The sequence below is a fragment of the Erinaceus europaeus genome, chromosome 6 (genome assembly GCF_950295315.1).
Source record: "Erinaceus europaeus chromosome 6, mEriEur2.1, whole genome shotgun sequence".
Taxonomy (NCBI): Eukaryota; Metazoa; Chordata; class Mammalia; order Eulipotyphla; family Erinaceidae; genus Erinaceus; species Erinaceus europaeus.
Genome location: NC_080167.1, coordinates 45,203,411 through 45,347,589, shown reverse-complemented (window position 1 = coordinate 45,347,589; position 144,179 = coordinate 45,203,411). Strand labels below are relative to the sequence as shown.

Genomic DNA, 144,179 nt, shown 5'->3' with positions numbered 1-144,179 from the left:
CCCCCACATTTCAACGTACCTGCCACATGGGTATACATGCAGATTTTGATTTGAGTATTGGAATTTTTTTCAGTGAATCAATCAAGCACATATTGAAAGCCTATCACAGATGCTATCATGTTCTCAGCATATAGTATGAAACATTCATGCCCAGATAGTAAGTATTAATTAATGAATTAGTTAAACTGGGCAGAGAGAGAGAGATCTATAGGATCACCCTGGCACATGTGATGCCAGGGATTGAATTCAATTCCTCTTGCTTGAGACTCCAGTGCCTTCTCCAATGTTCTACCTCCCAGGCCACCAGAACAGAAATGAAATGAAATGCTGGCTTGGTAAACAAGATTAGTCTACAAAAAGTAGAAGTGAAAATATTTCATTTCATTTATTTACTTTTTATGAGAGAGAGAGCAAGAGGGAAGTAGAGAAGGAGAGAGACCACAGCACTGCTCAGCTCTGGCTTATGTGGTGCTGAGGATCAAACCTGGGACTTCAGAGTTTCAGGCTTGAAAGCCTTTTTAGATAACTATTATGCTATCTCCCCAGTCCATGAAAAAAAAAATTATAGGGCAATGGTAGATACGGGATATGGTATGTAGAGACCAACATCTGAGTGTCATGAGCTGAAATAATCCTAGAATAAACAACCAAATAAAAAAGCAGAGCTCGGGAGTTGGGTGGTAGCTCAGTGGGTTAAGTGCACTTGGCGCAAAGTGCAAGAACCAGCTTAAGGATCCCAGTTTGAGCCCCAGGTTCCCCACCTGCAAAGGAGTCACTTCACAGGTGGTGGTGAAGCCCTTCTGAGGGTGTCTTACTTTCTCTCCCCCTCTCTGTCTTCCCCTCCTCTCTCCATTTCTCTCTGTCCTATCTAACAATGACAACATCAATAACAACAGTAACTACAACAACAATTAAAAAACAAGGGCAACAAAAGGGAAAATTAAATATATATATATGTACATATACACACATACACATATATACATATATAGCAGAGCCCTGGGGTTGAGGCGGTAGCACAGCAGGTTAAGCACACATGGTGAGAAGTGCAAAGACCGTCGTTAGGATCCTGGTTCGAGCCCCACCTCCCCACCTGTGTGTGTGGGGGGTGGCTTCACAGAGGTGACACAGGTCTGCAGATGTTTCTCTCTCTCCTCCTCTCCTCCTCTCTCGATTTCTCTCTGTCCTATCCAACAACAACGACAGCAATAACAACTATAATAAAAATGATAAACAACAAGGGCAACAAAAGGGAAAAAAATGGTCTCCAGGAGCAGTAGATTCATAGTGCAGGCACTGAGCCCAGCAATAATCCTAGAGGTAAATAAATAAACAACAAATAAATAAACCAGGGGGAATAACCAAAAAAAGGGAGAGGCCTCGTGGGACGCCCAGGACTACTGGCTTTATCACCCTCCATTGGAATTAGCAGTAAAACCTGTGGCCAGAAGCTAGTTGGACTAGGGCCTGGGCCTAAAACACCCATCAGTGTAATTTGAAGAAGAAAAACCTGTGGCCAGAGGCCAAACGGAGTCATCCTCTAAGTGATAGAGAGTTGGCCTAGCTAGCTAGCACTCCAAATATCCAATAACCATACAGGTCAAAAAGTAAAGAATGAAGGATGCCTGCATCCACCTAAAAGCCCTCCAGGCATTTGGGGTGTCTAGGCTGGCCTCCCTTCTGGACAGGTACCTGACCTGGACTGGTAGTCAGGAAGGGCTTCCTGCAGGAGAGGACAGCTGAGCTGAGCGTTAAAGAGCAGCTGGGGTAGTCAGGCGGTGGCGCAGCCATTAAGCACACGTGGTGCAAAGCTCAAGGACTGGCCTAGGGATCCTGGTTTGAGCCCCCAGCTCCCCACCTGCAGGGGAGTCGCTTCACAGGCGGTGAAGCAGGTCTGCAGGTGTCTGTCTTTCTCTCACCCTCTGTCTTCCCCTCCTCTCTCCATTTCTCTCTGTCCTATCCAACAACAATGACATCAGTAACCACAACAATGTTAAACAACAAGGGCAACAAAAGGGAAAATTAAAACAAAAAACAAAAAACAGTGGTCCGGGAGGTGGTGCAGTAATAAAGTTTTGGACTCTCAAGCATGAGGTCTCGAGTTCGATCCCTGGCAGCACATGTGCCAGAGTGATGTCTGGTTCTTTCTCTCTCCTCCTATCTTTCTCATAAATAAATAAAAAACTTAAAAAAAAAAAAGAGGATCTGGGAGGCCCGGGGGTGGGGGGACTCGATGGAAGGTGGAGTGGTGCAGTGATGCATCTCCTTTCTGTCTGTCTCCTCTCCCTTTCTCTCTCTCTGTATTTCACTCTAAACTAAAGAATAGAGCTGGAGAGATAGCATAATGGCTCTACAAAATCTCATGCCTGAGGCTCCAAACGACCCAGGTTGAATCTCCCACACCACCAGAAGCCACAGCCGAGCAGTGCTCTGGTGAAAGGGTGAAAGGAAAGAAGGAAGGAAGAAAGGAAGGAAGGAAGGAAGGAAGGAAGGAAGGAAGGAAGGAAGGAAGGAAGGAAGGAAAGAAGGAAGGAAGGAAAGACCAACTGGGTTGTCTTGCTCTATTTGTCACAAATACCAAGGAACCAGAAACCCCCAGCACATCTGGCTGTAGACCAGTGAGAGAAGATGTTCCTGATTCTTCAGGCAGGGGCAGAGGGGAGGGGGCTCTTTTTTTTTTTTTTTTTTTTAAGGTTTTTTGTTTTTTTGGTATGCCAGGAGGGGGCTCTTTAATGAAGAGAGCTGCAATCTCTCATTGTGGTGCGGGGTGTGGCACAGTGGATAAGCCACTGGGCTCTCCAGCATGTGGTAAATTCAGTCCCTGGCATCACTTGGGCCAGAGTGATGCTCTGGTTCTCTATTTTTCACATCTCTCTTCCCCTGCCATCCCCTTCCTCCTCCTCTTCTCCCTCCTCCTCTCTCTCATATATAAATAAGAATAAATACTAAAAATAATAGTGGCCCAGGAGGTAAATCCTCAAGCATGAGGACCTGAGTTCTATCCCTGACATCACGTGTACCTGAGTAATGCTCTGACCCCTCATATTAATAAATAAATAAAATATTTTTTAAATAATTATAAATTTTTAAAAAAAGTAAAGAAAAACGTAATCCAGTAGCTGTCAATGTGGAGCTGTGGCTAGAACTTTGGACTAGAGAGCATGAGGTCCTGAGTTCAGTCCCCAACAGTGTAAGTACCAGCATGATGCTCTGGTTCTCTCTCACGTGTTAATAAACAAAATATAACTACATACACAAGAAAATGAAAAGAAAAATAAAAGCAGAGCCCTCCAGTGCTGGTAGCAGTGTAAACTAGTGCAGCCTCTTTGAAGACTGTATGGAGAGTCTTTGTTGTAAACTTTTTTGCTCTGAGCCATAGATTTAATTAATTAATTAGCTAGTAAATTAGTTAATTAGTTAATTTACCAGATCACTGTTCAGCTCTGGTTTATGGTGGTGTGGAGAATTGAACCCGGGACATTGATTGAAGCCTAAGGCATGAGAGTCTCTTGCATAACCATTATACTCTCTAACCCTTGTCCTAGAGAATCCTTAAATAAAAATAGAATTAGTGGGGCCGGGCGGTAGCACAGCAGGTCAAATGCACATGGCACAAAGCACAAGGTCTGGTGTAAGGATCCTGGTTCGAGCCCTTGGCTCTCTGCTTGCAGGGTGTCACTTCACAAGCAGTGAAGCAGGTCTGCAGGTGTCTGTCTTTCCCCCTCTCTGTCTTCCCCTCCTCTCTCCATTTTTCTCTGTTCTATCCAACAATGACGATATCAATGACAACAACAATAAAACAACAAGTGCAACAACAAGGGCAATAAACATGGGAAAAAGGCCTCAAGAAGCAGAGGATTTGTGGTGCAAGCACCAAGCCCCAGCAATAACCCTGGAGGCATTAAAAAAAAAAAGTGGAATTACCTTATAATCCAGCACTACCATGCTTAGGCATTTATCCAATGGACACTCAAAACATTAATTTGAAGGGACATATACACCCGATGCTCATAGCTGCATTATTCACAGTAACCAAAGAATGAAACAAGTTTAAATGCCCATCATCAGATGATTGTCTACAGAAGTTATGGGATATATACTCCATGGAATACTACTCTGTAGTCCAAATAGATGATAATGTTTCCATTGGGAGAAAAAGGATGGAACTAGTGGTGATTATACTTAAGGAAATAAGTAAAGAGATGAAAGGCAACTACTGGATGGTTTCACTCATATGTGGAGTCTAGAGAGCTGATAAACATGAACTTATGGGCCAGGTGGTGGCACACCTGGTTGAGCGCACATGTTGCAATGCGCAAGGACCTTGGTTTGAGCCCCTAGTCCCCATCTGCAAGGGGAAAGCTTTGCAAGTGGTGAAGCAGAGTTGCAGGCGTCTTTCTGTCTCTTTCTCTCTCTGTCTCCCCCTTTCTCTCAATTTCTGACTGTCTCTATCCAATAAATAAATAAATAAAATTTATTAAATAATAATTTTTTTAAATTTCTAAAAAAACCACATGAACTTGTAAAAACAAAACAAACAAACAAAAAACAGAAGCAGGCACACTGTTTCTAAGACTGTGGGAACTCTGGTGTTTTTATGTTTGGGAGGTGGGAGGATGGGAACACACACTTTGTAGTGGGTGTGGTGGGTTACAGATACGCTGTAATCTTACGGTCTTGTAACCCACTCTTTTTAAAACTTTTTTCTTTTTAAAAATATTTCATTTATTTATTAGTGAGAGGAATAGGAGGAGAGAAAGAACCAGACATCACTCTGGCCCATGTGCTGCCAGGGATTGAACTCGGGACCTCATGCTTGAAAGTCCAACACTTTATCCACTATGCCACCTCCTGGACCACTAAAAATGCTTTTATTATCTTTATTTATTTATTGGATAGAGACAGCCAGAAATCAAGAGGGAGGGGGTGATAGAGAGGGAGAGAGACACCTGCAGCTCTGCTTCACTGCTCGCAAAGCTTTCCCCCTACACGTGGGGACTGGGGGTTCTAACCTGGGTCCTTGTGCATTGTAACATGTGCACTCAACCAAGTGCGCCACCACCCAGCCCCTTGTAACCCACTTTTAATCATGAATAATAATAACAATATTAATAGCAGAGCCCTTTTGGGGTCTATTTGTACAAGTGATAAGTGCATATGGAAAGCACCTCTGGCCAATATATAGGCAAGAACTATGTCTACAGCAGCCTCCTCAGTGTAAGCTGGCCACCCACCAGGAGACCTGGCTGCTACAGAAGAGGTAGTGAGGAGAGGCTCGTCATCCTGCAGCACAGCGGCTGGGCTTGCGGCCCAGGAGTGCGATCTGGAGGGACGGGGAGACCATATGACCTCCCATCCAGGTGAGTGCCCAAGTTCAGGTTACTATGTAAGTTAAATAAAGGGTTGCGCGGGACCTGGATGGTGGTGCACCTGGTTGAGTACACATGTTATAGTGCACAAAGACCTGAGTTTGAGCCCCTAGTCCCCACCTGTAGGAAGGGAAAGCTTTGTGAGTGGTGAAGCAGGGCTGCAGGTGTCTCTCTGTCTCTCTCCCTCTGGATTTCTGGCTGTCTTTATGCAATTAATAATAATAATAATAATAATAATGAGGGTTGGACAGCAGTGCACCTGATTAAATGCACATGTTACCATGCACAAGGACCTGGGTTCAAGCCCCAGTCCCCACCTGCAGGGGGAATCCTTTGCGAGTGGTGAAGCAGAGCTGCACGTGTCTCTCTGTCTCTCTCCCTCTCTATATCCCTCTCCCTTCTTGATTTCTGGCTATCTCTATCCAATAATTAAAGATAATAAATTTTTTTTTAATTTTACTAATTTCTTTTTTTTATATTTATTTTATTTATTTATTCCCTTTTGTTGCCCTTGTTGTTTTATTGTTGTAGTTATTATTGTTGTTGTCATTGTTGGATAGGACAGAGAGAAATGGAGAGAGGAGGGGAAGACAGAGAGGAGGAGAGAAAGATAGACACCTGCAGACCTGCCTCACCGCCTGTGAAGCGACTCCCCTGCAGGTGGGGAGCTGGGGTTCAAACCCGGATCCTTATGCCGGTCCTTGTGCTTTGCGCCACCTGCACTTAGCCCGCTGCACTACAGCCCGACTCCCGATAATAAAATTTTTTAAAAGAAGAAAGAAAGATGGAGAGCAAAACTAAATAAATGTCCCACTGCCTGGATGGAGTCATTAACTTACAACCAGCCTCCTAATGCACAAAGTCGTTAGAACTTGTCTGAAAGTGCAACTTATTTATTATTCTTAGTACCAGAGCACTGTTCAGCTCTGGTTTATGATAAAATTGGGAATTATACCTCAGAGCTCAGAACCACAGGCTTGAAAGGCCTTTGCATAACCAATAATCTGCCTTCCCCACCCAGAAAGTGCCTTCTTTCATAACCTATACCCATCAAGAATCTGAGTTTGAGTCATTCATCTATTATAGGCTTATAGTGTCTAGTAAAAAACAATATTTTGAAACACATGCCTCATATATGCTGCCTGGAACGCAGAGTCCAGGAGTGATTTTAGGTTATTCGTGGTTCACTGAAATAAATTACTTGGGGCCAGGAAAGACAGGTATTGGGAGATTTGGGGTTCTCTGGCTCTCTCTCTCTCTCTCTCTCTCTCTCTCTCCATGTCCTTGTTTAGTGCGGCCTCATGGAAGATTTATTACACAGGAGTTTCATGATATGCTATGTCCCACAGAGAAAGTCGAGGAACTTTAATAATAACATTCTATTTCAGGGTTAGGGAAAAAAAAAAAAGATCAAGAAGAAATGGGAGGAGCAGAGCAGTGGTGTACCTGATAAGAGTATACATATTACAGTGAACAAGGGCCCGGGTTCAAGTCTGCAGTCCCCATCTTCAGGGAGGAAACTTCAGAAACAGTGAAACAGGGGGTTAGGTGGTAGTGCAGTGGATTAAGTGCACATGGCACAAAACGCAAGGACTGGAGTAAGGATCCCGATTCGAGCCCCTGGCTCCCCACCTACAGGGTGGTCACTTCACAAGTGGTGAAGCAGGTCTGCAGGTGTCTGTCTTTCTCTCCTCCTCTGTCTTCCTCTCCTGTCTCTGTCCTATCCAACAACACTGACAACAATGACAAAAAATAATAATAATAACAACAATGATAAATAACAAGGGCAACAAAAGGGAAAAAAATAGCCTCCAGGAACAGTGGATTCATAGTACAGGCATCGAGCCCCAGCAGTAACCCTGGAGACAAAAGAAAAGAAAAGAAGAGAAAAGAAAAGAAAAAAGAAACAGTGAAACAGTGCTATAGGTTTCTCTCTCTCCTTATCTCCCTTTCCCTTTCTTTTTTTTTAAATTTTTTTTATGTTTATTTACTTATCTTCCCTTTTGTTGCCATTGTTGTTTTAATGTTGTAGTTATTATTACTATTATTGTTATTAATGCCATCATTGTTAGGTAGGACAGAGAGAAATGGAGAGAGGAGGGGAAGACAGAGAGGGGAGAGAAAGATAGACACCTGCAGACCTGCTTCACCGCTTGTGAAGCGACTCCCTTGCAGGTGGGGAGTCAGGGGCTTGAACTGGGATCCTTACGCTGGTCCTTGCGCTTTGCACCCCGTGTGCTTAACCCTCTGTGCTACTGCCCGACTCCTTCAATTTCTTTTTTTTTTCTTATTTATTTGCTATTGGATAGAGACAGAGAGAAATTGAGAAAGGAGGGTGAGATAGAGAGGGAGAGAGACAGAGAGACACCTGCAGCTCTGCTTCATCACTTATGAAGCTTACCCCCTACAGGTGGGGAGCAGAGGTTTGAACCTGGTTCCTTGTGCACTGTAATGTGTGCACTTAACCAGGTGCACCACTGCCTGTCCCCCTCCCTCTCAATTTCTGTCTCTCCAAATTAACACACATACACACGTGTGCTCACAGGCATGGATTTAAGTCCAACATTAAAAGAAACCTGAAGTCTCATAAACCTTCAGCTGGCCAGTATGCTTACGTGGTCACTTTTGTAGATGAGACCACTTATGAATGCTACAGTAATAGTTTAACACACCTCTTAGTCAAATCTATACAAGACTGTCCCATTTGAAATTATTGAGGTCATTATTTGAATAATTGAGAGCTTTGTTGAAAAAACAAAAATTGGGTTAGGGATAGCAGAAAGGCTTACACAATAAATTTTCATGCCTGAGGCTCTGAGGTCTCAGATTCAAATCCCAGCACCACTATAAGCCAGAGCTGAGCAGTGCTCTGGGAAATAACAACAACAACAATAATAATGCAAGTATATAATTTAGACCTAGTGTATGGTTTTGTGCTAATTAAATAACTCTTTGTACTTATCTATTTACTTTATTTTATTTGCTTCCAGGGTCATTGCTGGGGCTTGGTGCTGGGCTTGGTGCTGGCACTAAGAATCCACTGCTCCTGACGGCCATTTTTCCCCCCATATTTTTATTGGATAGGATAGGGAGAAATTGAGAGAGGAGGGGGAGATAGAGAGGGAAAGAGACAGAGAAACACCTGCAGACCTGCTTCACAACTTGTGAAGTGGTCCTCCCCCCAGCCCCAAAGGTGGGGAACGAGGGGCGCGGGCCCTTAAGCTTTGTACAGTGTGAGCTTTGTTTACCTGGTGTGTCACAGCCTGACCTCCTCTTTGTGCTTATCTATAAAAATTATCAAAGACCCCACCTGCAGGGGAGTCGCTTCACAGGCGGTGAAGTAGGTCTGCAGGTGTCTGTCTTTCTCTCCCCCTCTCTGTCTTCCCCTCCTCTCTTGATTTCTGTGTCCTATCCAAAAATGACATCAACAACAACAAGGGCAACAAAAGGGGAGAAGGAGTGGCCTCCAGGAGCAGTGGATTCATGGTGCAGGCACTGAGCACCAGCAATAACCCTAGGGGCAAAAACAATTATCAAAGACAAGTAATTTTCAGAAAGTTTATTTAGAGCTTAAATCAATTAAAATAAATTAAAACTCAAAGTAATTCAAAATTGGATTTCTTGGTTACCCTAGCCCCATTTAAAGTCCTTGACAGTCACTTGGCTTTAAAAGCCAAGTCAGTGAGATGTGACTGCCACCTCTCCAGATCTAAAGGAGGTCTCAAAACTTTACATCAGGCTCAGCCTGACGCTGTTGACTGGCTATGGAAGAAGGGCAAACGCTAGAAGAAGAAGAAGAAGAAGGAGAAGAAGAAGAAGAAGAAGAAGAAGAAGAAGAAGAAGAAGAAGAAGAAGAAGAAGAAGAAGAAGAAGAAGAAGAAGAGACTCTACTAGTTTTTTGGGTTTTTTTTTTTTTTTTTTTTTTGGTGTGTGTGTGTGTGGGGGGGTGATGTCTGCCGTTCCAGTGCATGGCCTTAAGCTTGGCAAGTTTTTGATTTCCTTTCTCTGAATTTGCCATGCTCTTTTAACTTTATCTGCTAGCAATGTGGACCAGGCTCCTAGAAGACCCATAGTCTTTCCAGCTCAGAAGCTCTGGGTAGAAAAGGAAAAAAAAAAAAAGCTCTGGGCTGAAAGAGGAAAAGGATTTGTCACCTAAGAGGCTAAAAAACATGGGTTTGAAATCTCCTATGCATTTGTCATTTGAATTTAAAGGTACATGGTGCCGACTCAACAACAACAACAAAAGCTTCTTAACATTCTGTCACTTTCCTGGCACATGAATACCTTTTTTTTTTTGGGGGGGGTGTCTCTCAATTTCTTATAAACAGTGGTTCTGAAATCAACTTCAGAAACTGCAGCAGCCAGGCAAGCAAGAAGCTGGGGAGAAATCAAAGCAAGGCCAGGATCAAAGGAGCAGACAGCTCCTCCGATGTGGGGTGGGAGTCAAGGCTGCTTTTTCCTGGTTTTCCCCAATAAACACCCAGGGCTCCCCAGCCAAGACTTAGGATGGTGTGGAGGGCCTGACCCAAACAACAAAGAGCTCCGGGGAAGAGAGTACTTAGCACTTAGAGAGGAAAGGCAGGTCTCTGTGATATGGGGAGATGAGAGGGTGGGGGTGGGGGTTTCACCCACAGGATAAGGTGGTGGGAAATGCAGGAACAAGACAGAGGTCACCCCAAGTGACTCTGACTCAGCCCTGCAGAATGCTCTTTAGAAACATTGCTTCTCTACTTCATCTTTATTTGAATTTAGCAGTCTTTCCCCATTACATAAGAGCTATCTCTGAGAATTGCCTTCTAGTTCATTTTTTAACTACCTTTATTTATTGGTTAGAGGCAGCCAGAAATTGAGAGGAAGGGAGAGGGAGAGGGAGAGGGAGAGGGAGAGGGAGAGGGAGAGGGAGAGGGAGAGAGAGAGACTTGGAGAGAGAGAGAGAGAGAGAAGAGAGAGAGAGAGAGAGACTTGCAGTCCTGCTTCACCGCTCATGAAGCTTTCCCCCTGCTGGTGGGGACCAGGGGCTCGAACCCAGGTCCTTGCATATTGTAATATGTGCACTCAACCAGATGCTGTACTACCACCACACCTCCCTTCTAGTTCTTCTTGTCCTTCTTTGTGTCTTTATTTCCCCAGGGGGGAGGTGTTATTCCCACTGGGGAATTCTTAGCTCTGGGTTAATTTTGTAAGATAGATATATAGAGAGAGACAGTTGTGATCTATATCAATTATCTATATCTATTTTTTATATTTATTAGTGATTTACAAAACTGTAAGATAATAGTGGTATAATTTCATACAGTTAAAAAAAAATTCATATAGTCCCCACCATCAGAGTTCTGTGTCCCATCCCCTCTATTGGAAACTGTAGTTGTTCTCTCAAGGTCACTGATATGGACTGACTCTATAACTACCTATCTATGTCTATGTATATGTATTTCTTCCTCATTTTTTTCACAGTTCTGCCTTCACTTCCTTTCTTTTTTAATGTTTTTATTAATTTATTATTGGATAGAGACAGAGAAATTGGAAGAGGAGGGGGAGATAGGGAAAGAGAGAAACAGAGAGACACCTGCATTCCTGCTTCACCACTCATGAAGTTTCCCCCTGCAGTTGGGGACCAGAGGTTTGAACCTGGTTCCTTGTGCACTGTAATTTGTGCACTTAACCAGGTGCGCCACTGCCTGCCCCCACTTCACTTCCTCTCTAAGTCATACCTACACCTATTATTATTTCCAGATGTCTTTCCTTCTTCTATTTATTTTACTTACTTACTGAATTAATTAATTTATTTATTACCAGAGCACTGCTCAGCTCTGGCTTATGGGGGTGTGGGGGATTGAACCTGGGACTTGAGAGCCTCAGGCATGAAAGTCTCTTTTCATAACCATTATGCTATACCCCCCCCCCACTATTTTATTTTATTTTATTTTATTTTTAACCAGATCACTGCTCAGCTCTGGCTTATGGTGGTATGGGGGATTGAACCTGAGACTTTGGAGTCTCAGGAGTGAGAGTCTCTTTGTATAACCATTATGCTATCTACCCCCGCCCTGTCTTCTCTTTTTCCATCTTCTCTCAGATAAGTGAAACTGTGCCTGACTTCGTCTGGTGTTTTCCAGATTTGCTTCTCTTTCATTATCTATATCTACCTATCTACACATTTATATATCTATATCAAACTTAGTGGTAAGAAATGATAAAATCTCCTTTGCCTCATCTTGGCTGGAACTTGAAGGAAGCATGCTAAGTGAGATAAGTGAGGAGACAGTTGAATATTGATGATCTCATTCATTATCCTCCATGAGGATAATTTCTGGAACCATCCGTTCCACCCCGGTTCCATGGCTGCCAGTTCTTAGCAACATCGCCCCGCCAGATATTCGTCGGGATGCCGCATCATCTAAGTTCATTTCCCACGTCTACGCTCGACCAGACCTGCCAATATACGCGGATATCTTCGCCCACCCTGTCCAACGCTTGACGTCTCGTCACCCAATCTGGTCCCCTACGCCTACACTGAACTTCTCTGTTCCAGACTCTTGGAAACAGAGTTGGCAGTCAGCTGAGGTAAAGAACAAACACCTCATCACAGACCCCTGCAAGCGTCAACCCGGCTTTGACCTAGCACGTTATGATTGGGCCCTCCTCAATCGCTATCGAACAGGCCATGGCCAGTGCGCCACTATGTTCCATCGCTGGGGAGCCAGAGACGACCCGAACTGCCCCTGCGGCTACAGACAGACTATGACTCACATAGTCAACGACTGCCACCTCTCCAGATTCAAAGGAGGTCTCGAAACTTTACATCAGGCTCAACCTGACGCTGTTGACTGGCTACGGAAGAAGGGCAAACGCTAGAAGAAGAAGTGGGACTTAAAGACAGACAGAAAGGGAAAACACAGGGGAAAACTTGGACTAGGTGTGGTCTGTGACAGCAAGGCCAAGGGCTCAGTGAGGGAGTGTTGAGTGGGAATCAAGGAGCCTGCATGATGGTGGAGGGGGACCTAGGTTGGTGGGAAGGAATGATATGCTGACACCTATCACACCTATACCCATGTGACAACAACTGTCTTATAAACCAGCATTTACCTATTACAACAAAAATTTTTTAAACAATCTTCCTAAATTTTAAAGAACGTAGAGAAACACAGAGAGGGAAAGAGACCCCAACATTGAGGCTTCTTCCAGTCTGGTGGGAGCTGGACTTGAACCTGGGCTGTCCTTGTGTTTATTTCAACAGATGTAACTGATGAGCCAAAGATAAAGGGATGGTTAAAAGCTCCCCACAAATTCAGTGGTGTGAAAATAGAGCCCAGGAAGTGGTGAGGAAAAAGCCCACCCCTGATGTTGGTGGTCCCTGTCTTCACCTCACCCGGAACTTCAGTTTGCTCTTCTGAAACTGTTCTACTGACTTGCTTCAGGAGAACATGGAGCCAATATGGAGCCTATTAAAAATGTACTTAAATTTCACAGATGGAGGGGCCGGGTAGTGGCGCACCTCGTTGAACGCACATGTTGCAGTGCACAAGGACCCGGGTTCGAGCCCCCGGTCCCCACCTACAGATGGAAAGCTTTGCAAGTGGTGAAGCAGGGCTGCAGGTGTCTCTCTGTCTCTCTCCCTATCTGCCCTACCCTCTCTATTTCTGACTGTCTCTATCCAATAAATAAAGATAATAAAAAAAAATTAAAAAATTTCACAGATGGGTGGGGGTAGATAGCATAATGGTTATGTAAACAGACTTCATGCCTGAGGCTCTGAAGTCTCAGGTCCAATCCCCTGAACCACCATAAGCCAGAACTCATCAGTGCTCTGGTTAAAAAAACAAACAAATACAATTAAAAAAAAAATCATAGATTATGTATTTTGGGAAAATGACCTGTAGTACTTTTTTAAAAAAATATTTTCATTATTATTTATTTTTGTGATACCAGGGGTCAGATTTAGGTTGTCACATATAGTTATGTAAGCTATCACTGAGCTATATCCGCAGCCTTCAGAATTGTTTTTTAAGACATTGTCAAGCACCAGGCTCTTTTTCTTTTAAAAAAAATTTTTATTCCCTCCTACCCTATGGTTTTGTTAATTTATCCTTTCTTAAATAAAAATAAATAAATAAATTTTTATTATAGACTTTATAATAATTTACAAAATTACATGTCAACAGGGGTATAATTCTACACTGCTCCCACCACCAGAGCTCTGAATCCTGAATCCCCCCAAGGTTGCTGATATCAATTAACTGTCATCTCTGCAACTATCTGTCTATGTCTGTACATATTTGCCCCCTTTTTCTTCCAGGTCCAATCCTCTCTTCTTCAAGCCACACATGATCCTTTTACTACATTCAAATGTTTCTCTCTTTTTAGTTCCCTCTCTCTGGGACCTGATAGAGCTGGAGTTCAGAGCCCTCTTATCCTCTCCCCCATCCCTTCTCCCCCACTGGGAGTATGGATCAAAGTTGTTTTTGGGGATGCAGAAGGTAGGGATTTTGGCTTCTGTAATTGCTTCTCCACTGAAATTGGGCATTGGCAGGTCGATTCATACCTCCAGCCTGTTTCTATCTTTTCCTAGTGGGGTAGGGCTCCAGAGAGATGAGGTTTCAGGACACACTGGAGATGTCTGAGGTTGTCTGCCCAGAGAAGTCAGGGTGAAATCATGGTTGTGTCTGCAACTTGGTGTCTGGAAGGTGGCAGGACATAAAGTAAGACAAAATGGTTCATGAACAGAAACAAAAAGGGCAGAGGAGATTGGGGCTCTTAGGGTGGAAGAAAGTGTAGAAATCCATTTTAGGAAGTCAGGCGGTAGCGCAACAGATTAAGAGTACTTGGCGCGAAGTGCAAGGACTGGCGTAAGGATCCCGGTTTGAGCCCTGGGCTCCCCACCTGCAGGGGAGTCGCTTCACAGGTAGTGAAGCAGGTCTGCAGGTGTCTAGCTTTCTCTTCTCCTCTCTGTCTTCCCCATCTCTCTCCATTTCTCTCTGTCCTATCCAACAACGACGACATCAGTTACAATAATAACTACAACAACAATAAAAAGCAACAAGGGCAACAAAAGGGAAAATAAATAAATAAATAAATAATATTAGAAAAAACTCCATTTTAGGCATGCTTCTAGAGGCCCACGACTATGGTAGTTTTTGCTCGAGTTTGACAGCTAGCATGAAGTTGGATAAAATATTGTCTGAGAAAATGGTGTCAGAGTAGAGAAAAGGACCAGAGAGTTTGATTAGGGCAGACAGTAGCTCCCATTCTTGAAAAAAAAAAAATCTGTGAATAGAATTAACAATTTACCTCTACCCACCTGATGCAGGGCCCACATATAAATTTATATTTAGTACCAGAGCCTATGTAGCCCATAAGCCCTTATTGGTCTGAGCTCCCAGTTCATGGTCACAGCTGTGAACAGTGCAGGCTACAATCATCTCAGGACCAGTCTTCCTCAACTGGCAAGGCAAGATACCCCAGCCTCCTTTCAGAGACTGGGGCAATCCCTACCATAGCTGCTCTATGGTGAGGGCAAGGTCTTGAGAGGGCCCACATATGGTGAGGGCTTATAATGACGTTCCTGATAGAAGTGACCAGTGGTGGTGCAGAGATGAATCCATTAGAGGTCTAGGTCCATCATATGTATGTGGGAATCCAAGGATTCCCTTACTAGGGCCTCAGACACACCAGGCTTTTTTCCATTTTCCAAGTGGGGACATGACAGATGCATATTGTATATGTTCAGTGCTATAATTGAATAAGGAATCTAAAACTTGAATAGAACACCATATTTTTTTTCTTGTTTGTTTGTTTTTCTAAATAGAGACAGCATAATAGAGAGCACAGAACTGAAGATTCCTTCAATGCAGTGAGAGCCAGGGTGATGCACATGGCAAAACAGCACACTATCCAAGTGAACTATTTCATCATCCCCACTTATGTCTGTCAAATATAAGAGAAGTAGAAAATAACACAGTGTGGGGGCCGGGCAGTAGGGTTAAGTGCACATGGTGCAAAGCACAAGGACCGGCGTAGGGATCCTGGTTCGTGCCCCTGGTTCGTGCCCCCGGTTCCCCACCTGCAGGGAGGTCACTTCACAGGTAGTGAAGCAGGTCTGCGGGTGTCTATCTTTCTATCCCCCTCTCTGTCTTCCCCTCCTCTCTCCATTTCTCTCTGTCCTATCCAACAACGACAATAACAACAACAACAACCACAACAACTAGAAACAACAAGGGCAACAAAAGGGGAAAATAAATAAATAAGAAAAAAAAAAGAAACCAGTCAACGCCCATGTTCAGCGAGGAAGCAATTACAGAAGCCAGACCTTCTACCTTCTGCAACCCTCAATGACCCTGGGTCCATGCTCCCAGAGAGATAGAGAATGGGAAAGCTATCAGGGGAGGGGGTGGGTTATGGAGATTGGGTGGCGGGAAATAAAAAAAAAAAAAAGAAAAATGGGCTCCAGGAGCAGTGGATTCATAATACAGGCACTGAGCCCCAGCAATAACCCTGGAGGTGCAAAAAAAAAAAAAAAAAGAAAAAAAGAAAAGGAAAGAACACCGTGTGAATCACAGATTTTATATAGACCTTGTAGGAAAAGAAGTAGATCTTCCTGGGCGGAAACCAGCTTGGGCAGGTGATAGGAATTTCTCTGTAAGATGAGAAATACGTGACAGAAGCAGCCTCTCAAGGAGTTTGTAACACACGGAGAGGAGAGAAATTGGTCTATAGCTGGCAGCCAGTGTTGGGTCTTTCTTTGGTTTCAAAACCGCTATAATCTTCGCACGACGCCAAACTTTGGGCATAGATTCAGATTCCAAGATGTGGGACAGGAATGAAGCGAGCCACTTCTTTGCCGCGGGGCCCAGATCTACCTGCGAACAAGCCCTAGCCCTCTCAACTTACATTGAAAATGGATTCCAGAAGAATTTAAAGACGGGTGCTGTCTTTGTTGATCTCACAGCAGCCTATGACACGGTCTGGCACCGTGGTCTCCTGGTCAAGATCTCAAGATGCCTGCCTCCATGGGTGGCCAACACTATATCGTTTCTTCTCCAAAACAGAAGATTCTGGGTGCATCTGGGTGACAAGTCTAGCAGATGGAGACCTGTCTCAAGTGGCCTCCCCCAGGGCTCTGTTCTGGCTCCTACGCTATTTAATATTTACATCAATGACCGCCCAGAAACTTCTTCAAGGAAGTTCATCTATGCTGATGACATCTGCTGTGCAACTCAGGCATCAAAGTTCGACATCCTCGAGGAAACACTCACTAAAGACATGTCTCTCATATCTGATTACTGTAAAAAATGGCGACTAATTCCTAGCACTGCTAAAACGGTATCATCTGTTTTCCATCTACACCATGCCTCGTCCTCGCGTGAGCTTAATGTGCAGCTTGGCGGTACGAGAATCCGGCATGAAGCCCAGCCAGTCTATCTTGGCGTTACTCTCGATCGCACTCTATCATTTCACGAACATCTCATAAAAACTGCAGCAAAGGTGGGCGCGAGGAATAACATCATTGTAAGACTGGCCAGCTCCTCATGGGGCGCGAGCACTTCCACACTACGATCATCATCTCTGGCATTATGCTATTCCACTGCAGAATACTGTGCCCCAGTATGGTTCCGTAGCCCCCATGTCCACTTGGTCGATTCCAAATTATATTCCTCCATGAGGATAATTTCTGGAACCATCCATTCCACCCCGGTTCCATGGCTGCCAGTTCTTAGCAACATCGCCCCGCCAGATATTCGTCGGGATGCCGCATCATCTAAGTTCATTTCCCACGTCTACGCTCGACCAGACCTGCCAATATACGCGGATATCTTCGCCCACCCTGTCCAACGCTTGACGTCTCGTCACCCAATCTGGTCCCCTACGCCTACACTGAACTTCTCTGTTCCAGACTCTTGGAAACAGAGTTGGCAGTCAGCTGAGGTAAAGAACAAACACCTCATCACAGACCCCTGCAAGCGTCAACCCGGCTTTGACCTAGCACGTTATGATTGGGCCCTCCTCAATCGCTATCGAACAGGCCATGGCCGGTGCGCCGCTATGTTCCATCGCTGGGGAGCCAGAGACGACCCGAACTGCCCCTGCGGCTACAGACAGACTATGACCCACATAGTCAACGATTGCCACCTCTCCAGATTCAAAGGAGGTCTCGAAACTTTACATCAGGCTCAACCTGACGCTGTTGACTGGCTATGGAAGAAGGGCAAACGCTAGAAGAAGAAGGAAAAGAGGTTACATCTTCCTAACCCCAGTCAACAAAAATCCCCATTCACATTGTGAAGTTTATCTCTTTCTAGATATATTATATTCTATCCTCTATTTTAGTCTGAGATTCGCTTTTAATAATAATTTTTAAAAATTAGATATCATTGGCCTTCTTACTGATCTCATTTTCTCTCTTCAGTAGCCAATCCAGAATACCACATTGCATTTAGTCATCATAAATTTAGGTTAAAAGAAAGTACTATGCAGCCCAGGAGGTAGCACAGTGGATAAAGTACTAGACTCTCATGAGGTATTGTGTTCGACCCTTGGCATCACATATGCCAGAGTAATGCTCTGGTTCCTTACCCCCCTTTCTTTCTTTCACTGATTAATAAATCTTTAAAAAATTTTAGTTATTTTTATTTTCTTATTGGATAGAGACAGCCAAAAATTATGAGGACAGGAGAGATACAGAGGGAGAGACAGAGAGCCTGCAGCATAGCTTCACCACCTGTGAAGCTTTCCCCATGAAGGTGTGAGCTGGGGTCTCAAACCCAAGTCCTTGGGCACTGTAACATGTGCGCTCAACCAGGTCTGCCACCACCTGACTCCATAAATCTTTTTTTTTTTTTTTTTGCCTCTAGGGTTATTGCTGGGCTCGGTGCCTTCACCATGAATCCACTGCTCCTGGAGGCCATTTTCCCCCCCTTTTGTTGCCCTTGTTGTGGTTATTATTGTTGTTGATGTCGCTCCTTGTTGGATAGGACAGAGAGAAATGGAGAGAGGAGGGGAAGACAGAGAGGGGGAGAGAAAGATAGATATCCGCAGACCTGCTTCACTGCCTGTGAGGCCACTCCCCTGCAGGTAGGGAGCCAGGAGCTCGAACCCTGATCCTTACGCCAGTCCTTGAGTTTTGTGCCACGTGCACTTAACCCGCAGCGCTACTGCCTGAACCCCTATAAATCTTTTTTAAAAGGTACCCTCCCACCCCAGAGCACTGCTCAGCTCTGGCTGGTGGAGGTAATGACAATTGAATCTGGGATCTTTGGTGTCTCAGGCTTAAAAGTCTTTCTGCATAACCATTATGCCATCTCCTCAATCCTAAAAAGGTACTTATAACAATAATCAGTGTAGCAAATAATTAAAAACAATAAAGTAGCACTGACTATATAAAATAAAGTCTCCTTTTTAAAATTTGTATTCCTACTTCCAACCCTGGAAATCAATAGCATCCTTACTGACGTTATTTTTCAGGTTTGTATAAGCATAAGCAATTAAATCTTCACTTCAGTGCTTAGGAGTTGGTTTAGTGGATAAAGCATTGGACTCTCAACTGTGAAGTCCTGAGTTCAATCCCCAGCATTGCATGTACCAGAGTGATGCTCTAGTCCTCCCCCACCCCTGTAGATAATAAATACATACATATTTTTATTTATTTTTTTTTCTTTTAAATTTCTTTATTGGGGAATTAATGTTTTACATTCCACTGTAAATACAATAGTTTGTACATGCATAACATTTCCCAGTTTTCCATATAACAATACAACCCCCACTAGTCCTTGGAAAAAAATTTTTTTAAATATACTTTTATTTAATTTTTTTTTGATTTTTTTAAAAAATATTTTATTTTATTTTAATGAGAGATACAGAGAAAGATTCAGAGACTAGAGCACCGCTCAGCTCTGGTTTCTAGTGGTGCTGGGACTTGAACCGGGGAACTCAGAAGCTCAGACATGAGTCCTTTGCAGAACCACTATCTACCCAACCTGCCTAGCTGATTTTTTTTAAAAATAATTTATTTATTTATTGGGGAATTAATGCTTTACATTCAACAGTAAATACAATAGTTTGTACATGCATAACATTCCCCAGATTCCCATTTAACAATACAACCCCCCACTATGTCATTCATCATCTTTCATGGACCTGTATTCTCCCCACCCACCCACCCACCCCAGTCTTTTACTTTGGTGTAATACTCCAATTCCATTTCAGGTTCGACTTGTGTTTTCTTTTCTAATCTTGTTTTTCAACTTCGGCCTGAGAGTGAGATCATCCCGTATTCATCCTTCAGTTTCTGACTTATTTCACTCAACATGATTATTTCAAGGTCCATCCAAGATCGGCTGAAAACGGTGAAGTCACCATTTTTTACAGCTGAGTAGTATTCCATTGTGTAATACATACATATTTTTAAAAGATGAATGATTGAAACCTCATTTCAATATAGAAGACTAACCCAAACAAACTCTCAGGGGAAGTCATACTTCCTTGTTTGATGACTTTGGAGGATGATCAATTGAGCCAAGCAATGAATGCTGGGGTGTTTAGAGGTTTAGAAGACAGAAGGCAAGGGGTTCAGGCTGTAGTGCAACTGGTAAAGTGTGTAAGTTACTATGAGGTAGGACCTGGGCTCAAGCCCTCAATCCTCACCTGCAGGAAAGAAACTTCACAGATGATGGAGCTGTGTTGCAGAAGACTCTCTTCTTTCTCTCCTCCCTCCATATATGTTTAAAAAATTATTAATTTTCCCTTTTGTTGCCCTTGTTGTTTTATTGTTGTTGTAGTTATTGTTGTTGTTATTGATGTCGTCGTTGTTGGATAGGACAGGGAGAAATGGAGAGAGGAGGGGAAGACAGAGAGGGGAGAAAAAAGAGAGACACCTGCAGACCTGCTTCACCTCCTATAAAGCGACTCCCCTACAGGTGGGGAGCCAGGGATCAAACTGGGGTCCTTACACTGGTCCTTGCACTTCGCGCCATGTGTGCTTAACCCACTGTGCTACTGCCCGACCCCCCTCCCTCCATATTTCTATCTATCTCTGTCACAATTATAAAAATAAATAGGCAAAAACAACAAGGGCAACAAAAGGGAAAATAAATAATAATAATAATAATAATAATAGGATGGGGGAGGGGCAATAAAAATAAAAATAAATAAATAAATAAATAGGCTGCCTGGGAGGTGGAACAGTAGAGAATTTCACTCTCAAACATTAGGCCCTGAGTTTGAGCCCTGGTATTGCATGTATTCGAGTGTTATTTTGGTTCTCTCTTCTCTGTTAAATATATTTTTATATTCTTTACCTTAAAATTTTATTTATATGATAGAGACAGAGAGAAATTGGGAGGAAAGAGGAAGATAGCGAGTGAGAGACTCACCTGCAGCATTGTTTTACCACTTGTAAAGCTTTCCCCCTACAACTGGGAACCAGGGACTTGAACCCAGCTCCTTTTAACATGTGTGCTCAATTAGGTATACCACCACCCAGCCCCAATACATCTTTTTTTTGTTTTGTTTTCTAGGAGGAAAAAAAGACAAGGTGAATTTGTTGTGGAGGCACTGAGCTCCAGTGATAACCCTAGTTGGGGGCAGGGGGAGGAGAGAAGAAAGAAGGGAAGACAGAAGACTCTCATCTGCTTAGATTGCTTCATCAAGTCATTGCTAGTTCCCACTCCCCATAGTTCCATTTCCCTGGCCAACTGCAAACCAGGCAGACTCCTGGGTCCTTCCTGGAGCCTCTGAGGAGCCTGCCTGGGGCAGAGGACCTGGGCAGGTTCTGGGCTGCTTGGCTGGCCTCCAGGTCTCCAGGTTTCCACACATCTGCCTGTACTGCCTCCAGTGAGACTGAAATACAGCAGCCCCCAGACAAGGGAAGGCATTTCACCCTCTGGTGGGAGTCCAGCTTGGAGGGCCTCTGCCTGCAGCTGCTGTGGAGTCTCTGGAAACTCTGATGTCATGGGAATGCATGCACATCTCTGCCTTACGCAGCGACATCATAAATGGTTTTTGACTTTGTGAAAGAATGAATGAAGGTGCAGTGTGGAACTGTACCACTGTATCACTGATAAAAGAGAGGACTTCTGGCTGGGGAGATGACAGACACAGTGGCTACAGCACCGGACTCCCAAACATGAGGTCTCATGTTTGATACTCCCCTATATGTCAGAGAGATGCTCTGGTTGTCTATTTCTCTCCTGTGTTAATAAAATAAATCTGGGGTGAGGGCTGGGTAGTGGCACACTTAGGTGAGTGCATATGTTACCATGCACAAGGAGCCATATTCAAGTCCACAGCCTCCACCTGCAGGGAGGAATTTTATAAGTGGTGAAATAGTGTTGTGGGTGTCTTTTTTTTTTCTTCTTCTTCTTCTTCCTTTCCTCTCTTAATAATTCTTTTTTTTTTTTTTTTTTTTTTTTACCAGAGCACTGGGACCTGGGACTTTGGAGCCTCAGGCATGAGAGTCTCTTTGCATAACCATTATGCTATCTACACCCCAACAACTCTTCTATATTCAATAAATAAATACATTGTTAGAAAACATATTTTGAAAAATGTTTATTAAAAACACAGGGTCTGGGAGTCGGGCGGTAGCACAGCGGTTAAGCACAAGTGGCGCAAAGTGCAAGGACCAGTGTAAAGATTCCGGTTCGAGGCCCCGGCTCCCCACCTATAGGGGAGTCGCTTCACAGACCATGAAGCAGGTCTGCAGGTGTCTGTCTTTCTCTCCCCGTCTGTCTTCCCCTCCTCTCTTCATTTCTCTCTATCCTATCCAACAACAACAGCAACAATAAAAACAAGGGCAACAAAAGGGAAAATAAATAAATATAATAATAAAAAAAATAAAACACAGGGTCTGACCTTCTCCCCTACACTTATCAGCTAGAAACCTCCAAACCAAGCAACAGGAATAAGAGAGGAAGGGAGAAGAGAGGGAAAAGGAAGGAAGAAGAGGTGGGAGTCCCGGTAGAAGGAGAAGCAGTCAGTGAGTATTGCCAGTGACATTCTGCCCCAAGCAAGAGAGAATCAGGCACAAAAACCATCTTGGTGGCAGCCCCAAGAATCCCTTTTGCTTCCACACTTGGAAAGTCCACTCAGGTTGAAGACGTCCTAGCCTCTCCTGGGCTGTCTGCTAGCATTCTAGAAGGGACAGACAGGCCCCCTCCACACAGCACCACCTCTGAGTCCTGGCCAAGTCCCTCCTGGCATCAAGGGGGAGGGGCACCTCCCACATGTGCCCAGGTCTTTCCATAAAGTGAGTGCCTGGGTGTCCAGGGCCACAACCTTCCAGGAGGTTCCTGCACCGCCTAAGAACTCACAGTTTAGGGCTGAGCGCAGCTGTTAACCACAACCACAGCGGAGAACAGGACGGCACTGAGACCCCAAGGGCAGAGTAAAGTAGTTATGGAATCTTCTCAAAGCTTCATCTTCTGGCCAGACAGGGCATATCAAATCACACATCTACAAAAGTGAGCCTTTTCATCCCTGCAGCGTTTAGGATACCCTAATATTTAGGTGCATGAGGACCCCAGCTCCACCTCCCGGCATCCCTTTGAGGTCCCTTTATCTGCACCCCCCTCCTTTGGCTTCAGGATGTGCTGGGGGCTGGGCTGTTTGAGCAGCCTGGTACACAGTCTAGCACATAGCAGGGGGGGTAAGTAAATAGCTTTGATGGGGACAGGCGAGACCCAGGCTGGAGCTAGGCCTCTCTAGAGGGGGCCCCAACCCCAGGCGCAGCGCGGGACGTCCCTGTCCACACCCCGGCCCGCGCTTGAGCCATCGGGGCTGTGCGTGCTGTGCCCCCCTTCTCTAGGGGGTGTTGATTCCGGTGGCTGGGCCGACGGGGCGGGCGCACTGGGGCGGGGCAGGGGACGGGGGCCCCGGGGCCCAAGTTCACGCCTCCCTTACATGGGCGGCGGAAGCGATTACTCCCCAGAGCGTCTGGCGGGCTGGGGGCGGGTGGGGGACGGGCTGGCACCCGGGACGCGGGCCGCCCCGCGCCCACCCTTTGATGCACCGCACAGAATGCGTATAAGCGCGGTCGGGGCCCGGGACAGCTCACTGGAGTCGGAGCCATGGCCGCTGCGGACTCCCGGCAGCTCCAGCTCGGGGGGTCCGCAGCCTTCCCAGCCTACGGCTCCCCGCACGCCGTCGCCGCCTTCCCTCCGCCCCCGAGCCCCGCAGGCCAGCTCGTCGCGCCGGCCCCCGGCCCCGAGCGCAGCGCTCCCGCGGACCTGGTGGGCTTCCTGGGGGGCGACTCTGGGCGTGTCGCGCCGCCCCCTGCCGGCCCGCACCAGCACCCGGACCAGCACCCGCACCAGCACCCGGACCAGCACCTGCACCAGCACCCGCACCAGCACCCGGACCGGCACCTGCACCAGCGCCCTCACCAGCACCCGCACCCTCACCCTCACCAGCACCCGCACCGACACCCGGACCAGCACCCGCACCAGCACCCGCACCAGCACCCTCACCCGCGCCCGCACCCGCGCCCACGCCCGCAGCCGCCGGCCGCCCCGTCCATGTCGCAGCGCCGCAAGCGCACGTCGTTTAGCCCCGAGCAACTGCGGCTGCTGGAGCTCGTCTTCCACCGGACCATGTACCCCGACATCCACCTGCGAGAGCGCCTGGCCGCGCTCACCCTGCTCCCAGAGTCCAGGATCCAGGTGAGCGCCCTGTGGGTGACCCTGCTTTCGCCTGGGGTAATCGTGTGGCTTCAGCGATACAGTCCAGGCACGCACTAGTTCTCACTGTTGAGTCTTATTTATTTATTTATTTATTTATTTGTTTGTTTACTGAATAGAGACCACAGTGCTGAAGCTCCTTTCAGTACGGTGGGGGCCAGGCTTGAACCCGTATCTCTCACATGGCAAAGCAGCGCATTATCCAAGAGAGCTTATCCCTCCAGCCCTCACCGTTGAGTCTAGTTAGGGGGCCCAGAGGAAGTCAGCTGGGTTTTGTTTTTACCAGAGCACTACTCAGCTCTGGTTTTTGGTGGTGGTGCAGAGGATTGAACTCAGGCCTGAGTCTCTTTGCATAACCATTATGCTTCTTACCCCCTGTGGCTGGTCCCTTGAAATGAACAGAAAGTAAATCCTCTGGCAGGAAGGTGATATAGCAAGTAACTTCACTTTCCCCCCCTTATTCCGGGAAGAATACACAGACAGTGGGCTTCCTTCAGGTTTGAGGAGGAGGGGAGCTGGGAGAGGGGAAGGGCGGCCCCGGGCTTATCTCCCCCATCCCCAGGGGCTCCTGGGGCCACATTCCTGGCAAGTATTGGGGCTGAAGTTTTACTTTGAAAAGAAGCCTATGGAGTTTCTTGCCTCAGTTTCAACAGGTGTAGCGCCAGGCGTCTCCGTGGTGTTTAGATGGGAGTCGTGGAGCGTGGTGTTAATGCGAAGTTCTCTCGCCCTTTGACCTGTGAGGCTGAAGCACTTCTGTCCAAGGCCAAGTGCAATTTCAAGTCATTTTATCCCTGTGGGAGGGTACACTTGTATTTCTGCATCCCTGGTGGGATACACTTGTCAGTGTCAGGCCCCTAAGAAAGACACTTTCCATGTCTGTGGGGAAATAATAAGTAGAAAAAAATTGATTCATGGGGCAGTTGGAGGCGCACCTGGTTGAGTCGAGCGCACATGTTAAAACGCGCAAGGACTCAGGTTGGAGTCTAGGTCCCCACCTGCAGGGAGAAAGCTTTACAAGTGATGAAGTAGTGCTGGAGGTGTCTCTCTGTCTCTCTCCCTTTCTATCTCCCCCTTCTCCCTCGATTTCTGGCTGCGTTTATCCAATAAGTAAATAAAGATAACAAAACATTTTTTAATTCTTAAAAAAAGAAAAAGAAATGGATTCACCAAGGTGAAGTTCACTGCAGAAAAAAAAATGCTCTGAGCTGATTTTTTATTTAAAATTTTTTAATCTTTATTTATTTATTGGATAGAGACAGCCAGAAATTGAGAGGGAAGGGGATGATAGAAAGGGAGATAGACAGAGAGAGACATCCGAAACCCTGCTTCACCATTCTCAAAGCTTTCCCCTTGCAGGTGGGGACTGGGGGCTTGAACCCAGGTCCTTGAGCACTGTAACATGTACACTCAACCAGGTGCGCCACTATCCAGACCCCTGATTTTCTAGATAGTTTTAATGCCTGCCTTCCTCTTTCCCCCAGCACTGCCAGGTTTATTACTGGGACTTAGTACACTGCAAATCTACTGATCCTGGTGACAATCTCCCCATTTTACTCCCTATCTCTTTCTATCTTATATGATTGGACAGAGACACTGAGAAAGGATGGAGAAGTAGAGAGGGAAAGAGAAAGAAAATAACCTGTAGGGAGTCGGACGATAGCGCAGCAGATTAAGCACAGGTGGCATGGACCCATGTAAGGATCCTGGTTCCAGCCCCCAGCTCCCCAGCTGCAGGGGGAAGTCGCTTCACAGGTGGTGAAGCAGGTCTGCAGGTGTCTTTCTCTCCTCCTGTCTTCCCCTCCTCTCTCCATTTCTCTCTGTCCTATCCAACAATGATGACATCAATAACAACAACAATAAAAACTACAACAATAAGACAAGGGCAACAAAAGGGAATAAATAAATATTAAAAAAAAAAAAAGAGCCTGTAGACCTGCTTCACTGCTTGTGAAGCACCTCCCTACAGGTGGGGAGCAGAAGCTTAAACCCAGGTCAAGGGGGCCAGGCGGTAGCTTAAACCCAGGTCTTTACACATGCTGATGTTTGTGCTCAGCTGGGTGCACCGCCTGCCATCTGGTCCCTCAGTGTCGCCATGTATAAGCATTGGAGCATTTTTTCCCTAACATTCTAAGTATTTCTACTTCTATGACCCAATTTCTTTTTAAATTTATTAATCAGAGTGAGGAAAAGAGAGAACTAGAGCATCACTCAGGTACATGCAATGCCAGGGATCAAACTTTGGACTTCATACTTGAGTCCAATTCTTTATCCGCTGTATCAATTCCCTGGCTGCTTCTGAGGCCCAATTTTGCACTAAGAATTTCCCTATTTAATTTCTCAGTAGAATCAGGCATTATTCCAGTTTTGCAGCTGGAGACTGGGGAGGCAGTGAGAGCCAAGTGTTCTGATAACGGTCATTCCAAATGCACGAGTAGGGAGCAGGGAGGGCTAAAATGTCACTCATTATAAACTAAAGACAGTAGCATAGGGACACCAACCAGGAGCCGTTTTTCTCTTGCAGGTGTGGTTTCAGAACAGACGTGCCAAGTCAAGGCGACAGAGCAGCAAGTCCTGCCACCCTTCAGCCAGCCCAGAGGAGCTCTTTCTCCACCACTCTGCACCCCCTGTACCTCCTGCACCACAGGGAACTGAAGTAGAGCCCTTAAAGCCCCAGCTACCCCTGGAGGAAGTGGGGAACTGCCTGCCCCAGCCCAGCAGGATGGAAGCAGGTATCACTGACCCTAATTACCTAGGTCTGAATTTTGAAACGTATTCTCCCCTCCCGGAAGATATTGGTTCCAAGCTGGACTTTTGGGAGGAGCATATCTTTTCTGCTTTTGGCAACTCTTGAGCCTTCCCATGGGCAATTCAGGACAAGTTCTGAGGAGTCGTGACTGACAGCCAGGGACACATCAGAAAACTCTTGTTGTTGACTTCCGTATTAAGGACACACATCCATGCTAGCCTCATGGTGGAATTTCTAGCCATCTCTCACCTGGGAAGCTCTTGTTTCAAGAGTTGTTAACCTCTCCATCCTCAACTTTTAGAGAATTATTGTTCTTTTCAGAACTCTGTAGTAGCCTCCGATTTGATAGTGTACACAAATCTTGCAGTCACTGTCCCAGACCAGATCACTGACATCCGGTAGACTCCAAGGCAGCTCTGCAGGTCTGAGGGTCACCCTTCCACACTTTATGCCTGTCTCAAAGGGACAAAGTGCTTATCTCCCACTTATAAGATATTTCCTTTGTTCTGAAGTCTGAAATGTTCTCTGATTTTTGTACCTGTTATTTCAATCATTTCAGTGACACCTTTAGCACTTGTTACTGTACTTCTGTGCAGCTCTAGTGGATTATTAAATGTTTTCCACAAATGCTTCGTTGTAGTTTTCACTTCAGCAAACTCTCTTTAACACAGCCCCCCATAGGTCTTTTTAATTTACTACTATTAAGTACAAAATGAGTGTGACCAAGAAAAACGTTCTTTTTCTTTTGGTCATTGCAAGGCTTCACAGCTCCAGGCCAATTTTTTTTTTTTTTTTGGTGGTGGTGGGGAGGTGGAGAGATAGGGTAGTGGGAGGGCAGTCACTATAGCACCAGGAGCTTCCCCTGTGCTGTATGGCACCTGCATCACAATACAGTCCTCCCAGGTAAGGTATCCAGTTCCTGGTTTGAGCCCCCAGCTCCCCATATGCAGGAGGGGGTTGCTTTGCAAGTGGAGAAGAGGCCTGCAGGTGTCTTTCTCTCCCCCTCTCTGTCTTCCCCTCCTCTCTTGATTTCTCTCTGTCCTATCTAACAACAATGACAGCAATAACAACAATAATAACAAAAACAACAGGGGCAACAAAAGGGAAAAAATAGTCTCCAGGAGCAGTGGATTCATAATGCAGGTACTGAGTCCCAACGATAACCCTGGAGGCAAAATAATAATAAGTTAAAAAATAATGATTTATTTTAAAATATTTATTCATTTCCCTTTCTTTTTGCCCTTGTTGTTTTATTGTTGTAGTTATTATTGTTGTTGTTATTGATGTCTTCGTTGTTGGATAGGACAGAGAGAAATGGAGAGAGGAGGGGAAGACAGAGGGGGAGAGAAAGACAGACACCTGTAGACCTGCTTCACTGCTTGTAAAGCGACTCCCCTGCAGGTGGGGAGCCAGGGACTTGAACCAGGATCCTCTCACCAGTCCTTGTGCTTTGCGCCACCTGCGCTTAACTGCTATGCTACTGCCCGTCCTCTCTCCATTTCTCTCTGTCCTATCCAACAATGATGACATCAATAACTACAACAACAAAACAAGGGCAACAAAAGGGAATAAATAAATAAATATTAAAAAAAAAAATTTTTAAAAAGTCGTTCTCGAGGAGTCAGGCGGTAGCGCAATGGGTTAAGCGCATGTGGCGTGAAGCGCAAGGACCAGCATAAGGTTCGAGCCACTGGATCCCCGTCTTCCCCTCCTCCCCATTTCTCTCTGTCCTAACAAGGATGATATTAATAACAACAACAATAACTATAACAATAAAAAACAAGGGCAACATAAGGGAAAATATATATTAAAAAAAATTAAAGTTATTCTCATATGCTGTTCCAGCGTATGCAGTACTGGGACTCAAACCTGGGACCTTCTGTATGCAAGCCCTATACTCTACCACTGAACCATGGTGATATGAATGCTTAGCTGGCTGTGCCACCTCCTGGCCCCAGGCATCGAAGTCTTTTGCAGAACCATATGTCTCCTCAGCACACAAAACATTTTTTTATAGATTCTCAAGGAACAAGTCAATCTGATTTTGGGGACTAAATCTATACAACTGGGTTGGGAGACAGAATAATGTGTTTAATAGTTTCATGCCTGAGGCTTTAGTTTCCTAGGTTCAATTACCAGCACCAACATATGCCAGAGCTGACAAATCCTCTAGTCTAGTCTCTCCCTCCCTTCCCTACTCTGTTTCATTGAAGAGGAAAAAAAAAAAAAGTGGCAGCGGCATTAGATAGCATAATGGTTATGCAGAGACTCTCATGCCTGAGGCTCCAAAGTCCCAAGTTTGATGCCCTGCACCACCATAAACCAGAGCTGCTCAGTGCTCTGGTTAAAAAAATGGTGCACCTGGTTGAGTGCAAGGATCAAGGTTCAAGCCCCCAGCCCCTACTGTAGGGGGAAGCTCTGTAAGTGGTAAAAGAGTGCTGCAGGTTTAATCTCTCCTGTGTAATCTCCCCTCCCTTTAATTTCTCTCTGTTTCTATCCAAAATAAGTATTTAAAAATATACTTAAAAAAAAAAACCTCATTTACACAACACATGATGTGCTTGGGTGTTTGCTTATTCTGCTTTAATAGTTTTCTTAAGAGCTTAAAAAATAGGTGACACAGTGGCAGCTTCATTCATATTAATTTACAGTTTATGAGACATTTGAACAACATCGATTCCTATTGATATTTCCCTAAATGGAAATAAGTTTCAAATAGATTCTTGGGTACAGTTCCTGCTGTGAATACACGATGGCACTGAAAAGACCTAGATAGTATTTATTCTTTAACTTAGAGAAAAATTGAGAGAGAAGATAGAGAGGGAGAGAAAGAGGGACATCCCTCATGAAGGTTTTCCACCTGAAGTGGTTCTTGGGGCTTGAACCCAGGTCTTTGCATTGTAATACGTGCACTTAACCAGGTGTGCCACCACCTGGCCCCTGGATAGTTTAAATATGTGCAAAATGAGGTGTAGCTTAAGTGTGGCAGACCTTAATACAGCAGAAACAACAATAAAACAAGGGCAGCAAAAGGGAATAAGTAAATAAATAAAAATTAAAAAAAACAACAATAGTAACTACAACAATAAAACAAGGGCAGCAAAAGGGAATAAGTAAATAAATAAAAATTAAAAAAACAACAATAGTGACTACAACAATAAAACAAGGGCAGCAAAAGGGAATAAATAAAAATTAAAATTAAAAAAAAGAAATATAGCAGAAAATAAGTAAAAAAAAATCCCTATCGTTATCCAAATCGCTTATTTGGTGTTTTCCAGTGACTCAGAGAAGGAAAAAGGCTATCCTTAAATAACACTGGACAGTACTGTGACTCAAAATGACCTAGTTTTAATCAGTACCATTTCCTATACAATCACACAGCAGTCTATTTTTTAAAATTATTTTAAATATTTTTACTTTTAAACATTTTATTTAAAAATTTAAAAAATTATTTGTATTGCCACCAGGGTTATCACTGGCGCTTGCGCAACTAATCCATTGCTCCTGGCAGACATTGTTTCCTTTTCTTTTTCGTCGTTTTTTTTTTTTTTTTAATTGTTGTGGTTATTATTGTTGTCGTCGTTGTTGGATAGGACAGAGAGAAATGGAGAGAGATGGGGGAAAACAGAAAGGGGAACAGAAAGATAGACACCTGCAGACCTGCTTCACTTGTGAAGTGACTCCCCTGCAGGTGGGGACCTTTTCTTTTTCATTAGATAGGACAGAGAGAAATTGAGAGGGGAGGGGGAGGCAGAGAAGGGTAGAGAGATAAACACCTGCAGACCTGCTTCACTGCTCATAAAGCATACCCCTGCAGATGGAGAGCAGGGGCTTAAATGCAGGGCTTCGTGCACGGTAATGTGTGTGCTCAACCAGGTGTGCTATCACCTGGCCCCAGTTCAATTTTTAATCTGCATTTTTTTTTGGGGGGGGGGAGGGAGGATGGAGAGGGAAAGGAGAGACAGCAAAGTACCACTCTGCCATTCATGGAAACCTCTCACCTCTTGATGTTTGGTGCTGTCCACAGTGTTACCATGGTGCTTAGGACTGGACCCAGGGCCTGTGGCATGGCAAGCCATGTGCTCTACCCACTGACCCACCTCCCAGGCTCTGGGAATTCTAATTCCTTAAAACATTTTAGTGAAAGGAATACTTAACGGGATGAATGTTGATTATTCATTTTCATAGATCAATTTATTTAGAATTACAAATATTAAGAATAAAAGATTTATGCATTTCTTAATTAACATAACAGTTTAGCTAAATAGAAACTCTGCACTAAAGTCCTGCGGTGGCACAATACCAACAAAGAATATGGAAGCGCTTTTTAACTATACAAAAATTTCAAATGGAAAATAATTTTGTCTCAATTTTATTATACATTAACATATAAAAAGTCTCATTTTATGAGACATCTGAAGGAATCAAAGCCACTTCTACAGCTATACCTTAAACTCCGTTTCTGAAAACAATTAAAATTTCACTTTATAATAATCTATAATCAAACAAGAAAATTCCAAATACACCCCCCCTTTTTTACAAGATTAACATTTTAGGCAGGGTTTTCATTTAAAAACCTCAAACAAAACAAAGAAAAAGAGCAAAAACAAAAACAAAAAAATCCCCCCAAAACCCATAACCAAATACAAACCTTTTTTTTCTGCATTTCACAGCACTGGTTATAATATTTTCCCTATAAAATCTTTTTACTCTATAAATTGTGTACTGTTGGATTTTAACCAGTAATCTGGTTCAAAAGTTGTGCAAATTAACAAAAAATATGAAAATATTGTGTTTTCAGTCTTTTTTTTTTTTTTTTTAAATAAATCTCCTAAGAACAGCACTTTCGCCCTGAAGTGATGGGAACAAGACATGCTAAATCCACTTACTGCAGTAATGCTTTTTCCTTTTCTTTTCTGTGCCTTCATTCTTTCAACAGACAAACAATAAAGGTTTCTTTTATAAATTATGATAAATTAAAATATTACTATAAAATGATCTATAAAGCCATGACACATTGCAAGTATGTATCACATATACTTGTAAAGTCCATGTTTCCCATCTATATTCCAGCAGCTTCTTTACAACTAGGGCTTCCCATCTTCCATGATGTTATCCTTTGAAGACTGAGAGGACAATCAACTAAAGGAACTAAGTTGTAATTTTCTAGGTGATATTTCCACATTGCTGTACTTGTGCACAGAAAGCAACGTTCCTTTACATTCTCCGCGGCACTAGTGGTCTGTTAGATGGAACTCATGCATATTAAAATATGGCCAACACAGTCTTCCATAAAATTATTTTATGTACAGCCAGTTTCAGTTTAAAAATACTTGCTAGTAAACTTAAGTGATAAAAAGCAATGCTACTGCAGCTGAATAACAAAAGAAAAATAAATACAATGCTGGTTAGCAATGCTGGTTTAAGAAGCAGTACAGTCTATTAAAATGCCTTATACAGAGATTTAAATTCCCTTGTTTTCCAGCAGTTGGGTTATTTGGTGTTGGAAGCCTAAATGAAAGAAAAGAACTTCTCAAAAACACTGTCCTCTGCAATCTTCTATTCAGTCTCTGTTGGTATTATTTGCTGCAAAGGCGTGTAAATTTCCCATCTGGCTCAGGCCACTTTGAATATGTGCAACATGAATTTCTACGTTATTCTGAAAGCAACTAAAGAAAGAAGAAACACAATTAAAAATTAAAAACATTTTTAAAGGAAGAGCTGAACTTTATTTAGGAAATAGCTGAGATAATGATCTCAGTAACAGAGTAAGTTCACTAGCCATAACTCTTTCAAATGTCAATGAAAAATATTTTTCTCTAAAGCAAAGAAGCAGGGCCAGGCGGTGGCGCACCTGGTTGAGTGCACATATTACAATTTACAAGGTCCCAGGTTTGAGGCCCTGGTCCCCACCTGCAGAGGGAAAACCTCACAAGTGGTGGAGCAGGGCTGCAGGTGTCTCTGTCTCTCTCCCTCTCTATCACCACCTTCCCTCTCAATTTCTGGCTGTCTCTATCCAATAAATAAAGATTAAAAAAAAAAAAAAGAAAGAAAGCTTCATGGTAAGAAAAAAAATTCTTAAAAAAAGTAAAGGAGCAGGGCCAGGTGGTGGCACATCTGGCTAAGTGCACAAGGACACTGGACCTCGCCCGCGGGGGAAAATTTCACAAGTGGTGAAGCAGGGCTGCAGGTATTTCTGTCTCCTTTTCTATCTCCCTACCCTCCCAATTTCTCTGTCTCTATCCGATAATAAGTAATAAATAAAAATATAAAAGACTATAGACTTCTTTGTAAATATGCCTAATTCTTAAAAAAAAAAAAAAACACCTTGTATTGGAAGCCACTATGAGTTTAATATAAAAATGGGTAGTGTGTCCCTACTAAGTAACACAATTTACTGGAGCCACAACTCACCACCAGAAATAACACTACTAAATCTTTCTATTTTCTTTATTTTTAAGATTTATTATTTATTCACTATTGGATAGAGACAGAGAGAAACTGAGGGGCGGGGGGAGATGGACAGAGAAAGAGACCTGCAGCCCTGCTCCACCGCTCGTGAAGCTTTCCCACTGCAGGTGGGGACCAGGGACTTGAACCTGCAACCTTGCACACTGCAATGTGTGCGCTTGCTTAACCAGGTGCGCCACCACCTGCCCCCCCTAAATCTTTCTTTAAAAGAAAAAAAAAAGGCTAGGGTCTATTTAATGAAGTACCTGATATTAGAGGCATCTATTGTACTCTTGATATCATTTAATGAATCTGTAAGTGATTTGAATTCAAAAGAATTCAGGTCGCCTCCTTCTGCAAGACACTAAAGGAAAAAACATTTTAAATTTAATTGGATTATAGTTAAATGTAGACATAAATGCATGGTATGATCTATGAATTATAATTTTTCTAGCAGCAAATTGACAATGTTTAGGAATCAAACTGGGAAATTATTTTCATGGGATATTTACCTTAATTTGTAGTAAAATAGCTGTGAGCCTGGAGATTAAGTCTGTGAGATTTTTATTTTCAACACAGGGCTGCCCTGTTGACGAATTTGCATGCCGAACAATTTCTTGTGCCTCTTCCTCACACCTTCGTCTCATATCTGTTGGCTGGTCTGCTGGCTGGAGTCCTTGGTCTGGAGCAAGCTGAGTATGGACAATTGAAATATAAGATGCACATTCAGAAAGTATGATAGTCTTTGTGTGTTTGTGTCCTGTTTTCAGATATGGACTTTACAAAACAGTATTCTGGAGGCTAGGTGGTGGCGCACCTGGCTGAGCGCACACATAAGAGTGTGCAAGGACCCATGTACAAGCCCAAGTCCAGTGATGGTATGATTTGCTCTCTCTCTTCCATTAATAAATATTATCTCTTTAGAGCTATTGTAATTCAAGCAAACACAACAGAATTGATAGTAACTGAGAACTGTGTTTCTCTTTTCCAATGATGCTGTATGAGGTTCTGCTAAGGGACATTATAAAGATAGTGGTTTAGTGGGATTTTGAAAAATGAGAATAGTATTAGCATTCCAGAGAAAGAGTGGAGGGCACGGCTTCTCAAGGGAAATGAATGCAAATCACCTACCTCATAGCAGTACTGTTGAACTTTATGCAAAACCTTGTTTAGGTCCTTATTTAGCTGTTCGAGCTCTAGGACAATCGTTGCATATCTCCGTTGAAACTCAATGCCGATAGGCATGGAATATGATTTCTGAGGGAAAAAAATTGATAAGGGCATTTTTGAGAAGCAGATTTTAATTATCTAGGAGATCTGACTTATTCAAAACCAAGGATTAGTTATCTTTACTTTTAAATTTTTTATTTGAGAGATAGAGAGCTATGGGGGGGGTAGAGGAGAGATAAAGAGAGACACCTGCAGCACCACTTCACTGCTCAGGAAGCTCTCTCCCAGCAGGTGCGGACCCAAGGCTTGCATGCAGGTACTTGTGCATTATAACATGTTTACGGGGCCAGGCAGTGGTGCACCTGATAAGCATTCACAGTATAGTGTGCAAGGACCCAAGTTCAAGCCCCTGGTCCCCACCTGCAGGAGGAAAGCTTCATGAGTAGAAGTTCTCAATTTCTGTTTCTATCCAATAATATATATATGACATGTTTACTCTACCATCTGTGCCACCACACTGCCCCATGGATAATTTAAACTGTGTATACTCAGCATTATGGTTTGTGTATGATAGTGGTACTGTTGTTATTTAGATTATCTTAAAAAGCATCATGATTTCTGCCAGTTTCTTCATTAAAAAAACATCTTGTGGGGGGGGGTCTGGCGGTGGCATACCTGGTTAAATGCACATATTACAGTGTACAAGGACCTGGGTTCAAATCCCTGGTCCCCACCTGCAGGAGGAAAGCTTCATCAGTGGTGAAGCAGGGTTCCTTCCAGGTGCCTTTCTTTCTTTCTTTTAATATAACTTTACTTATTTTTGGCCTTCAGGGTTTTTTTTAAATTTTTTAAATTTTCCCCTTTGTTGCCCTTGTTGTTTAACATTATTGTGGTGCCTTTCATATATATATATATATATATATATATATATATATATATATATATATATTCCCTTTTGTTGCCCTTGTTGTTTTATTGTTGTAGTTATTATTGTTGTCGTCTGTTGTTACATAAGACCGAGAGAAATGGAGAGAGAAGGGAAAGACAGAGGAGGGAGGAGAGAGAGATAGACACCTGCAGACCTGCTTCACCGCTTGTGAAGCAACTCCCCAGCAGGTGGGGAGCCGGGGCTCGAGCCAGGATCCTTAGGCCGGTCCTTGCGCTTTGTGCCACCTGCGCTTAACCTGCTGGGCTACAGCCTGACTCTGTCCAGGTGTCTTTCTTTCTCTTTCCCTCTCTACCTTCCCCTCCCCTTTCCATTTCTCTCTGTCCGTATCCAATAATAAACAAATAAGTAAACCCTGACACATATAAATATACTAGAATATCGCTATGGTTCTCTTTCTTCTCATTAACAAATCAATCTGGGCTTGCAGAGTAGCTCGCTTGGATAATGCACTGCTTTGCTCTATGTGCACCTCAGGTTTGAGCCTGGTCCCCACAGTTTGAAGGAAGCTTTGGTGCTGTGCTATCTTTCACTTTCTCTGACTCTGTCTCTATCAAAAACAAATAAACAAACATAAAAAAAGAGAGATTATAGAGAAAGTAAACAAATAAAGCAAAATGGTTGAATTCATATACATGTCCCTGGGGAGATAGCATAGAGGTTATGTAAAACAACTTTCATGACTGAGGCTCCAATGTCCCAGGTTCAGTCCCCTGCACCACAGTAAGTCATAGCTGAGCAGTGCTCTGGTAAAATAACTAAGTACATGTTCCTGATATTAGTTTTAATAAGTCTTAAATTTTCAAAGTTGGTAAAAATTGTACATACTCAGTCTGAGAGGTGGCATAGTGGGCAAATTCTCAAGCATGAGGTCCTGAATTCTAGCCCTGGAATTTAAAGTCTCAGAGTGACACTCTAGTTCTCTCTCCCTCTACTCCTTTATCTCATTTATTGATTAGTAAATCATTTTTAAAGATTTTATTTATTTGTTAATGAGAAAGATAAGAGGAAAGGAAGAAACAGACATTACTCTGGTACAAGTGCTGCTAGGGATTGAATTCAGGACTTCATGCTTGAGAAACCAGTGTTTTATCTACTGGGCTACCTCCCGGACCACTTGATTAATAAATCTTTTTTTAAAATTGTATGGTTGAAAAAAAAAAGTATGATGGCAGCACATGTACCAGAGTGATGTCTGGTTCTTTCTCTCTCTCTTCTTATCTTCTTCATGAATAAACAAACAAAATATTTTTTAAAAAATGTATGTACTCATAGTGTGAAAGTTAATTAAGCTTAACTGGGATCAATTCAGCATAGCATAATGGTGAAAAATCGGGTGCTAGAATGAGATTCCGTATATCCAAATCCCCAATTCCTATCACTTATTAGTGTGTGTGTGTGTGTGTGTGTGTGTGTGTGTGTCTCTTTTGTTATCATTGGAGTACCTGGGTTTCACTGCTCTGGATGGCTTTTTCAGATAAAGGCACAGAAAAAGACTACAGCACCAAAGTGACCCCCAGTGCAGTTGTATTTCTATGTGGTACACCTGGGGTCTTGTACCTGGGTCACACACTTGACAAAGCAGGCACCCTCCCAAGTGAGCAATCTTCTTGGCCCCAGATGCATGACCTCAAATGAGGTCTTCAATCCCTCTGTGCCTCAGTTTCCATATCTGCAAAATGGAGGTAAGAATACCCATCTAGTGGTCCGGGAGGTGGCGCAGTGGCTATGGAACTAAACTCTCAAGCATGAGGTCCTGAGTTCAATCCCTGGCAGCACATGTATCAGAGTGATGTCTGGCTCTTTCTCTCTACTCTTCTCTTTCTCATTAATAAATAAATAAGTAAATAATAATAATAAAAAAGAATACCCATCTAGTGGGTGCATGGCAAGGATTAAATAGGTACAAACTTGCCAAAATCTATGAGTTTGTCTTGATATAATTTGCGTTAGTGCAGTCCTAAGGTGGCTGCCTCTGACTAGAGAAGTCAGAGTAACAGAGGCTGTAAATGTGACTCAGAATATGCAGCTCGGAAATAACTGGTTGAGCGCAGGACTTACATGCTTGAGGTGCCAGTTTGATCCCTAATCTAATACTGCATGGAATACTCTGGCTCCTCTCTCTCTTGAAACTATCTCATATGAAAATTTAAAAAGTAATTCTCTTTTAATAAATGATTCAGAATAAAAGAGAAAAAAAAGGAAATACATTGCCAGTTATCTGCTTTCCTGAAAATACTCTGGGGAAAAAAAGAAGAAATGTGTTTGATTGGAGAAGTCTCACTGCAGCATTTGTAGCGTGAGTGGGCTAGTGTGATTTATGGATGTATTGCGAAGAGAAGAAAGGAAGTGGAATTAAAGTCCACTTATACTTGTTGGGAGGAAGCAGCTATTCACTGATGGCAACAACTGTAATAGTTGACATTTACAGAATACCTTCTATGTGGGAGGCAGTATCCAAGCAGGTATTATTTTCATCCATTAATTCTAGTCACCTTGACAGTCAAAGGTGTGAATGATAAGGTTGGGAACAATAAGTTACACTATGTTTCTAGTTTACTTAGCAAGTATTGAGTTTAAAAGAGACAGTCAGTGATCATAAATGAACATTTAAAAAAATTTTTTTCCCCTTCTGTTGCCCTTGTTTTTTATTCTTGTAGTTGTTGTTGTTACTGATGTTGTCGTTAGACAGCACAGAGAGAAATGGAGAGAGAAGGGGAAGACAGAGCGGGGGAGAGAAAGATAGACACCTACAGACCTGCTTCACCACCTGTGAAGCGACTCCTCTGCAGGAGGGGAGCCGAGGGCTCAAACCGGGATTCTTACACCAGTCCTTGCACTTAGCGCCATGTGTGCTTGACCCGCTGCGCTACTGCCTGACTCCTAAATGAGGATTTAAAAAAAATATTTATTTATTCCCTTTTGTTGCCCTTGTTATATTGTTGTAGGTATTACTGTTGTTGTTGTTGATGTCGTCGTCATTGGATAGGGCAGAGAGAAATGAAGACAGGAGGAGAAAACAGAGGGGGAAACAAAGACACCCGCAGGCCTACTTCACCTCTTGTGAAGCAACTCCCCTGAAGGTAGGGAGTTGGAGGCTCAAATTGGGATCTTTTTGCTAGTCCTTGCGCTTCGCGCCTAGTGTACTTAACCCGCTACGCTACCGTCCGACTCCCCAAATGAGGATTTTTAACTAACATTTATTCCAAAATTTTCTCCCTATATATATATATATATATATATATATATATATATATATATATATATATATATATATATATATACTTTAAAAATTTTTTTCCCTCTAGTCACTGGGGCTCAGTGCTGGCACTATGAATCCACTGCTTCTAGCAGCCTTTCTTTTCTTTTTTTTTTTTTGATAGGGTAGAAAGAAATCAAGAGGTGAGGGGAGACAGGGATAGAGGAAGATAGATACTTCACCACTCTTGAAGTGTCCCTCCTGGAGGTGGGGAGAGGGGGCTCGAACCTAGGTCCTTGCATGTAGGTTTGGTCATAGTACTATGTGCGCTTAACTGGGTGTGCCAACACCTGGCCCCCCATACATTTTTTAAAATAATATATTTTTAAAATTTATTTATGAGAAAGATAGGAGAGAAAGAACCAGACATCACTCTGGTACATGTGTTGCCGGGGATCGAACTTGGGACCTCGTGGTTGAGAATTCAATACTTTATCCACTTCCCAGACCACTAAATAATTTTTTTAATTATCTTTATTTATTGGATAGAGACAGTCAGAAATCGAGGGGGAAGGAGGGGAGACAGAGAGGAAGAGAGACACTTGTAGCACTGCTTCACCACTTGCAAAGCTTTTCCCCTGCAGGTGGGGATCAGAGGCTTGAACTTGGGTCCTTGTGCATTGTAACATGTGCATTCAACTGGGCACTTGGCCCCAATAATTTTATCCCCCAGAGCACTGCTTAGCTCTAGCTTATGGTAGTGCAGGGGATTGAACCTGGGACTTTGGAGCCTCATGCAGGAGAGTCTCTTTGCATAACCACTATGCTATCTATTCCTGCCCCTTAAAAAATACACACATTTAAAAATTTTTATTTATTTATTTTGAAGTTTTTTTATATTTATTTATTCCCTTTTGTTGCCCTTGTTGTTTTATTGTAGTTATTGTTGTTATTGATGTCGTCCTTGTTTGATAGGACAGAGAGAAATCGAGAGGAGGGAAGACAGAGAAGGGGAGAGAAAGATAGACACCTGCAGACCTGCGTCACCACCTGTGAAGTGACTCCCCTGCAGGTGGGGAGCAGGGGGCTTGAGCCAGGATCCTTATGCCAGTCGTTGTGCTTCGCACCATGTGCACTTAACCCGCTGCACTACCACCCAACTCCTTTTACTTATTTATTAATGAGAAAGATATGAAGAGAAAGAGCCAGATATCCAGGTATCACTATGGCATATGTGCTGCCAGTAATTGAACTTGGGACCTCATGCTTGAGAGTCCAATGCTTTATCCACTGTGCCACCTTCTATACCACCATAAAATATTTTTAAATCCTTCAGTATAGAAGACCCCAGTACTTAAAAATTAAAGAGAAAAAAATCCTTACCAATTTTTCTGCTTCTGTATTCATTTCCCTTAATTTCTTGATATGCTCCTTTTTAATCATCAGAATTTTTGATAATTTAGTCTACAGATAAGAAGAGAGGTTCTGGGATAAGTAGAGGTACTTACATAAACTAGACATCAAATTTCCAATTTTTTTCATTGTAATTTTAGCTGAAGATTTCAATATTTCAGTGTAAATATAGTATAAGAATTTTATTTTATACATCTGATGGGCTGATAGAAAAATATTTAAAAATACATTGTGGTTAGGACTTTCCAAAAAGAATTAATGGAAGACAATTTGTGTTCCAATGAAAAAGAATACCTGGGATGCACCTATGCTGATCACAGTGCATATGCAATAACATACAGCCAAGAGCCCGATGGCAGATAAACGGATAGAGAAGACATGTCCCATATGCACAATGGAATATACTGAGTACAACTCAGTGAACACAACTGTGAAAAGATGAGATCAAGTCTTTTGTTACAACAGGGATTACCCTGGAAAGGATTGTGTTAAGTTAAATAAATCAGGAGAGAAAAACATATGAGATGCTCTTACTCAAGGTGTGATTTAAAAAGCAAAACAGGGAAAAGCAGGGGAAGCAATATTATTTTCAGACCCTTGGTCTATTCAGCAGGTCCGAAAAAACTAAAGGTGATGACAGAAAGGGCTAAACAGGGTTCCCCACAGTGGGGAGACATGCTACTTGGGTATTGGGTGAGGTGAGCTGGCATGTACTTTGGGGAGATGTGAAACTGTACCCCTGAGGTATCAACAGTCTTAGGAAACAACATTTCCTCAATAAAAATAGATTTTAAAAACAAATGCAATGTATTGAAGTACAAACACATTAAAAATCCATGAGTTCATTTTGACACTTAGAAATAATTACTAGGGAATGTCAGTAACCAAAATTATTATTTTGTAAGTTAGAAAACAAAGAATCAAATGTTTATCTTATGCTTCTTTTATAAATGGTGGCACTAGGTGACGAGGCAGTATGAGGAAATTTTTCTCTTCCGAGATCAGACGAGATCTGGTGTGTTCATCAGGGTGGTATGGCCATAGACAGAAATTTTTTTCTCTATGGAATGGTTTCAGCTTAAACAGAAATTACTACCTGGAAGCAACCCAGGTGTCCAACAACAGATGAGTGGCTGAGCAAGTTGTGGTATATATACACAATGGAATACTACTCAGCTAGAAAAAATGGTGACTTCACCATTTTCAGCCAATCTTGGATGGACCTTGAAAAATCCATGTTAAATGAAATAAGTCAGAAATAGAAGGATGAATATGGGATGATCTCACTCTCAGGCAGAAGTTGAAAAACAAGATCAGAAAAGAAAACCCAAGTAGAACCTGAACTGGAATTGGCATATTGCACCAAAGTAAAAGACTCTAGGGTAGGTGGGTTGGGAGAATACAGATCCAAGAAGGATGACAGAGGACCTAGTAGGGGTTGTATTGTTATATGGAAAACTGGGAAATGTTATGCATGTACAAACTATTGTATTTACCGTTGAATGTAAAACATTAATTCCCCAATAAACAAATTAAAAAAAAAGAAATTATTTTTATTTCTTAAATAGTTTAAAATAATGAAAGTAGTAGGGCCAGGTAATGACACACTTGCTAGAGTGCAGACATTACTGTGTGCAAGGACCTGGGTTCAAGTTCCCAATTTCCACCGAAAGGGGAGGAAGCTTCATGAAACATGGAGCATAGGGGTGGGTCTCTCCTCTGTCTCCAGCTCTCATTTTCTGATTTAAAAAAAAAAAAAAAAAAAAAAGCAAGGATGGGGGTACCACCAGCAGTGGTGGAGTGATCATGCAGGTACCAAGCACCATAGGTGATAACAGTGGCAGCAAAGAACAAATCCTACATGAACAGTAATGAAAGCAGTGTCTTTACTAGTCAACACAAATAGATTTTTTTGACAAGGATCCAGGTTGAAGCCCCTGGTCCCTCCCTGTAGGCGGAAAGCTTTGAGTGGTGAAGCAGGGCTGCAGATGTCTCTCTCCCTTCCTCAGTTATCTCCCATTCCCTCAATTTCCGGCTGTCTTTGTCCAATAAAAAATAAAAACAAACAGATTTTTTATAGAAAATGTTGTTTTTATTTATTTATTTATTTTAAAGTATTTTATTTTTGAGAGAGAGATGTAGAGATGTAGAGAGAAACACCAGAGCACTGCTCAGCTCTAGCTTATGGTGGTATGGGGGGACTGAACCTGAGACTCTGGAGCCTGAGGCATGAGAGTCTGTTTGCATAACCATTGTGTTATCTCCCCCATCCACAAATAGATTTTTTAACATAAATATTTATTTATTTATTCCCTTTTGTTGCCCTTGTTTTATTGTTGTAGTTAGTATTACTGTTGTTGTCGTTGTTGGATAGGACAGAGAGAAATGGAGATGGGGAAAGACAGAGAGGGGGAGAGAAAGATAGACACCTGCAGACCTGCTTCATTGCTTGTGAAGTGACTCCCCTGCAGGTGGGGAGCCGGGATCCTTATGCCGGTCCTTGTGCTTTGTGCCACCTGCGCTTAACCCGCTGCACTACAGCCCGACTCCCCACAAATAGATTCTTAAAAAAAAAAAATTAAGGGAGTTGGGCTGTAGTGCAGTGGGTTAAGCGCAGGTGGCGCAAAGCACAAGGACCGGCATAAGGATCCCGGTTCGAGCCCTGGCTCCCCACCTGCATGGGAGTCACTTCACAGGTGGTGAAGCAGGTCTGCAGGTGTCTATCTTTCTCTCCTCCTCTCTGTCTTCCCCTCCACTCTCCATTTCTCTCTGTCCTATCCAACAACGACAACAACAATAATAACTACAACAATAAAAAAAAACAACAAGGGGAACAAAGGGAATAAATAAAAATATTAAAAAAAAAAGAAAATTAAACATCTAAGTATCCATAAAAATAGTAGTACTTTGGAAAAAGTATAGCAGTATTTAACTTCTGGCTCCCTCTGCTGGTAATTTCTCATTTCCATCAAACTCATTTATATAAATGATTTATTAGTTTTATTTTTACTCCCACTGTTGAAAAGGATGAAAACAAAGCCAAATAAAACCTGGGCCAGGGAGGTGACTGTGGGGAAGTAGCACCTGCCTCCCATGTGTGATCCACTAAAATGGGCAGCACTCCTCGGATGGTGAATGGTGATTTGGTGTTTCTCCTACCTCTGCTCATAAAAATGCAAAATAAAAAACTGCCAGGGGCAGGTGGGCGGTTGATGGCGCACCTGGTTGAGTGCAAAAAAATTTTTTTTAACTATTTATTTATTTATCTATCCCCTTTTGTTGCCTTTGTTGCTTTATTACTGTAGTTACTATTGATGTCATTGTTGCTGGATAGGACAGAGAGAAATGGAGAGAAAAGAAGAAGACAGAGATGGGGAGAGAAAGAGAGACACCAGCTTCACCGCCTATGAAGTGACTCTTCTGCAGATGGGGAGCTAGGGGCTCGAACTGGGATCCTTACTCCAGTCCTTGTGCTTTGCGCCATGTGCACTTAACCTGTTGCAACACCACTTGACTCCCTGAGTTCACATTTTAGAATGCACAAGGACCTGGGTTTAAGCTCCTAGTCCCCACCTGTAGGGGGAAAGCTTTACATGTGAAGAAGCAGTGCTGCAGGTGTCTCTCTATTTCCCCTTCCTCTCAATTTCTTGCTGTCTCTGCCAAATAAGTAAAAGATAATAAAAATATATATTAAATAAGGAAAATAAAAAATATTTGGAAAAAAAAAGAAAAAAATTGCCAGGGTGTATTATATATACCAAAGTAAAAGACTGGGGTTGGGGGAGGGTTCAGGTTCTGGAACATGACAGTGAAGGTGGATCTAGAGGGAGTTGAATTGTTATGTGGAAAACTGAGAAATGTTACACATGTACAAACTACTGTATTTTACTGTTGACTGTAAACCATTAATTCCCCCCCCAAAAAAAAAAATTGCTGGGTGGGGTTAGGGTAAGGGCTCAGTAGTGGCATGTGTGCATGAAATCCCGGGCTTGCTTTAGCAGCACTACAAGAGCAAACAAATGTCCTATTTGTGAAAAGGATAAGCCTTAGGTCTCTTCATATTTTTAACATTTCATATAAAAATAGGACATCTACCTCTGGAAGTGAGAAGGCATGAGAAATTCAACAAGGATAATACCTATGACTTGAGAAAAAAAAAAAGGGTGGGAGTAAATAGGATAATGGTTATGCAAAGAGACTCCAAAGTCCCAGGTTTAACTCTCCACACCACCACAAGCCAGAGCTGAGCAGTGCTCTGGTATGTTTAAAAAAAAGACTTTTCCTCCACATCAATTGCAAAAGTCAACTTTGTGAACATTTTAATGGATTATGTCCTAAACATTTTTTTAATTTATAAAGAGCCTATCTATCCTAAGTCAAAGTGAATCTTTTCAAAAAAGGATAAGAAAGGACTGATGGTACGTGCCGCAGTGCATGAGGACCCAGGTTAAAGGTCCCAGTCCTCATTTGCAAGTGGGGAGTTTATTGAATGGCGAAGCAGTGCTGCAGGTTTCTTTCTTTCTCCCCCTCAACCCCAATATGGTGCCTAGGGGCTGGAACCCAGGTCCTCTTACATGGTAAAGTGTACACTCTACCAGATGTTCCATTGTATTCTTAAGAACCAAGTAGATCCGGCGGGGGTAGATAGCATAATGGTTATGCAAAGAGACTCTCATGCCTGAAGTCCCAAGTTCAATCTCCCACACTATCATAAAGCCAGAGCTGTGCAGTGCTCTGGTATTTCTCTCTGTGTCTTTCTCTCTCTGCATCTCTCTCAAAAATAAAATAAAATACTTTAAAAAAAAAAAAAGAATGGGAGTTGGGCGGTAGTGCAGCAGGTTAAGCGCACGTGGTGCAAAGCGCAAGGACCGGAGTAAGGATCCTGGTTCGAGCCCTGGTTCCCCACCTGCAGGTGAGTTGCTTCACAGGTGGTGAAGCAGGTCTGCAGGTGTCTATCTTTTTCTCCCCCATCTATCTTCCCCTCCTCTCTCCATTTCTCTTTGTCCTAACAACGACAACATCAACAATAACAACAATAACTACAACAGTAAAATAACAACAAGGGCAACAAAAGGGAAAATAAATATAAAAAAATTAAAAAAAAAGAATCAAGTAGCTCAAGAAAATTGTCCTCTATAATAGTTCTATAGTTGCTTCAATCTAGGCTTAGATTTCTTAACTATCTAAGCAATAATAAGTACTTAGCAAGAGAACATCTGTTTCTACTTTTAGAAAAGAAATCAGATTCTTGGGAGCCGGGCACTGCACAGTGGATTAAGTGTACGGGGCGCAAAGCGCAAGGACTGGCCTAAGGATCCGGGTTCGAGCCCTCAGCCCCTCACCTGCAGGGAAGTTGCTTCACAGGTGGTGAAGCAAGTCTACAGGTGTCTATTCTTTCTCTCCCCGTTTTCCCCTTCTCTCTCCATTTCTCTCTATCCTATCTAACAATGATGACATCAATAACAACAATAATAACTACAACAACAATGAAAAACAAGGGCAACAAAAGGGAAAATAAATAAATATAAAAGAATTAAACAAAAGACATCAGATTCTTCTGAGACACAAACCTAGTCAATATCTCATAATTGATGGGTTATAGTGGGTTGACTGATGATGGTACAATACAGTCAGATGACTAAGAAAAATCCTTCATATTCATGTAGATTCTTTATAAAAATCATTTATTAGAGAAAGAGAGAAATCGAGAGGGGAGTGGGAAAGAGAGAGAAAGAAGGAGTGAAGGAGAGAGACAACTGCAGACCTATTCAATGTCTTGACAAGCTTTCCCCCCTGCAGGTGGAAACTGGGTCTTGAACCCAGGTACTAGTGCACAACTCAGCCAGGTGCACCACCACCCAGCCCCCCTTATGTACCTTCTTAACAAGCAACCCATTCAGCTCCAGTAAGACTTGCTAGTCTTAGAATCCCTAGCATAGCAAAGATGCATCAAGTTCAAGGAAATACAGTGTTTTTTTTACTGTTAAAACCCACCCATCCTCCCTTCCTCTTTATGTTGTTGTCACCAGGGCTTCACCACTCTAAGTGAATTTTTTTCAGACAAAGACAGAGGGAAAGAAAGCACAGCACTGAAGCTTCCTATAGTGTGGTGAAGGTATGACTTGAACCTGGGTCACATACATGTCAAAGCACTTTCTTTGAGCTATCTTGCCAGTCCCAAACTTTTATTTTCAAGCTTTGTTATAAATGAAAAGTTCTTAGGAACAACACAATAATTTTAAAAAGTTAAGAAAAAAAAAAAAGGCTTTAAAAAGCTTTCAACTTTAATTACAAAAAAGACATTGAGTTCTTTAAATAAACAACCCTAATAGTCAAAGTCAATTCTTACCACTTGGATAAGGAATTCTACTGGAAAACCACCTAATGTTTCAGTTTCAGAACTAGGAATTTTACTTCTCCAAGGTGACTGTCCTAATAAAGGATCGTTATCCTGTGGGAATAAAAAGGTGCCATTTAACCACTGCTTATTCAATAGGAACTATTTTTTCTAACGAAAATATTTCATTACAATTAATATAATAAAATTCTATAAAAAAAGGAAAGTATATCCAAAGTTGAAACAACTATTTACTTACTTTGAACATCAAAGAACTCAAAATAATGAGTTTCTTTTGAAGTTGCTACATTAGGTGTGTATTTTATAAGGACATAGCTCATATGCGTAATCATCTAAATTGCTGATGAGATCTTTAAAAAATTACTTACCTGGGCCAGGCAGTAGTGCAGTGGGTTAAGCGCACATGGTACGAAGTGCAAGATCCTGTGTAAGGATCCCAGTTACAGCCCCGGACTCCCCATCTGCAGGGGAGGGTCGCTTCACAAAAGGTGAAGCAGGTCTGCAGATATCTATCTTTCTCTCCCCTTCTCTTGTCTTCCCCTCCTCTCTCAATTACTCATTGTCCTATCCAACAATAACAACAACAATAATAACAAAGATGGGCAACTAAAGAGAAAAAATAGCCTCAAGGAGCAGTGGATTTGTAGTGAAAGCACCAAGCCCCAGTAATAACTCTGGAGACCAAAACAAAAACAAAAACAACTTACTGTAATTGGTGACTGCAGAGGAGTGGTATAATGTAACCGTGGTGGAGTCATAAAAAATCGAGAAGGCCGCTGTTTTTGTCCAAAGGCAGCAATTGGCATTGTCTCATGAGGCTCATTACTCTGAGGGGAAAGAGAGTAATCCACAGGGCTTGAAGAACTTTTCCAAACATTTTATCTTTAGAAACATTACATTTCACATTGATACAAACTAGCTCATATGCTATAGCTTATCAGAGAATATGTCTTCCTGTACAGATCAAATGGTTAGAACTTTAGTCAGAGTATAAAAAATTACTTGGTTAACAAAGGATGAACTCACAAAACAGAAGAATTAAGAAAAAAAAACTTAGTACAACTAAAGAATTAAAACAGAGGATCAGTGATTAATATCTAAATATTCTAAGGTTACATTCGGTTGTCTGTATAGTATAGACCTATTGTTATTAAAATTTAACTATTGTGTGATGAGGGAGAAATATTTCAGTGATACTGGGGCCAGGTGGTGCACCTGGTAAAGCACACATTACCATGTGTAAGGACCTGGGTTTGAGCCTCCACTCCCCACCTGTATGGGGGCGCTTCACAGGTGGTGAAGCAGGTCTACAGGTGTCTATTTCTCTCTCTCCTATCAAGTATAATAGAAAGAAAGAGGTGAGTTAAGGTTGGTATATTTATACTGTAGTTCCATGGAATGGTACTTTGGTCTCTCTCTAAATATACAGAATAAAAATTGAGGGAGTCGGGCGGTAGCGTAGCACAGGTGGTGCAAAGTGCAAAGACCTGCAGAAGGATCCTGGTTTGAGGCCCCGGCTCCCCACCTGCAGGGGAGTTGCTTCACAGGCAGTGAAGCAGGTCTGCAGATGTCTATCTCTCTCCCCCTCTCTGTCTTTCCCTTCTCTCTCCATTTCTCTCTGTCCTATCCAACAACGATGACATCAATAACAACAATAACTACAACAATAATAAACCAAGGGCAACAAAAGGGAAAATAAATAATTTTTAAAAAATATATGGAGGAGAGAAAGAAGAGAGTCTTCTGCACAACATCAATGACAACAACAATAATAACTACAACAACAATAAAAAAACAAGGGCAACAAAAGGGAAAATAAATAAATATAAAAAAAAAATTTTTAATTTGACTGGAGAGAGCATAATGGTTATACAAAATTGAATTGTTATATGGAAAACTGAGAAATGTTACATATATACAAACTATATTTTACTGTTGACTGTAAACCATTAATCCTCCAATAAAGAAATTTTTTTAAAAAATGGTTACATAAAATGACTTTTATGCCTGAGGTGCCAAAGATCCTAGGTTCAACTCCCCAGATTACCATAAATCAGAGCTGAGCAGTACTCTGGTAAAGAAAATAAAATAAGTAAAAAAAGCTAAAGTGACCTCTTAGTGGCATCATGAATGTAGGATACCCTGAGTTCATTAACTGACAATGATATTTTAAAAATTCAAGAAAACTATACTTAACAACAACAACAAAAAAGGGCTTCTTTTTTCATGAAATATACAGAGAGGGGAGCCCAGAGGCACACTCTGGCATATTCGGTGCAGAGAATGGAATTCGAGACTTCATGTTTGCATGTGCAAACCTCTAACACTGTACCACCTCCCAGGCCACAAGGGAACGATAACAGAACAGCTGACATGAAAATGCTGTGTACCTTAATCCCAGAGATTATTTAGTCAAGAGTGACCAGATTTATCACACTCAAATGCTATAATATATAGTACAGGGATGGTAGTTTCTGGAAAATGGGGGCAGCTCCTTCAGTGTGAATCTCCTCTCAGTTTAGTAGGCAAAGCTTAGAATTCCTAAAGATTTCTCTCTCCATGACCCTGAATTTTGATTGCTTCTCTCTCCTTACTTTTTGTCACCAGAGCTATCACTAGTGCTCTGTCAGCATTATGACTCAGCCACTCCTGATAACCATGCTATTTTTTTTGCCTCCAGGGTTATTGCCAGGGCTCAGTGCTGCACTTCGAATACACTGCTCCTGAAGGCTATTTTTTCCCTTTTTTTTTTTATTGGATAGGACAGAGAGAGATTGAGAGACATAGGGAGAGAGAGAAAAAAAATAGATACCCGTAGACTTGCTTCACCACTTGTGAAGCGACCCCTCTGCAGGTGGGGAGCTAGGAGCTCAAACTGGGATCCTTGTGGGTCCTTGTGCTTCATACAATGTGCACTTAACCCAGTGCGCCACTGCCTGCCCCCGCTATTTTTTTCCCTCACTTTCTATTTGACAGAAGGTTGGGGACAGAGAGAACTTATGGAGAGGAAGAAAGATTGAAGAGACATGTGCAGTACTATCCCACTCCTCGTGAGGCTTCCTTGTGTGCAGGAGGGGGGACCAGAAGCTTGAAGCCAGGTCTTAGCACCTGGTAATGTGTGCTCCATCAGGTAATGTGTCCCAGCACCCAGCCCACATAATCTTGACTCTATTATGAGATACATTCTCTAATGAAACTCTACATAGCATATTTACTAGGCATAAGACACAAACATATTAAGAAATATTACTTACAAGAACTTCATAGTCAGGGATGGTATGTGTTCCAAGCCCTGTCCTGTCAAAAGTTACTCTATAGGTAGCGTTAAGAGTGTCCACAGCATCTATTTGCCCAGTGAACAGACCATCATGAACACCACGTAATCGTGCTATGAAACAGAAAGGCATCATGTTTGAGAGACACAACGAAATGTCAGATACAAAACTGATCCAACCATGTGATTTAAAAATTAGAATGTAAGCGTTATTAGCTATCATAGTATCCAAAGAAGCACGCACTTAACTTTTAATGAAATAATAACAAAAAGCACAACTGTAAGTGGTCATTCCTAAAATAGATATGAATGAAATCATACCCTTCAAACTAAGGAGTATTTTGAAATCATTGTTTTATAGCCCAAATTGAAAAAAAAAAAGATAAACAAAAGAATTCTGGGTATGATACCAATAAAAGAAATACCAGGAGCAGTTCAAACACATACACCTGGATGTTGTGCAGGAAAAAGAAAAGAACACACTAGGCAGAAAGACTTGCCACAAGGCTGGCCCCTGGGGACTTGAGCTGTGAGAGCATCTCACTGTCTTCTTGCCAATAAATATGGGTTGCCTTGACTGTTCACTGGTTTATGCTGTACACTTGCTTTCCTTCTAGGATTCTGTAATTCCAGTATGTGCTAGGTGCCTATGAGACTGGCTCTCAATAATTATCTTGGCCTTTAGAGGTTCTAGGTTCTATCCCTTGCACCACCAAATGCCAGAGCTGAGCAGAGATATGGTAAAAAACAAACGCAGCCCTCTCCCCCAACAACACAAAACAAAAACACAACAAAATACCAACTATTCAGAGAAATGAATATAAGAAGGCTACGGGGTAGCATCAAGAGAAACAACCAACATTCACACCATATGGGTACAAGAAGAAGAGAGAGACACAGACTTCTTATACAAAGAAATTTAAAAAAATATTTATTTATTCCCTTTTATTGCCCTTGTTGTAGTTATTATTGTTGTCGCCATTGTTGGATAGGACATAGAGAAATGGAGGAAGGGAAGACAGAGAGGGGGAGAGAAAGACAGACACTTGAAGACCTGCTTCACCACCTGTGTAGCGACTCCCCTGCAGGTGGGGTGCCGGGGGCTTGAACTGGGATTCTTACAACGATCCTTGCACTTTGTACCACCTGCACTACCACCCGACTCCCATAGAAAGAAATTTTAGCTGAGAAATTCCCCAAATTAGATCTCTCACTCTAAGAGGATCAACAGGTTTAGAAAAGAGAAAGAAAGAGAGATAATTCTGAAGGCTGCTGGAGTAAAGCAAGCAGACACCAATAAAGGAAATCCCACAAGATTATCAGCTGACTTCTCACTCTTTTAAATATATTTTTATGTATTATTGGATAGACAGAGATACTGAGAGGAGAGGGGAAAGATGGAGAGGGAAAGAGACAGAGAGACACCTACAGCCCTGCTTCATCACTCGTGAAGCTTTCCCCATACAGGTAGAGAGCAGAGACTTGAACCTGGGTCCTTGAGCACAGTAATATGTGTGTTTAACCAGGTGTATCACCACTTGGCCCCATTCTGCTGAATTTTCAACAGAAACGCTAAAGATTAGAAAGAACTGGCAAGATATATTCAAAGTTCTGAGTAGAAAGGGCCTCTATCCAAGAATACTTTCTCCTGCTAGGTTATCAGTGAGGCTTGAAGGAGGCATGAAGAGCCTTTTAGATGAAACAAGAGCTGAAGGAATCCATTACCACTAAATCAGGCCTGTAAGAAATACTGAAGGGGAGGGGAGGTTGGGCGGTAGTGCAGCCGGATAAGCACACGTGGTGCAAAGTGCAAGTACCGGCATAAGGGTCCTGGTTCTAGGCCCCGTCTCCCCACTTGCAGGGGAGTCGCTTCACAGTCGTCTGTCTTTCTCTCCCCATCTCTGTCTGACCTTCCTCTCTCCATTTCTCTCTGTCCTATTCAACAACGAACGACATCAACAGCAACAATAATGACCACAACAAGGCTACCACAACAAGGGCAACAACATTCAGGGTGCAGGCACTGATCCCCAGCAATAACCCTAGAGGCAAATATATATATATACTGAAGGGAGCACATGATGAAACTATAGAATTTACTTATAGGGGTAAACAAAATTAGGAAAATAAGCAAGTCTTTCTCCCCCCCAAAAAGAAAAGCAAAACTGGACTTGGACATTAGGATTGAGGTTACTAAAAGCTTTCGGGGGATGTAGCGGGTAGTTCGATGGACTTTGATGGAAGGACACTCATCACTTGGTAAGGGTGGAGTGACATGTTTTGAAGAGGCGAAAACTGTACTTCTAAAAATACTTGCAGGTTTTAAACCTAGGCTATTTCAAAAAACAAAATATATATTTTAAAAAATTATTATTTATTCCCTTTTGTTGCCCTTTTTTATTGTTGTAGTTATTGATGTCGTTGTTGTTGGATAGGACAGAGAGAAATGGAGAGAGGAGGGGAAGATACTGGGGGGGGGAGAGAAAGAGAGACACCTGCAGACCTGTTTCATCACTTGTTAAGTGTACCCTCTGTAGGTGGGGAGCCGGGGACTTGAACCGGGATCCTTATGCCGGTCCTTGTCTTTGCGCCACATGCGCTTGACCTGTTGCGCTATAGCCCGACTCCCACAAATAAAATATTATTAAAAGGGAAAAAAGGGGGAGTCCAGCAGTAGTGCAGCGAGTTAAGCGCACGTGGAGCAAAGCGCAAGGACGGTTCCGGCTCTGGCTCCCCACCTGCAGGGGAGTCGCTCCACAAGCAGTGAAGCAGGTCTGCAGGTGTCTATTGTTCTCTCCCCCTCTCTGTCTTCCCCTCCTCTCTCCATTTCTCTCTGTCCTACCCAACAATGACGACATCAATAACAACAATAACTACAACAACCAGGGCAACAAAAGGGAAAATAAATAAAATTAAAAAAATAACAACTGCTAGAGCTTCAGTCAAGTCAGTGGCCAAGACATAGTCCCGCCTGAGATATGCACTAGGGTAGCCAGAAATTTAACAGGGACACCTTGGTAGACAGACTTATGGTAAAGAGCCATAAATGGGGTGCAACAAGTTCCTCATAAATACCTGGCTAACACGAAAGCTGTGTGAACAGAGGGGGAGACCTAAGAGAGTTTGGTCAAGTAAAGCTATGGGTGACTTGAAAACTGATAGCTGTGTGTCTCACACACAAACCAGAGGGCTTTCTGCATTAAGATGTTTGAGCACAACTTTTGCCAACGTCACTGGCTACACAGACACAGGAGTAATCCCAAGAAAACTAAAATTGTATGTATTTAATAGATGAATAAGAACTAAGGAGAGAGATGAGTGGTTGCAATGACACTCAAGCAAGTATTAACTCGCAAAGAGTTAGAATATAAGTTGCTTCTGCCATAGTAGTTTCCAAAACAAAACACAGTCTTTTGAAACAGACGTGACACATTCTCTTTAAGACAGACCACGTTCTAGTTCATAAAAACTCTTAATAATGTTAAAAGGACAAACACACCCAGTGAATCAATATGAAGACTATTTGGCTATGCAAAATAAAGAAAATAAAAAACTATATGGTTTTAGTTCTTATATTTAGTTTTTAATCCATTCTGGTTTTTTTTTTTTTTTTTTAATATTGTCACTAGGGCTATTGCTGGCACTCAGTATCAACATAATGACTCCACTGTTCCCAGTGGCCATCCCCCCCCCCCTTCTTTCTTTTACTTGATATGACAGAAAGAAATAGAGAGAGGGGAGATGGAGGGAAAAAGAAGACACCTGTAGCACTGCTTCACTGCTCAGGAAGTTTCTCCCCTGCAGGTGGGGACCAAAGGCTTGAACACCAGTCCTTGAGCACAGTGATGTGTGCACTTTACTCACTGTACCACCCGGCCCCACTTTCAGTTAATGAGTGGTGTAAGACTGGAGTCCAATTTTATTCATTTGTATGTGGATGTCTACTTTTCCCAGTACCATTTACTGAAGGGGCTAACTAATCCTCACTGAAGATTCTTAAATTCCCTCATCATATATCAATTGACTATGTCCGCCAGTTTACTCCTGTGCTTTTAATTTTGTTCCACTGATCTATGTGATTTTTTTTTTTTTTTTGGTCCCCAGGGTTATTGCTGGGGCTCAGTGCCTGCACTACGAATCCACTGCTCCTGGAAGTTATTTTTTCCCCTTTTGTTTATCACTGTTGTTGTTATTATTATTGTTATTGTTGTCGTTGAATAGGACAGAGACAAATGGAGAGAGGTGGGGGAGACAGACACCTGCAGACCTGCTTCACCACTTGTGAAGTGACCCCCCCCAGGTGGGGAGCTGGGGGCTCTAACCAGGATCCTTAGACCGGTCCTTGTCCATGGTGTGTTAAACACATGTGTGTTTAACCCGCTACGCTACCACCTGACCCCCTCTATGTGATGTTTTTATATCAGTTCCATCTTATTATGATAACTATAGATTTGCAGTATAGTCTGCAATTAACAAATGTGAGTCCTGGAGCCTGACAGGTGGCTCAATGGATAGAAAGAACACTAGTTACCAGGTGCAAAGACCCAGGTTCGAGCCCTGGGCAACCACATGGGCACATGTGAAGGGGGAAAGATTCACAGGCAAGGCAGCAGTGCTATAATGTCTTTCCTCTCTCCCTCTGTATCTCTCTTGTACTCTTATAAAAAAAAATGGCTTCCAGGAGTGGTGGAGTGGTGGAGGCACAGAGCCCCAGCTGTAATCCTGGTGGCAAAAAAAAGTATGCATCTTGTTTCATTTTTTGTGAGATTGCTTTGGCTACTTGTGCCTTTTGTGTTATCATATGAATTTTAAGACAGCTTTTCTTTTTGTAAGAAATGTCCCTGGACTTTTTACAGGGATTGTACCAAATTTATAGATGGCTTCTGTTAGTATGGACATTTTAATAATATTAAACATTGCAATCCATGAACATGGGTTATCTTTCCACTTACATCTCCTTAATTTCTTTTTTATTTTTGTAAAAGATATTTTACCTTTAATGAGAGAGATACAGAGAGAAAGACCAGAGCACTGCTCAATTCTGGCTTATAGTGGGGTTGGGGATTAAATCGGGGACCTTAGAGCCTCAGGCGTGAAAGTCTTTTGCATAACCATTATGCTATTTCCCCAGCCCTTCTCCTTTATTTCTTTAGTCAATATAGTAAAGTTACAATGTATCTCTTTGATCATACATATATATGTGTATATGTATATATATATATATATTTAAAGATTTTATTTATTTATTTATTCATGAGAAAGATAGGAGGAGAGAGAGAAAGAACCAGACATCACTCAAGTACATGTGCTGCTAGGGATTGAACTCGGGACCTCATGCTTGAGAATCCAATGTTTTATCCACTGTGCTACCTCCCAGACTATTTACTCTTATATTTTTCTTGTTTTTTGTTTTTGATGCTATTGTCTGTTTCAAGTATTTGTTGTTAATTTAATAAAAACACAAATGACTGTGGTCTAGGAGGTGGTACAGTGGATAAAACACTGGACTTTCAAGCAGTTTGATCCTGAGTTTGATCCCCGGCAGCACACGTACCAGATTATATGTGGCTTTCTCTCTCCTTCTTTCTCATTAATAAATAAAATATTTACCAAAAAAAAAAAAAAAAAAACCAACAAACTGATTTTTATATGTTGACTTTGTATTCTGTAACTTCACTGAATTTGTTTACTAGTTCTAGCCACTGTTTGTTGCTGTTTATTTCTGGCAAGAGGACTGTTCAGCTCTGGCTTATGGTGGTACTTATTCCAGTAGATTTAAATTCCACCCCTGTGGCAATTAACCTTAACTTTATAATGTTGCAAACAATTATCTGAATCAGTACATTTTTCCCTCCACTACTTAAAAAAACAGACTTCACAGATGCAGAAACATTCATCCTCTACCTTATATTGCTGTAGTGCTATAGCTTAAACCTTCTCATTTAAAAGCTTCTTCTCTCTTTATGTATTTATTATTATTGGATAAAGACAGAGAAATTGAGAGGTGCAGGGGAGATAGAGAGGGAGAGACTCTAAGACACCTGCAGCCGTTTCACCACTCGTGAAGCTAAAAGCTACTTCTCTAATAGAAGTCATATTGGTGAAAAATTACAATCAAAATAATAAAATGTGTATTTTCATTTACCTGTAACTTTGGTTCCAATAACCAGGGGCAAAGGAATCTCATCTGGGAGGTCTTTGAATTGTGAGAGATCTGCAACTTTCCTTTGCTGTAAGAGTCTTATTTTCTGCCTCTTCTGTTTTAATGCTGATCTCTCTTCTTCAAAAAATGCAGAAGAACATCTAAAATAAATTATAAAATCATATAAAATGATAACTAGCCCATAAAAAACTTCAAATCAGACCATTCACTTCATTGTCCCCCTTCTTTACTCTCATTCTTTTGAGAAAAGGATATAAAGATGGATTCTTGGAAATAACCATCCTTCAAAATAAGCTAACTTCATTTATTGTCAAGCAGTAAGATATATAATCAAGTGTAGGTTATTCTTTCCAATAAAGTTAAAAGCTTTGATCACCTTCTGTGCAAAACTGTGTCTAATCCTAGGTCTCCTCTTAAGAACAAAGTTTGATTTCAAAATTCTACTCAGACATGAATTTTCACTGTGACCCAAAGAACATTACAAATGAGAATTTTCGCATTATAAACTTCTAATACTTCCTACTTCTAACTATGAATACTCAATCTACTAATTTTGTCAGGGACTGTCCTACTTCTAGGAGAAAGGAAAGTATTTAAACATAGTTTTGTGTCATAAAACATATATCCATAAAACCATCATCATGGTCAACATAATGAACAAATGAAGACATTAGCCATCTGCAAAATTTCCTTGTGTCACTTTATTATCCCTTTTCTGCATTCCACCCACTTCTCAAGTAATCATTAAGTTGCTTCTTGCTGTTATAGTATCTAGTAAAGTGTTAAATAAACCAGTCATGTAGTATATACTCTTCTCAAACTCCCTTCACTCAGCATAATTATGTAAATCATGTAAAGGTTCATCTATTTATTACATGTTTATTATTTATTACATGGTTCATTCACACTGGAGAGCAGTATTCTACTGGTGTGTGAGAATGACCTATTTACCTATGATCATCAATTTCAATGGTAATTATAATTTTTATATAATACAATAAAACTGGTACGCATGAACATCTGACATTATGCTTTTGTGTAGATGCTTTCCTGCCTCTTGAACAAAAACTTAGGAGTGGGGGTGGGGTAGAAAGCATAATGGTTATTCAAGGAGACTCTCACTCCTGAGGCTCCGAAGTCTCAGGTTGAATCTCTTGCACCACTATAAACCAGAGCTGAACAATGCTCTGGTTAGAAACAGACAAAAACAAGGGGGGGTCGGGTGGTAGCGCAGTGGGTTAAGCGCACATGGTGCAAAGCGCAAAGACCGGCGTCAGGATTCCAGTTCTAGCCCCTAGCTCCCCACCTGCAGGGGGGTGGAAGCATGTCTGCAGGTGTCTATCTTTCTCTCCCCCTCTCTGTCTTCCCCTCCTCTCTCCATTTCTCTCTGTCCTATTCAACAATGATATCAATAACAACAAAGGCAACAAAAGGGAAAATAAATAAAAAATAAATGTAAAAAATAATAAAATAAAATAAACAAATACAAAAAAAACCCCACTTAGGAGTGGAATGGCTGGGTCATATGATCAGTGTGTAGTTTTAACTTTTCAAGACTAAGTCAAGTATCACTAAGGAAGATAAAATAGATTAAATCAACAGGCTAATGATCACTTGAAAAGATGCTTCATAATGTATATTGTCAGGGAAATGTAAATTAAAACAGTGAGACACCACTACACACCTATCAGAATGGCCAAATTCTGGAACACAGACAACACCAAAGCTGTCGAGGATGTAGAACAGGAACACTCATTCATTGCTGGTGGAAATGCAAAATGGTACAGTCACTTTGGAAGACAGTGTGGCAGTTTCTTTATTTTTATTCCCTTTTGTTGCCCTTGTTGTTTTATTGTTGTAGTTATTGTTGTCGTCGTTGGATAGGACAGAGATAGAAATGGAGAGAGATGGGGAAGACAGAGGGGGAGAGAAAGACACCTGCAGACCTGCTTCACCGCTTGTGAATGACTCCCCTGCAGGTGGGGAGCCAGGGGCCCGAACCATGATCCTTACACCGGTCCTTGCGCTTTGCGCCACCTGCGCTTAACCAGCAGCTACCGCCTGACTCCCTACAGTGTGGCAGTTTCTTACAAAAATCAGACATACCCTTACCATACTGCCCAGTAAAAACCTGCATATGGGTGTTTATAAACATAAATGCCAAAATTTGGAAGCAACCACTGTGTTTCTTCAATAGGCAAAAAGATAGATACACTGGTAGGTCCAGATAACACTACACAGTGTTTAAAAAATAAAGCATTATCACACCATGAAAAGACATGGAGGTACCTGAAATGCCTACTATTAAGTGAAACATAGCAATCTGAAAAGGCTGTACTGTAGGACTCCAATATATGACATTCTGGAAAATGCAAAATCACAGAGACAATAAAAATATCAGTGGCTGCTAGAAGTTGCTAGAAGAAATGAAAAAGGGTGGCGTGAATGAATTTTAGGGCAGTGAAAATATTCTGTATAAAACTACAATGGTGAATATATATAAACGTATGTATGTGTATACATATATGTACATACAACACACACACACACATATATATCGTTAAACATTTATCCAAACCCATAGAATATAGAATACCAAGAGTGAGCCTAATAAACAATGACTTTGGGTAACTGGGATGTGCTAATTCAGATTCAGGACTGTCACAAGTGTATTCTTATGGCGGATACTGATAATGGGAAAGGTCGCGCACATGTCAGGAAACAGTGTTTTTACTTCCTCCAATTTTGTTCTAAGATACTCTTTAAAAAAAAAAAAAAAAACCTGTGTCTTTAAAACCAAGAGTTTTCCAAAGTGGTTGTGCCATTTTATAATCTCATCAGCAGCATTTATGGATTCAAGTTTCCCAATATTCTCACCAACACTCAGTCTTATAAATTTTAGATGTTAGTTTTAATTTACATTTTCTAAAGACCAGTAATATCGGACATCTTTTCAAGTACTTATCTGACATCTGAAGCATCTATTCACATCACTTTCCAGTTTGCTAACTGGGCCGTGTCAGTCTTACTAATTTTTCAGAGTTCTTTACACATTCTGGATATAATACACACTTCCAGCTATCAGACTTCACTTAAATAGTATTTCCAGTGGCCTGGGAAGTAGTAAAGCACAGGACTCCTAAGTGTAAGGTCCCAAGTTTGGTCCTTGGCACTGTATATGTCAGAATGATGCTCTGGTTCTCTTGTTATTATATATTTTTAAAAATAGTATTTTTAATTGTCAGTACATTCAGTAACAATTTAAAAGATTCAAAGGCATTGGAAACTCTAATAATTGTGTTCTTCATTTTCCCAATCTGCCTCCCACAGGATACACGCTTCCTTTATGCCTGTCATTGGCACTTTAAGCATATACAGAGAATGAAAATTTATCCTTCCTATTTTTCTTATGTAACTGCAATTGCTTTGTTATGTATTTTAAAAAAATATTTCTTGGCAATCATTTCTATATCAGCATGGAAGGGAGCTTCTTGTTATTTTATTTTTACATTAGATGGTTTCAGAGTTTTCTTTTTTTAATTTTATTATTTATTTATTGAATAGAGAGAGAAATTGAGAGAGGAGAGGGAAAGAGACAGAGAGATACCTGCAGCCTTGCTTCACCACTCGTGAAGCTTTCCCCCTGCAGGTGGGGACCAGAGGCTTGAACCTGGGTCCTTGTGCACTGCAGTGTGTGCACTCAACCAGGTGTGCCACCGCCTGCCCCTGGTTTCAGAGTTTTCTTTTCTTTTTTTTTAAATTATACTTATTTATTTATTTATTTGGATAGAGATAGCCAGAAATCGAGAGGGAAGGGGGTGATATAGAGGGAGGGAGATAGAAAGACACCTGCAGCCCTGCTTCACTACTTGTGAGGCTTTCCCCCTGCAGGTGGGGGCTGGGGTGAAAGTGTTTTTGTTTGTTTGTTTGTTTTAACTTTTTAAACATTTTTTATTTATTCCCTTTTTTGCCCTTGTTTTATTGTTGTGGTTACTATTGTCATCATTGTTGGATAGGACAGAGAAAAATGGAGAGAGGAGGGGAAGACAGAAAGGGGGAAGAGAAAGATAAGACACCTGCAGACCTGCTTCACCACTTGTGAAGTGACCCCCCTACTGGTGGGGTGCCGGGGGCTCGAACCCGGGATCCTTACACCAGTACTTGCACTTTGTACCACGTGCACTTAACCTGCTGCGCTAGCAACCCAACACCCGGTTGAGTTTTCTAACTAAATTCACTTGTCATACTTTAATCACTTCCTTTCTTTTGGACATCTGCTATTGATTTTTTGCTACTTCATACTATATTGCAGTAAATAATTTGCACATGTCTTTTCCTCTATGGCAAGTATTTTTGTGATACAAATTCATAGAAGCACTAGGTCAAAGGGCCTAGAAATTCGTATATTTGACAGATGTTACCAAGTGCTGCAAGTGTCTCTTTCTCTGTTCCTTTCTATTTCCCTCTCCCCTCTCAATATCTCTTTGTCCTATCAAACAAACAAATAAACAAGTAAATAAATAAAGGAAAAAAGGAAAAAATGGCTGCCAGGAGTGGTATTTATGATGTAGGTACTAATGCCCAGTGATAACCTTGGTGGTAAACAGAATTATAACTAAATTCCATTGCTACTTATCCTATTCCATTACATTTTTAGGCTTTTCTGAATTTCCCACCATTTAAAATGAAGTCTTGGGCTAGGAACTAAGTTCAGTGATAAATTACATATTTTGCTTACAGAGGCTCTGGATTCAAACACTGATATCCAAATAATGACTTAAACCAAGGAAAAGTGTCATGAATGGCAGACTGGTGCTGAAGTATCTTTCTTCCATTTCTCTCTCACACTAAAACAAACAAAAAAGGGGGGAAAAAAAAAAAGGAAGAAGAAGAAAAGGTTCAGCTGGAGGTCACCAAGAGGTATTGTGCATGCGTGAAGTCCTAAGTTCATTCCCCAGCACTACATAAAGACGGTAACTAGGGTTAGAGCTCCAGTTTTTAGGTATGGCTGCAACTTGTCATGCACATGTTCCAGGTTAGAACCCAGGCACCATATGGGAGATGCTGTGGCACTGGAGGGAACTCTGGTGCTGTGGTGTGTCTCCTTCTGTCTCTACCTGAATAAAAAAGGGAGCAGAAGGGGCAGGGGTAGATAGGTTAATGGTTATGCAAAGAGACTCCGTATGATTATGCCTGAAGCTCAGAAGTCCCGGGTTCAAACTCCTACACCACTTTAAACCAGAGCTGAGCAGTCCTCTGGTTTAAAAAAGAAAAAGAGCAGAGCAGTGAAACTGCATGTACGTGAGGCCCCCAACTCTACAAAATAAAAAATTAGAAAATGAAATTCTTGTACATGCTTTTACAGGCATAGTATGAAAGTTACTAATCTATTTAAATTTTTCACTCAAAAATAATACAAGGGAGAGATAGCATAATGGTTATGCAAAGAGACTCATGCCTGAGGCTCCAAGGTCTCAGGTTCAATCCTCCACACCACTAGTCAGAGCTGAGTAGTCATCTGGAATAAAATAATAATAATAATAATAATACAAGGTTTTCCAATGCATTAGGAAGTAGGATCATACTGGAAAAAGCTATTACATTTGAAAAGTCTCACTATGGAGCATATTAGATAGGTTTACTTGATTTTTGGTTCTATATAAAATAAAATATTCATGTTTAAAGATTCCTAAAGTAATGAAGAGTTATACAAAAGATAACAGCAATGTATGTACTACTTCAGTTTCAATAAATACGTTCTAATCCATTTTTAAATATTTTTCTTTTTCTTTTTGCCTCCAGGATTATTGCTGGGGCTCAGTGCCTGCACTACGAATCCACTGCTCCTAGAGGCTATTTTTTCCCTTTTGTTGCCCTTGTTGTTTATGGTTGTTATTGTTGTTTTTATTACTTTCATTGTTGTTGGATAGGACAGAAAGAAATCAAGAGCGATGGGGAAGACAGAGAGGGGGAGAGAAAGATACCTGCAGACCTGCTTCACCACTTGTGAAGCGACCCCCCTGCAGGTTGGGAGTGTGTGGGGGGGTCAAACCAGGATCCTTGAGCCAGTCCTTGCGCTTTACACCACGTGTGCTTAGGCTGTTAAGCACACGCCCAGCCACTCCCCTTAAATATTTTCTAAAACACAGTGGAGAGTAAAGAAGACAGTAAAATTTTGGTCAAATGCTGTGATCTCAACAAAAATTAAAATATAAACTTAATTATATGCTGTACAAGTATAAAAAACACCTACATTAAAATTGGTTAATAGGATATATTTAATATATAATTAATTATTGTAAAAAGTTATGCTTTTTATTTTTTAAAAATATTTATTTCCTTTTGTTGCCCTTGTTTTTTTTTTTTTTTATTGTTGTAGTTATTGTTGTTGTTACTGATATAGTCCTTGTTGGATAGGACAGAAAGAAATGGAGAGAGAAGGGAAGACAGAGAGGGGGAGAGAAAGATAGACACCTCTAGACTTGCTTCATCGCCTGTGAAGTGACTCCCCTGCAGGTGGGGAGCCAGTCCACGCACTTTGTGCCACGTGCGCTTAACTGCCCGACTCCCAAAAGTTATGTTTTAGTACTAGTTATTTTGATGAATAAATAAATAAAGTGGTAGTGACACCACCAACTATGAATTTTCTTTTCTTTTTTTAAAATTTTTTTATTTCTTTTTTTATTATTTTATTTATTCCCTTTTGTTTCCCTTGTTGTTTTATTATTGTAGTTATTGTTGTTGTTACTGATGTCATCGTTGTTGGATAGGACAGAGAGAAATGGAGAGAGGAGGGGAAGACAGAGAAGGGGAGAGAAAGACACCTGCAGACCTGCTTCACCGCCTGTGAAGCGACTCCCCTGCAGGCGGGGAGCCGGGGGCTCGAACTGGGATCCTTATGTCGGCCCTTGTGCTTTGCACCACGTGCGCTTAACCCGCTGCGCTACCACCCGACTCCCTAATTTTATTTTCAATGAGAACGTTATTTTTACCTCCGTGGCTTTCCCATAAGCCGCCTGATTTTTCCCCATTCTACTCTTGTTAACTTTCTTGTTTTCAAATTAGGAAAAGACTCCTTCAGACACACACAGAAGTCATTATCACCTTCAAAAAGTGGCCTGTAAAAAAAGAAAAATTAATTTAGTAGTCAATATATGAGATATAAAATTCAAAACATACATTACAGTTTTCAACATCATTCTAATGAAAAAAATAAGCTAAATTTTCACTTCTGCCTGAAACAGACACAAACAGGCACATATTCACATTTCTCCTAAGCCTATTATACTAAGTCCTTGGAATTTGTGAAACAAATAGTGATAATTACTCAGGACATATTATCTGCACTTGTGATGATGGAAAACACTACTTTCTATTTAATTAATGTGAGTCTGTCCTCTGGGAGGTTCTCCTAGCACTGTCAGATTTGGAGAGAATAAACAATGTTAACCACAAAGTCTCTGTGTCCCAAAGGTGATAGATACCATCACCAAGGAGGGCTCTGGGATGAACTACGCTTTAGAATGCCAAAAGATCCTAGGGCATTAGATTAGTTATTAAGAGTTCTGGAAAGAAAGGGAAAAAAATCAGATTATACTAAAACAGTCTGAGGGCTCTGTTAATCCCAAGAGAAATCTGTAGATGAAAATACAGTACAAAAATCTGTAAACAAAGTACTACCCCTCCAATAGGAAAACTATCCTCTTAAAAAAAAATCTCACGGGGGTCGGGCGGTGGCGCAGCGGGTTAAGCGCACGTGGCGCAAAGCGCAGGGACCGGCGTAAGGATACCGGTTCGAGCCCCCGGCTCCCCACCTGCAGGGGAGTCGCTTCACAGGCGGTGAAGCGGGTCTGTAGGTGTCTATCTTTCTCTCCCCCTCCTCTCTGACTTCCCCTCCTCTCTCCATTTCTCTCTGTCCTATCCAACAACAAAGCAACGTCAACAATGGCAATAATAATCGCAAGGAGGCTGCAACAACTAGGGCAACAAAAAAAGGGGAAAATGGCCTCCAGGAGCGGTGGATTCATGGTGCAGGCACCGAGCCCAGCAATAACCCTGGAGGGAAAAAAAAAAAAAATCTCACAAAATCGATTATCAGTGGTCACTATTTCTCTACTATTATAGCAGTATTTAAAACAGGTGTCATTCACTGCAAATAATGCTTTGTTTTAGGGTAACTTCGTGCCACTGTCTTTGCAAATTATAATATAAAAGTTACTTTTTCATTAAAATTTTCACAAAAATGTTTAACAATTTTTTTCCCCAAGAAGAGGGTGGTGCTTGTGGTGTGTGTGTTTGTGGCGGTGGGGTGTGAGACTTGAGAAATCAAACAGATCAAAACTAAAATGAGGAATAGAAGTAGGTAAAAATAAAAAAGTTTGAATGTGGTCTATGACTTTTGAAAGACTTTAGTATCTAATTCAAGAAATATTTATTATATAAGCAATGATACATACTTATCTATATTTGAGTAGAACCACTCATATATGCACCATTTATGTGCTTTGGGAAGTTTGAGAAGGTTACGTAATCGAAAACCAATCTTCTGGGAGGCTTTCTTATCTGGTGTTGACATTGTTGCTGTAAATTTCTACACAATATAAAAAGGAAGAGATTAATCACAGTTCCATTAAATAAAAATGAACACTTTCAGAGGTCTGGGAAATAGCAGCAGAGTGGAGAACTTGCCAAGTATGAGGTTTCAAAGTCTCCCTCTCACACTCATTAGTAAAATCACTTATCTACTTATTTAATAGAGACAGAAGAACTGAGGGGGGAGGGAGATAGAGATGGAGAAAAAGAGATACCTGTAGCACTGCTTCACTGTTTATGAAGCTTTCCCCCTATAGGTGGAGACCTGGGGCATTCACCTGGGTCCTTGTGCATGGTGAGGTATATACACTCAACCAGGTGAATTACTGTCCAGCTGCAATAATCTTTTTCTTTTTTTCCCCAGTGAACATCTGGAAGGTGGTACAGTGGATAAGCTCTCACACATTTTGGGGCTGGGCAACAGCCTAGCAGGTTAAGCGCACATGAGGAAAATGGCCCCAAGCACAAGATAGGGTGCAAGGATCCCAATTCGAGCCCCAGCACCCCAACTGCAAGTGGGGGGAGGGGGTTGGTTGCCCTACAAGTGGTGAAGCAGGTCTGCAGATGTCTTTCTCTTCCCCTCTGTATATTCCCCTCCTCTCAATTTCTCTCTGTCCTATCCAACAACAATATTAATGATAACAACAAGGGCACAAAAATGGGAAAAATGGTCTCCAGGAGCAGTGGATTCACAGAGCAGGCACCGAGCCCTAGCGATAAGCCTAGAGGCAAAAAAAAAAAAAAAAAAAAGACACCTCATACTCTCAAGCATGAGGTCCTGAGATCAATTTCCACTATTGCATGTGCAAAAATGAAGCTCTGGTTTTCTTTTTTTTTCTTTTCTTTTCTTTCTTTTTCTTTTCTTTTTTAAAAATTTTTTTGTTTTTATCAGAACACTGCTTAGCTCTGTCTTATCCTGGTGCTGAGGATTGAACCTGAGAACTCAGAGCCTCAGGCATGGAAGGCTCTTTGCATAATCATTATGCTAACTCCAGTGTAAGATGAAACCTTGGTAATGCTATCTCCCAACTGCTCAGTGGGGAGGAAGGCAACCTTGGAGAGCTGAATGTGGCAAACAAACAAACATTATGCTATCTCCCAAGTACATGATGCTCTCGTTTTCTCTCTCTCTTTCTCCCTCTCCCTCTCTCATGTATTAATAAAATTTGAAAAAGAACCTAGGGTCCAGGGTTAGCTCATTATGTTAGATTTTTCATGCCTGAAGACACAGAGGCTCTAGGTTCAATTCCCTGTTTTATTATAAAGCCAGAGCTAAGCAGTGTTCTAGTCTCTCTAAAGGAAGATATATAAATATATATAAATATAATATATATATAAATATATATAATATAATATAATATAATATATAATATAATATAATATAATAAATATAATAAAATATAATATAATATAAATATAAATATATAAATATAATATATATATAAATATATAAATATTTATATATAAATATATATATAAATTTATATATATATTTATATATATATATAAATATATATATAAATAGAAAGCTAAAACATATATTTGTAAAAGATAAATCTTGGTTAGGCACACAAAACGATTCAAAACTATATCTTACCTGGAATTATTGGTTATTGTTTAACAAATATTGAATGTTATGCATGTACAAACTATTGTATTTACTGTTGAATGTAAAACATTAATTCCCCAATAAAGAAATAAATTAAAAAAACACAAATATTTTGACTATTTCTTACAAAGTTAAAAGCATTCAATTTCATAATACATTCTGACTTTCTTTTAAAAGGGGGGGGGAGATTAAGCACATGTGGCGCAAAGCTCAAGGACCAGCATAAGGATCCCTGTTCAAGCCCCTGGCTCCCCACCTGCAGGGGAGTCGCTTCACAAGCAGTGAAGCAGATCTGCAGGTGTCTATCTTTCTCTCCCTGTCTGTCTTCCCCTCCTCTCTCCATTTCTCTCTGTCCTATCTAACAATGAGATCAGTAACAACAACAATAATTACAAAAATTAAACAAGGGCAACAAAAGGGAATACATAATTTTTTTTTTTTAAAAAAGGGGGGAATATTTATCTAAATTGTGCTACGTTACAATATCAATTTAGATATGCAAGAAAAAGACACTCCTGAAAAACAGTCTGAGTGATTAGGTCAGAAAAGGCCAGTAAGAACTCTCTTATTAAAAAAGAGACAAAATGAGAACATGCAGTCAAGTACCAAGCCAAAGAAGGTTTCACCAGTGAATTTCTATATCAAACCTAACGGCACTAATATTATATACTGTTTGTAATTATATATACACATATGTCTGTGAATATATAGAGATGACCTTGGCTTAAAAGACTAAAAATTTTTTTAGTTTTTATTTTTGAAACTTAAGGGGCAGGCAATGGCACACACATGGTTGAGCGCACACATTATCATGCACAAAGACCCAGGTTCAAGTCCCTGTTCCCCACCTGTGTGGGGGGGGAATCAAAGTTCTGTGTCCCCACCCTCCCAATGATAAGCACCACAGTGGTTACAAAGTTGTCACAACATCTTTTCTTTTTATAGAAACAGACATTGAGAGGGAAGGAGAAGACAGGGAGTGAGAATCACCTGTTTCATCACTCATGTAGCTTTTGACCTGCAGGTGAGGGCTTGGGGCTTGAACCTGAGTCTATTAACTCTGTAAAGTGTGCACTCAACCAGGTGCACCACAAACTGGCCTCAATTCTCACAAAGTCTTAAGAGTCAGTTTGCTTACTTTTGGATCCCCCCCTCCATCTGTTTTAGTTCTCTAGCTTCCACATATGGGTGAAACCACCTGTTAGTTGTCTTTCACCTCTTATTTTGCTAAGTATAATCACTTCCAGTGCCATCCATTTTGGAGGCAGTAAGGTTCTCATAAGTGAAACTATAAGCAGTTTAGCCTCAAATTACCTATGTCACAGCCCAGAAATTAATGTATAATGTGAGAGTGATACCAATAAAACTCCAACTGCATTTTTTTTTTTCTTAATCAAGTTGATCCTAGAGTTCACAAGGGGAAGGGGGCTGGCTGTGGTGCAGACAGTTGAATGCACATATTACCATGCACAGGACTTGGTTTTAAGCTCCAACTCCCTGAGTGCAGGGGGGATGCTTCAGGAGCAGTGAAGCAGGTCTAGATGTCTCTGGCTCTCTCTTTCTCCCTCTTTTCTCTCTCCTTTCTTCTCAATCTCTCTCTCTCTGTTGTGTCCAAAAAAAAAAAAAAATTCCCCCACACCTATGGACATCTAATCTTTGACAAAGGTGCCCAAACTATTAAATGGGGAAAGCAGAATCTCTTCAATAAATGGTGTTGGAAAAAATGGGTTGAAGAATTAAACTGAACCACTATATTTCACCAAACACAAAGGTAAATCCCAAGTGGATCAAGGACTTGGATGTTAGACCAGAAACTATCAGACAGTTAGAGGAAAATATTGGCAGAACTCTTTTCTGCATAAATTTTAAAGACTTCTTGAATGAAATGAATCCAATTACAAAGAAGACTACGGCAAGTTTAAACCTATGGGACTACATCAAATTAAAAAGCTTCTTCACAGCAAAAGAAACCACTACCCAAACCAAGAGACCCCTCACAGAATGGGAGAAGATCTTCACATGCCATGCACCAGACAAGAGTTTAATAACCAACATATATAAAGAGGTTGCCAAACTCAAAAAGAAAGCAAATGACTCATCCAAAAATGGGGAGAGGACATGGACAGAATATTCATCACAGAAGAGATCCAAAAGGCCGAGAAACACATGAAAAAATGCTCCAAGTCTCTGATTGTCAGAGAAATGCAAATCAAGACAACAATGAGGTATCACTTCACTCCTGTGAGAATGTCATACATCAGAAAAGGTAACAGCAGCAAATGCTGGAGAGGGTGTGGGGTCAAAGGAACCCTCCTACACTGCTGGTGGGAATGTCAATTGGTCCAACCTCTGTGGAGAACAGTCTGGAGAACTCTCAGAAGGCTAGAAATGGACCTAGCCTATGACCCTGCAATTCCTCTCCTGGGGATATATCCTAAGGAACTTAACACATCCATCCAAAAAGATCTGTGTACACATATGTTCTTGGCAGCACAATTTGTAATAGCCAAAACCTGGAAGCAACCCAGATGTCCAACAACAGATGAGTGGCTGAGCAAGTTGTGGTATATATACACAATGGAATACTACTCAGCTATTAAAAATGATGACTTCACTGTTTTCAGCCGATTTTGGATGAAGCATGAAGAAATCATGTTAAGTGAAATAAGTCAGAAACAGAAAGATGAATATGGGATGATTTCGCTCTCATGCAGAAGTTGAAAAACAAGATCAGAAGAAAAAACATAAGTAAAACCTGAAATGGAGTTGGTGTATTGCTCCAAAGTGAGACTCTGGGGTGGGGTGGGGGGGAATACAGGTCCAAAAAGGATGATAGAGGACCTAGTGGGGGTTGTATTGTTATGTAGAAAACTGAGAAATGTTACACATGTACAAACTATTGTATTTACTGTCAAATGTAAAACATTAACCTCCAAACAAAGAAATAAAAAAAAAATTGAGAGCCATGTCAGCCTAAAAAAAAAGACTTAAAAAATAAAGTTCATATGGAAAATAATACTTATGACAATCTAAAAAATGAACAGACATTTTATTTGGTATTAAAACAATATTAAAATATTTATATGGAGATGTACTATACATAAGCAGATAGAAAACTTAGAAATAATCCCAAATAAATAAGGAATTTAGCTCATGATTCATGCAAAATTTTAAACCAACTTATAAAAGATCAGTAAATTTTACCAGGAATACCAAGTAGCCCCTCTGAAGAAAAAGAAAATAGGATGAAACCTTAGCTCATCACTTACTCTAAAATCTAAAATCCAGATGGATTGGAGATTCATTAGACATTTTAAAAAACGAAATAAGAAATAAAAGTGAATTCTAGAACTACTAGCATTATACCAGGGACGGTCTATCTGAGCACAAATTCAGGAAATTAAAAAAAGATAGTTATAGTTAACCCTTGAAATCTTCATTTAATCTTATACAGTGAAAAAAAAAAGAAACAAAGTCAAAAGGCAAACTACGAACTCTGAAAAAAAAAATCAATAGTCAATCGGGGGAGTCGGGCGGTGGCGCAGTGGGTTAAGCGCATGTGGCGCAAAGTCCAAGGATAGGCGTTAAGGATCCCGGTTCCAGTACCCGGCTCCCCACCTGCAGGGGAGTTGCTTCACAGGCGGTGCAGCAGGTCTGCAGGTGTCACTTCCCCTCGTCTCTCCATTTCTCTCTGTCCTATCCAACATCAGTAACAATATTATTATTGTTATAACTACAATAATAATGAAAAACAAGGGCAACAAAAGGGAAAATAAATTAAAAAAAAAATCAATCGGTTAACACTTTTAATTCATAGAAAATTCTTACAAATGAATACAAAAATGGCCAGCAATCGTTATAACTGAGGATTGAAGGCAGACAAATAATTACTGAGAAAAGAATGAAACCATTTGAAAACATATGTGATAAGTATCTTAATATCATTCATATATAAAAGGCCAACTAACACACAAGATGCTCTGATCAGTGTAACAAAAATCTAAATGAGTATTTGTTGGCATGACAAGCATTTGGGAATTGGTAAAGTATAAACCAGTACACTTTTTTCTGGAGAATAAATGATTGGTCACTGCTATATATATATATATTTTTTACATATGTGTATATCCTACGACCTAGCAATTCCAACATCTTAGAAATGTGTTCTAGAAAAACCACTGCAAATTTATACAAACATGCTTAGGCTAGTTGCTACAACATTGTTTGTAATAACAGAAGATTAGAAAACATTCAAATGTCCATAAATATAAGAAATTACAAGCAAATTATGAAGTCTGCCTACCTGCCAACTATCTCAATCAACATGGCGATTTCAAAAAGAAAAAAAATCATAAAATGTAGGATACAGTATCACGAATACCATAAATGTTACTTTCTATGAATGCATAAATAAATATTAGGAGTGTTAAAAGGTCTTAAAACATAACATAAAAAGGTCACATAACATAAAACATAAGACCTTTTGACTCATTGCAATGGGTAGCAGTGGATAAGGTGGATAGGTAAGCATTAAAATTAACTTTTCAGGTAGGGGTATGTGTGTGTGTGTGGGGGGGCTTTTATGTGTACATGACTCTACTACTCTGGTGAAATATTTATTTATTAGAGGAAGAGAGAGAGAATATGACTGGCAGCACTGCTCCACTGCTTGTGAAACAACTTCTTTGCATGTTATTCCCATGTGGTGACCAGGGGCTTGAACCCAGGTCTTGTTCATGGCAAAGCACACATTCTACCATGTGAGCTATCTCCCAGCCCTCCCAGCGTTAATGTTTTTTTTTTTTTGAAAATATTTTATTTATTCATGAGAAAGATAGGAAGAGAGAAAGAACCAGACATCACTCTGGTACATGTGCTGCCAGGGATTGAACTCAGGATCTCATGCTTGAGAGTCAGTGCTTATCCACTGCGCCACCTCCTGGACTACTAGTGTTAATGTTTTAGTATAAACTTTTTACTTTGGAAAAATTATAGGCTTAGAGAAAACTTAAGAGTTCCCATATGTCCTTTTCCCAGCTTTTCCTTTTCTTCCTTCCTTCCTTCTTTCTCTTTCTTTCTTTCTTTCTTTCTTTCTTTCTTTCTTTCTTTCTTCCTTCCTTTCTTTTTCTTTCTCTCTCTCTTTCTTCCTTCCTCTTTTTTTGTCCTTCCATCCTTCCTTCCTTCCTTCCTCTCTCTCTCTTTTTTTTTTTTTACCAGAACTGATCGGCCCTGGCTTATGGTGGTGTGGGGGACTGAACCTAGGACTTTGGGAACTCAGGCATGAGAGTCTGTTTGCATAACCATTATGCTGTCTACCCCCACTCTCCCAGATTTTCCTCTTTTTAACATTTTACATAATTTGATTTCTCAAAATTATAAACATTGGTACAATACTATTAACTAAACTCAAGACTTTACTTGGATTGCTCTAGTTTTTCCACCATCTCTTTTTAAGCCCCAGAATTAAATACAAAATGCAATCACACTATACATGGAAAGTTAATTTTTTTTTTCCTACAGGGTTATTGCTGGGGCTTAGTGCCTGCACCATAAATCCACTGCTCCTGGAGGATTTTTTTTGGTAATGTTTTATTTATTTATTTATTATTGTATAGAGACAGAGAGAAAGAGACACCTGCAGCCCTGCTTCACCTCTCCTGAAGCTTTCCCCCTGCAGGTGGGAGCCAGGGGCTTGAACCTGGATCCTTATGCACAGTAATGTATATGCTTAAGCAAGTGCGCCACCACCTGGCGGCTGTTTTTCTTCCCTTTTGTTGCCCTTGTTTTATCATTGTTGTGGTTATTATTATTGTTGTTAATGATGTCACTGTTGTTGAACCAGGAAAAGAATCCAGCTAAAAGTCCTCCAGAGGGTGAAGCACAAGATAACTAGTTCAACATCCAAACATTAGCTAAGGAAATAATAACAGGAGTAAGTAAAGAATTTGAAAAAATTATAATCAGAAATACAGGAATAACAAATGAGAATATGGAAGAAAATACTAATTATCTCATGGTTATTAGAGAGCTGAAAGCTGAAATCGCTGAGCTAAGAATGCAACTAGCTGAACAAGCTAAAACAGTATCTGCAAACTATCTCACTGGGGTAGCTGAAAATTAAGTCAAAGAATTGCAATGAAGTTCTTAGATCATTTGGCATATATGTACTCAGTAAAGCTAGTTTCTATAACTTTTCGGCTCTGGAAGAGTTCTTTAAAGACACACAGAGAAAATGCAACAGACTTAAATATGCTGGGGCTGACCAGGAGGTTAAGAGAGTAAGCTACATCATAGAAATGAAAACCTCAAGAACCAGGCATGTAGGGACTGGAAAAGATGAAAATGAAGAGATAGATAAACTAGAACTATTGGACATTTTCAGAGTCATTCATCCCAAGAAACTGGAATACACATTTTACTCAAATCCACATGGGTCATTCTCAAGGATAGACCTTATGTTAGGCCACAAAGACAGCATCAGCAAATTCAAGAGAACTGAAACCATCCCAAGCATCTTCTCAGACCACAGTGGAACTAAACTAACACTTAACAATCAACAAAAGATTAGTAACAGTCCCAAAATGTGGAAGTTCAACAGTACACTTCTTAACAACTTCTGGGTCAAAGAGGAAATCAAGGAAGAAATCAAAATGTTTCAAGAGTTCAATGAAAATGAAGACACAAGCTATCAAAATATTTGGGACACAGCTAAAGCAGTCCTAAGAGGGAAGTTCATAGCTATACAAGCACACATTAGGAAACAAGAAAAAGCACAAATAAACAGCCTGATCGCACATCTTAACGATCTAGAAGAAGAACAACAAAGGAACCCTAAAGCAACCAGAAGGACAGAAATCACTAAAGTTAGGGCAGAAATAAATAATATTGAGAATAGGAAAACCATACAAAAGATCAACGAAAGTAAATGTTGGTTCTTCGAAAGAGTGAACAAAATCGACAAACCTTTAGCCAGACTCACAAAACAAAAAAGGGAGAAGACCCAAATAAATTGGATAGTAAATGAAAGAGGAAATATCACAACAGACACTGCAGAAATTCGACATATCATGCGAGGCTTCTATGAACAACTATATGCCACCAAGCTAGAGAACCGGGAAGAAATGGACGATTTCCTAGATACCTACCAACTTCCAAAACTAAGTAAAGAGGAAGTGGATAACATGAACAGGCCCATCACAGCCAATGAAATTGAAACAGTTATCAAAAATCTCCCCAAAAATAAAAGTCCAGGAACAGATGGTTTTACAAATGAATTCTACAAAACCTTCAAAGAAGAACTAATACCTCTACTTTTAACAGTCTTCCAGAAGATTGAAGACACTGGAATACTCCCTGCCAGCTTCTATGAAGCCAACATCACCCTGATACCAAAAGCAGACAGGGACACAACCAAAAAAGAAAACTACAGACCATAAATTATCTCTGATGAACACAGATGCTAAAATATTGAACAAAATTCTAGCCAACCGGATACAGCAGTATATCAAAAAGATTGTTCATCATGACCAAGTGGGGTTTATCCCAGGCATGCAAGGTTGGTTTCATATACGTAAATCAATCAATGTGATCCACCACATCAACAAAAGCAAGACCAAAAACCACATGGCCATATCAATAGACGCAGAGAAAGCCTTTGACAAAATACAACATCTCTTTATGATCAAAACACTACAAAAAATGGGAATAGACGGAAAATTCCTCAAGATAGTGGAGTCTATATATAGCAAACCTACAGCCAACATCATACTCAATGGTGAAAAACTGGAAGCATTTCCACTCAGATCAGGTACTAGACAGGGCTGCCCACTATCACCATTACTATTCAACATAGTGTTGGAAGTTCTTGCCATAGCAATCAGGCAGGAGCAAGGAATTAAAGGCATACAGATTGGAAGAGAAGAAGTCACACTCTCCTTATTTGCAGATGACATGATAGTATACATGGAAAATCCTAAGGACTCCAGCAAGAAGCTTTTGGAAATCATCAGGCAATACAAAATTAACATTCAAAAGTCAGTGGCATTCCTCTATGCAAACACTAAGTTAGAAGAAATTGAAATCCAGAAATCAGTTCCTTTTTCTATAGCAACAAAAACAATAAAATATCTAGGAGTAAATCTAACCAAGGAAGTGAAAGACTTGTATACTAAAATTATGAGTCACTACTCAAAGAAATTGAAAAAGACACAAAGAAGTGGAAAGATATTCCATGTTCATGGGTTGGAAGAATTAATATCATCAAAATGAATATATTACCCAGAGCCATCTACAAATTTAATGCTATCCCCATCAAGATCCCAAGCACATTTTTTAGGAGAATAGAAAAAAAGCTACAAATGTTTATCTGGAACCAGAAAAGACCTAGAATTGCCAAAACAATCTTGAGAAAAAAAGAACAGAACCGGAGGCATCACACTCCCAGATCTCAAACTGTATTATAGGGCCATTGTCATCAAAACTGCTTGGTACTAGAACATGAATAGACACTGACCAGTGGAATAGAACTGAGAGCCCAGAAATGAGGCCCCACACCTATGGTCATCTAATCTTTGACAAGGGGGCTCAGACTATTAAATGGGGAAAGCAGAGTCTCTTCAACAAATGGTGTTGGAATAAATGGGTTGAAACATGCAGAAGAATGAAACTGAATCACTGTATTTCACCAAATACAAAAGTAAATTCCAAGTGGATCAAGGACTTGGATGTTAGACCACAAACTATCAAATACTTAGAAGAAAATATTGGCAGAACTCTTTTCTGCATAAATTTTAAAGACATTTTCAATGAAACGAATCCAATTACAAAGAAGACTAAAGCAAGTATAAACCTATGGGACTACATCAAATTAAAAAGCTTCTGCACAGCAAAAGAAATCACTACCCAAACCAAGAGACCCCTCACAGAATGGGAGAAGATCTTTACATGCCATACATCAGATAAGAGTTTAATAACCAACATATATAAAGAGCTTGCCAGACTCAAGAAGACAACAAATAACCCCATCCAAAAATGGGGGGAGGACTTAGACAGGATATTCACCACAGAAGAGATCCAAAAGGCTGAGAAACACATGAAAAAAATGCTCCAAGTCTCTGTCAGAGAAATGCAAATCAAGACAACAATGAGATATCACTTCACTCCTGAGAGAATGTGATACATCAGAAAAGGTAACAGCAGCAAATGCTGGAGAGGGTGTGGGGTCAAAGGAACCCTCCTGCACTGCTGGTGGGAATGTCAATTGGTCCAACCTCTGTGGAGAACAGTCTGGAGAACTCTCAGAAGGCTAGAAATGGACCTAGCCTATGACCCTGCAATTCCTCTCCTGGGGATATATCCTAAGGAACCCAACACATCCATCCAAAAAGATCTGTGTACACATATGTTCTTGGCAGCACAATTTGTAATAGCCAAAACCTAGAAGCAACCCAGGTGTCCAACAACAGATGAGTGGCTGAGCAAGTTGTGGTATATATACACAATGGAATACTACTCAGCTGAAAAAATGGTGACTTCACCGTTTTCAGCCGATCTTGGATGGACCTTGAAAAAATCATGTTGAGTGAAATAAGTCAGAAACAGAGGGATGAATATGGGATGATCTCACTCTCAGGCAGAAGTTGAAAAACAAGATCAGAAAACACAAGTAGAACCTGAAATGGATTTGGCATATCGCACCAAAGTAAAAGACTCTGGGGTGGGTGGGTGGGGAGAATACAGGTCCCTGAAGGATGATAAATGACATAGTGGGGGTTGTATTGTTAAATGGGAAACTAGGGAATGTTATGCATGTACAAACTATTGTATTTACTGTTGAATGTAAAACATTAATTCCCCAGTAAATAAATAAATAAATAAAAGAAAAAAAATAAAGTTGTAGGAGGAGAAAAAATGGACTTGAGAAAAAAAAAATTCACATATTTTAAAATTTAGTAATGTAGGGGCCAAAGAATCAAATTTTCCTGATAATATAACTCTTCTAAAGTCAATACAAGAAATAGTCACTTAATGACCCTGTAGCTTCTTATTCAGTCACTTTCAACTCGGTCAAATCATCACCACCACCGCCAGCACTTTACCACACCAGGCTGATTTTTTATATATATAAAGATTTATTGATTTGAAAGTGAGAAAGAGAGAGAAAGCAAGAGAGCCAGAGCAGACTCTGACACATGCAATAATACCGTGGGGAGGTCCGGGAGGTGGCCCAGTGGATAAAGCACTGGATTCTCAATCCTCAGCAACACGTGTACCAGAATGATGTCCGGTTCTTTCTCTCTCCTTTCTCATGAGTAAATAAATAAATTCTTTTTAAAAAATAAAAATAATACTGTGGACTGAACCCAGGACCACCTACTTGAGGGCCTTTGTCCACTATGTCACCTCCAAGGTCACTCCAGGGTGACATTTTTCAGATAGAGACAGACAGAGAGGGGGAGAGATACCACAGCACCAAAGCTTCCTTCAATGTGGTGGGTGGGTACGAGTCAAAACTAGGCTAAATTATATATTATAAAGTTTATTTACCTATTTCAAGAGAGAGGACAAAACTGCTCTGCTCCAGAGTATGTGGTGCCAAAGGTCTACTCACTTAATCACCCTCTTGTCCAGCTGCTGGGCTACATTTTTTAATTGAATTTTATAAGCTTATGGACATATGTCTATGAAACTGATCTATTTGGTTGTTATTATTTTATTTCCACCAGAGTCAATCTGGGGGTTAGTGTCAGCACTATGAATCTGCTGCTTCCAGTGGCCATATTTTCCTTTATGGTTGTTGTTATTTTTGACAAGACAGAAACTAAAAAGGGAGGGATGGATAGATAGATAGATAGATAGATAGATAGATAGATAGATAGATAGATAGATAGGTAGACAGACAGACGACAGACAGACAGACAGACCCATAGTACTGCTTCATCACTCATGAAGCATTTGCTCTACAGGTGGCGAACCTAGATCCTTGCACATGGTAATTGGCAAAGCACCATTCTATTACATGAGATGCTGGGAACTGAACTCAGGACCTCACGTGCTACTTCCTGGGCTGCACTGTCCTTAATGTTTGGGGGGGAATAAAAAAGATCAAAATACAATGTTCATTTTACAGAACATGTACAGATTTAGTGACTTACGCCTTTATTTAATTTGGTGCCAAGTCCTTGGTTGAGAAAATCACAACTATGGGTCAGTGTTGGCACATGTTACAGTGCACAAGGACCCAGGTTTGAGACCCCAGTGCCCACCTGCATGGGGAAAGCTTTGCGAGTGATAAGGCAGTGTTGCAGCTGTCTTTCTCTTTCCCTATCACCCTCTTCCTTCTCAATTTCTGGCTGTCTCTAGTCAATAAATAAAGATAATAAAATAAAATTTAAAAAAGAGAGAGAAAATCATATCTATATCTAGTATGACCCACCACACTGGACAATCTCCCCCAAAAAACTATTTTATTTGGGTAAGTAATAGTTTACAGGACAGTTGTTGATACATGAGTACAGTTTCTTCCTTCCCCATTAGAGGTGTCTGCAGACCACGCCCATTCCCACCACCACATACTAGAAAAATCTTATTGATGCTTATAAATTTGACAGATTACATTATTTTTGAAGTACAGATATTCTTGACAAATTTTCACTCATTCCATTGATTCTCACAAATCTACTATGCTTACTGTGGTGGTGGTTTTAAGATGCTAAGTGAGTAGGAGATAGAATTCCACGTTATATATTTTCTTCTTTGGGATAAAAGTTTCCAGCATGCTTTCCTTAGTGATAAAGTTAAAGTCCCCCTTCCTTATTTCTGTGATATTCTTGTAATTTTATTAATAGTACATAAGTAGAAGCTGGCAGACAGCACCAACTGGAAATGGCCTATCTTAGTCACCCTGTGGGGATGTTCATTTTCCATAGCTCACTAATCCCTGTTCAGAAGTAGGTTACAGACAGCATGGAGTGAGGAAGCTCCATGAATGGGAAGGAAGTGCCATAGTTTCGTCTGTCTATCCCTTTCTTCGTCACTTTCTCTGTCTAAAATAAAAGAGTGAGGAAAAGGAGTCGGCCGGTAGTGCAGCAGGTTAAGTGCGCTTGGCACAAAGTGCAAGGACTGGCCTAAGGATGCCAGTTCTAGCCCCCGGCTCCCCACCTGTAGGGGAATCCATTCACAAGTGGTGAAGCAGGTCTGCAGGTGTCTATCTTTCTCTCCCCCTCTGTCTTCCCCTCCTCTATTTCTCTGTCCTATCTAACAACGGTGACATCAATAACAACAACAATAATAACCACAACAATGAAAAACAACAAGGGCAACAAAAAAAGAAAATAAGTAAATAAATATAATAAATAAATAAATAAATAAATAAATGGGGGGGGGGAGTTGGCCAGGGAGACCACTCGGTGGTATTGTGCAAGAGCAAAAACTGGGTTCATCTATTTCACTGGCCTCTTATACAATAAATTAAATAATCAGACATTACATCTTTCATTGAAGATGCCTATAAAATATAGATAGAAAAGAGTTCTGCCAATATTTTCCTCTAAGTATCTGATAATTTCTGATCTAACATCCAGATCCTCGATCCATCTGGAGTTTACTTTTTTAAAATTACATTTATTTATTTATTGGATAGAGACAGCCAGAAATAGAGAGAAGGGGAGATAGCGAGAGAGACAGACACCTGCAGCCCTGCTTCACCACTCGTGAAGCTTCCCGCCTGCAAGTGTGGACCAGGGGCTTGAACCTGGGACCTTGTGAACTGTAATGTACACACTTAACCAGGTGCACCACCATCTGGGCCCTGGAGTTTACTTTTGTGTGTGGTGAAATGTAGTGGTTCAGTTTCATTCTTCTGCATGTCTTAACCCAATTTTTCTTTATCTTTATTTTTTATTTTTGAAGATTTTTTACTGCCACCAGGGTTAACGCTGGGGCTCAGTGCAAGCACTACAAATCCACTGCTCCCAGTGGCCTTTTCTTTTTTTAAATTTTTTTATATTTATTTATTTTCCATTTTCTTGCCCTTGTTTTTTCATTGTTGTTGGTAGTTATTGTTGTTGTTATTGATGACGTTGTTAAATAGTACAGAGAGAAATAGAGACAGGAGGGGAAGACAAGAGAGGGGGAGCAAAAAATAGACACCTGCAGCCCTGCTTTACCGCTTATGAAGCAACCCCCCTGCAGGTGGGGAGCCGGGGGCTTGAACTGGGATCCTTACACCAGTCCTTGTGTTTTGCGCCACCTGCACTTAACCGGCTATACTACTGCCCAACTCCCTTTTTTTTCCTTTGTCTCATACTCGATAGGCCAGAGAGAAATTGAGAGGTGAGAGTAAATAGAGAGAGAAAGATAAGACACCTGCACACCTGCTTCACCACTTGTGACGCTTCCCCCCACAGGTGGAGATTGCAGCTTGAACCTGGGTCCCTGTGCATAACAACGTGTGCTTAACCAGGTGCGCTAATGCCTGGCCCTTCAACCCAATTTTTCCAACACCATTTTTTAAAAATATTTATTTTATTTATTTATTCATTCCCTTTTGTTGCCCTTGTTGTTTTATTGTTGTAGTTATTATTGTTGTTGTCGTTATTGGATAGGACAGAGAGAAATGGAGAGAGGAGGGGAAGACAGAGAGGAGGAGAGAAAGACACCTGCAGACCTGCTTCACCGCCTGTGAAGCGACTCCCCTGCAGGTGGGGAGCCGGGGTTCGAACCGGGATCCTTATGCTGGTCCTTGTGCTTTGCGCCACCTGCGCTTAACCCACTGCGCTACAGCCCGACTCCCCTCCAACACCATTTTTAAAACTCTCTTTTCTCCATCTGATACTGTGGGTCCCCTTGTAAAAAAACAGATGGCCATGGGTGTGGGGCAGACATTGCATCTCTCTTCCATCCGTTATGTATGTGTGCATGTATACTTATTTTACCTTTTGACCAGAGCACAGTTCATCTCTGGTTATTGGTGGTACTGGGGGACTGAAACTGGGACTTCTTGTGCGCAAGTCCTGTGTGTTACTGCTGCGTAGCCTCTCAGACATACATCATCTTTTAAGTAAAATTCAAAAAATGTCACTTCTGTTTAATTGTAAAAAATGAGAAAAAAAAATCACTTGCTTCTTAAGAAAGAGTTTCACATGAGAGAGAAAGAGAAAAAGCCAGAGCAGCACTCCAGTAAATGTGGTGCTGGGCGAGAGCCAAGCAGGAGGCCCTGCAGTCTCACACTCCAGGAATGAGTAGAGGCTCATTCCTGGCTGCAGCAAACACATGTACTTTTGTTTTGTCCAGAGCGCCACTCAGTTCCGCTTATTGGTGATGTAGGGAACTGAACCTGGCACTTCTTGCATTCAAGTCCTGTGTTCTCACACTTCACTAGCTCCCCGACTGCTTCACTTAAAAAAAAATTATTTCTTCTTTATTGGAGGATTATTGTTTTATAGTCAGCATTACATATATAAGCTGCTTCACTTTTAAAACACCTGCAACACTGTGGAGACCAGAGGGCTGGCAATCAAAAAGATAGAGAAACCTCTGTGCACTGTGCTCTGTTGATGGCAGGTTTTGCCTATAGTGCATCAAAAGTACATTCTGAACAATAAAGAAAAAATACTCTCTTGGGAGTCGGGCGGCAGTGCAGCAGGTTAAGTGCACGTGGCGCAAAGCAAAGGACCTGCATAAGGATCCTAGTTTGAGCCCCCGGCTCCCTACTTGCAGGGGAGTCGCTTCATAAGCAGTGAAGCAGGTCGGCAGGTGTCTACCTTTCTTTCCCCCTCTGTCTTCCCGTACTCTCTCCATTTCTCTTTGTCCTATCCAACAACAATAATAACTGTAACAATAAAATAAGGGCAACAAAAGGGAATAAATATTGAAAAAAACCGAAAACTCTCTTGGGGTCTGAAGATAGTTCACCCAGTGGGCGGCCTTGTGCTTTGAGCCCTGGTACCATATGGGAGCACCACAGAAAGCATGGGGTGGAGGGAAAGGTGCTAACTCCATGGCTGGCTGTGGTGGCTCTTCTCTGTCTCCCTTTTCTCCTCTCTTAAAATAAAAGAATGAGGGTCTGGGTGGTGGTGAACCTAGTTGAGTGCCCATAGTACAAAGTGCAAGGATCCCACCCAGTTCAAGCCCACAGCTCCCCACTTGCAGCGGGGTCACTTCACAAGTGGTGAAGCAGGTCTGCAGGTGTCTATTTTTCTCTCTCCCTCTCCTATCTCCCCCTTCTCTCTCAAAATCTTTCTGATTCTATCCAACAAAATGGAGAAAATGGATGCCAGGAGCAGTGGATTCATAGTGCTGGCACTGAGCCCTAGCGATAACCCTGGAGGAATAAATAAGTCCTAGGTTTATTGTCCAGTGCTACTAGAAAACAAACAAAAAACAAAACAAAAATAAACCATCTCCTTCATTTCTTAAAATTTCTTATTCCTCAGTGTCTACATTAATAAATCTAATGGTCGGGAAGTCCGGCAGTTGCGCAGTGGGTGAAGTGCACGTGGTGTGAAGCGTAAGGACCAGTGTAAGCATCCCAGTTCGAGGCCCCGGCTCCCACCTGCAGGGGAGTCGCTTCACAGGCGGTGAAGCAGGTCTCCAAGTGTCTTTCTCTCCCTGTCTTCCCCTCCTCTCTCCATTTCTCTCTGTACTATCCAACAACGACGACATCAATAACAACAATAAAAAAAAAAAAAAGCAAGGGCAACAAAAGGGAAAATAAATAAATATAAAACAATAAATCTAATGGTCACATAAAGTATGTGCATATCACTGAATACAATACTGAAGGACCTAGCAGTGTGTCCCTCCTTTCTATATAAAACTTTGATTCCATAATGCCAAAGTAATTTATTTAATTTCCACAATTTCAATGCTTTTAAAAAAAAAAAGTCTGAGGAGCCAGGTTGTGGCATACTTGATTAAGCACACACACATTACTATGTGCAAGGACTGGGGATCAAGGCTGTGGCTCCCGTCTATATGGGGAAGCTTCACAAACAGCGAAGCGGTGCTGCAGGTGTCACTGTCTCCCTATCTACTCCTCCCTTTTCAGTTTCTCTCTGTCCTATCAAATACAAAAAATTAATTAATTAATTAATTAATTAAAAAAAAAAAATTAAATGGGCCAGATGGTGGCTCACCTGGTTGAGCGCACATGTTACAAAGTGCAAGGACCCAGGATTTAAACCCCCAGTCCCCACCTGTAGGGGGAAAGCTTTGCAATGGTGAAGCAGTGCTGCAGATTTCTCTCTGTCTCTCTCCTCTCTGTCATCCCCTCCCTCTTGATTTCTGGCTGTCTCTATCCAATAAATAAGTAAATACAGTGCTCCGGGAGATGGCACAGTGGATAAAGTATTGGACTCTCAAGCAGGAGGTCCCACGTTCAGTACCCAGCAGCACATGTACCAGATTGATATCTGGTTCCTTCTCTCTCTTCCTCCCTTTTTCATTAATAAATAAATAAAATTTTTAAAGAAGTAAATATAATAAAAATGAAAAGACTGACCCCCCCCACAGGAGCCAGGCAGCAGTGCCGCGGGTTAAGCGCACATGGCACAAAGCACAAGGACTGGTCTAAGGATCTGGGTTAGAGCCCCGGCTCCCCATCTGTAGGAGAGTCACTTCACAAGCGGTGACGCAGGTCTGCAGGTGTCTCTCCTTCTCTCCCCCTCTGTGTCTTCCCCATCTCTTTCCATTTCTCTTTGTCCTATCCAACAACGACAACATCAATAACAGTAACTACTACAATAAAACAACAAGGACAACAAAAAGGGAATAAGTAAATAAATCTTTTAAAAAGGGGGGCAGGGTTAGATAGCATAATGGTTATACAAACAGACTCTCATGCCTTAGGCTCCAAAGTCCCAGGTTCAGTCCCCTGCACCACCATAAACCAGAGCTGAGCAGTACTCTGGTAAAAAAAAAAGGGGGGGGGGGGTCAGGTGGTAGCGCAGCAGGTTAAGGAACGTGTCGAAGTGCAAGGACCAGCTTAAGGATCCCGGTTCAAGCCCCTGGCTCCCCACCTGCAGGGGAGTTGCTTCACAGGCGGTGAAACAGGTCTGTAGGTGTCTCTTTCTCTCCCCGTCTTCCCCTCCTCTCTCCATTTCTCTGTCCTATCCAACAACAACGACATCAATAACAACAACAACTACAACAATAAAAAAGGCAACAAAAAGGAATGAATAAATAAATAATATTTTTAAAAAGAATAAAAAAAAAAAAGACTGACTCCCATAAAATAAAGAATTGAAAAATGTGGGCCTTTACTAGTTAAGTACTAACTTTCTATGATTTAATAAAGTCCATCAATAAAGGGCTGGGGAGACCACATAATGGTTCTGCAGAAGGACTTTCATGCCTGAAGCTCTGAGATCCCTAGGCTCAATCCCTAGTACCCCCCATAAACCAGAGTTAAGCAGTGCTCTGGTTAAAAAAATAATCACAAAAGGAGTCGGGCGGTAGCGCAGCGGGTTAAGCACATGTGGCGCGAAGCACAAGGACTGGGTTAAGGATCCTGGTTCGAGCCCCTGGCTCCCCACCTACAGGGGAGTCGCTTCACAGGTGGTAAAGCAGGTCTGCAGGTGTCTATCTTTCTCTTCCCCTCTTTCTTCCCTTCCTCTATTTCTCTCTGTCCTATCTAACAATGACGACAACATCAATAACAATAATAACTACAACAACAATAAAACAACAAGGGCAACAAAAGGGAAAAATAACAATAATAAAGTCTATAAATAAAATAATGGCCATGGTCTGGGAGTTGGTGCAGTGGATAAAGCATTAATAAACAAAATCTTAAATAAATAAATACGTTAGAAAAATAACAGCCTTTTCTAGGTAACTGAATAGCAGCTAAGCTGGAGTTCTGATTTAAAGGAAAGAACTTATTACTCAAATGTAATAAATTAATAACGGCCAGGCAGTGGTGCACCAGGTTGAGCATACACATTACAGTGTGCAAAGAACCTGGATTGGAGCCGCTGGTCCCCAACTGCTAGGGAATGCTTCACGAGTGGTGAGACAAATCTGCAAGTGTCTCTGTCTCTTTCCCTCTCTATATCCCCCTCCCCTCTCAATAAAAAAAAAAAATTTAATTAATTAATGGCCATTATTATGCTCACTTGGCTGTTTTCTTCCTTTCACATGAAACAGAATGTTTGTAGATACATACCTGTGGAACCATTGCAACTCTCTGGTTTCTTTTAGGTGACCTTGTATTTATTTGTCTGTCATCTTCCTCAGAAAAGAGTCTACTTCGTTTTGAATTTCTGAAAGGCTATGACAGAAATTTTATGTAATGAAAAGGCTGAACATTTCCTGTTTCTGTTCCAAAATACAATTCTATAACTGGAAAATATGACTGACCCTGGATTATCAGCAATATAGAAGGATGAAGTGTAGGCAGTACAAAGTACACAATGTCAAATAAAAAGCACTTAGAGTTAGCAGCCTGTGAGGTGGTACAGTGAAGAAAGTGTAGGATTCTTAAGCATGAGGTCCCAAGTTCAATCCCTGGTACCAGACATACCAGTGTGATGCTCTGGTTCTCTCTCTCTGCTTTACTCATAAGTTAGAAAGATCAAAAAATAAATTAATAAATTAGAAAGATTTTAGATTTAGAAAGTAGTAGCTTCTTCTACTACACTGGCAGCCTTGAATGGTGAAGAAAGGAAATGAAGTTCTAGAAATTCCAGTTCTCTTTATGTTAGTGCTTAGGGTAATACCAGCTAGGTGTGTCACATATATCTATTTTATAGGGCTGGGCTGGTACAAAGTTACTAGATCATTCTCTGGAGAGTAAATCTAAACATATACAATATTTTACTAGATTTGCTGTCAAAAACTGATAATTGAATTTCCATTTAAAAGTAAAAAATAGTTATTGATATATGTATATATATATACATATAGATAGATATGTCTTTAGCTACAGATATCAAGTTGCTTTTTTTTTTTTTGACAATTTATTTATTCATGAAAAAGATAAGAGGAGAGAAGGAGAGAAAGAACCAGATATCACTCTGGTACATGTGCTGCCAGGGATCGAACTCAGGACTTCATGGTTGAGAATCCAGTGCTTTATCCCCTGCGCCAGCTCCCGGACCACAGATATTAAATATTTATGGTAAATATTAAGTAAGCGCCTGTAGTTACTAGATTAAAAAAAAAAAAAAAGATTTACTTATCTCACAGGAAAGAAAGTAGAAGGAAGGCAGGTACAAGGCTAGCAACATGTGGGTTGAATCCAATGTCTGGACACTTGAAATTAAAGCCAGTGAGAATCTAAACACTCCACAGAGTCCTGATAGGAAGTCCCTTCCTTCTCTGTTCTCTTCCCATGACCATGGCAGAGGAAGAGAATAGTGGCGACAGAATTCAGAGTCTAGAAAGTCTTATATATTTATGTGGTCACCTGCTTAAGCTATCGTAATGGGTACTATCTATTTCAGCTCCAGACGTGTTTCATGGTTGAACTCTAAAACCTACTGGCTACCTGAGTGAATAAGAAAAAGTGAGGGCTGCCCACATTGGCAGTCTGCCAATGATGCCCATGTTTACTTCCCACCTGAAATGCACTTACCTTTGGCCAACACAAGATTTTAGTATCTCAGCACATATTCATATGGCTTTTTGCAGGGACCAGTTATATAAAATCCTTGTATTCCAATGAAAGTATGATTTGGGGCTGTTGGAGTTTTTAGCCTATTTATAAGTACTTAACAAATATTTAAAGATATTCAGATTATCATAGGCTATGATATGTAAATATGATCAAATTATGTACATGTGATTCAAAAGCTTGGACTTGGGGAAAAAAATCAGGAAAAATTTCTGCTGAGGTATAAAAACTTGCACATGATAACAATACAGACAATTTAGCGATCACATTCTAATGTGTAAGAAAAAAACTAATTCCTTACCATTTCCACAGCAGGGCCAATATTCCTGCCTTTCCAGACAGGGGTTTTTTGTAAAGAGCTGTACTTTTCATTCCATGTGTTAGATAAGCTTCCCTCTGTAATAAATAATAATTACTAATAAAATTCTAGTGCAAAGAATTTCATACTATGAATAGTCTTTTTAATAACAGCTATGTATTTAAAGACACAGAGAATGTTTATTACACATTTAAAAATTTCTTCTTTTTTTGAAACTTTCTAATTGAAAGTATACAATTTTTAAATTAAAATGTGACAACTCAAATTTGCCACAAACTATCACATAAGTACAATTAAAAAAACAAATGAAAAATGCAGAAAGTTCCCTTATGCCTTGAACTTAGAGAATGCTTTCAACTACTTTCTGCTTCAACATATGAAAGCATTACTGATGTCCAAACTGAAATGTATGGTTGTTGTTTTCCTTAATCCAAAGAGTTGCATGCAATAAGAAAAAAATTAAATCAATCATATTTTCATAATGCGGAGGGTAGATAGCATAATGGCTATGCAAACAGACTCTCATGCCTGAGGCTCCACAGTCCCAGATTCAATCCCCCGCACCACTATAAGCCAGAGCTGAACAGTGCTCTGGTAAAAAAGAAAAAAAAAAATCATAATATGAATAGACATATCATGAAAATAAGGTGAATATAGTTTTTATAAAAGGGACATGTTTATACAGAGACACAGAAAACTGGGATGAAGTCCATTCCATCTGAGCTCTTCATCAGTATTACTTAATTATTTTTATTTTTTTTACCTCAAGTCACTAGAGTTTTATTTCAAAATAAACTATATTAAGAGAGTTGATTTAGTGTACTTTCAGAAAGAAATAGAACAAGGATCATGTCTAGTTATTTTTGTCAGAAAAGTAATAGCATCTTTATTTCAAGAAACATATATTACTACTTAGAAAGTAAGATACTTAGAAAATGAATGGTTATGCAAAAATACAGTGCAGCACAGTTGTTTAATAAATGTTTTAAATCTTGTAACATCTGTCTGGAATGTTCAGTAGAACATTCTTTAGTCCAAAATTCTTGGGGAAATTTTTTTAAGAAATAATTTCTAACAGCCAAGAACAAATTCTTCTATAACAGTGTGTAAATTTAGTTATCATCAATGTAAACCAATACTTAATGTTATAATGAATCACAACTTAGGAAGAAAAGTGAAACAATTTAAGTAATTAAATTTCTAGCTTATGTTATACAGGAAAAAACAACGCTGAGTCTTACCTTTTAAACTGACAAGGGCTTTTGCTGAAGAGCCTACAATGAAAAGAAATCAGTATTATTTCATAGTCAAAGTAAAAGAAAAATAATTTGGCTTAGGGGTACACATGACCCACTTGGTTTTAGTAGTGTTGAGTTTCAAGTGATGGTAAGATGATTACTTAACAACAACTAGTCAAGCTGTAGACAAGAACTCAAGACAAAGAAGAGAGTCTTGTTCAAGTTGTGAGAAATGGAGACCTTTTCAAGAGAAAACAATGTTCAGAGGAAAGTTCAAAAGTAGGGACAGGAATAATTTGGTTCCTCATCCAGAAGTATGCTCAACTGGAGAAGAGAAAGAGGAAGAGGAAAGGAACTGACATTTCTAGAGTACAGAAAACAGAAAATGAAACTCCTGTCAGGCAAAAGATTCCTTGGAAATCAAGTATGTGGAACATTTAAAGATCTGAGCTGGAAATGGGAGTTCAGAAGACCCAAGAATGGTATTCTACATCATGGTTCTTGAAAAGACTTTTTCTTTTTTCTTTTTTTAAAATATTTATTTATTCCCTTTTATTGCCTTTGTTGTTTTATTGTTGTAGTTATTGTTGTTGGATAGGACAGAGAGAAATGGAGAGAGGAGGGAAAGACAAAGAGGGGTAGAGAAAGACACCTGCAGACCTGCTTCACCGCCTGTGAAGCGACTCCCCTGCAGGTAGGAATACGGGGGCTGGAACTGGGATCCTTACACCGGTCCTTAAGCAGGTCCTTGCGCTTTGCACCACCTGCGCTTAACCTGCTGCCCTACAGCCCCACTCCCGAAAAGACTTTTATACTTGAGGCTCTGAGGTCCCAGGTTCAACCCCCAGCATCACCATAAATCAGAGTTGAGCAGTGCTCTGGTACAATCAAAAACAGCCAGCATAAAGCTGAAGTAGTTCAACAATCAATCCAAACTTAATTAGAATAAACTATGTTAGTACCTAAGATGGACTTCCTGCTTCTTCCCACACAGAGACCCCTAATTTCATCTGCTCTACTTATTCCTACCTTTGGATTCCTGTTTATTAAATAATTTGTCCTGCTTTATATCTTACAGCTTTTCAGTCACCAAGTTGCAGATTACATCTTGACTTCCCTGAGCAAGATGACCTCACCAATGTGTCCCAAAGTGTCACCTTTCCAGAGCCCTTACCCTACTAGGGAAAGACAGAAAGAGGCTGGGGGTATACATTAGCCTGCCAACACCCATGTCCAGTAGAGAAGCAATTGCAGAAGCCAGACCTTCTATCTTCTGCACCCCATAAAGAATTTTGGTCCATACTCCTAGAGGGATAGAGAATAATAAATCTTTGGGGGGAATGGGATATGGAACTCTGGTGGTGGAAACTGTGTGGAATTGTACCCTTGTTATCTTACAATTTTTTCAATTATTATTAAATCACTAATAAAATTTTAAAAGAATAAACAACATTAGAATAACCAAGAAGCTCACATGTAGGGGGCCTGGGGACCTTTATTATTAATAAAGGTTCGTAGGGAATGCTGTTGCACATTAACCCCCAGGTCCACTCTGAGAAGCCTCACTGGGTGACAGATTCTGGAGAATGAAGGATAGGATCTGTGAGTAGGGTGGGTAGTTTTAGAGCAGGAAAGAAGTTTTTATGAGGGAGGGAGGGAGAGTACTAAAATAGAAAAAAAAAAATTAAGAATTATAGATGTACATTGCAAAGAAGTATAAATCATTTGAAAAAAATATAATAAAGGATTACCTTTTTTTCATTTAAATCTGGAATTTAAAAAAAAAAAGCCAAGCCATTGGTTGCCAGAGGTGTAAAATGGGTGAAATAGGTGAAAGTGACGGAAATGTACACACCTCCAGTTATAAGATAAATATTTCATGGGGAGTGCAATGAACCCTGTGGTATTTATAATTCTATATTGTAAATTTCAAAGTTGCAAAAAAAAAAAGATCTTAAAGGTTCTCATCACAAGAATGAAAAATTGTAACTATGTGGTGCTACTGATAATTTATTATATAATCACTTGGCAAGATATACATACATGAAATCATTATGCTGACCAGTTATATACAATGTTATATACCAATTAGATCTCAAGTTTTAAAAAGACACTTAAGGGGGCCAGGTGGTGGTACACCAGGTTGAGCACACTTATCACAATGCACAACAACCCAGGTTCTAGCCCCCGGCCACCACCTGCAGGGGCAAAGCTTTACAAGTGGTGAAGCAATGTTGCAGGCATTTGTCTCTCTCCCTTCCTATCCCCCCCTTCCCTCTCGATTTCTGGCTGTCTCTGCCCAATAAATAAAGATAAATTTAAAAATTTCTTTAAGTAAGTTAAAAAGACCCAAGAAATCCTCTTGGAAGGGGCCAGATGGTGGCACACCTGGCTAAGCATACAAATTACAATGCAAAAGGACCTGGGTTCAAGCCCCAAATCCCCAACTGCAAGGGGAACGCTTTACCAGTGGTGAAGCAGTGCTGCAGGTCTCTCTCTCCCTCTCTGTATCACCCTTCCTTTCAATTTCTGGCTATCTTTATCCATTAAGTAAATTAAAGGTAATTTAATTAATTTTTTTTTTTTTTAAGAAATCCTCTTGGGACCAGTTGGTGGTGTGCCTGGTTAAGTGCACAGGTTTCAACGGGCAAGAATCCGGGTTTGAGTCCCCGGTCCCCATCTGCAGAGGGGCATCTTCGTGAATGGTGTTGTAGGTGTCTATCTTTGGCCTTCTCTATCTCCCACTTCCCTCTTGATTTCTGGTTATGTATCCAATAAATAAAGATAATAAAAAAATTAAAAGAGGGAGTCGAGTGGTAGCGCAGCGGGTTAAGCGCACATGGCGCGAAGCACAAGGACCAGTGTAAGGATCCCAGTTGGAGCCCCTGGCTCCCCATCTGCAGGGAAGTCCGCTTCACAAGCAGTGAAGCAGGTCTGCAGGAGTCTATCTTTATCTCACCCTCTGTCTCCCCTCCTCTCTCGATTTCTCTCTGTCCTATCCAACAACAATAACCACAACAATGATAAAAACAACAAGGGCGGATTCGACATCTGGAGGTGGAGCTAAAGCAGCAGATTGCTTTCTCTCCTCTCCTCTCCCTCCCTCTCCTCTCCCGGATCAACTAAGAATACCAAAGGAGACCACACGGACCGAAAAAGACAGAACCACAATGACCACAGGAACCTAGTAAATCACTGGTGAGTACAAACACGTGTGGCTGGTGACAGAGAGGAGAGAGGGGCCTAAGGAGAGATTAAGTGACTGCTAACAGTTCAGCAGTTTATCAGTTGAGACACCACCTCCAGTCTGCTCCACCAACAAGGGGACAGCTGAAGGGAGGAGAGGACTCCCCAGAGACTCACCAAGTGCAACTCTAAGTCTCCATTACTACTACCCTCAGAATCTGGAGCAGTGACAGGAAGGGACACCAGGGGACAGAGATCTAACTGGGAAACTCAGGAGAAGACCCATACCTCGGTGGCATAGCTGAGGGGCTGTGAAAGTCTCTTTGCATAACCACTGGATTATCTCTGCCACACCCTACTTTATCTCTTGGTCAAGAGTCAGTGATTAAGCTAAGAAGCCTATTGATAGTTTAAAAGCCCTCAGGCTCCCATAGCCTACAGGGAAGGGAAAGAAAAAAAAAAAGAAAGAGGCTTTTAAACCACTGAGCTCTAACTCAGGGATTGAAATAACTGTTAACTTCCACCAATGTGAACCCTTTAATTAACTTACTTAGACACAAGTCAATCCAGGCAATAGTGATCAATAATTTGAAAAGTACTGATAAAGGGAACTTATAACATAATATATAAAATTATTAAAACAACAAGAAAAAATATTGGAGAATCGAACCAGGACAAGAGTCCAGCTAAAAGTCCTCCAGAGGGTGAAGCACAAAATAACGAGTTCAACATCCAAACATTAGCTAAGGAAACAATAAAAGGAGTGAGTAAGGAATTTGAAAAAATTGTAATCAGAAATGCAGGAACAACACATGAGAATATGGAAGAAAATACTAATTATCTCATGGTTATTAGAGAGCTGAAAGCTGAAATCACTGAGCTAAGAATGCAACTAGCTGAACAAGCTAAAACAGTATCAGAGCAGGGCAACAAAATAGATGAACTCCAGAAAATAGTAGAGGGCAGAGAGAATAGAATCTATGAGGCTGAAGACAGAATTAGCAAGATTGAGGATGAATTAGAGACAACTAAAAAAGAAGTAAGAGATCTCAAAAAGAGATTAAGAGATGCTGAAAACAACAACAGAGTCCTATGGGATGACTTCAAAAGAAACAATATACGCATTATTGGCATACCAGAGGAAGAAAGAGAAGGAGAGGAAGAAAGCATTTTCCAGGCCATAGTAGCTGAAAACGTCTCTAGTCTAGACAACATCAAAGACAAAAAATTCAAGAAGCCCAGAGGGTCCCAAACAGAATTAACCCAGACCTAAAGACACCAAGACATATCATACTTAGAATGGAAAGGAATAAGGATAAAGAAAGGATTCTGAAGGCTGCAGGAGAAAAACAAAGAGTCACCTACAAAGGAAAACCCATAAGATTAGCAGCAGACTTCTCCATACAAACACTACAGGCCAGAAGAGAATGGCAAGATATCTATCAAGTGCTCAATGAGAAAGGCTTTCAGCCAAGAATACTATATCCTGCTAGACTGTCATTCAGACTAGATGGAGGCATCAAAACCTTCTCAGACAAGCAACAGTTGAAGGACTCAACCATCACCAAGCCTGCCCTGAAAGAAGTTCTGAAAGGTCTCCTATAAACAATCAGACCACCACAAATAGGACATATATCAAAACACTCTAGAACTCTACAAGAATGGCGTTAAAATATCTTCAATCTTTGATATCAATAAATGTCAATGGCCTGAATTCACCTATTAAAAGACACAGAGTCAGAAGATGGATCAGAAAACACAACCCAACAATATGCTGTCTACAGGAAACCCACCTAACTCAACAAGACAAACACAGACTTAAAGTGAAAGGATGGAAAACTATCATACAAGCCAATGGCCCACAAAAAAGGGCAGGAGCCGCTATTCTCATATCTGACATGGTAGACTTTAAAATAGATAAGATTAAAAAAGATAGGAATGGACACTACTTAATGCTCAGAGGATCAGTCAATCAAGAGGACTTAACAATTATTAACATCTATGCACCAAAACAGAAGCCATCTAAATACATCAAACTTCTACTGAAAGAGCTACAGCAATATATTAACAGTAACACAATCGTAGTGGGGGACTTCAACACCCCACTATCTCAACTTGACAGATCATCCAGGCAGAAAATCAATAAAGACATAAGGGAGCTAAATGAAGATAGATAAACTAGAACTATTGGACATTTTCAGAGTCATTCATCCCAAGAAACTGGATACACATTTTACTCAAATCCACATGGGTCATTCCTAACATATGGATAGACCATATGTTAGGCCACAAAGACAGCATCAGCCAATTCAAGAGCATTGAAATCATCCCAAGCATCTTCTCAGACCACAGTGGAATTAAACTAATACTTAACAATCAACAAAAGATTAGTAACAGTGCCAAAATGTGGAAGCTCAACAGTACACTTCTTTTTTTAAAAAAATATTTATTTTATTTATTTATTCCCTTTTGTTGCCCTTGTTGTTTTATTGTTGTAGTTATTATTGTTGTTGTCATTATTGGATAGGACAGAGAGAAATGGAGAGAGGAGGGGAAGACAGAGAGGAGGAGAGAAAGATAGGCACCTGCAGACCTGCTTCACCACCTGTGAAGCAACTCCCCTGCAGGTGGGGAGCCGGGCTTCGAACCGGGATCCTTATGCCGGTCCTTGTGCTTTGCGCCACCTGCGCTTAACCCAGTGCGCTACAGCCCGACTCCCAACAGTACACTTCTTAACAACTTCTGGGTCAAAGAGGAAATCAAGGAAGAAATCAAAATGTTTCGAGAGTTCAATGAAAATGAAGACACAAGCTATCAAAATATTTGGGACACAGCTAAAGCAGTCCTAAGAGAGAAGTTCATAGCTATACAAGCACACATTAGGAAACAAGAAAAAGCACAAATAAACAGCCTGATCGCACATCTTAAAGACCTAGAAGAAGAACAACAAAGGAACCCTAAAGCAACCAGAAGGACAGAAATCACTAAAGTTAGGGCAGAAATAAATAATATTGAGAATAGGAAAACCATACAAAAGATCAACGAAAGTAAATGTTGGTTCTTCAAAAGAGTGAAAAAAATCGACAAACCTTTAGCCAGACTCACAAAACAAAAAAGGGAGAAGACCCAAATAAATTGGATAGTAAATGAAAGAGGAAATATCACAACAGACACTGCAGAAATTCAACATATCATGCGAGGCTTCTATGAACAACTATATGCCACCAAGCTAGAGAACCGGGAAGAAATGGACGATTTCCTAGATACCTACCAACTTCCAAAACTAAGTAAAGAGGAAGTGGATAACATGAACAGGCCCATCACAGCTAATGAAATTGAAACAGTTATGAAAAATCTCCCCAAAAATAAAAATCCTGGACCAGATGGTTTTACAAATGAATTCTACAAAACCTTCAAAGAAGAACTAATACCTCTACTTTTAAAAGTCTTCCAGAAGATTGAAGACACTGGAATACTCCCTGCCAGCTTCTATGAAGCCAACATCACCCTGATACCAAAAGCAGACAGGGACACAACCAAAAAAGAAAACTACAGACCAATATCTCTGATGAACATAGATGCAAAAATATTGAACAAAATTCTAGCCAACCGGATACAGGATTGTTGATCATGTATTGTTGATACAGATTGTTGATCATGACCATGTGGGGTTTATCCCAGGCATGCAAGGTTGGTTTAATATACGTAAATCAATCAATGTGATCCACCACATCAACAAAAGAAAGACCAAAAACCACATGGTCATATCAATAGATGCAGAGAAAGCCTTTGACAAAATACAACATCCCTTTATGATCAAAACACTACTAAAAATGGGAATAGACGGAAAATTCCTCAAGATAGTGGAGTCTATATATAGCAAACCTACAGCCAACATCATACTCAATGGTGAAAAACTGGAAGCATTTCCACTCAGATCAGGTACTAGACAGGGCTGCCCACTATCACCATTACTATTCAACATAGTGTTGGAAGTTCTTGCCATAGCAATCAGGCAGGAGCAAGGAATTAAAGGCATACAGATTGGAAGAGAAGAAGTCACACTCTCCTTATTTGCAGATGACATGATAGTATACATGGAAAAATCCTAAGGACTCCAGCAAGAAGCTTTTGGAAATCATCAGGCAATACAGTAACGTGTCAGGCTACAAAATTAACATTCAAATGTCAGTGGCATTCCTCTATGCAAACACTAAGTTAGAAGAAATTGAAATCCAGAAATCAATTCCTTTTACTATAGCAACAAAAACAATAAAATATCTAGGAGTAAACCTAACCAAAGAAGTGAAAGACTTGTATACTGAAAATTATGAGTTACTACTCAAAGAAATTGAAAAAGACACAAAGAAGTGGAAAGATATTCCATGTTCATGGGTTGGAAGAATTAACATCATCAAAATGAATATATTACCCAGAGCCATCTACAAATTTAATGCTATCCCCATCAAGATCCCAAGCACATTTTTTAGGAGAATAGAAAAAATGCTACAAATATTTATCTGGAACCAGAAAAGACCTAGAATTGCCAAAACAATCTTGAGAAAAAAGAACAGAACTGGAGGCATCACACTCCCAGATCTCAAACTGCATTATAGGGCCATTGTCATCATAACTGCTTGGTACTGGAACATGAATAGACACTGACCAGTGGAATAGAACTGAGAGCCCAGAAATGAGGCCCCACACCTATGGACATCTAATCTTTGACAAAGTTGCCCAGACTACTACATGGGGAAAGCAGAGTCTCTTCAACAAATGGTGTTGGAAACAATGGGTTGAAACATGCAGAAGAATGAAACTGAACCACTGTATTTCACCAAATACAAAAGTAAATTCCAAGTGGATCAAGGACTTGGATGTTAGACCACAAACTATCAGATACTTAGAGGAAAATATTGGCAGAACTTTTTTCCGCATAAATTGTAAAGACATCTTCAATGAAACGAATCCAATTACAAGGAAGACTAAGGCAAGTATAAACCTATGGGACTACATCAAATTAAAAAGCTTCTTCACAGCAAAAGAAACCACTACCCAAACCAAGAGACCCCTCACAGAATGGGAGAAGATCTTTACATGCCATACATCAGATAAGAGTTTAATAACCAACATATATAAAGAGCTTGCCAGACTCAACAAGACAACAAATAACCCCATCCCAAAATGGGGGAAGGACTTAGACAGAATATTCACTACAGAAGAGATCCAAAAGGCTGAGAAACACATGAAAAAATGCTCCAAGTGTCTGATTGTCAGAGAAATGCAAATCAAGACAACAATGAGGTATCACTTCACTCCTGTGAGAATGTCATACATCAGAAAAGGTAACAGCAGCAAATGCTGGAGAGGGTGTGGGGTCAAAGGAACCCTCCTGCACTGCTGGTGGGAATGTCAATGGGTCCAACCTCTGTGGAGAGCAGTCTGGAGAACTCTCAGAAGGTTAGAAATGGACCTAGCCTATGACCCTGCAATCCCTCTCCTGGGGATATATCCTAAGGAACCCAACACATCCATACAAAAAGATCTGTGTATACATATGTTCTTGGCAGCACAATTTGTAACAGCCAAGACCTGGAAGCAACCCAGGTGTCCAACAACAGATGAGTGGCTGAGCAAGTTGTGGTATATATATACACAATGGAATACTACTCAGCTGTAAAAAAATGGTGACTTCACTGTTTTCAGCCGATCTTGGATGGACCTTGAAAAAATCATGTTGAGTGAAATAAGTCAGAAACTGAAGGATGAATATGGGATGATCTCACTCTCAGGCAGAAGTTGAAAAACAAGATCAGAAAAGAAAACACAAGTAGAACCTGAAATGCAATTGGCATATTGCTCCTAAGTAAAAGACTCTGGGGTGGGTTGGTGGGGAGAATACAGTCCATGAAGGACAATAAATGACATAGTGGGGGTTGTATTGTTAAATGGGAAACTGGGGAATGTTATGCATGTACAAACTATTGTATTTACTGTTGAATGTAAAACATTAATTCCCCAATAAAGAAATAAATTTAAAAAAAAAAACCAACAACAAGGGCAACAAAAGGGGAAAAAAATGGTCTCCAGGAGCAGTGCATTCGTGGTGCAGGTAAGGAGCCCCAGCAATAACCCTGGAGGCAAAAAAAAAAAAAAAATTAAAAGAGAGAAAGAAAAATCCTCTCTAGGGCCAAGTGGTGGCACACTTGGTTGAACACACACGTTACAGTATGTAAGGACAGCAGTTCAAGCCCCCAGTCCCCACTGGAAGGGAGGGAAGCTTCACATGTGGTGAAGCAGTGCTGCAGGTGTCTCTCGTCCTCCTCTCTAATCTTCCCCTTCATCTCAGCTCCTCTCTCTCTACCCAACAATTTAATAAGCAAATACAGTATTTAAAAAGAAGGATTAGAAAAAGATCTTTCCAGGTTGGGTTAGATAGCATAATGGTTATGCAAAGAGCCTCATGCCTGAGGCGACAGAGTCCCAAGCTCAATCCCCTGCACCACCATAAAACTAGAACTGAACAGTGCTTGTGTTAAAAAAAGTGACTTAAAAAAAGAGTCATTTTTATTCTCCAAAATAGGAATTTTTTTAGACTTATAATGTCCCTCTTAACTATGAAAAACTGCCTAGAACATACTTGTTATATTCAAATTATAAGTTACTATTCTTCACTATCAATTTGTTTTACTTTTAGAACCAGCTACTTTTCATCTCCATTCCTGCAACATCCAGTTATGTGTGAAAGAATATATAATCTGTGGATGGGCAGTAATGCTACTATATTTGAAAGACTGGTAACTTCCACCAAGGAAATAAAAAAAAAATTTCATTTTAATGTCATGTTCAAATAACACATAAATGTCTTCAAGGAGCCAATCTATTATGACACTGCATAAAATACAAAAATAAATAGATTCTTAATGAATAACATAAGAAAGAAGAACACAAACTAGGAGAAAAAAAAAATCAGAGAAGTCAGACGAAGTGGCCAGGTGGTGACACACCTAGTTAAGCACACACACTACAGTGCCCAAGGACCTGGTTTCAAGCCCCTGGTCCCTACCTGTAGGGGGAAAACTTTGCAAGTGGTGAAGCAAGGCTGCAGGTGTCTCTTCTGCCTCTCTCTCCCTCTCTCTCTCTCCCTCCCTCTCTCCCTCTCTCTCTCTCTCTCTCTATATATATATATATATATATATATATATATATCTCCCCTCCCCCTCTCAATTTCTCTGTCTCTATCCAATAATAAATAAAATAAATAAAAAGAAGACAGATGAGCTCTCTTTGTTTAACAAAAACAGCAATCATCTACTACTCATAAAAACCAACAACAGGGGCGGGGGTAGATAGCATAATGGTTATGCAAAGAAACTTTCATGCCTGAGGCTCCCAGAAGTCCCAGGTTCAAACCCCACCACCACCACAAACCAGAGTTGAACAGTGCTCTGGTTAAAAAAAAAAAAAAAAGATTTTAAATGAGAAACAACAGATAAGGGGCCAGGCGCACCTGGTTAAGCACATACACTACAGTGCGCAAGGACCTAAGTTCAAGCCCCTGACCCCCACAGTAGTGAGGTAGAGCTGCAGGTGTCTCTCTTTCTCTCTCCCCCTTTATCTTCCCACCCCTTTCAATTTCTCTGTCTCTATCCAATAATAAATAAATAAATAAAGAGGAACAACAGATACAATTTCTAGCTGTGGAACATTTTTATACATATCATATCCCTAAACCTACACAGCCTTATCTGAAGGCAGCACAGCTTACAGGTCTAACAGCTTCTATAAGCAAACTCAAGTTTAATGACCGGCCAAGTGGTGGAGGCAGATGTGGGAAGAATATGCCAGAAAGTTTTGCTTAAAAAATAATAATGATGGGGGTCAAGGGGTAGTGCAGCGGGTTAAGTGCATGTGGTGCGAAGTGCAAGGACCTGCGTAAGGATCCTAGTTGGAGTCCCAGCTCCCCACCTGCAGGGGAGTCGCTTCGCTTCACAGGCAGTGAAGCAGGTCTGCAGGTATCTCTTTCTCTTCCCCTCCTTTCTTCATTTCTCTCTGACCTATCCAACAACGACAACATCAATAACAACAATAACTACAACATTAAAACAAGGGCAACAAAAAGGGAAAATAAATAAATAATAATAATAATATGAGGTGGAAATAGCAGAATGGTTCTGTAAAAAATATTTTCAGGCCTGAGGCTCTTAAGTCCTAGGTTCAATCTCCCTCCCATCATAAACCAGAGCTGAGCAGTGCTCTGGCCTCTCTCTGTGCATCTTTTGCTCATTAAAAATAAATAAAAAGGGGGAGTCGGGCAGTTGTGCAGTGGGTTAAGCGCAGGTGGCGCAAAACACAAGGACTGACAGAAGGATCCCAGCTGGAGCCCCCGGCTCCCCACCTTCAAGGGAGTGGCTTCACAGGTGGTGAAGCAAGTCTGCAGGTGTCTTTCTCTTCCCCTCTTTCTTCCCCTCCTCTCTCCATTTCTCTCTGTCCTATCTAACAACAACAACATCAATTACAACAACAATAAAAAAAAAACTAGGGCAACAAAAGGGAATAAATAACTATATAAATAAATAAATAAATGGGAGTCAGGTGGTAGCACAGCGGGTTAAGCTCAGGTGGCGCAAAGCGCAAGGACCAGCATAAGGACCCCAGTTTGAGCCCTCGGCTCCCCACTTACAGGCGGGGTTGTTTCACAGGTGGCGAAGCAAGTCTGCAGGTGTCTGTCTTTCTCTCCCCGTTTTCCCCTCCTCTCTCCATTTCTCTGTCTTATCCAAATTACAAAAAAACTGTGGTCCAGGAGGTGGCGCAATGGATAAAGCACTGGATTCTCAGGCATGAGGTCCAGAGTTCAACCCTGGCAGCACATGTACCAGAATGATGTCTGGTTCTTTCTCTCTCTCCTATCTTTCTCATAAATAAATAAAATATTTTTTAAAATAATAATAATAATAATTACAAAAAACCAAGGGCAACAAAAGGGAATAAATTAATTAATTAAAATAAATACACATGGGCAACAAAAAGGAATAAATAGGTAAATATTTTTTAAAAAGAGAAGTTATTAGGCAGGCTAGGCAGTGGCACATCTGGTTGTACACACGCTATCATGCACAAGGAACCAGGTTCAAGCCCCTAGTCCCCACCTGCAGGAGGGAAGCTTCATGAGTAGTGACATAGTCCTGTGGGTGTCTCTCCCACTCTATCTCCCTCTTCCCTCTCGATTTCTCTGTCTCTATCGAATAAATAAAATAAAAAATATATACATAAAAAGAAGTTCAGGTCCATAAACGCAATGAAGTACTACTCAGGAATTAGAAAAGATGACATTGTGTCCTTTAAGAGCAAAATGGATGGAACTGGAGGTGATTATGCTTGGCAAAATAAGTGAAGGATAATCACTGGATAGTTCCACTCATAAGTGGAATAAACAGAATTGAAATAGGGCCAGCTGGTGTTGCACCTGGTTAAGTGCACACATTACAGTGTGCAAGTACCCAGGGTCAAATCCCTGGTCCCCACCTGCAAGGAAAAACTTCATGAGTGTTGGAAGCAGGGTTGCAGATGCTTCTCTAGCTCTTTTCCTCTCTATCTCCCCTCCCCTCTCAATTTCTCTGTCTCTGCCCAATAACAAATGAAAAGATTTTAAAATAACATTTTTAAAACAAATAGTAAAAAACAGAGAATTGAAATACATGAATTTGAAAAAAAATGTAGCTAACCCTTCTCTTAAGACCTGTGGAGAACTATGGTGATTGTCACTGGGGGGGAGGGGTGTGGATGGGCAGAGAGAGCACAGAACTTTGGTGGTAGGGGGTAGTAGGATACCCCTACTATCTCATAATTCTGCAAATCGCTATTAAGTCAATAAAAAAGAAAAGGAAAGAAAATGAGCAGAAGAACCCATTACATTTGTGAACATGGAATTTGCTCTGGGTATATTCATTCAGTCACTGAACTACACAGTATTACTTCCAGAGACTGGGCTATTTGAGAGAGAGAAAAGACAAACTATATATATATATATATATATATATATATATATATATATATATATATATATATATGTGTGTGTGTCTATTTGTTATTTTATTTATTTTTATTTATTTACTTTTGCCTCCAAGTTATTGCTGGGGCTCGGTGCATGCACTATGAATCCACTGCTCCTGGAGGCCATTATTTCTAATTTGTTGTTGCCCTTGTTGTTATTGCTGTTGTTGGATAGGACAGAGAGAAATCAAGAGAGATGGGGGAGACAGGAGCAGGGGAACAAAGACAGACACCTGCAGACCTGCCTCACCACTTGTGAATCGACCCCCTGCAGGTGGGGAGCTGGCAGCTCAAACCTGGGTCCTTACACTTGATGCCATGTGCACTTAACCCACTGCAGTACTGACCGGCCACCTAAGATATTTATTTCAAAAGGTAAAGTAGCTGCCATGAGAGAGTACAATGTCAAAGCAATATTTGGACAGAATAGGTAAAAAAAAAAAAAAAAAAAAAAACTGTTCCGGGGAGAGGGGTGAAGCAGTGGCACACTGGGTGAAGTGCACATAATACAAAGTGAAAAGATTTGCGACCCCAGATCTCCACCTGCAGGGGGGGGTTGCTTCACAAGCAGTGAAGAAGATCTGCAGGTGTCTTTCTCTCTCCCTCTGTCTTCCCCTCCTCTCTCAATCTCTCTCTGTTTATTGAAAAAAATGGCCACAGGAGCAGTGGATTCGTAGTACAGGCACCAAGCCCCAGCAATAATACTGGAGACAAAAAAAAAAAAAACCTCAAGGAAATTTTTTGGAATACTAAAGGGGTGAAGGGAGAGCACTGGACTTGGGGATCTGCTAGCAGGGGAAAACAGTGTGTCAAAAAGGCCAGAGAAGTGCTGTGCATGGAACTAGAATGTGACAGGAAGTAAAAGAGCACGGGAAGTAAAAGAGCACGGGTGTGTGTGTGTGTGTGTGTGTGTGTGTGTGTGTGTGTGTGTGTGCTTTTAATCAAAGCCAGCCAAGCAATCACATTCGCAAATGTAAACCTGCAACCGTGGCAGCTGCCACCTAAGAAGTTACACAGTGGCACGAAAAGATTTAATGAGCTGTAATCTGTCAGGGAGGACAGAGAACAACTCTCTGTGGAAGCTTATGATGAAATCTAAAGGATAAGTAGAAACTAACAGGGAACGAGGGGAACAGAAGACACTCCAGGTAGAAAGAGACGAGCACCTGCAAAGGCCCCAGAGAAAGGAAAGTCTGGTGAATTTCAACAGTAGGAATAAAAAAGCAATTTAATGCATCACAAAAGGAACGAGAGACAGAAGAGAGGGTGGTACAAAATAAAGCTGGAGGGGCCAGGTGGTGGCACACCTGGTTAAGCGCTCACATTACAGTGCACAAGGACCCAGGTTCAAGCCCCTGGTCCCCACCTGCAGGGGAAAAGTTCACAAGAGGTGAAGTAGGGCTGCAGGTGTCTCTATCTCTTTCCCTATCTGCCCCTCCCCTCTCAGTTTCTCTCTCTCTATCCAATAATAAATAAATAAAAGATTTAAAAGGACGATGAGGAAAAGGAGGAGGATGAGGACAACTTACTCAAGCTGCTTTCTGAACTGAAAATAAAGCTGGAGAGGAGAGGGGTGGGCAGATCACAAAAGGGTCTGGGAGCTACTAATGCTTGCGAGGCAGCAAAATGACATGCAGTCACAAGTCACTTAATGACTTTCTGGTCAATGACAGTGAATGTAAGAGCGTGGTCCCAATAGGGGATGCCATAGAGCCTGGGTGTATAGTGGGTTATCTCAAGTAATTACACTCTGGTGCTCACACAAGGATGAAATCACCGAAGCACACAAGTCTCAACATTACTATTGTTACTAACCTACAAATGACAGTGTTCATTTTGAAATGATCACTGGCTGTTTAGGTAGGTCAAGGGGGGTGAGTATGGGGCAATAATGGGAGATTAATGGGAGACTGTCACGACTTGTGCAGAGAAGAAATGGTGACAGCTTGGTCTCAGGTAACAGGGAGAAGCAGGCAGAGCTGTAACAGAGGATAAAAAGCATTAGACTTAATTTAAAAAAAAATGCTTAAGTGTAGAAAATGAAAGAGAGGAAGTGCTAAAGGTAACTAAGTTTCATCTGAATGCACAGTGGAGCCATTCATTAAGGCAGGAGCCACTGGAAGTACCTCTCCTGGGTTGGGGTTAGGAGGTAGATTTTTCTTTCTTTTCTTTTCTTTAAGATTTTACTTATTAATCAGAGAGACAGGAGGAGAGACAAGAGAAAACCAGAGCATCATGCTGGTACATGTGCTACTGGGGACTGAACTTGGGACCTCAAGTTTGAGAATCCACTGACACTGTGCCACCTCCCAGAGGCACATCTTGAACCCATCAAGTTTGAGGGCCCTATGAGGCATCTAAGGGGAGGTTAAGAGCTGTCAAGTAGGGAGAGAGTCGGACAGTAGCGCAGCGGGCTAAGCCCACAGCGCAAAGACCGACATAAGGATCCCGGTTCAAGCCCCCGGCTCCCCACATGCAGGGGAGTTGCTTCACAGGTAGTGAAGTAGGTCTGCAGGTGTCTAACTTTCTCTCCCCCTCTGTCTTCCCCTCCTCTCTCCATTTCTCTCTGTCCTATCCAACAACGACGATGTCAATAACAACGTAAAAACGTCAATAACAACAATAACTACAACAAAAACAACATGGGCAACAAAAAGGGAAACTACCCCACACCTATGGACATCTAATCTTTGACAAAGGGGCCCACACTATTACATGGAGAAAGCAGAGTCTCTTCAACAAATGGTGTTGGAAACAATGGGTTGAAACATGCAGAAGAATGAAACTGAACCACTGTATTTCACCAAATACAAAAGTAAATTCCAAGTGGATCAAGGACTTGGATGTTAGACCACAAACTATCAAATACTTAGAGGAAAATATTGGCAGAACTCTTTTCTGCATAAATTTTAAAGACATCTTCAATGAAACGAATCCAATTACAAAGAAGACTAAAGCAAGTATAAACCTATGGGACTACATCAAATTAAAAAGCTTCTTCACAGCAAAAGAAACCACTACCCAAACCAAGAGACCCCTCACAGAATGGGAGAAGATCTTTACATGCCATACATCAGATAAGAGTTTAATAACCAACATATATAAAGAGCTTGCCAGACTCAACAACAAGACAACAAATAACCCCATCCCAAAATGGGGGAAGGACTTGGACAGAATATTCACCACAGAAGAGATCCAAAAGGCTGAGAAACACATGAAAAAATGCTCCAAGTGTCTGATTGTCAGAGAAATGCAAATCAAGACAACAATGAGGTATCACTTCACTCCTGTGAGAATGTCATACATCAGAAAAGGTAACAGCAGCAAATGCTGGAGAGGGTGTGGGCTCAAAGGAACCCTCTTGCACTGCTGGTGGGAATGTCAATTGGTCCAACCTCTGTGGAGAGCAGTCTGGAGAACTCTCAGAAGGCTAGAAATGGACCTACCCTATGACCCTGCAATTCCTCTCCTGGGGATAGATCCTAAGGAACTTAACACATCCATCCAAAAAGATCTGTGTACACATATGTTCTTGGCAGCACAATTTGTAATAGTCAAAACCTGGAAGCAACCCAGGTGTCCAACAACAGATGAGTGGCTGAGCAAGTTGTGGTATATATACACAATGGAATACTACTCAGCTGTAAAAAATGGTGACTTCACCGTTTTCAGCGATCTGAGATGGACTTTGAAAAATTCATGTTAAGTGAAATAAGTCAGAAACAGAAGGATGAATATGGGATGATCTCACTCTCACACAGAAGCTGAAAAACAAGATCAGAAGAAAAAAACACACACACAAGTAGAACCTGAACTGGAATTGGCGTATCACACCAAAGTAAAAGACTCTGGGATGGAGGTGGGTGGGTGGGGAGAATACAGGTCCAAGAAGGATGACAGAGGACCTAGTGGGGGTTGTATTATTATATGGGAAACTAGGGAATGTTATGCATGTACAAACTATTGTATTTACTGTTGAATGTAAAACATTAATTCCCCAATAAAGAAATAAAAAAAGGGAAAACAAATAAATAAGAACTATCAAGTACAGGCATTCAAAGAAAAGGTCTGGCTAAAGAAAGATTCAGTTTCCTTATATATACAATCAAATAAAAACACTTACCTCAGTTGAAATGAGGAGTACATATGAATGTGAAAAGTGTATATAATAGTCAACTCCACACAGGAAATGTTCAATAAATGGTAGCTTGTATTACTGGCTACTAACCTACTGCCTAATTTATTAGCTAGCCCCTTGACTACACATGGCAAAGAAACATTTTGTTATTTTCAGTATCAAGCTGAAATCACTTTCCTTTTTCAAGACTGCTTAGCTCAATGATAATGCCTCTTACCCTATATTTGACTCCATATAAATCAAGCATTTATGTATATCTGTTTTGTGACACTGCCTGACAATGGAAGTCAGGCAACCCATTTTCAACAAAATGTGGTCTGGCTAAACACATGACATACAAACACACCTGCAAACCCACACACACTCCAATGTACCAGAGATGTCACAACCTAAGTATAAATCATGATTATAAAGTTTGAGTGTAGCTGGAATTTGGACCCAAGTATGAGTGCCAAGTTTCCACAAAGAACCATAGTAAGTTCTCAATACATTTTAATAACGATGAGCAAACAGTCCAAAGGACAGTTAGTTATAGGAAATATACTTGAAATACTACTCATTTCAACAGAATGACTGTAGGGACTGAAAAATGACAGCTTGAGGAGTTCTGCCTCCTGAGAGGCAATAAAACATGCTTTCGATGGAGACAACCAGGCACTGCAAATGACAAGCACACTGAGTTTAGTAGGACCACACCAGGAGCCTCTTAAATCGCTACTGTTGTTTCCAAACAAGAAACAGTAAAATTTATGGAAGGCCTAAGGCTAGGCCCTAGCCAATAACACAGCAGCCATAAGCTTCAAACAACTATGTAAACATAAACTAATGAAAAGAAAAGACAGGGGAGCTGGGTGGTGGCGCACCTGGTTGAGCGCACATGTTGCAATGCACAAGGACGGGGGTTCAAATCCCTAGTCCCCACCTGCAGGGAGGAAAGCTTTATGAGCGGTGAAGCAGTGCTACAGGTGTCTCTCTGTCTCTCTCCCTCCCTATCATGCCTTCCCTCTCGATTTCTGGCTGTCTCTACCCAATAAATAAATAAATATACTAAAAAAAAATTCAAGAGTCAGTTCATTCCTCCTTCACTTCAGGCACATCTAAAGTATGCCAACACAGCTAATGACTGTACAATGCAAAATATAACATTCAGATTACTGAACCAATCCTATTGGAAATACAGCACTGCTCTAGAGCAAATTTATTTATTCTTAATATTTTATCTATTTCATTTTAATAAGAAAGAGAAAAAGAGAGAGGAAGGCTAGAGCACTGCTCAGCTCTGGCATATGGTGGTGCTGAGGTTTGAACCTGGGACCTCAGAGCCTCAGATATCAAAGTCTTTTTAGTAAAGCCATTATGCTAGTTAAGCCATTATACTAGTCTCCCCAGCACTAATCTAGCGCAAATTTAAAATACAATCCAACCTCTCACTAGCCTGGCAACTTGCACTGCTGTTCTCACTTCCTAACACATCAAGACCATATGAACCCACAAAGAAAACCGAACTGGTTGTATGTAGTTGGCTCTCTTGCGGACTGGTTTTAACAGATTTAAATGCTTGAGCGTTTTCATTACTGCTCTACTAAACTCTCACAAAGGATATATACATACACAAGAAGTACAGATCAAGCCTCCTGTGCAATGAACTAAAATCACTGCCGTCTATGGGCTTTAAGCACTACTGTGCATTATAAAATTAAGTTTCCTGGGGCCAGGCGGTGGCGCACCTGGTTAAGTGCACACTTTACAGTGCACAAGGACCTGGGTTCAAGCCCCTGGTCCCCACCTGCGGGGGGGTGGGGGGGTGGCGCTTCACAAGTGGTGAAGCAGGTCTGCAGGTGTCTCTCTGTTTCTCGCCCTCTGTGTCTCTACCTCCCCTCTCAATTTCTGTCTCTATCCAAAAATAAATAAATAAATAAATAAAATTTTAAAAATTAAGTTACCTTGTGCTTACACGGCAGGATGGTTGTTTCTACTTCCATACACACCTGCGATGGCATCGTAAGCAGACACGATTAAGGGAGGGTGGGTGTCAGGGTACTGTGGGTGTCTGCTGTGATGGACGTCCAAGGAGAAAGGCACCCTCCGGGTTCTCAAGACAAACCCGCGCACAGCCGGGAATCCCCGGGCCAGGGGTGGCCTGAGCACCTGTGCACCCACCCAGTCGGGCTTCTCTCTGGCAGGTCCCCAGCCACCTGTGGTCCCGGGGAAGGGGCCAGCCCTCTGACACGGAAACACTTCCAGGGTGGACACCGAGGTGGGGGTGGGGGGCAGCGAGGGTCCCGAGCGGTCGCACAGGCAGGAATAGTGACAGGCAGGGCGAGCCGGGAGGCTGGGGCGACAAGAGGGGGCTGTGCGCCCCCGTCCCCAGCCCGAGTCCTTCCCGGCCCCCGGACAGCCCAGTTACATAACCCCGCCAGGCGCCGGTCCGCGCCGGCACAGCGGTGCAGGCGGCCAGGGCAGCCCCCGCGGCCGCCGAACGCTCTCCCCTCTCCGCGGCCGGGAGCCCGAGCCCGCCCAGGGGAGCAGCCACCGCCTCGGCCCGGCTCGGGCTGGGCCCCCGGGCGTTCGGCTTCCGGCCCTGGCGCTCACACAGCCCCAGAAATCAACACACAAGACACCATAACAAAGGCGGCGACGCGGCGGCAAGCCTGAAGTAGGAGGACTAGGGGACCGTGTTGAGGCTGGCAGCCTGCCCACTAGCCAGGCGGAGGGCACGGCCGCCCGTTCCGGTGGGTGCAGCCCCAGGGCAGGCGGTCGGTGGGCAGAGGGAGGGGGTGCTTTGAGGTGCTACTCACTCTCGTCAGGCAACTGGTCGAGTTCCGCCATCTTGAACGAGCCGCGCCGCTTTTTCAAAGGCTGCCCGCCGCGGTGCATTGTGGGGCGGAGACTGTCTTTGCGAGGGAGGTTCGAATGCGGAGCTCGCTGCCCGCGGCGCGGCGCGGCTCCCTCCTTACGCGGCCGGCGCCGGCAGCCCGTGCTACGCCCGCGCCGGGCCGGGAGGGAGTGCAGTTCAACAGGGCCGCGCCTTGTCCCTCCGCCCCCGGCCCGGGTCGGGCCGGGCCGGAGGGAGGCCGCGCCGAGAGGCCCGCGTCGCGCCGCCCAGCCGGAGCCCGGCGCCCGAGCGCAGGAGGAGCCGAGCCGGCGCCCGCGTCCCTCCCGCTCGCCCGCCGCCCCCTCCGGGACTCGCTCCCAGCGCGCGTTTCGCGTCTCGCGCTGCAGCTGCGGGAACTGCAGGCTGTTTGTTCCGAGCACGGAAACGGAGGGAAGGCGGCCGGGAGGCCTGGCGGGCTCGGCGGGGGACGCGAGGCGGCCCCCGGGGCCCCACAAGGGCTGGGGGGAGCCCTGGGTACTAGATGGCGTCCCCGAGGAGCTCCACTCCAAGTAGTCTCGTTCTTTTCTCATGCTTCCGTAAAGCCGCGTTCCTCCCGCCTCTCCATCCCTCCCTTCGCCGGGAAGCCCGGAGAGCGAGTGGGGAGGGGGGCTCAGGCCGCAGCAGCCTTGGGGGTCCCTGCGCCCCCCTCCGGAGCCGCGGACACCCCTCCTGCAGAATGTCGGGCGGGAGCTGCGTGGAGCCTACGACTGAGAGGTCATGAAGTTAGTCATTTAGGTCGGCAGCTAAAAAAAAAAGCGTTTTTGGTTCAGGTCTTTTCATCCATTCTAGATCATTCCATCCATTCTAAACCTTGGACCTTTGTAGGGAGCTGGGAGAGAATTACAGAACCAATAGCAGGACGCAACAGACAGAAATCAACAGCGAAACTTAAAAAAAAAAAAAAAAAAAGATGAAGCCCCCTGTTGAATTGTTGGGAGAATTATTCATCCCGTGTGGAAAGAAGCCCAGGGAGAGATTGCACAATCCCTTTCTTAACACTATCCAGTAATAAAACCACAGTTGCTTTTCAACAACTCATTTCATAAATGTTGCTGAGCTTTCTCTCGAGGAATTGATGAGGATGGGTGGGGGGATGGGATGGAGAAGCAATGAAAATATAAAGGGAAGACACAATTTCAGAAAATAAAAAGTGAAAAGGTGATAGACTCAGTGGCTGGGGGAAGTTCTCAGCTGATGGAACATTGGACTTGCTTATTGAAGGTCAGGCTTAGACACCCCGTAACCCACCTTGCCCTACCTGTACCAGTCATGTGGCTTGTGTCTCTCCCAGAACTCATAGGTAATTAAAAAGGAGTGGGAAGACAGCATAATGGTGATGCAAAAAGACCCTCATATCTGAGGTATCAAAGATACCAGGTTCAATCCCCCTCGGCATAAGCCAGAACTGAGCAGAGCTCTGGTAAAAATAAAAAGAATTTAAAAGGGGAGTCGGATGGTAGCGCAGCGGGCTAAGCGCACATGGCTCAAAGCTCAAGGACCACTATAAGGATCCCGGTTCGAGCCCAGGCTCCCCAACAGCAGGGGAGTCGCTTCACAGGCAGCAAGCAGGTCTGCAGCTGTCTGTCTTTCTCTCCCCCTCTCTGCCTTCCCCTCCTCTCTACAACGACATCAATAACAACAACAATAAAAAAAGGGCATCAAAGGGAAAAGAAAGAATTTAAAAAATAGGTAGTAAACCCAGAGTAGGACTAGCACTTGCTGAAAGTACTGGAGCACTAAAAATAGTGAGTTTTGTTTATTTTTAATGATTGCTTATTTATTAACATGAGAGAGAACCAGTGCATTGTTCTGGCACTTGAGATAGCCAGGATCAAACTTTAGGTCTCAAAGGGTATTTGTTTGTTTGTTTCTTTGTTTTTAGATCTATTCATTTATGAAGGGGCTGGATGATGGCAGATAACATGGTTGAGCACACATGTTAGAGTGCTACTACTCTGGATTTAGTAATGAGAGTGGAGGAGAGACAGAATCAGTATCACTTTGAACTCAGGACTTCACATTAGACAGTCCAACACTGGGAGTCAAGCGGTAGCACAGTGGGTTAAGCGCAGGTGGTGCAAAGTGCAAGGACCCCCACCTGCAGGGGAGTCACTTCACAAGCAGTGAAGCAGGTCTACAGGTGACTATCTTTCTCTCCCCCTCTCTGTCTTTCCTCCTCTCTCCATTTCTCTCTGTCCTATCCAACAATGATGACAATAATAACTACAACAATAAAACAACAAAGGCAACAAAAGGGAATAAATAAATATATATATATATAAAGTCCAACACTATACACTGTGCCACCTCCAGGGCTACCTAATATTTAATAATAATTATCATTTTAATGAGAGAGACCAGAGTACTGCTCAGCTCTGGCTTATTGGGGATTGAACCTGAAACCTCAGAGCCTCAGGCATAAAAGTCTTTTGCAGAACCATGATGCTGTCTCCCCAGCCCCTGATCTACTTTCCCTTTTATTTATTTTTTTAAATTATTTAATTATTTTAAATAATTTTCACTGTGAAGTGACCCCTTTGCAGGTAGGGAGCCGGGGGCTTGAACCAGGATCTTTGTGCTTTGTACTATGTTTAACCATGTACGCCACTGCCCAACCCCCCCATCTACTTTCTAAGATGATGAAAAAGTTTTGTTCCCTATTGTCTTAATCTAATAAATTGCATAAATAAAATGTCTTAAAAATAAAATTTTAAAAAAAGAAAGAAAAGAAAAAGCCAAAAAGGAGATCTGAAACTCCCTTCACAGGCCCTGGCTCTCATTCGGTTTTCTCTTTCCAGAATAGCTCCCCAGATAAATGATCCACACACCTGAATCTGCCCTGGCATCTGCTTCTCAGGGCACCGGAGCTGGGACACCGGCTGTTATAGGACACATTCTGGAAAGGCAGGCGGTGCAACAGGACTCTGGACTGGAAAGCTCAACACCTGGATGGCAGGGCACATTCCAGGCCAAGTGGAATGTGGAGCAAGAGTGACACCTGACACAGGTGACTGGAGATTGTGCTCATGGTAGCCTGGCTAAACAGTTTATGGGGGTTGGGGGGCTGGTGGAGACATTTCTGCAGGTGTGATGATGACTCAGGTTTTAGAAGATGAGGTGGAGGTGATGCTTATAGTTAGGCTGACTGGTTCCTACTGAGTGATGTGGATGTCTCCCAACAGGAAAAGGAAATAAGAGCTATCAGGTACTGAAATGCCAGTTGGAAAGGCCGAAGAGATAGTGATAGGATAGAGTATGTATGTGCCTTGCCATGTTTGAGGCCCAGGTTCAAGCCCTGACACCACATGGAGGTACTGTGGCACTTAGGGAAGCTCCTCTACCTGAATGAAGGAGTGGTCTGGGAGAGGTGGAATCACATAGGTGAGATCTTGATGCTGCTGAGTAAATGAATAAAATTACAGAAGCCAGACCTTCTACCTTCTGCAACCCACAACGACCCTGGGTCCATACTCCCAGAGAGATAGAGAATGGGAAAGCTATCAGGGGAGGGGATGGGATATGGAGATCGGGTGGAGGGAATTGTGTGGAACTGTAGCCCTCTTATCCTATGGTTTTGTTAACGTCTCCTTTCTTAAATTAAAAAAAAAAAAAAAAAAGTAAATGCTAAGGGAGAGGCAGTCTCTTTAGAGAGGCATTTATCACCTCCGAGAAGAGTGGACATGGCTGAGGAGTATATGAATGTAGCACTTAATACTTAGAGCATGAGCTCCAGAAACATTATGTGCTTAGCTAATGCAGGCTCGTTGTGTGAAGGTCAGATCCTAGTTGAGAAAACCTAGGACAGTGGTCTGGGAGATAGCTCGGTGGATAAAGCATTAAACTCTCGGTTGTGAAGACCTGAGCTCAGTCCCCACCAGCACATATACCAGAGTGATGCTCTGGTTCACACTCTCCTTTCTGTCTAATTAATAACTACACAAACAACAAACCTAGGACAAGGATGTGAGTTCAAGCCCCGGTACCATATGGGGAACCCTGGACAGCATCGGTGAACTCCGTGGATCGTGGAGCTGTACGGAGGTCTCCTGTGTTTCTCAGATAATTTTTAAAAGATTAGCCAAGTTGGAGGACTGGGGTGATAGCCTAATAGTCATGCAAAAAGCCTATCATGCCTGAGGCACCAAAAGTTCCCAGCTTCAATCATCAGCACTACCAGAAGCCAGAGTTGAGTAGTGCTTTTGAAAAAAATCAGCCAAGTTGGTATTGTGCACGCATGTAGTAGCAGGTGATGGGCCTGAGGCCTTGAGTTCACTACCTGGCAGAGAAAGAGAGAGAGAGAAGGTGGGGGTAGATAGCATAATGGTTATGCAAACAGACTCTCATGCCTGAGGGTCCAAAGTCCCAGGTTTATAAGCTAGAGCTGAGCAGTGCTCTGGTAAAAAACAAAAACAAAAGGAGAGAGAGAGGACGGACCAGGTGGTGGCACACATTACCATGAACAAGGACCCAAGTTCAAGCCCCTGGTCTCCACCTGCAGGGGGAAAAAATTCACAAGTGGTGAAGCAGGGCTGTAGGTATCTCTCTGTCTCTTTCCCTCTCTCCATCTCCCTCTCCCCTCTCAGTTTCTCTCTGTCTCTATCTAATAACAAATAAATAAAAAGATTAAAAAGAAAAAAAAAGAATTAAAAAATTAAGAGAGAGAGAAAGAGAATATTTGACTCTATAGTATCCAGCCTTCCTTTAGAAGCTAGTATGCTCCCCTACCCCCCATGCAGTAAGACCTTACAGAAAACTGACAAAAATACAGGCTTTCTTCTTAGAAGCTGCTTCACTTTCTGTCTTGGCAGATAACCAGGCAGTTAAATTCCAGCAAATTCGGGTGCCTGCTGTTGTGTCTGGGTCAGAAAGAGAGCTGAGTCTGGATGGGGCATTAAGACTTGCCTAGCATGTGCTGATAGGAGGCAAGGGAGTGTACCTGGGGCTGGATTTCAAGGTCTGTTGATCAAGAAGATCAGAATATAAAACCGGATGAGCAACCCCAGAGTGCTGACTCAAGGTTCTTCCTTGGGACACGGGACGTGGGACATGGGGCCTTACACCCTGGCCGAGGATCTGGAGGATGCCAATGATGCCGCTGAGATGCCTAAAGAAAACAACAAGTACCTGGTCAAGTGCACATGTTACAATGTGCAAGGACCAAGGTTCAAGCCCCTGGTCCTCACCTGCAGGGAGAAAGCTTTGGGAGTGGTGAAGTAGGGCTGCAGATGTCTCTCTTTCTCTTTCTCTCTCCCTCCCTATCTCCCCTTCCCTTTCAATTCCTGGCTGTCTCTATCCAATAAATAAAGATAATAAAAAAGAAAAAAGTTAAGCTCACATATAGCAAAGAGCAGTGACCAGTGTAAGGATCCCGGTTCGAGCCGCTGGCTCTCCACCTGCAGGGGAGTCACTTCACAGGCGGTGAAGCAGGTCTGCAGGTGTCTATCTTTCTCTCCCCCTCTCTGTCTTCCCCTCCTCTCTCCATTTCTCTCTGTCCTATCAAACAACAATGACATCAATAACAACAGTAATAACCACAACAATAAAACAACAAGGGCAACAAAAGGGAATAAATAAATAAAGATTTTTTTTTTCCTCCAGGGTTATTGCTGGGCTCGGTGCCTGCACCATGAATCCACCGCTCCTGGAGGTCATTTTTCCCCCCTTTGTTGCCCTTGTTGTTGTAGCCTTGTTGTGGTTATTATTATTGCCATTGTTGATGTTATTCGTTGTTGGATAGGACAGAGAGAAATGGAGAGAGGAGGGGAAGACAGAGAGGGGGAGAGAAAAACAGACACCTGCAGACCTGTTTCACCGCCTGTGAAGCAACTCACCTGCAGGTGGGGAGCCGGGGGCTTGAACCAGGATCCTTCTGCAGGTCCTTGCGCTTTGCGCCACATGCGCTTAACCCACTGCGCCACCGCCCGACCCCCATAAACAAAGATTTTAAAAAATAATAAAATAAGAAAGAAAAGAATTGCTCAACAATTTGTTTGGCTTCGTATGTTAACTCTCTTTTCAATCACCAGGTTCCAGATGCCATCAGGATGCCGGCCAGGCTTCCCTGGATTGAAGACCCCACCAATGTGTCCTGGAGCTCAGCTTCCCCAGAGACACACCCTACTAGGGAAAGAGAGAGACAGACTGGGAGTATGGACCGACCAGTCAACACCCATGTTCAGCGGGGAAGCAATTACAGAAGCCAGACCTTCCACCTTCTGCAACCCTCAATGACCCTGGGTCCATGCTCCCAGAGGGATAGAGAATGGGAAAGCTATCGGGGGAGGGGGTGGGTTATGGAGATTGGGTGGTGGGAACTGTGTGCAGTTGTACCCCTCCTACCTTATGGTTTTGTTAATTAATCCTTTCTTAAATAAAAAGAAAGAAAGAAAGAAAGAAAGAAAGAAAGAAAGAAAGAAAGAAAGAAAGAAAGAAAAGAAGACAAAAGTCTCCTCTGAATGAGGCAAAGCTCCTGGGTTGCCCTGGCATGTAGAAGGGGAAGAAACACAAAGGCTCATGGTCATGAACCAGCAGCCCCATTTCTGGGACTATCACCAAAGGAAATGGAAACACTAACTCAAAAGATCTGTGTGTTCACAGTAGTCTCGTTTACAATGCTGAAGACAAGGGAACAACTTAAGTGTCCCTCTTGGAGACCTCCTGGATTCTTGATGTTTATAACTTGATAGCCCTAAATTATAATGCCTGATACTTATTGACACAAGATTTCCTTTTTCTGCAGGACTATTTTCTTAATCACTGAAGAACTGTGTATGGAACAAAAGGTATGCTGACCACCTACAGTCACTCATGTTCCCCTCTGGCTATATTTCCTATTCTAATGGACATTTGACAGATGACACAAGCAGCTGGACCAACAAACCCCCGAAGGCAAATAACAAAACAACACAAAACAAAAAAAATCTAAAAAAAAAACTGGGAGTCGGGCTGTAGTGCAGCAGGTTAAGCACAGGTGGATCAAAGTGCAAGGACAAAGTGCAAAGCGTAAGGATCCCGGTTTGAGCCCTGGCTCCCCACCTGCAGGGGAGTCACTTCACAGACGGTGAAGCAGGTCTGCAGGTGTCTGTCTTTCTCTTCCCCCTCCCCTCTCCATTTCTCTCTGTCCTATCCAACAACGATGACAACAATAATAACAATAACAATAAAAAAACAAGGGCAACAAAAGGGAATAAATAAAATAAATATTTAAAAACCCAAAAAAACAAACTGCATTCTATAACAAACACTGCTCCCCTTACAGACTATGGGGTGCACACTGTGGCCATAATGTGTACCTACCGCATAGCCAGAGGGCTACTCAAGTGTGCTCTAGTGGACTAACATTAACCATCCGAATCTGCAGAAATACTTTTGATGTTCCTCATTCCACGTTCGGATGTAATGCAGCCTTTTGTTGATAAATATCAGGAGAGATGTCTTTTCAGGGCCACACTCTATGTGTGCTTTCTTTTCTTTATTCCATTTTATTGAATAGGACTGAGAGAAATTGAGAGTGGATGTAATCGACACTATGATGACTGTAGTCTCATGCTATGTAGTAGTCCAGAAAGCAGAATAGTGGGTGATAAGTCATGAAACCCTCAAGCATGAGGTCCCAGCTCCAATCCTGGCACTGCATATGACAGAATGATGCTCTGATTCTTTCTCATTTGCTCTCATTAATAAATAAATAAAAGTAAAAAAATAAAAATAAAAAAGTAAATATTCAAGAAGAAAATCCGCGAAACTGTTGTGTGATACAGAAAGTAACTGTTAAGAGGAGCTTACTCTGGGAGTTGGGCAGTAGTGCTGAGAGTTATGCACAAGGATCGCCATAAGAGCCCCCGGCTCCCCACCTGCCAGAAGAGTCGCTTCATAAGTGGTGAAGCAGGTCTGCAGGTCTTCTCTCCCCCTCTCTGTCTTCCCCTCCTCTCTCCATTTCTCTCTGTCCTATATAACAATGATGACATCAATAACAATAACAATAATAACTTACAACAACAATAAAAAAAACAAGGGCAAAAAAGGGGGAAAAGACATAGAGAGGAGCTACTCTTAGAATTCTCATTTCAGGAGTCAAGCGGTAGCGCAACTGGTAAGCACAAGTCGGGCAAAGCACAAGGACTAGCGTAAGGAAAGCGGTTCAAGCCCCCAGCTCCCCACCTGCAAGGGAGTCGCTTCACAGGAGGTGAAGCAGGTCAACAGGTGTCTGTCTTTCTCTCCCCGTCTTTCTTCCCCTCCTCTCTCCATTTCTCTCTGTACTAACAACGATGAACAACATCAATAGCAACAACAGTAATAACTATAACAACAATAAAAAAGGGGCAACAAAAGGGAAAAGAAAGAATTCTCATTGCAAGGAGAAAGTTTTTTACACACACACACACACACACACACACACACACACACACATATATATTTGCCTCTAGGCTTATGGCTGAGACTTGGTGCCTGCACTACAAATCCACTGCTCCTATGGTTATTTATTTATTTATTTATTTTTGATAAGACAGAAATTCAGAGAGATTGGGAAGATAGAGAGGGAGAGAGAAAGATAGACACCTGCAGACCTGCTTCACCGCTTATGAAGCAACCCCCACTGCAGGTGGGGACCTGGGGCCTCAAACCGGGATCCTTGTGCAGGTCCTTACGCTTAGTACTATGTATGCTTAACCTGGTGCTCCACTGCCCGGCTCCTAAAATCTTTTTTATTTGTAGCTGTCTGAGAAGGTGAATGTTCACTGAAATGATTGTGGCCATTTTGGCTGGGGAAATAGCTCAATAAGTAGAGCATCAAGTTTTCATGCCTGAGATTCTCAGTTCAAAATCCAGCACTGCATGTCCCACAGGGGTACTCTGGTTTATCTCTTGGCCTCATGTGAAATACATTCATATGTAGTAAATAAAAGATAAATCTTGTGGTCTGGGAGGTGGCACAACGGATAAATCATTGGACTCTGAAGCTGAGTTCCATTCCCAGCAGTACATGTACCAGAGTGATGTCTGGCTCTCCTTTTTCCTCCTCCTCTTCTTCTTCTTCTTCTTTAATTTTATTTACTTATTCATAATGATAGGAGGGGGGAAAGAGAGAGAGGGAGAGAGAGAGGACATCAGACATCACTTTGGTACATGAGCTGCCGGGGATTGAACACGGGACCTCATACCTGAGAATCCAATGCCACCTTCCAGACCACATGATGCCTGGTTCTTTCTCTCTTTTCCTATCTTTCTCATAAATAAATAAATAAATAAATAAATAAATAAATAAATAAATAAATAGGGAGTGGGCGGTAGCGCAGCGGGTTAAGTGCCCGCGGCGCAAAGTGCAAGGATGGGTTTAAGGATCCCGGCTCCCCACCTGCAGGGAAGTCGCTTCACAGGCGGTGAAGCAGGTCTGCAGGTGTCTCTCTGTCTCTCTTCCTCTCTATCTCCCCTTCTCTCTCAATTTCTCTCTGTCTCTATCCAATAACAAATAAATAAATTTAAAAATAAAAAACAAAAATCTTAAATGTAAACCTTAAAATAAATAAATAAATAAATAAATTGGCAGGGGTAGATAGCATAATGGTTATGTAAAGAGACTCTCATTTTTGAGGCTCCAAAGTCTTAGGTTCAATCCCCCGCACCATGAACCAGAACTGAGCAGTAAAGAAGAAGGTAGAAGTAAAGAAGAAGGAGAGGGAGAGGGAGAGGGAGGGAGAGGGAGGGAGAAGGAGAAAGAGAAGAAAAGAAACTCCCAGGCTACACCAAAAAAATGGAATGTAAAGTAAGAATGTGTGTATTTGGAAGTCGGGCGGTAGCGCAGCGGGTTAAGCGCAGGTGGCGCCAAAGGCAAGGACCGGCGAAAGGATCCCGGTTTGAGCCCCCGGCTCCCCATCTGCAGGGGAGTCGCTTCATAGGCGGTGAAGCAGGTCTGCAGGTGTCTATCTTTCTCTCCTCCTCTCTGTCTTCCCCTCCTCTCTCCATTTCTCTCTGTCCTATCCAACAACAATGACATCGATAATAACTACAACAATAAAACAAGGGCAACGAAAGGGAATAAATAAATATTTAAAAATGTGTGTATTTAAAAATGTTTAAAATAAGTAAATAAATAAATAATCTTGTGGCAATTCTTTCATAGCGTGTGAAAACCAAACCATCCTGTGGGATGCCTTAACTCTATGCAAAGACACATGTCCATTATCTCTTAATGAAACAGAAGACAGAGGCTGAATACATGTCACAGATCTCGGGCAGCAGAAATGTGCTAATGGGGACACCAGCAGCAAGGAGAAAGTCAGTGTATGATGGTGTGCAGCTACCCAGGGATAACCCTGGTAGCAATACAAAAATAAAGAGAAAGAAAACCAAGAGCAATAAAAAATTATGTTTCTGGGGGTCTAGAGGGAGATAGCACACCTGAAAGAATCCACACTTTACCACGCATGAGGACCCAGAGCTGAGCCCCCAGACACCACTTGGGAGCACTACGCAGAGGGGAAGCTTCATGAGTGGTGGAGTGGCGCTGTAGTGTCTCTCCTTGCTCTGTCTCTATTTCTGTCTCTCACCTTCTATCTCAAAACAAGAGGGGAGAAGGTGGAAAGACTTTGCTGGAGGCAGTGGAATCTAAAAGTCTCATAGTCCCAGAAAAACCTGTGCAGCAAAGATAGAAAGAAAGAGAGAGAGAGAGAGAGAGAGAGAGAGAGAGAGAGAGGGAGAGAGACACAAAGGAAGGAAGGGAGGGAAAAAGAAAAGAGAAAAAGTTGCATTGCCCTGCTCAGTTCTCTTAGACTTGAGCCAAATTTCAGACCTGGCATTTGCTGATTGAAGAGATGTTCAGGTACCTAAGAGAAAGTTTTATGGGACACTGTGGCAACCATGTGCTTGACACTTAATAATTCTTCAAGGGGATTTGTCTATCCAAGTGACAGCTTATTAATAGGGGAATACCAACACTAAATTACATTTGATGATCATAGACCTGAAATCATTATCATCACTGTCATCATCTTCAACAAAGAACATGCACACACACACTCAAAGTGAAGGTGGACGAGAATGTACTGGGTCCTGAAGAAGGCTGGCTTGCAGTAAGAGCAGTCAGATGGACATTGGATAATAGTTTCCCTGCCCTTGGGGGAGGGCAGAACTGGGCTACTGGAGTCAGCCCCTCACTGGGTCCTTGTTTAGTGCTGTGAGAGGGACAGCAATGGGAAAAGCTTACAGGGAGAAGTCCCTGAAATGTTGCTCTACCTCCCCCAGCAGGATGTGAAATCCAAACCCAGATCAAATCCTGGAGGTGAGGGGGTGAGAGTGAATGCTACCACCAGAGTTCCCATCTTAGATATGATTTATTGTAGTCATGCTAAGCTTATTGTAGATACAGTTTTCTAGTACTTGTAAAATCATTTAGCTATGCATCTTAAGCTCTGTCTTCTCTTTTTTTAGTCACTTAATTTTATTATTATTATCTTTATTAATTATTTTTTAAACATTTTATTTATTTATTTATGAGAAAGACAGGAGGAGAGAGTGAGAGAGAAAGAAGCAGACATCACTCTGGTACATGTGCTGCTGGGGATCGAACTTGGGACCTCATGCTTTAGAGTCCAGTGCTATATATACTGCACCACCTCCTGGACCACTATCTTTATTTATTTATTGAATAAAGACAGCCAGAAATCAAGAGGGAAGGGATGACAGAGAGAAAGAGAGGGACTCTGGTGGTGGCACACCTGGTTGAGTACACATGTTACAGTGTTCAAGGACCCAGGTTCAAGGCACCCCAGTCCCCACCTGCAGAGGGAAAGCTTTGCAGGTGTCTCTGTCTCTTTCCCTCTCTATCTCCCCTCCCATTCTCTCAATTTCTGGCTGTCTCTATCCAATAAATATAGTTTTTTTCCATTTATTTTTTATATTTTTAGTACTATTTTTTATTGGGGAATTAATGTTTTACATTCAACAGTAAGTACAATAGTTTGTACATGCATAACATTCCCCAGTTTCCCATATAACAATACAACCCCCACTAGGTCCTCTGAATCCTTCTTGGACCTGTATTCTCCCCACCCACCCACCTCCACCCCAGAGTCTTTTACTTTGGTGCGATATGCTAATTCCATTTCAGGTTCTACTTGTGTTTTCTTTTCTGATCTTGTTTTTCAACTTCGGCCTGAGAGTGAGATCATCCCATATTCATCCTTCTGTTTCTGACTTATTTCACTCAACATGATTTTTTCAAGGTCCATCCAAGATCAGCTGAAAACGGTGAAGTCACCATTTTTTACAGCTGAGTAGTATTCCATTGTGTATATATACCACAACTTGCTCAGCCACTCATCTGTTGTTGGACACCTGGGTTGCTTCCAGGTTTTGGCTATTACAAATTGTGCTGCCAAGAACATATGTGTACACAGATCTTTTTGGATAGATTTATTGAGTTCCTTAGGATATATCCCCAGGAGAGGGATTGCAGGGTCATAGGGTAGGTCCATTTAAAGATAGTTTTTTTAAAAAGGAGAGAGAGGGAAAGAGACAGAGAGACACCTACAGTACTCACCACTCAAAGCTTTCCTCCTGCAAGTGGGAACTGGGGACTCAAACCTTGGTCCTTGCTCATTGTAACGTGTGCTTAACCAGCTACACCACCACCGGCCCCCCTACTTCTTTTCCTCTTTCTTTCTCTCTTTCTTTCTTTCTTTCTTCTTTCCCTCTTTCCTTTCTCCTTTTTCCTTCCTACCTTCCTCCTTTCACTCCTTCCTTTTTTTTGAGAGTGAAAGAAATCACAGTATTGAAGCTTCCTTCAATGTAGCGGAGGCCAGGCTTGATCCATGACTGTACACAAAGTAAAAGCAGCACACTATCCAAAGATATACAATTTCTGTATGTTTTCATCTTGAAAAAATTAATTTTAGTGAGAGAGATGCAGAGAGGGCAGAGCACTTAATGGTGATGGTGGGAATTGAAACTGGAGCTTCACAGCCCAAAGCAGGAAAGTCTTTTGTAGAACTATTATGCTCTCTTCCTAGCCCTGTTCTGTATATTTTATTTATTTATTTTGCCTCCAGGGTTATTGCTGGTGCTTGGTGCTGGCACTACGAATCCATTGCTCCTGGAGGCCATTTTATTGGATAGGACAGAGAGAAATTGAGAGAGGAGGGGGAGATAGAGAGGGAGAAAAAAAAGAGACACCTGAAGACCTGCTTCATGACTTATGAAGCATGCCCCCTGCAGGTGGAGAGCGGCAGCTTGAACCTGAATCCTTGAGTGGGTTCTTGTGCTTCCTACTATGTGTTCTTAACCGGGTGCGCCACCACCTAGCCCATTTCTGTATATTTTGTAATGCTTAACAAGTTGATTCAAATAAAGTTATCACACAGTGAAAAATGAAAGTCTGTGCATTCATTTTAAACTATGACATTATCTTAATTTCCCCACTGATTTTTCTCAGAAATTCCCCCCCCCCTTTTTTTTTTTTTTTTTTTACCAGAGCACTGATCAGTTCTGGTGGTGCGGGGATTGAACCTGGGACCTTGGAGCCTCAAACATGAGAGTCTTTCTCATGAACCTTTCTGCTATTTATCCCCCCCACAGCCAGAAATTCCACTTTTTTTTTTTTTTTTGCCTCCAGAGTTATAGCTGGGGCTCAGTGCCTGCACTATAAATCCACTGCTCCTGAAGGCCATCTTTTTCCCATTGTTGTTGTTGCTATTATTGTTCTTGTTGCTGCTGTTACTGTTTTTGTTGCTGCTGCTGTTCTTGTTGTTATTATTGCTATTCTTGTTGGATAGCACAGAGAGAAACCGAGAAAGGAGGGGAAGACAGAGAGCGGAGAGAAAGATAGACAGCTATAGACCTGCTTCACTGCTAGTGAAGCAACCCCATTGCAGGTGGGGAGCCGGGGATCAGAACAGGGATCTTTGAGCCTTGCACTATGTGAGCTTAACCTGGTGTGTTACTTCTCGGTCCCCAGAAATTCCTTTTTTGATACATAATCATATCTCTAAATCTCACTAAGATCTGGAGCCAAAGTTACATTTTTGTTATAAAATTTTTTTGTATTATCTTTATTTCTTTATTGGATAGAGACAGAAATTGAGAGGGGAGGTGATGATAGAGGAGAGAGAGAGGGAGAGAGATGGAGAGAGAGAGAGAGAAAGACTTCTGCAGCTCTGCTTCATCATTTACAAAGCTTTACCCCTACAGGTGAAGACCGAGGGCTTGAACTTGGGTCCTTGTGCACTCAATTTGATGCAGTCCCACTGGTTTATTTTTACTTTTGTTTTCTTTGCAATTAGACTTGTGTCATTGAAGATGCCTATAAAACTTAGATGGAGTGGTCTGGGAGGTGGCCCAGTGGCTAAGGCACTAGACTCTCAAGCATGAGGTCCTGAGTTTGATCCCTGGCAGCACATTTACCAGATTGATGCCTGGTTCTTTCTCTCTCTCTCTCCTCCTATCTTCCTAATAGATAAATAATCTTTTAAAAACTCAGATAGAAAAGAATTCTGCCACTATTTTCCTCAAAGTATTTGATAGTTTCTGTTCTAATATTAAAGTGTTGGTCCATTTGGAGTTTAACCTTGCTTCACCACCTGTGAAGCAACTCCTCTGCAGGTGGGGAGTCGGGGGCTTGAACTGGGATCCTTACGTCTGCCCTTGCACTTTGCGCCACATGAGCTTAACCCACTGCGCTACCACGCGACTCCCAATACTTTATTTTTTTAATGAAAGAGATATTCAGAGAAAGAGAGTGACCAGTGGTCCGGGAGGTGGCGCAGTGGATAAAGCATCAGACTCTCAAGCAAGAGTTCCTGAGTTCAATCCCTGGCAGCACATGTACCAGGGTGATGCTTGGTTCTTTCTCCTCCTATGTTTCTCATTAATAAATAAATAAAATCTTTTTTTTTTTAAGAAAAGAGAGAGTGGCCAGAACACTGCTCAGCTCTGGCTTATGGTAGAGCTGTGGATTGAACCTGGGACCTCAGAGCTTCAGGCATGAGAGTTTTTTGCATAACCACTATGCTGTCTTCTGAGCCCTTCAAGATGTTCTTTCTGTCACATTGCCACCTTTCATTGATCCTAGGATAGGGTAACACATGGGATGAATTTCTTCTGTGGGGAGTGTCCAATGGGATCCAGAAGAGAATGCTTAGTGACTTTCCTGGTGACGATGTGATAAGGCACACTGCTTGACCTTTCCTCTGCCTGTCATCTGCCCTGTGACTAGAAGCCAGTCCTTGAAGGAAATAAGTGGTGGTCTCACAGAAAGATATGGCAATAAGAGAGGACAGGTGCACCAACAGTGGCCCTGGAGCCAGCTACCTTGCACAAGGACCTGGGTTCAAGCTCCTGCAACCCCACTGCATGGAGGGACTCTTCACTAGTAATGAAGCAGGTCTGTAAGTGTTTATCTCTCTTTCTTCCTACCTTCCCTTCCTCTCTCAATTTCCCTTTGTCCTATCAAATAAAACAGAAAGAAGGGAGGGGATGGCTACCAGAAGTGGTGAATTCATAGTGCCGGTACCAAGCCCTAGTGATAACCCAGGTACCAATAAAAATAAAAATAAAAATAAATAAATAAATAAATAAGCTAGCCTTCATCTGTGCAAGGGATTGGAGGAAAAAAAGAATGATGAAAATTTTAATTTGTTTAGGGAATGGAATCATGAATTATTCTGAGATTTTATTTTATTTTTGAGATTTTATTTCTTTAAGAGATTATTTGTCTATGAGAAAGACAGAGGAAGGGAACCAGAGCACCACTCTGGTACCAGGGATTGGAATTAGAGTCTTTATTTGTACAAATAGCTTGTACTACAGCCAATTTTAAGACTTCAAAAAAATGAAGTATAATATTCTTTTTAGTTATGTGCCCTAATCTTAAAGATATAATATCTTTTTAAAAAATATTTACTTATTTATTCACTTTTGTTGCCCTTGTTTTATTGTTGTAGTTCTCATTGTTACTGATACTGTTGTTGGATAGGACAGAGAGAAATGGAGAGAGGAGGGGAAGAAGAGAAATGGAGAGAGGAGGGGAAGACAGAGAGGGGGAGAGAAAGATAGACACCTGCAGACCTGCTTCACCGCCTGTGAAGTGATTCCCCTACAGGTGGGGGGCTGGGGGCTTGAACCAGGATCCTTCTGCCGGTCTTTGTGCTTTGTGCCACGTGCGCTTAACCCGCTACGCCACTGCCTGACTCCCAAGATACAGTATCTTTACCATCTTCTTTTGAAAAATACTTTATTTATTTTGCATAGAGAGAAATTGAGAGGAAAGAGGAAAATAGAGAGAGGGAAGAAAGAGAGACACCAGCAGTACTTCAACCCTCATGAAGCTTCCTCCTGCATATGGGTATCGGGAGCTTGAAACTAGGTCCTTGCACATAGTATAGTGTGTGCTCAATTAGGCACACCATTGCCTGGTTACCATCTGCCTGTTTGCTTTCTTCTTTCCATTCTTTCTTTTTTTTTTTCTTTTATTTCTTTATTGGGGAATTAATGTTTTACATTCAACAGTAAATACAATAGTTTGTACATGCATAAAATTCCCCAGTTTCCCACTAAACAATACAACCCCCACTATGTCATTTATCATCCTTCATGGACCTGTATTCTCCCCACCCACTCACCCCAGTCTTTTGCTTTGGTGCAATACACCAATTCCATTTCAGGTTCCACTTGTGTTTTCTTTTCTTGTTTTTAAACTTCTGCCTGAGAGTGAGATCATCCCATATTCATCCTTCTGTTTCTGACTTATTTCACTCAACATGATTTTTTCAAGGTCCATCCAAGATCAGCTGAAAATGGTGAAGTCACCATTTTTTACAGCTGAGTAGTATTCCATTGTGTATATATACCACAATTTGCTCAGCCTCTCATCTGTTGTTGGACACCTGGGTTGCTTCCAGGTTTTGGCTATTACAAATTGTGCTGCCAAGAACATATGTGTACACAGATCTTTTTGGATGGATGTGTTGGGTTCCTTAGGATCTATCCCCAGGAGAGGGATTGCAGGGTCATAGGGTACGTCCATTTCTAGCCTTCTGAGAGTTCTCCAGACTGTTCTCCACAGAGGTTGGGCCAATTGACATTCCCACCAGGAGTGCAGGAGGGTTCCTTTGAGCCCACACCCTCTCCAGCATTTGCTGCTGTTAACTTTTCTGATGTATGACATTCTCACAGGAGTGAAGTGATATCTCATTGTTGTCTTGATTTGCATTTCTCTGACAATCAGAGACTTGGAGCATTTATTCATGTGTTTCTCGGCCTTTTGGATCTTTCTGTGGTGAATATTCTGTCCAAGTCCTCCCCCCATTTTTGGATGGGGTTATTTGTTGTCTCGTTGTTGAGTCTAGCAAGCTCTTTATATATGTTGTCTATTAAACTCTTGTCTGATGTATGGCATGTAAAGATCTTCTCCCATTTTGTGAGAGGTCTTTTGGTTTGGGTAGTGGTTTCTTTTGCTGTGCAGAAGCTTTTTAATTTGATGTAGTCCCATAGGTTTATACTTGCCTTAGTCTTCTTTCTAATTGGATTCATTTCATTGAAGATGTCTTTAAAATTTATACAGAAAAGAGTTCTGCCAATATTTTCCTCTAAGTATTTGATAGCTTGTGGTCTAACATCCAAGTCCTTGATCCACTTGGAATTTACTTTTGTATTTGGTGAAATACAGTGGTTCAGTTTCATTCTTCTGCATGTTTCAGCCCATTGTTTCCAACACCATTTGTTGAAGAGACTCTGCTTTCTCCATTTAGTAGTCTGGGCCCCTTTGTCAAAGATTAGATGTCCATAGATGTGGGGCCTCATTCCTGAGCTCTCAATTCTATTCCACTAGTCAGTGTGTCTATTCATGTTCCAGTACCAAGCAGTTCTGATGACAATGGCCCTATAATATAGTTTGAGATCTGGGAGTGTGATGCCTCCAGTTCTATTCTTTTTTTTCAAGATTGTTTTGGCAATTCTAGGTCTTTTCTGGTTCCAGATAAATATTTGTAGCATTTTTTCTATTCTCCTAAAAAATGTGCTTGGGATCTTGATGGGAATAGCATAAAATTTGTAGATGGCTCTGGGTAATATATTCATTTTGATGATGTTCATTCTTCCAACCCATGAACATGGAATATCTTTCCACTTTTTTGTGTCTTTTTCAATTTCCTTGAGTAGTGACTCATAATTTTCAGTATACAATTCTTTCACTTCTTTGGTTAGATTTACTTCTAGATATTTTATTGTTTTTGTTGCTATAGTAAAAGGAATTGATTTCTGGATTTCAATTTCTTCTTAGTGTTTGCATAGAGGAATGCCACTGACTTTTGAATGTTAATTTTGTAGCCTGACACCTTACTGTATTGCCTGATGATTTCCAAAAGCTTCTTGCTGGAGTCCTTAGGTTTTTCCATGTATACTATCATGTCATCTGCAAATAAGGAGAGTTTGACTTTTTCTCTTCCCATCTGTATCCCTTTAATTCCTTGCTCCTGCCTGATTGCTATGGCAAGAACTTCCAACACTATGTTGAATAGTAATGGTGATAGTGGGCAGCCCTGTCTAGTACCTGATCTGAGGGGAAATGCTTCCAGTTTTTCACCATTGAGTATGATATTGGCTGTAGGTTTGCTATATATAGACTCCACTATCTTCAGGAATTTTCCATCTATTCCCATTTTTTGTAGTGTTTTGATCATAAAGGGATGTTGTATTTTGTCAAAAGCTTTCTCTGCATCTATTGATATGACCATGTGGTTTTTGGTCTTTCTTTTGTTGATGTGGTGGATCACATTGATTGATTTACGTATATGAAACCAACCTTGCATGCCTGGGATAAACCCCATTTGGTCATGATGAACAATCTTTTTGATATACTGCTGTATCCGGTTGGCTAGAATTTTGTTCAATATTTTTGCATCTATGTTCATCAGAGATATTGGTCTGTAGTTTTCTTTTTTGGTTGTGTCCCTGTCTGCTTTTGGTATCAGGGTGATGTTGGCTTCATAGAAGCTGGCAGGGAGTATTCCAGTGTCTTCAATCTTCTGGAAGACTTTTAAAAGTAGAGCTATTAGTTCTTCTTTGAAGGTTTTGTAGAATTCATTTGTAAAACCATCTGTTCCAGGACTTTTATTTTTGGGGAGATTTTTCATAACTGTTTCAATTTCATTAGCTGTGAAGGCCTGTTCATGTTATCCACTTCCTCTTTACTTAGTTTTGGAAGTTGGTAGGTATCTAGGAAATCATCCATTTCTTCCAGGTTCTCTAGCTTGGTGGCATATAGTTGTTCATAGAAGCCTCGCATGATATGTTGAATTTCTGTGGTGTCTGTTGTGATATCTCCTTTTTCATTTAGTATCCAATTTATTTGGGTCTTCTCCCTTTTTTTTGTGAGTCTGGCTAAAGGTTTGTCGATTTTGTTTACTCTTTCGAAGAACCAACATTTACTTTCATTGATCTTTTGTATGGTTTTCCTATTCTCAATGTTATTTATTTCTGCCCTAACTTTAGTGATTTCTGTCCTTCTGGTTGCTTTAGGGTTCCTTTGTTGTTCTTCTTCTAGGTCTTTAAGATGTGCAATCAGGCTGTCTATTTGTGCTTTTTCTTGTTTCCTAATGTGTGCTTGTATAGCTATGAACTTCCCTCTTAGGACTGCTTTAGCTGTGTCCCAAATATTTTGATAGATTGTGTCTTCATTTTCATTGAACTCTTGAAACATTTTGATTTCTTCCTTGATTTCCTCTTTGACCCAGAAGTTGTTAAGAAGTGTACTGTTGAGCTTCCACATTTTGGCACTGTTACTAATCTTTTGTTGATTGTTAAGTGTTAGTTTAATTCCACTGTGGTCTGAGAAGATGCTTGGGATGATTTCAATTCTCTTGAATTTGCTGATGCTGTCTTTGTGGCCTAACATATGGTCTATCCTTGAGAATGACCCATGTGGATTTGAGTTAAATGTGTATTCCAGTTTCTTGGGATGAATGACTCTGAAAATGTCCAATAGTTCTAGTTTATCTATCTCTTCATTTAGCTCCCTTATGTCTTTATTGATTTTCTGCCTGGATGATCTGTCAAGTTGAGAGAGTGGGGTGTTGAAGTCCCCTACTGTGATTGTGTTACTATTAACATATTGCTGTAGCTCTTTCAGTAGAAGTTTGATGTATTTAGATGGCTTCTCATTGGGTGCATAGATGTTAATAATTGTTAAGTCCTCTTGCTTGACTGATCCTCTGAGCATTAAGTAGTGTCCATTCCTATCTTTTTTAATCTTATCTATTTTAAAGTCTATCATGTCAGATATGAGAATAGCTGCTCCTGCCCTTTTTTGTGGGCCATTGGCTTGTATGATAGTTTTCCATCCTTTCACTTTAAGTCTGTGTTTGTCTTGTTGAGTTAGGTGGGTTTCCTGTAGACAGCATATTGTTGGGTTGTGTTTTCTGATCCATCTTCCGACTCTGTGTCTTTTAATAGGTGAATTCAGGCCACTGACATTTATTGATATCAAAGATTGAAGATATTTTAACGCCATTCTTGTAGAGTTCTAGAGTGTTTTAATATATGTCCTATTTGTGGTGGTCTGATTGTTTATAGGAGACCTTTCAGAACTTCTTTCAGGGCAGGCTTGGTGATGGTTGAGTCCTTCAACTGTTGCTTGTCTGAGATGGTTTTGATGCCTCCATCTAGTCTGAATGAAAGTCTAGCAGGATATAATATTCTTGGCTGAAAGCCTTTCTCATTGAGCACTTGATAGATATCTTGCCATTCTCTTCTGGCCTGTAGTGTTTGTATGGAGAAGTCTGCTGCTAATCTTATGGGTTTTCCTTTGTAGGTGACTCTTTGTTTTTCACTTGCAGCCTTCAGGATCCTTTCTTTATCCTTATTCCTTTCCATTCTAAGTATGATATGTCTTGGTGTCTTTAGGTCTGGGTTAATTCTGTTTGGGACCCTCTGGGCTTCTTGAATTTTTTGTCTTTGATGTTGTCTAGACTAGAGACGTTTTCAGCTACTATGGCCTGGAAAATGCTTTCTTCCTCTCCTTCTCTTTCTTCCTCTGGTATGCCAATAATGCGTATATTGTTTCTTTTGAAGTCATCCCATAGGACTCTGTTGTTGTTTTCAGCATCTCTTAATCTCTTTTTGAGATCTCTTACTTCTTTTTTAGTTGTCTCTAATTCATCCTCAATCTTGCTAATTCTGTCTTCAGCCTCATAGATTCTATTCTCTCTGCCCTCTACTGTTTTCTGGAGTTCATCTATTTTGTTTCCCTGCTCTGATACTGTTTTAGCTTGTTCAGCTAGTTGCATTCTTAACTCAGCGATTTCAGCTTTCAGCTCTCTAATTACCATGAGATAATTAGTATTTTCTTCCATATTCTCATTTGTTGTTCCTCTATTTCTGATTATAATTTTTTCAAATTCTTTACTCACTCCTGTTATTATTTCCTTAGCTAATGTTTGGATGTTGAACTCGTTATTTTGTGCTTCACCCTCTGGAGGACTTTTAGCTGGACTCTTGTCCTGGTTCGATTCTCCAGTATTTTTTCTTGTTGTTTTAACCATTTTATATATTATGTTATGAGTTCCCTTTATCAGTACTTTTCAAATTATTGATCACTATTGCCTGGATTGACTTGTGTCTAAGTAAGTTAATTAAAGGGTTCACAGTGATGGAAGTTAACAGTTATTTCAATCCCTGAGTTGGAGCTCAGTGGTTTAAAAACCTCTTTTTTTTCCCCCTTCCCTGTAGGCTATGGGAGCCTGAGGGCTTTTAAACTATCAATAGGCTTCTTAGCTTAATCACTGACTCCTGACCAAGAGATAAAGCAGGGTGTGGCAGAGATAATCCAGTGGTTATGCAAAGAGACTTTCACAGCCCCTCAGCTATGCCACCAAGGTATAGGTCTTCTCCTGAGTTTCCCAGTTAGATCTCTGTCCCCTGCTGTCCCTCCCTGTTGCTGCTCCAGATTCTGAGGGTAGTAGCAATGGAGACTCAGAGTTGCACTTGGTGAGTCTCTGGGGAGTCCTCTCCTCCCTTCAGCTGTCCCCTTGTTGGTGGAGCAGACTGGAGGTGGTGTCTCAACTGATAAATTGCTGAACTGTTAGCAGTCACTTAATCTCTCCTTAGGCTCCTCTCTCCTCTCTGTCACCAGCCACGTGTGTTTGTACTCACGGGTGATTTACTGGGTTCCTGTGGTCATTCTAGTACTGTCTTGTTTCGGTCCCGTGTGGTCTCCTTTGGTATTCCTAGTTGATCCGGGAGAGGAGAGGAGAGGAGAGGAGAGAAAGTCCTTTCCATTCTTTCTTTCCTCCTCCTCCCTTCTCCTTCTCTTTCTCCTCCTCCTCCTCCTCCTCCTCTTCCTCCTCCTTTTTCTTCTTCCTCTTACCAGAGCACTGCTCAGTTCTAGCTCATGGTGGTGTGGAGGATTGAACATGGGGCTTTGGAGCCTCAAGCATGAGAATCTCTTTGCATAATCATTATGCTGTCTATCCCACCCCTCATTTTCTTCTCCTCCTTCTTCTTCTCCTCCTCCTCCTCTTCCTCCTCCTCCTCCTCCTCTTCCTCTTCCTCTTCCTCCTCCTCCTCCTCCTTCTTCTTCTTCCTCTTCCTATCATCATTATTATTATTGATTTTTAATAATGACAGAGAAAGACTGAGAGGGAAAGGGAGATAGGTGGAGAAAGAGAGAGAGAGAGAAAGAGAAACACCTGCTCTTATCCCCTTTCAGGTGGGGACTGAGGGTTCCATCTCAGGTTATTATACATTATAGTAAGTGTGTTCTAGCAGGTGTGTTACCACCCAACCCTGAAACACACTGTTTTGAAATTTTATTTATTTTTAATTTTTCCCTTTTGTTGCCCTTATCATCGTTGTTGTTGTTATCATTGTTACTGCTGTTGTTGTTGTTGGATAGGACAGAGAGAAATGGAGAGAGGAGGGGAAGACCTGCTTCACCACTTGTGAAGCGACCACCCTGGAGGTGGGGAGCCAGCAGCTCGAACCAGGGATCCTGATGCCAATCCTTGCACTTTCTGTAATGTGCACTTAACCCGCTGCACCACTGCCCAGCTCCCCTGAAACACATTTTTTACATGATGAAAATGTCCATTTTGTTTGACTGGCAAATATGAGCACTGATGCTTCACATATTCTTCCACTGACATGCATTTTTATAGGCTTAACTAATACACTTTTAAAGTTGTGTAGGTGGGAGTTGCAAGAGATTAGAGCACTTTTCAACTCTAGCACATGGCTGTGCAGTGAATTGAATCCAGGAACTCTTGGGCCTCAGATGTTCAAGACTTGTGATCTAACATTGAACTACTTCCCTAACCCTGAAATGCATTTGTAAAGAATATAAAACAAATCCTTGGGGGGCAGGTGGTGGTACATCCATTTAAGTACACATAGTACTACATACAAATACCTTCACATTTTCTTTTAACATCAATTTTTTTGAGGCAAAGATAACATATAGTATCAGTAATATGTATCCATGTTAGGCTACCTGTTTGATTAATTTTGGCACCTGTGTGCACATCAACACACAAAGTAGTCCTCCTACCATAAAACCATTCCTTCTACTACTTTGCAGTTCATCTTGTCACCAGTGGGGTCCCTAAGAAATAGGAGAGGGTTCAGGGGAACAGAAAGGGAGAGGGGGATCCCAGATGAAAGGAGAACTTGACAACCAATGGCAGGAATTATTTGATAGATAAAAAAAAAATTAGAAAAAAAAAAGAATTAGAAAATAAGAAAAAAAATAGATATGTGGTCCGGGAGGTGGCACAGTGGATAAAGCATTGGACTCTCAAGCATTAGGTCCTGAGTTTAGTCCTCGGCAGCACATGTACCAGAGTGATGTCTGGCTCTTTCTCTCTCCTCCTATGGTTCTAATTAATAAATAAACAAAACATTTTTTAAAATTAGATATAAAGAAAAGCTGGTGACATTTTTAGTACTTATCTTTCCATATAAATTTATTTATTTACTTATGAGAGAGCAGGGAGGAGAGAGAGAGAGAAGGAGATAGAAAGAGGAAACCAGAGCATCTGGTACATGCAATGCTGGAGGATATTGAGAGCCAACACCATATCCACTGTGCCACCTACCAGACCATCTCATATTTCCTAACTATAAGATTAGTGGGTGGTCTGGGAGGTGGCGCAGTGGCTAAGGCACTAGACTCTCAAGCATGAGGTCTTGAGTTCGATCCCCGGCAGCACATGTACCAGAGTGATGGCTGGTTCTTTATCTCCTCCTATCTTTCTCATGAATAAATAAATTCTTTTTTTAAAAAAAAGGTGGTGTGGTCCGAGAGGTGGTACAGTGAACAAAGCATCAGACTCTCAAGCATGAGGTCCTCAGTTCAATCCCCAGCAGCACATGTACCAGAGTGATGTCTGGCTCTTTCTCTCCTTCTATGTTTCTCATAAATAAATAAATAAACAAATAAATAAAAACTTTTTTTTAAGAAGAAAAAGGTGGTGAGCAGCATAATGGCTATGCAAATGCTTTAAAAAAAACATTAGTGAATAAAACAAAAAGAAGAGTCAAGTAAAAACTATTTAAGAGGGCTGGGTAATGGTGCACCCAGTTGAGTCCACATGTTACCAAGTATAAGGACCCAGGTTCAAGCCCACAGGCTCCACCTGCAGGGGGGAAGCTTCACAAGTGGTGAAGCAGTGCTACAGATGTATCTCATTCTTTCCCTCTCTATATATCCCCCTTCTCCTCTCAATTTCTCTCTGTTTTATCTAATAAAAATATTTTAAATTTTTGAAAAAATTTGTCGTGTATGAGATTGTCCTTCCCCAAGTGTATCAGATCTCTGTTTAGGGCGATCATGTTCACTCGTGAACAAACACTGGGAATCTCCATTATTCACTGTAGCCAAAGTAGATGCACCTGTTTTCAAATCAGCTGATGAACTGAACAGTCCTTAGTCAAAATGATGAACTTTCCTCATGCTCTAAGTAATCCAGACCTGAGGCTTTTATTTTTCTTGCCTCCAGGGTTATTGCTGGGGCTCGGTGCCTACACACCACGAATCCACTGCTCCTGGAGGCTTTTTTTTTTCTCCCTTTTGTTGCCCTGGTTGTTTTATCATTGTTGTGGTTATTATTGTTGTTGTCATTGTTGTTGGATAGGATACAGAAATGGAGAGAGGAGGGGAAGACAGAGAGGGGGAGAGAAAGATAGACACCTGCAGACCTGCTTCACCGCTTGTGAAGCAACCCCCCCCCCCCCCGCAAGTGGGGAGATGGAGGCTTGAACCGGGATCCTTACGCTGGTCGTTGTGCTGTGCGCCACCCCAGGCTTTTTTTTTTTTTTTAAGACCAATGAAGAGTAAACTCAAGTCCTCATTCATGCCCAATGTGTTCATTTTTCATTTAGAGGAGAGAGAGGAGAGACACCACACACTGGTTCACCATCCATAGAGCTCCCCCAGTGGCATCCACAATGTCCCCATGTGTTTCTGGGGGCTCAAACCCAGAGTCTCACCAATGATAAGACATGCTTTCTACTGAGCAAGCTAACTCCCAGCCCTGGGCCCTGAGGCCTTTAAGTTTATGTTTCTGGTAGAATTAAAGTAAGATTACATTGTAATGTGTTTGATTACAAAATTACAAGAACTGTTTGTTTTATTTATTTTTTTTTAAGATGGAACACAAGGGACTGGGTGGTGGGGCACCTGGCTGACCACACATGTTACAGTGCACAAGGATGGGAGTTTGAGCCCCTGATCCCCACCTGCAGCAGGAAAGCTTTGCAAATGGTGAAGCAAGGCTGCAGGTGTCTCTCTCCCTCTCTATCACTCCACCCCTCTCAATTTCTGACTGTCTCTATCTAACAAATAAATAAAAAGGAACACGATATTCTTTATTACTATTATTATTATAGTTATTAATGTCATTGCTATTAGATAGGACAGAGAGAAATGGAGAGAGGAGGGGAAGACAGAGAGGGGGAGAGAAAGATAGACACCTGCAGGCCTGCTTCACTGCTTGTAAAGCGACCCCCCTGCAGGTGGGGAGCAGGGGCTCGAACTGGGATCCTTACACAGGTCCCTACGCTTTAAGCCACATGCACTTAACCTGCTGTGCTACCTCCCAACTCCCACAGTATTCTTTTTTGTAAATAATTTGTTTATTTATTTATATCATTTACCAGAGCACTGCTCAGCTCTGACTTATGGTGGTGCAGGGGGTTGAACCTAGACCTATGGAGCCTCAGGCATGAGAGTCTCTTGACATAACCATTATACTATCTATCGCCGCCCATTTATCTATCTATCTATCTATCTATCTATCTATCTATCTATCTATCTATCTATCTATCTATCGCACTGAAACTTCCTTCAATGCAGTGAGGGCTGGGTTCCATCACATGGGTCACCCACATGGCAAAGCAGTGCTATCCAAGTGAGGTAATTCACTGGCCCAACTCTGCATTTTCTATGCCCAAATAATTCTCACATAAATTTTAAGACCCAGGGAGTTGTGCAGTAGTGCAGTGGGTTAAGCACAGGTAGTGCAAAATGCAAGGACCAACGTATGGATCCTGGCTCCAGACCCCGGCTCCCCACCTGGAGGGGAGTCGCTTCACAAGCAGTGAAGCAAGTCTGCAGGTGTTTATCTTTCTCTCCCCCTCTCTGTCTTCCTCTCCTCTCTCCATTTCTCTCTGTCCTATCCAACAACGACGGCATCAATAACAACAACAATAAAAAACAAGGGCGACAAAAGGGAATAAATAAATAAATACAATTTCAAGACCCAGTTCCTGGTATTTCACCATCCTACCCAGGAAATTACGCCATAATCTGCTGATTTTTATCTTCTTACCTTCAAAGACCATGATAATCCTGACCCAATAACTTGCTTCTTAAAAAAAAATTATCACCAGGGTTACTGCTGAGGTTCAGTACCTGCATGAGGAGTCCACTGATTGCTCCCAGTGACTTTTTTCTAATATATATATAATATTATATATAAATTGTATAATATATAATTATATATAATTTTTATAATATATAATATACATTATATATATTATATATAAACTATATATATAATTTTTCCTTTTGTTGCCCTTATTTTTTAAATTTTTAAAATTTATTTATTCCCTTTTGTTGCCCTTGTTGTTTTTTTTATTGTTGTAGTTATTATTGTTGTTGTTGGATAGAACAGAGAGAAATGGAGGAAGGGAAGACAGAGAGGGGAAGAGAAAGGTAGACACCTGCAGACCTGCTTCACGCTTGTGAAGGGACTCCCCTGCAGGTGGGGAGCCGGGGGCTTGATCCTTACGATGGTCCTTGCACTTTGTGCCATGTGTGCTTAACCCATTGCACTACCACCAGACTCCCTGTAGCCTGTACTTTACTGGCTGTGCCACTGCCTGGCCCTCACTGTTTGTTTCTTGATCATATATTATCGCTAGTGGATTCTTCCAGTAGTTATTTCAGACTTCTTATATGTAATATAGAGTCAATTTTTAGAGGCTTTATTTATTAGTGAGGGAGATGGGGGTGGGGGAGCACCAGAGCATCACTCTGGTACTTGTGTAGCCAGAGACTGAAGTTGGAACCTGATGCTAGAGAGTCCAAAGCTTTATCCACTGTGCCACCTTCTGGACCACCAACTGTCTTTTTTTCTAAAAACAAATCTTGTACTTCGGCTTCAAGTGTCCTTGGATTTATTGTATCACCTGCATGGATGCAGAATAGGTATTTAATAACTATTTGTGTCTTGGCAGGCTTTCACTCCCAGTCCTGAATTTTGTTCCTTCTACTACCTGAGTCCCATCATTCTAATCCCACCCCAGGGTTTCTGTGTCCAGGAAGCCACATTACAGCTCCATTAATCATCAGCATTTAACAGCTCCAAGTTATTTTGTACCTCCTCTTAATTTCTTCCTGTATCATTTTAGTTCCTCTTCTAAGGCATAATTTCCTCCCGAACTATGTAGATGGATTTTTGAGGGAGTCTATATTTAACTCTTGGCTTTATATTTCCCTCTCTTCCTCTGCCTCCACTTTTTGTCTCATTTGCTTCTCACACATCATTGTTGCTTTGGGGAGATGCACTGAAAGTTCCCTTCAGTGAAAAAAAATCTTAGATTCCTTTATGTATTGAGTCCTTTGCATATTGACAAGTGATAATTCTATTAGCTATAGGGTCTAGTAACAGAACCCACTCACTTGAATGACTTTTTTTTTTGGGGGGGAGAGATTTTTTTTTTTTAATTTATTAATGACAAGGATAGGAGGAGAGAAAGAACCAGACATCACTCTGGTACATGTGCTGCTGGGGATTGAACTCAGGACCTCATGCCTGATAGACCAAAGTTTTATCCACTGCGCTACCTCCCAGATCACAAATGACTTTGTTTTTTAAAGATTTATTTATTTATGAGAGGGAGGGGGAGAGGGAGAGGAAGAGGGAGAGGGAGAGGGAGAGAGAGAGAGAGGAGAAGGCAAATTGTTGATTAATCATGAAGCTAAAGGCTGGCCCTGGGTCCATGCTCCCAGAGGATTAAAGAATAGGAACACTGGGAGTCGTGTGGTAGCACAGTGGGTTAAGCTCACATGGTGCAATGCACAAGGACCGGCATAAGGATCCCGGTTCGAGCCCCCGGCTCCCAACCTGCAGGGGAGTCGCTTCACAAGCAGTGAGGCAGATCTGCAGGTGTCTATCTTTCTCTCCCCCCCTCTGTCTTCCCCTCCTCTCTCCATTTCTATCTGTCCTATCCAATAACAACGACATCAATAACAACAATAATTACTACGACAAGGGCAACTAAAGGGAATAAATAAATAAATAAATGTTAAAAAACTTTAAAATAAAAAGGAATAGGAAAGGTATCAGGGCAGGGGATGGGATACGGACTTCTGGTGGTGGGAATTGTGTGGAGTTGTACTTCTTTTACCCTATGGTTTTTGTCAGTGTTTCATTTTTATAAATAAAAATTTTTTTAAAAATGAAAAAGAGAGAGAAAGAGAATCTCACACTTGAGAGTCCAACTCATTATCCTCTGCATCACTCTCCAAGCCACTTGAATGGATTTATTTTACTTTTAGTATTTACTTTATTTATTTATTGGTAGAGAAATTGAGAGGGGAAGGTGAGACAGAGAGAATGGGAAACACCTGCAACACTGCTCCATTGCTCATGAAGCTCCCCCTCATAGGTGGGGACTGGAGACTTGAAAGAACCCAGATTCTTGTGCATGATAATGTGTGCACTCTACCAGGTGTGCCGCTACCCAGCCCCCCACGTGAATGACTATTTTTCAATTTTTTCTTGCCCCCCTCCTTTTTTTTATCACTGGTGCTCGGTGCCTGCACTAGAAAGCCAATGCTCCTGGTGGCCGTTTCCCCCCATTTGATTAGATAGGACAGAGAGAAATTGAGAAGAGGGGAAGATACAGTAAGGGAGAGAAAGATAGATACCTGCAGACCTGCTTCACCATTTGTGAAGTGATCCCTCTGTAGGTGGGAAGCCGGGGGCTTGGACCAGGATCTTTGTGTGGGTCCTGGAACATTGTACGATGTGTGCTTAGCCCGGTGCGCCACTGCCCAATTACCTTGAATATTTATTTATTTATTAGGTAGAGACAGAGATAAATTGAGGGGGAAAGGAGAGATAGAGCAGAAGAAAGAGAGACACCTGCAGCATTGTTTTACCTCTTGTGAAGCATCTCCCCTGCAAGTGGGGACTGAGGCCTTTGAACCTAGGTCCTTGTGCATGGTAATGTGTACACTCAATCAGATGTACCACCACCTGCCCCACTTAAATGGCTTCAGATAAAATGGTGGTATACCTCACCAATGTGTCCTGGATCCCCACCTTTCCAGAGCCCTGTCCCACTAGGGAAAGAGAAAGACAGTCTGGGAGTATGGGTTGACCTTCCAATGCCCATGTCCAGTGGCGATTATAGAAGCCAGACCTTCCACCTTCTGCACCCCTTGATGATCCTGTGTCCATACTCCCAGAGGGATAAAGAAAAGGAGAGCTCTCAATGGAGGAGATGGGATATGGAATTCTGGTGGTGGGAATTGTACTCCTCTTATCTTATGGTCTTGTCTATATTTTTAATTTATAAATTTAAAAAATGGTGGTATAGTCTAAAGCAATGAGAGTCCTGGAGGAGGCTGGCTTCAGACTGGTGGTGAGTAGTTTGGGGGGCAGGGGTTAGAGTTAGGGACTTAACTCTGTTCTCTCTTCTCACCCTGTTTCCTCAGCACATGCTTGTTCCTCAGAGAGCATATTGCACGAGACTGAGGCTTATTATACGTCCAGACACTGGGACATATGAATTTCCATGGAAGATTCAACTCTCATGCTTCTTCTCAGTGAGGAGCTCATGCCCAAAAGCCCTTGGCAATCTTTCAGTCATGCCTCACTGACAAGTGCGGGACTAAGCACCCTTTCTTAATCCACAGGTCAGCAAGGGCTGTTGTGTCAGCCTCTAGGTAACTCGGCCCTAGCCGGCTAAAATATAATAAAGGCTCTTTGTTTCTTACATCATCCCAGTCTCTTGGTGCTTCCTTAGATTTGCAAACGTAACAATAGCACCATCATAATTGGCTTAGTCCAGTGCGAGCGCTCTCCCTCTCCCTCTCTATAATCACCTGAGAAGCTTAAAAATCCACTTCCTGTGGTCTGGGAGATGGCTCAGTGGATAGGGCACTAGCTCAAGCATGAGGTCCTGAGTTCAAGCCCCAGCAGCACATGTGCCAGGGTGATATCTGGTTCTTTCCCACTCCTCCTATCTTTCTCATTAATAAACAAAATCTCAAAAAAAAAAAAAAAAAAAAAACCATCTCCTCGGGAGTCTGGCGGTAGCGCAGCGGTTTAAGCGCATGTGGCGCAAAGCGCAAGGATCAGCACACTGCTCAGTATGCAAAGTACTGCTCCGCTATGGCTTATAGTGCTGCTACTGGGGATTGAACCTGGGAGCTCAGAGCCTCAGGTTTGAAAGTTGTTTGTATAATCATTATGCTGTCTTCCCAGCCGAGAGGGAGTTCTCTGCTGTGCTTTTTCATTTGAAGAAAGGGTTCTAAGGTAAATTTTAAAAAGCATATATGGGAGGGCGGTAGCGCAGCAGGTTAAGCACACGTGATGTGAAACAAAAGGACCGGCATAAGGATCCCGGTTCCAGCTCCCGGCTCCCCACCTGCAGGGGAGTCGCTTCACAGGCGGTGAAGCAGGTCTGCAGGTCTCCCCCTCTCTGTCTTCCCCTCCTCTCTCCATTTCTCTCTGTCCTATCTAACAATGACGACATCAATAACAACAACAATAATAACTACAACAATAAAAAAACAAGGACAACAAAAGGAAAAATAAATAAATATAAAAATTAAAAAAAATCTACATCCTCACCATTCACTCTACTTCTCTGGGGTATACCTTGGGTATGGGGTGCATTTTCTTTAAATATTTTATTTACTTATTAATTAGAAAGATAGGAGGAGAGAGAAAGAACCAGACATCATTCTGGCTCATGTGCTGCCGGGGATCGAATTCAGGACCTCATGCTTGAGAGTCCAAAGCTTTATCACTGCGCCACCTCCAAGACCACAAGGAGTACTTTTTTTTCTTTTTCTTTTTTTTTTTTTTTTTTTTTGGCTCCAGGGTCATTGCTGGGGTCCAGTGCCTCCACCATGAATTCACTGCTCCTGGAGGCCATTTTTTCCCCCTTTTGTTGCCGTTGTTGTTGTAGCCTCGTTGTGGTTATTATTGTTATTGTTGATGTCGTTCGTTGTTGAATAGGACAGAGAGAGATATAAGTTATATGGGTATAACTTATTTTTATTTATTCATTTTTGTTGCCCTTGTTTTTTTCATTGTTATTGTTATTGGATAGAACAGAGAGAAATCGAGACAGGAGTGGAAGATAGAGAGGGGAAGAGATAGACACCTGCAGACCTGCTTCACCGCTTGTGAAGCAACTCCTCTGCAGGTGGGGAGCCGGGGGCTTGAACCGGGATCCCTATACCAGTCCTGCACTTTGAGCTATGTGTGCTTTGCTCACTGTGCTACCCCCTATGTATAATTTATTTAAAAACTTATTTAATTAATTTATTTATTGGGTAGAAACATTCAGAAATTGAGAGGGAAGGGGATAATAGAGAGGGAGAGAGACAGAGAAACACCAGTAACAGTACTTCACCACTCACAAAGCTTTCCCCCTGCAGGTAGGGACTGGGGGCTCAAACCCAGGTCCTTGCACATTGTAACATGTGCTCAACCAGGTGTGCCACCACCCAGCCCCTTAAAAATTTTATTTATTTGTTTATTTATTCATAAGACAGAACCAGAGCATCACTCTAGCATATACAATGCCAGAGATTGAACTCAGGACTTCATGCTTGCAGTATCAATATTTTATTCACTGCGTTACTTCCAAGACTATTTTACTGATTAACTTCCTCTTTCAACATTTATCGGGCTCCCACAATGTTCAGAAGACAAAAAATCAAAGGGCACTGTTAGAAAAAGAAGACTGCTAAAGTCACCAGTCAGATAAAAGGAAAGGTGCACCTCCCGTGAGTAGACATAATTCCAAGACACAAAGGTGATTAGAGACAACTAGGGTGGATTTCAGCCTTTATTCACCCCTCAGTTAAGCATCTATATGCAATATGCAAACTCATTAACTATACATGTATACACATAAACAATATGTTTATCTTTATGATATAAAAGAAGAAAACATTCAGCTAAACACACCAATAGTTTTTTGAAATCTATCAAGTTTATAAGGAGTGAGCAAATATAAAAAAATTCATGGGAGTCGGGCGGTAGCGCAGCAGGCACAAAGCACAAGGACCAGCATAAAGATCCTGGTTCGAGCCCCAGCTCCCCACCTACAGGGGAGTCACTTCACACGCGGTGAAGCAGGTCTGCAGGTGTCTATCTTTCTCTCCCCCTGTCTTCCCCTCCTCTCTCCATTTCTCTCTATGCTATCCAACAACGACGACAACAATAGTAACTACAACAATAAAAAGAAACAAGGGCATCAAAAGTGAATAAATAAGAAAATTAAAAAAAATTAAGTTCTACCATTGGATTGTTTGTTTTTTTTAACATTTTTATTATCTTTATTTATTATTAGATAGAGACCGTCAGAAATCATGGGCGAAGGGGGAGATAGAGAAGAAGAGAGACACCTGTAGCACTGCTTTACCACTCGGGAAGCTTTCCCCCTGCAGGTGGGGACTGGAGGCTTGAACTGAGGTCCTTGTACATTGTAACATGTCGTCTCAACCAGGTGCACCACCACCTGGCCCAAATTATTTATAATTATATTTATTATTTGTAAGATTTATTGCCACCAGAGTTATGGATGGGGTTCATCACCTGCACAACAAATCCAGTGCTCCCAGAAGCCATGGTTTTATCTTTTTTCTTTTGACAGACAAGAGATAAAAAGAAAGAGGAGGTGGTCTGGAAGGTGGCGCAGTGACTATGGCACTGGACTCTCAAGCATGAAGTCCTAAGATCGATCCCTGGCAGCACATGTACCAGATTGATGTCTGGTTCTTTCTCTCTCTCCTCCTATCTTTCAAATACATACATACATACATACATACATACATATATACATACATACATACATAATCTAAAAAAGAGAGAGAGAGGAGAGGAAGATGAAGAGGAAAAGGGAGAGGAGAGAGAGAAAGAGATAGATAAAGACCTCTGTAGTACTACTCTGCCACTTCTGGAGCTTCTCAAAGGCAGGTGGGGGCTTGAACCCAGGTCCATGAGCATAGTAATATGCACCTTACCAGGTGCACCACTGCCCGACCCGGAGTATTTATTTATTTATAATTTATTATCTACCATAGAGCACTGCACTTTGGCTTATGGTGGTGCAGGGGATTGAACCTGAGACTTTGGAGCCTCAGGAATGAGAGTCTCTTTGCATAATCATTATGCTACCTACTCCCACCCTGGATTATTATTTTTTAAAAAAGAATTTATTTATTCATGAGAAAGATAGGATGGAGAAAAAGAACCAGACATCACTCTGGTGCATGTGCTGCTAGGAATTGAACTCAGGACCTCATGGTTGAGAGTCCGATGCTTTATTCCATCTCCTGGACAATTCTGGATTATTTTTAAAATAACTTTTTCTGGACCAGTTCGAGCCCCTGGCTCCCCACCTGTAGGGGACTAAGTCGCTTCACAAGCAGTGAAGCAGGTCTGCAGGTGTCTGTCTTTCTCTCCCCCTCTCTGTCTTCCCTCCTCTCTCCATTTCTCTCTGTCCTATCCAACAACAACAACATCAATTACAACAACAATAACTACAGCAATAAGACAACAAGGGCAGCAAAGGGAATAAACAAATATTTTAAAAAAAAACTTTCCTGGAGACAATTACATTTCATTTAGTCTTCTAACTGGAAGAGTATGAATATACATGCTGACTTTGATATGTCATCTTGCATAGCACAGTACAATTTGTCTTAGAAACACTTTCTTTTACAGAAAAAGAAAGAAAAGAAAAACCAGGAGCCAGAGATGTAGCTCAGTGGTGGAATACATGCTTTGCATGATTGGGGACCTGGGTCCTAGCCCCAGTAGAAACAAACCAACATCATTTTAAAATCAGCCACAACTCGGTTCTGCACAGTACTGTGTTGATAGCATTGCTTCCTGTGTTTTGAGAGTACTGAGCAGGTAATTTTAGCCAGTGAGAGCATGCTGGACACCCTAGCCAATGAGCTTGAGCAGCACCTCTCCTGCTCAAGCAGCCAATAAGAGCAGGCCGTCTGTGTCCCGTAAACCAATGAGTTTGAGTGGTGCCTCCTCCTACACAAACCAGAACCTGTGGGTGAGAGCAAGGGCGCGCCCTTGACACACTGACTAGGGCAGTTGCACTGAGGGAGGGTGGAAGGTGGGTGGTGGGTGGTGGGGGTGAAGGCGTCTCCAACAACCAGAACCACTGGTCACGTACATACCTGATACTCTCACTTCTACAAGTGCTCAGCAGAATAACGTGGGATGGTCTTTTATCTAGAACCTTTCCTGTTTTTCAATATTTTATTTTTAATGCGAGATTTAGAAAAATGGAGAGAGACCCCATAGCACTGCTCAGCTCTGGCTGAGAGTGGTGCTGAGGATTGAACCTAGGAACTCAGAGCCTCAGGTACGAAAATCTTTTGCATAATCAAAATAAAAGAAAGAAGGAAAAAGAGAAAAAGTGTACCTTGCTATGCATAAAGCCCTGGCACCACACGGGAGCATTGGGTATGGCACTGAAGGAGCTCCGTGGATAGTGGAGCAGTGCTGTGATGTCTCTCCCACTCTCTCGCTCTCATTCTCATTTTGTCTCTTCCTATTGTAACAAAATAATGAATAGAAAATTTGGTCCCAGACGCTGTTCAGTGGTATCATCAGTACTCCAAGCCCTTGGTTTATTCTCCGGTTTTCATTAAAAAAAAGTCCTGGTATTTACTGAAGTGCATTGACACACCCCAAATAAAAGGGTCTCCTCTGGGGTATGGTATGAGCTGAGATGCAGCCAGAGAAGCACCTGGGATGCAAGTTGGGGTCATGTAGCTGGTCAGACAGGGCTGCAGTCAGCCAGCAAAATGGCTCTCTGCCAGAGGTGACTTTACCCTGGGGGAACATATTTTTAAATGTTTGCTTTTATTTGTTTTTTACCAGAAAAATACTCAACTCTGGTTTATGGTGGTGTGGGGAACTGAACCTGGGAAATCAGTGCCACAGACATGAAAGTTTTTTGCAGAGCTGGGCAGTGGCACACCTAGTTAACGGCACATCTTTTTTTTTTTAATTTCTTTATTGGGGAATTAATGTTTTACATTCAACAGTAAATACAATAGTTTGTACATGCATAACATTCCCCAGTTTCCCATTTAACAATACAACCCCCACCAGGTCCTATGTCATCCTTTTTGGACCTGTATTCTCTCTACCCACCCACCCCAGAGTCTTTTACTTTGGTGCAATATGCCAATTCCTAACTGCACATCTTACCACACACAAGGACTTGGGTTCAAACCCCCCAGTCTCCACCTGTAGAGTACTAAACCAGTACTGCAAGCATCTCTTCCTCTTCCTTTTTAAAAGATATTTATTTATTCACTTTAATTGCCCTTGTTGTTTTGTTGTAGTTATTATTGTTGTTGTTATTGATGTTGTTGTTGGATAGGACAGAGAGAAATGGAGAGATGAGGGGAAGACAGAGAGGGGGAGAAAAAGATAAGACACCTGCAGACCTGCTTCAACGCTTGTGAAGCAACTCCCCTGCAAGTGGGGAGCCGGGGGCTCGAACAGGGTTCCTTATGCCAGTCCTTGCACTTTGCGCCACCTGCGCTTAACCTGCTGCACTACTGCCTGAATGCCTCTCTTTCTTTTCTTTCTATTTTTATTTATAAAAAGGAAACACTTTCCCACCTGCAGGAGGAAAGCTTCACAAGTGGTGAAGCAGGGCTGCAGGTGTCTTTCTGTTTCTCTCCCTCTCTATCTCCCCCTTCCCTCTCAATTTCTCTCTGTCTCTATCCAATAATAAATAAATAAAACAAAAATAAATAAATGGGGAAAAAAGGAAACACTGACAAAAACCATAGGATAAGAGGGGTACAGTTCCACACAATTTACACCACCATGTCCCATCTCCATGTCCCATCTCCTCCCCTGATAACTTTCCTATTCTTTATCCCTTTGGGAGTATGGACCCAGGGTCATTGTGCGATACAGAAGGTGGAGGGAGATTCGACTTCCGGAGGCGGAGCTACGAGCAGCAGATTGCTTTCTCTCCTCTCCTCTCCTCTCCTCTCCTCTCCTCTCCTCTCCT

The 144,179-nt window shown here is 41.7% G+C and overlaps 2 protein-coding genes and 1 non-coding gene across 5 annotated transcripts; 2 read left to right on the top strand and 1 right to left on the bottom strand.

Moving 5' to 3' along the window:
• The first annotated feature begins 23,414 nt into the window (after positions 1-23,414).
• On the top strand, positions 23,415-27,349 carry MIXL1 (Mix paired-like homeobox). The gene is made up of 2 exons (XM_007534779.2): positions 23,415-24,019; positions 26,559-27,349. The coding sequence occupies exons 1-2, from the start codon at positions 23,429-23,431 to the stop codon at positions 26,886-26,888; spliced, it is 921 nt and encodes a 306-aa protein (XP_007534841.1). The 5' UTR covers positions 23,415-23,428; the 3' UTR covers positions 26,889-27,349.
• Positions 27,350-30,951: 3,602 nt separating this feature from the next.
• LIN9 (lin-9 DREAM MuvB core complex component) lies at positions 30,952-107,663 on the bottom strand. 3 transcript variants are annotated; one of them, XM_060192114.1, is made up of 15 exons: positions 107,305-107,663; positions 87,133-87,165; positions 85,874-85,968; positions 84,124-84,228; positions 64,213-64,346; positions 62,749-62,874; positions 55,739-55,896; positions 49,574-49,707; positions 47,027-47,146; positions 46,311-46,412; positions 39,932-40,012; positions 34,365-34,490; positions 33,746-33,925; positions 33,500-33,597; positions 30,952-32,452 (listed from the first exon to the last, which is right to left on the bottom strand). In XM_060192114.1, exons 1-15 carry the CDS (start codon positions 107,381-107,383, stop codon positions 32,347-32,349), a joined length of 1,677 nt encoding a protein of 558 aa, XP_060048097.1. In that variant the 5' UTR covers positions 107,384-107,663; the 3' UTR covers positions 30,952-32,346. The 3 variants fall into 3 exon arrangements, with proteins under 3 accessions (XP_060048097.1, XP_060048099.1, XP_060048098.1); XM_060192116.1 differs by lacking the exon at positions 33,500-33,597; XM_060192115.1 differs by lacking the exon at positions 84,124-84,228.
• Positions 65,342-65,421, top strand: LOC132539176 (small nucleolar RNA SNORD55/SNORD39). The gene has a single exon (XR_009550472.1). It is a non-coding gene; the product is annotated as a small nucleolar RNA SNORD55/SNORD39 (small nucleolar RNA).
• Positions 107,664-144,179: the final 36,516 nt, after the last annotated feature.

Bases quoted from the DNA above. Each gene is read 5' to 3' on its own strand.
- MIXL1 (XM_007534779.2), top strand. From the start codon at position 23,429: ATGGCCGCTGCGGACTCCCGGCAGCTCCAGCTCGGGGGGTCCGCAGCC. The intron at 24,020-26,558 runs GTGAGCGCCCTG...TTTCTCTTGCAG, and splicing joins TCCCAGAGTCCAGGATCCAG to GTGTGGTTTCAGAACAGACG.
- LIN9 (XM_060192114.1), bottom strand. From the start codon at position 107,383: ATGCACCGCGGCGGGCAGCCTTTGAAAAAGCGGCGCGGCTCGTTCAAG. The intron at 62,875-64,212 runs GTATGTATCATT...CTTTTTTTACAG, and splicing joins TTCTACTCAAATATAGATAA to GCCACTTTTTGAAGGTGATA. The intron at 32,453-33,499 runs GTACTTCATTAA...TTCTTTCTTTAG, and splicing joins ATAGATGCCTCTAATATCAG to TTGCTTTCAGAATAACGTAG.